The sequence below is a fragment of the Hevea brasiliensis genome, chromosome 13, assembly GCF_030052815.1.
Source record: "Hevea brasiliensis isolate MT/VB/25A 57/8 chromosome 13, ASM3005281v1, whole genome shotgun sequence".
Classification (NCBI taxonomy): Eukaryota; Viridiplantae; Streptophyta; class Magnoliopsida; order Malpighiales; family Euphorbiaceae; genus Hevea; species Hevea brasiliensis.
In genome coordinates, this window is record NC_079505.1 from 69991992 (window position 1) to 70136170 (window position 144179).

The 144179-nt window shown below is 30.7% G+C and overlaps 9 protein-coding genes and 1 pseudogene across 9 annotated transcripts; 3 read left to right on the forward strand and 7 right to left on the reverse strand.

The window, feature by feature from the left end:
* Positions 1-20559: 20559 nt before the first annotated feature.
* On the forward strand, positions 20560-26412 carry LOC110650140 (potassium channel AKT1). Its single transcript, XM_021804967.2, has 11 exons — positions 20560-20961; positions 21775-22140; positions 22278-22335; positions 22428-22748; positions 22844-23089; positions 23200-23298; positions 23480-23512; positions 23636-23821; positions 23969-24163; positions 24278-24353; positions 25261-26412. The coding sequence occupies exons 1-11, from the start codon at positions 20774-20776 to the stop codon at positions 26172-26174; spliced, it is 2682 nt and encodes an 893-aa protein (XP_021660659.2). The 5' UTR covers positions 20560-20773; the 3' UTR covers positions 26175-26412.
* Positions 26413-26570: 158 nt separating this feature from the next.
* On the reverse strand, positions 26571-41322 carry LOC110650141 (boron transporter 4-like). Its single transcript, XM_058133133.1, has 14 exons — positions 41209-41322; positions 40975-41080; positions 40799-40881; positions 40535-40727; positions 40312-40450; positions 40027-40192; positions 39774-39940; positions 39339-39512; positions 39139-39234; positions 38938-39054; positions 33810-34123; positions 33363-33642; positions 26859-27006; positions 26571-26587 (listed from the first exon to the last, which is right to left on the reverse strand). The coding sequence occupies exons 2-14, from the start codon at positions 41076-41078 to the stop codon at positions 26571-26573; spliced, it is 1998 nt and encodes a 665-aa protein (XP_057989116.1). The 5' UTR covers positions 41079-41080; positions 41209-41322.
* Positions 41323-44142: 2820 nt separating this feature from the next.
* LOC110650139 (uncharacterized) lies at positions 44143-48570 on the reverse strand. The gene is made up of 6 exons (XM_021804966.2): positions 47993-48570; positions 46891-46976; positions 46633-46779; positions 45792-45915; positions 44709-44995; positions 44143-44410 (listed from the first exon to the last, which is right to left on the reverse strand). Exons 1-6 carry the CDS (start codon positions 48180-48182, stop codon positions 44318-44320), a joined length of 927 nt encoding a protein of 308 aa, XP_021660658.2. The 5' UTR covers positions 48183-48570; the 3' UTR covers positions 44143-44317.
* A 19506-nt stretch (positions 48571-68076) lies between these two features.
* LOC131172189 (transcription factor TCP14-like) lies at positions 68077-71279 on the reverse strand (annotated as a pseudogene).
* An 86-nt stretch (positions 71280-71365) lies between these two features.
* On the reverse strand, positions 71366-72469 carry LOC131171910 (EG45-like domain containing protein). The gene is made up of 3 exons (XM_058132167.1): positions 72065-72469; positions 71666-71966; positions 71366-71572 (listed from the first exon to the last, which is right to left on the reverse strand). The coding sequence occupies exons 1-3, from the start codon at positions 72195-72197 to the stop codon at positions 71566-71568; spliced, it is 441 nt and encodes a 146-aa protein (XP_057988150.1). The 5' UTR covers positions 72198-72469; the 3' UTR covers positions 71366-71565.
* Positions 72470-96574: 24105 nt separating this feature from the next.
* Positions 96575-101413, reverse strand: LOC131171911 (26S proteasome regulatory subunit 8 homolog A-like). The gene is made up of 9 exons (XM_058132168.1): positions 101088-101413; positions 100202-100299; positions 99116-99340; positions 98933-98995; positions 98676-98839; positions 98083-98239; positions 97891-97989; positions 97700-97810; positions 96575-97017 (listed from the first exon to the last, which is right to left on the reverse strand). The coding sequence occupies exons 1-9, from the start codon at positions 101287-101289 to the stop codon at positions 96877-96879; spliced, it is 1260 nt and encodes a 419-aa protein (XP_057988151.1). The 5' UTR covers positions 101290-101413; the 3' UTR covers positions 96575-96876.
* A 116-nt stretch (positions 101414-101529) lies between these two features.
* Positions 101530-108329, forward strand: LOC131168794 (uncharacterized). The gene is made up of 7 exons (XM_058132169.1): positions 101530-101979; positions 102389-102524; positions 103942-104023; positions 106859-107034; positions 107231-107368; positions 107451-107590; positions 107839-108329. Exons 1-7 carry the CDS (start codon positions 101862-101864, stop codon positions 108099-108101), a joined length of 1053 nt encoding a protein of 350 aa, XP_057988152.1. The 5' UTR covers positions 101530-101861; the 3' UTR covers positions 108102-108329.
* Positions 108330-112016: 3687 nt separating this feature from the next.
* LOC110638317 (probable histone H2A variant 3) lies at positions 112017-114660 on the forward strand. The gene is made up of 2 exons (XM_021788836.2): positions 112017-112289; positions 114089-114660. The coding sequence occupies exons 1-2, from the start codon at positions 112182-112184 to the stop codon at positions 114383-114385; spliced, it is 405 nt and encodes a 134-aa protein (XP_021644528.2). The 5' UTR covers positions 112017-112181; the 3' UTR covers positions 114386-114660.
* A 2903-nt stretch (positions 114661-117563) lies between these two features.
* Positions 117564-120031, reverse strand: LOC131171912 (3-ketoacyl-CoA synthase 11-like). Its single transcript, XM_058132170.1, has 2 exons — positions 119776-120031; positions 117564-119251 (listed from the first exon to the last, which is right to left on the reverse strand). The coding sequence occupies exon 2, from the start codon at positions 119243-119245 to the stop codon at positions 117710-117712; it is 1536 nt and encodes a 511-aa protein (XP_057988153.1). The 5' UTR covers positions 119246-119251; positions 119776-120031; the 3' UTR covers positions 117564-117709.
* An 18473-nt stretch (positions 120032-138504) lies between these two features.
* Positions 138505-142573, reverse strand: LOC131171913 (uncharacterized). The gene is made up of 8 exons (XM_058132171.1): positions 142000-142573; positions 141346-141483; positions 141183-141251; positions 141028-141099; positions 140314-140396; positions 140098-140229; positions 139691-139904; positions 138505-138980 (listed from the first exon to the last, which is right to left on the reverse strand). The coding sequence occupies exons 1-8, from the start codon at positions 142390-142392 to the stop codon at positions 138936-138938; spliced, it is 1146 nt and encodes a 381-aa protein (XP_057988154.1). The 5' UTR covers positions 142393-142573; the 3' UTR covers positions 138505-138935.
* Positions 142574-144179: the final 1606 nt, after the last annotated feature.

Genomic DNA, 144179 nt, shown 5'->3' on the forward strand with positions numbered 1-144179 from the left:
TACACCTCTTATAAAAGATGTAATTGTTAGTAATGAACAGCTTCTTTTGATGCTTTTTAATGAACAGGTATAACGATTTTAATATAGGACAATTTTTATATCACTAACTATTTATAACAGACCTTAGATGGGTTTTTCTAGGGTGACCTCATTTGGGCTTCGATCAACATGCAAATTAATGGTGTGAGGTCCTACCCATTCTTCTTCTATGGGTTTGGCGATAGTCAACTGAGGTCTTATTAGTACTTTGCCACACAAGGGGTGGATAAGGTTCCTCATATTCAAAGTTGGGAGAAAGCTCTCCAAGTATTGCTGGTCGAGTTGGAGCTATACTAATAACTAGAGGATTTTTATTTTTTTATTTTTTTTGCTTACAGACTAAGACTGTGGACATTAGTATATAACCAAGGAACGTATTTGAGTTGAATCTGGGCTTCAATTGTTTTTTTTATGATCTACTTTTTTTTTTTAATTTATTAAATATCAATTAAAATTTAAATTTGATATATCATAATTTTAAAAATAATTCCAACATTACTAAATTTTTCAAGGTTTCAGCAACTCTTCTCTTCAAAGTAAGTGGCAACTCTAATTCCCCATTAAGAGAGAGGCCTTAGTCAACTACGCGTGAGATATTAAGTCTTGAAATCCCACAATTGATGAGGCCAAAGTTAAGGGACACTTGGTCTCATAAACAGTCAACTAGAAAAGAAAATGGCACCAACCAGTCCCTACGTGCCTGAAACTTGTTAGACCCTAGACCCTATCATCCACCCACCAAGAAAATGAAATATATGATTCATTGCTTATAATAACAAAAAAAATGAAATACATGAAGGGGAAAGGCAGCCGACAAAAATAAAGTTAAGTATCGGTTTAAACTAAATTGAATTATTAAAATTAAATTAATTAAATTATTATATTTTAGAAATTAACTTGAACATAAATAAATAAAAAATTAAACTGAATTGAATCGTTCTATTTCGATTTGATTCAACTTGAATCGATCGATTTTTGAGTTTAGATAGATTTTTTAATTTATATTTGATTTTAAATTATTTAATCTGATTTTAATCTTGATTTGAATCTAATAATTATTAATCAATAAAATAAATTAATTCATATATATATAATTGCATTTGATTCATAAATTTTTTATAAAAATAAATTAATTTAAAAATTAATAAAATAATTTGATTCAATTTAATTTAATTAATTTTTTTTCTCTAAAATCAAATCAAATCAAATCAAAATAATCTAAATTCTTAAAATTTAAAATCAAATCAAATTAAATTATTTTAAAAATTAAATTAAATTATAAAATTAAAATAATTCAATTTAAATTGAATAATACTCACCGGACAATACCATGATCAATGCTTTAGGTGAGGGTTGCACCTAATTGCATGCGGTGTTCTTTTCAAATAAGGCCAAACCCATTCTTGTCTGAAATAATCAATGAGTTGTGGAGGGCCCTGTCCTTTCCAAGGTTTCCTCGCCACTGTCGTCAATCTGTCTGCCCGTTTTGAATTATTGCAACTTCGCGATTCATTCCTTAGTTGGAGCATTAATTGAATAATAGTCGGGTACCTAGGCTAGCTAAGCTTTCTTTTTCCCACTTCTAGTCTTGCGCTAATTATAAGAATGGCGATTATTCTCGGGTCTACCCGAAAAGGGAAAATTTATATAATAAAATAATAATTTTATATAAAATATCTTATATTAAATGATAATTCAATAATATATATATATGAGTGTCAATAAATGAACATATATAAACAAATGAATATGTATTCATGGGTATCAGTCCCAAAAATTTATAAAATTAAATGTTTATATTGAAATTTATACATAATTAATTAAAATAAATATATTAAATGCATAAATATAGATTTAATTAAATATTTAATTCAATAATTATTAAATTCATTATCTTATAAATTTGAACTTATAATAACCACACCCTTACATATATAAATCTTATTGCATTTATTATTAAAGTTTAATTAAAAAATATTATAAATCATATAAAACTAATGAATAATGTCAATTTTAATTTTTTTTATATGGATATAATTCATTGAGTGATTACTTTAATAAAATTTATAAAATTAATGAAGATTTTCTATAATTTGACTAAAAATTCGTTAAAGTTAATGAAATAAACAATTCTAAAATTATAAGTTAAAAATGAAAAATATAATAATTTTAATAAATTATATTAAATTACAATTAATTATATTTTTTAAATAAATTAATGCACTTTTCCATTATATTTATCTATGAATAAAAATATTCATTCTTAACAAATGAAAATTTATTTAAAAGTAAAACTATTTGAGGGCCTACACCCTGTCTATCAAAATAATTTAATTAGTCTTTCTTTACTTTAAGGTATAAGGAACGGAAAGTCTTCAATTTAAATTTATTTATTTATTTATTTTAAAGTCAATCATCTTTATCATAAAAAAGAAAAAAAAAGTTACTTCTCACTGTATAACCTATTAGTTATTAATCGATCCATTAAATTTTTATTGAATAAAAAAATAATGGGTACATATATTACTAATGTATAAAAGATATGCACTTACTCTTGTGATTTGACTAAGATAATGTTTTATATAAGAGGCCTAATTAAGCATTAGCTACCCATCAAACTGAAAAGTTTCATTTAATGACTTGATTGCTTCAATGACTTCTAATTAAATTTCAAAATTAAAATTTTCAATATGAGTCATTAAAATCTCTATTTGGAGACACCGAGTTAATCAATTTTTTTATTGGGGAAGGCAATGAAAAATAAATAATTAATTTACTAATTGATAACTATTATGTGAAAAATTAAGAATAATATGTCTCATATTTATATATATAATTTGAGTCCAATAAAGTAAAATTGCAGTTCTTTACTTTCTTGAATTTACTTCTTTATTATATTTCATTAATTCTAATTAACTAATTAATATATGCAAAATATCTGTAATCATTTTTCCCCTTTTAAGAGTTTAGATATATAGTTCCAATAAGATGAGTTTTAATTTTTAATGTACAACCATTGTAGAAGTTTGGTGTTCCACTTAAGAAGAATAATAAGCAACATATATGTGTATGTATATATATATTAACTTATCTCCTCCAACTTTAGATTAATGGAACTAATGGAATCAAAATGACTCCCTCCAATGGTAGATATTGTTGTAGAGTTGCCCATGGTTTATATATAGTCTCTGCAGGTGAGGCATCCACTTCCACTTTTATAATTGCTAAAATTTGGAGGCTTCGTACGTATATTGATCACCTAAAGTATGAAATTTTACATATATGACTTTGTTTATTTTGTGAAAAATAATTTATGCATGAAAAATATTTTTTATGAAAAATATTTTTTTAAAAATATTTTTTCATAAAAATATTTTTCATTATTTAATTGTAATACAATATTAAACTAATGATATGTATTTATGTATCAATATATAAGTATTTTCATATTTTAATAACATTATTAAAGTGTTAAAAATGAAAATAATTTCCTTTTTTTTTGAAAAAGAAAGTCATTTTCTTTAAACATGACTTAATTTTTCCTCTGATAAAAATTTTTTTTTTCCATTAATTCATTTTTCTAAGTATTTCAAACGTTAGAAAATGTAAAAAATATATTTTCCTTGAAATAAAAGGAGCCTAAAAAAATAGCAAAGATGATGCCTAGCTTAAGGGTTATAGGCCATTTGTTTCTTATACAAGGTCCCCGATTTGAATCTCTTGATGGGCAAGCGTCATTTTTTTTTCAAATGAGTAGATCAAACCATTTAAATCCATCCGAGTTGAAATTAAGGATTAACTCTAATTTTTCAATGTGTTAGTTATCTAAATCGAATTGAACTAACTACTAGTTTCCGATTAAATCAGTCCAATTCTGACACCAATAATTTTGAGTTTGTTTTAGAGCTGAAAATTCTTCATTTTCAAGGCTCTTCTTTTTTAAATTGGTTGGCTTATTTTACTGACGTTTTAACATTGGAAGAGCTGAATATTTTTTCTCTATGGTGCGTTAAAAATAAGTAGTATTTTGAGGGAAATGGTATTTGGGATCCTAATTCTATTGCAGGAAGGGCATGTACTATGTTAAGTGAGTATAAACAAGTCTTTTCGGATGTTCCTTTGCCATAGTTTACCTTGCAGATTTTTTCTGATTTAATGAGGTGGTGTCCTCCCCCCATTGGGCAGATAAAATTAAATATGGATGTGGGTGTATTGGATAGTGGTGAAGTTGGTTTTGGTGTTGTTTTTAGAAATGACAAAGGTGATGTTCTTGCTTGTGCTGTTAAATATGTTATTGGCAGTTGGTCTCCTAAAGTTGCTGAGACTTATGCTTTGGCATTTGAATCAAAGTTGGCTTATGAGTTATGCTACTGATCTATTATTGTTGAGTTTGATTGTCTTAGTGTTATATTAACAGCATAGGAATGGCCTTATCTGATTGTAGATTTTATGAGATTATGCTTCGATCTTGTAGCTAGTCATTTACTCCTATGGAATTTTGAGTTTGATTGTCTTAGTGTTATATTGGCAAATACATTCGAGATTGAGTTCTACAATACATACAAAATATTTTTCATTTAATTGAATTTTTTTTTCATTTAAATTAGAAAAATGTTTTCCAATCGAATTTTGAGTTATACTCTAATAAAATGAAAGCTCTTTTTGAAATAAATTATTTGTTAAAAAAAAATTAATTAAATTTTCACAAAATTATGCTTATCTCTTTTAAATTAAAATTTTTTTTAATAAAAAAATAAAAAAAATTTATTTCATATATTAATTAATTAAAAATAAATAAATTAAATTAAATTCATATAAAATTTCACTTAAGAAAAAAAAAATCAAAGCTGATTAAATTAAATACCTTGTTTTAGGTTTAATCATGTCGCCATGTGACAACCATTCATTTCATTTTGTTCAAAGAATAACCAAAAAGGTTATTAACAAAATAACACCTACCTTTAATTTCTTTTTTTATTAGGGCACTGAATCACCCTTAAATCTCACAAAATCTATCCTAGCGACTGACTTTGATGCAAACCTATCACTTGCATATTGGAGATAATGAGTGCCATAAGATTAAGTGGAGGTAATGAGTGCCTCATATGAAATTTGCTACTTAATTTAATGATGAAAATAGATGGCTTCTTTTAGTTTCTGTAAAAGAAATCAATGGTCGTGAATAGAATTGAAATCGCTTTTGCAAATGAAATAAAAAATAATAATAATAATTAGATAAAAACAAGTTTTACATACCCTTTTAAATATCTGAGTTGTATTTGCCGATATTTCTATGCAAATAGGAGCAATTTTTTAAAAATTATTTTTTAAAGGCATATAGGAGCAATCTTGAAATCATATTAAATCCTACAATTCAATGCAGATTTACTTGCGTGCATCATGCGACATAGAAAGAAAGGGTAAATTATATAATACACCTATATACACTAAAAATAATATATTAAATATTCAAATACAAGTAATTACATCATAAAATTAATGAGATTCATTATCTTGTGAATAAAGATATATATAGATATATATACCCAATATACTTAATGATTTGAGGAGGAAAGAGGTATAGAAATGAGGGAGAATATGACCATTGCTTTTTTTTTTTTTTTGGGCACTTATTTATGATTTTACAATTGGATAGATTTTCAACCTTCTCTTTAAAAAAAATATAAATAATAAATTTTTTATGGTTAATTATATAAAAAATACTAAATTTTTGGGTCAATTTACATTTATGTCTATAACTTTAATTTGTGTGTAAACTAGCCAAACCTTTAAGATTTGACATAACTGTATCAAAAAAGATGGCCAAACCTTTAAGATTTGACATAATTGTATCCAAAAAGATGACATTGAGTTTAAAAAGTTAACAATAAATTATAATATAATACCTAAAATTTTATTTAATTAATAAATAAAAATTTTAGATATAATCATGATTTAATAACATTTTTAGTCAATTGATTAAAATTTATATTTAAAAAGAAAATATATTTTGTATTTATTTTTAATTGAAATTTTATACTAAAAAATATTTTTATTAATTAAAATTAACATAATTATCTTTTGAATCAAGTCAAATAAATTAATGCATTCAAATATAAAATACAAAATAAGTTTATACCTTTCACAAAGTAAATTTGAAAATAATATATAATTGAAAAAATATACCTCACAAAAATTGTATCATCCATTAAATAAAATGTATATACTAAAAAATAGTACATTAAGCCACATAAAAGCAATTATATCATGAAATTTGGAATATGAGATTTATTGTTTTGTAAATAAAAGTATATATATATCGAATATACTTAATAATAGGAAAGAGGTGTAGAGAGGAGGTCTTTTAATTTTTTTTTCCCCACTTATTTATGATTTTACAATTGGATAGATTTTCAACCTTCTTTTTTTTTAAATGTAAATAATATATTTTTTTATAAAAAAAATATAAATCACATTTTTTTTTTAAAAAATGTAAATAATAATTTTTACCCTTTATAATTTCCACACAACTATATTTTGAATTGTAAAAAATAAAAAATTACCTATAAATATTAACCAAATCTCATATTTTAACCACACCACACAAATTCTCTTAATTTCTTACTTCTCCCGTACTCCCAAGCTATCGTTATCTTCTCTTATGCTTGAAAAAAATTCTCAACTCTCATTTCATTATTCTCTAAATATTCAAATTATTTATATTTTAGACTAATATTTTATTCAATTTCAATTTCTTGCAACCAATTTCTTTCTTCTTTTCCTAATAATTACATTTATCCAAAATCTCAAGTGATTATTTCTTCAATACATTCAAGAAGTGACAAAGAGAAAATAAAATTGAGAGACTCAATTTTCTTCTGATCCAAAATTTCAACATTGAGAATATGAAATATTTCAAAGTCAATTACCATTCACTCAATCAAGCTAAAATATTTCAAAGTCAATTACCATTCACACAATCAAGCTAATTTCTATGTTAAAAAACTCAAAATATTGACTTGGATGAAGAGAATGATAAAGCTCCAATACAAATAGAGCATGGAGGCAAAGCACTAAAATTTGAGATTTTCAACATATAATTAATTTACAAAACTTCATTAACAAAATGAAACTAAAGTAAAATGCAACCTTTGTTCCCAAATATTCAAATTCAATGAGTTAGTATGGCACATTTAGAGAGTGTTTGATTCACTTTTTGAGTATAACTGATAGCTAATAGACGCCCAATCAGATAAACTGAAGTGTCTGGCAACTTAAAAAAAAAAAAAAGAATTGATAGCTAATAGATAACTAATATGATACCTATCAGCTTCAATTTGTATTAGCTCTCTTTTTAGAGCTATTTCTCATCAGCTGATAGCTAATTTGATTTTATTTTTTTATTTAGACCATATTATCTTTTTTCATGTAATTCAAAAATTAATATTGTTAATGTTGTTTGCCTTTATTTTTTTCATTTACAATTCAAAAATTAATATTATTAATGTCACACCTTACCCCTCTATAAGGCATAATATGATCCCGTAGTATATCTAATGAATTACCAACTCCGTCTACCTATAACCCATTAAATACACTACAAGAGATTTTAAAATAATTTTTTTACTTTTTAAAAGTTGTGAGCATTTCTAACAAGTATTAAAAAGATTTAATTGAAGTTCAAAAATTAAGTAAAATTTTTGTCCATTTTTATTTTTCCTCAAATTTTGAAAAAATTTCGACAGAGTGCCGTCCGTATTTAAGAAAACAAAAAATTTTGACCTGTAGAAAACACTTTCAAATATTTCACTTTATCAAAATCAACCACCAATACAACTCAATTCAGCACAAATTTACTCAATCTTCACAATTCAATGCAAATTTCCACAATTCATAATTCTCAACTCAAATATTTTCAAAAATAATATTGAATAATTTCATTACATTTCATTAAAGAAAAATTGATTTACATTCATCAGTCTAAATTTATATTAGAAAATCTAAAATAATATTATTACAAGTTCTGTACAACTGCTCAAGACCAATTTACAACATGTACATACGGTCATATATATCAAAATAAATATGTACAAAGGGTATAATTTAATACCCGGTAGAATCTCAAAGTGTAGCACAGTAGTCCTTAGCAGCTCACTCGGCTGCTTTACTAGTCTCTCTACCTGCGATAGCAATAAAAAAGCCATCGCTGAGTACAATGACTTAGTGGTGCACAACATAACAAAAATACTAATTTATACATAATTTAAATCACAATTATCCCAATTATAATGTTGAAGTCGTTAAACAAATACAAATCATAATTTAAAATTCTAGTCAAATAATTTTTCACTTCAAAAGTAGCAAAACAAATTTTATAAAAACACACAGTCATATCATGTCATCAGTATAGTATTCATCTCAACAGCCAGAGACTTATGAGGAATACCAAGGCTAGCTAGCTGAATCTATGGGTGCCCATTCAAATTTCTTCCTCTACTAGCACACACCTCAATACTTCAGCCAGAGAGGGAATACAAAACTAATTCCTCCCACTAGTCAAGCTAGTAAAGCATTCAGATATGTGACCATGACACTGTGGTTTCAAAACTATCTTAACAATTTTTTAAACATTACTTTATAATTCAAACACACACAATTTATTTTTCCAACAGTTTAGATCAAAAGCATATTGTTCCTTTCAATAATTATTTCAATACAAATAAGTCACAATTTAATATCACAATTCATTCAAAATAATTTGCAGAAGAAAATTTACAAAAATTTCTATGTTGTGCACAAACCTCGTGAAAGTCGCCTCTAGGCCTTGACTCAATGTTTTCTTTCCTTTCTCCATATTCTTCTCAACTGAAACACACAATTTGCATTATTTCAGTATCACAACTTATAATAAATCCAATAAATAAATTCATGTCTACTTAATTCTAATCTTAATATATTTAAAATCATGTTCTTAAAAATTTGCATTTCAGGGTTACTATTTATGGTACTATTCAAGTTAAAATGTTGACTTTCTCATGCTTAATAGGTATGTGAATTTCAATTACACCCACATACCACATTTTGAGTGCCTAATTTGTTAGTTTTGGTTGCCCCTTTAATTTTTTAGGTCTCTTAACGACAATTTCAAATTTTCAGTTTTTATACCCTATATTGCACTGTTCCATTGATTTGGTTACTGTGAGAATTTGGCTAAGTGTCCTTCATCAAAGTTGTTCCTTATTGTCTTATCTTTAATTCACTTTTTGAATCACTCCATTTAAAATTTTATAGGCCAAGATATGGCCATTTGAATGAGGTTGGCCGGATTGGTGTTACCCAGAATTTCTGGGCACCTAATTGATTCTGGCAGTTTTAGACCAGTAACTTTGGGTGACAATTTCACTAGGTTATGGGCAGAATTTGGGTTGGTTTTCTACATAAAAGCTGTATTACTATGTCATACATTTCCAATGCTATAAAAATCAGATCATTTGGACCTGTCTAGCCCAAGTTATAGCCAAATGAACAAACACTATTTATTTGGTTATTTTAGTGCAGTGGTAGTGCACAATATCTGATTTTGACTTAATTGTTCACTATCTAAATGTCATTTTCTGGGCATGGTTTCTAAAGAAAAATGTGTCATTATGTGTCTACTTTTATTCCCAATTGGCCTCATACTAATTGAATTGGTAAAATTTCAGTTTTGATCCCTCAAAGGAACTTAGGTCAAACTGCCAGATTGGGACCCCTAACCAATCCGAATTGCTTTTCAATTCTACCAATTCCAACACATCACAAATGGTCCCAATTGACCATTTCTAACTTCAATTAAAGTCATTTGTATCAATTGACCATTTCCTCTAATTTTTCCCCCAAATTTCAAAGTTCAAGAACCCTAATTTATTAATTTCATTCACTTAATGAAATCAAAGTGTATATCCTTAATCTATATACTTAATTCAACCTAATTAACACTTCAACTTCATCAAATTCAAGACATTTCAGTCCCCCCTTAATGCTGCCCAAATTTCCCAAATGAATTCCCCAATTTGTTTTGTTTGCATTTTTACTTTAATTCTAAGTTAAATTAACTAAAAACATAGAAATTCAACAAATAAATTCAAGTTTAATCACTAACCTTTGTTTGAATTTCCTATTCTTCAATTCTTTCCTTTTTTTCCTTTCTTTGTCTCTTCAATCTCCTTATCTACTTGCCAAAGTAGGGTTTATAGGAAAATTTTGGAGAAATTAGGGTTAATTTATGAGATTGAAAAGCTTGGATCAATCTTTAATGGAGAATAAAAATGGAGGTGAGAGAAGGGAGGAGTTGGCCGGCTGGTTGGGTGAAGGAGAAAGTGAATTTTTCCTTTTAATTTTTTTATGTTTTATGTCTAATTTTACTTAATTTGACTTAGTAAAAAATTTCAATAATTAAAATTTTATTTTGACATCATGTATGATGTCACTAAGTGATACAATAATTCACTTTTCATTTCTTTTTCTATTTCCTTTAATTTCTCATTCTTCTTTAATTTAATTCTCTATTCCGAAATTTTTATTTCTCCAATTTTATTGGACAGTTAGGTCAGGAGTTACTTCTAGGGGTGAATTAACCAATTTGCCCTTCGCCGGTTTGATCCGGTTTGTAAATATTACGGTTTTTCTTCTGGAGTCCTGATCTAATTTTTTGACCTACTTATCAACTCTTTTATGTGATTTTCTCTTTTCCACTAGGTTCGCAATAGTCTTTAGGACCGCGGTGTCATAATTTCCCATTTAAAATTAGGGTTAGGACTAACCTCGCAGTCACTTCTTGGCAAGGTCACCCATCGCTGTAACCCTCGATTCATTTAACCCTTTATGCTTTGTTTTTCTTATTTATACTTAACCTTCTAGTCAGCACTATTTATTTTCGTTCAGGGCTTTTTCTAGGTGTCTTAACATGGTTATAATCTTCTTAATTGTCCGGACCGATACCGATCACTGGAACAGTGAAATATACCAGGCTATGCATATAGGGGTGTTACAATTAATGTTGTTTGCCTTTATTTTTTTCATTTACAATCTTAGCACCTTAATTAGCCAATTGCAATTTTTTTAAAATATTTTATGTTAATAATATAAAATATAAAATATTTATTTATTATGAAAAATACCTTTTTTTTGTCTACAAACTTAAAATTATAATTTTTTTTATTATCAATAATAAAATTACTTTATTATTGTATAATGACATTTTTAAAATTATTTGATTGTTTTCTTTTTTTTAAGGAATTTAATTATTCTCGTATTTCAATAATAAAATAAATAATAAGATATAATAAATCAATAATTATATTTTTATTTTAATAATATAATAAATGATATAATATATTAAATTAATAATTGTATATTTATTTTAATAATAAAATAAATTATTAATATAATAAATTTATGATTTTATTTATTTCAATAATAAAATAAATTATATTATGTATACTCTTATTAGTCATTTTATATATCTACAGCAACAACTAAATATAATTTTACTAAATAATTAACATAAATCAGCTATCATCAACTATCAGCTATCAGCTAATAGTAACGACTATCAGTTAATAACTATCAGTTTCATCCAACAATTAAACCAAACAAACCCTTTGGCGTTACTCGAAAAAACAAACATCCTTTCAAGGGCAAAGATCTACACAATACAAACTCAAATTAGCCAATTTTAGTGTTCTAGTTTTTTAAATTTTCAAATATTACAATCAAATAAAAAAAACTATAAAAATTAGTATATGTTGAATACTTTTCACGTTCTTTAAAAAAAAATTACTTTTTAAAATTATAGTCAAAATGCTTATAATTTATAATTTAAATGAGCTATTAGGAATATTTTGAAATGTACTATTATACAATTATCTCAAGAAAGTATAAAAGGATTTATAAAATTTATTGGAAAGTTAATTTGGAGAACTGTATAGAAAGTAATTAATAAGAGTATATTAAATAGGAAATACAACTGCTTAATTAAGATTGTTGAGGTGTTAATAATATAATTAAATAGGAAATACAACTGCTTAATTGAGATTGTTGAGGTGTTAATAATATAATTTAATAAGAAATTTTTACATTTTCATAATAATATTCTAAAATTTTTTATTATTTTAAAATTTTACTATTTATTTAAATAAGGAAATACAACTGCTTAATTGAGATTGTTGAGGTGTTAATAATATAATTTAATAAGAATTTTTTACATTTTCATAATAATATTATAAATTTTTTTATTATTTTAAAATTTTACTATTTATTTAAATAATATATTTAATAATAATTTTTTTATATTTTAATAATCATATTATAAAATTTTTGAATGATAAAATTTTTAATTAATTATAATTTGATTTCAATTGTTATTAAATAAATAAGTTGGTTAATATATTTTTTTATTATTATTAAATTAATATATAAAATAAAATGATAAAAAAACATATGCCTTGTGATTTTGAAGTATCATTATTAAAATTCTTAAACTATAAATATAAGGAATATTTTTTTAACAATAAATGTTTAAATTTTATAAATAATTTTTTATTGAATAACTATTTATACATATTAATATAATTATTTAAAAAACAGTTCAGCCCTTTGTTAATCTAACTAAAAATTTAATTAAAATAATTAGTTTTAGAAATATATAATATGAAGAGTAAAATTTATAATAATTTAAAATCGTAAACTTGGAAAATTTAAAATTTTTAAATAATATGGTAAAAAAATTTTAAATAATAATTATTTTTTTTATAAAATAAGATTTTATTAGTTGAAATTTGAAAAAATTTAAATAAAAGTTGATATATTTAATACGATAACCTAATTTTTTTATATAAAAAATAACAAAATAAAGATTAAAAAAAAAGAAGGGATACCACTTATATATATATATATATATATATATATATATATATATATATATATATATATATATATATATATGTTGTCATTCGTTATATATCTAAAATTTTAAATGATGATAAATAAAAATGCAAAAATTATAATTTGAATGTATCATGTGGATAATATACTTCAATAATTAGATCAAACCAGATTAGGTTGCAAGGAACGGTTAGAAATATAGAGAAACTAGCATAATGTCAATGCTATGCATGGGTATTTTATAATTTTTATTTTATAATTTAATTTTTAATTATATTTAAAAAAATAAATTATTAAGATTAAATTAATTTTAAATTAAAATTTTTCTCTCATTTAATTTAATTTGAATAAAATTTTATCTATTATAATAATAAAATTTTAATTAATTTATTGTGTGATTAATTAAAATATCTATTTAATTCCTTTTATACATATATTAATAGTAATTTCTATGATTATTTCATTTAAAATGTAATAAAAGTACTTTATTCAAAAATAATTTAAATTTCATAAAATTTTTATATTTTATCTCTTAATTTACATGAATTGATATTTATTTTTTATAAATTATAAAAAATATATTAGATTAATAAGAAAATAATATTATTTTAAAATATATATATAATTTTTTTTGTTATTAATATAATAAAAAATATTAAATTACTAATAATGAATTGAATTATTTAATTTTAATAATAATAAAAATATATAACATTATTATTAATTAAAAATAACATTCTATTTTATTATTTTTTAAAAACACTATATCTAAGTATAAATTTTTTTTTTATTAATATGATATATTGTTTATAAAATAATTCTTTGACAAAAATGGTTGTCACTTAACATAAATTTATAATATAAAATAAATATATTTCATAAAAATTAAAACTTTAAAATATTATTATTTTCTATTGATATAATAAATATTAATAATGTATACTATTTTTTAAAAGACAGATTCTATAATTTAATACTATTATTTTAATTTTTTGAATTATCTTTATTTATAGCTAAATTTTCGATGCAATCATATTTGTAATTTATTTTTAAAATTTTAATTTTATATAAAAATATAATTGAGAAATAATTTATGCATAAAAATATAGATATTTAATTAAAATTTTAAAATAATTTTATTAAAAATTAATGATAATAAAATATGGATAATTAAAATATTTGTTATAGACATTAGATATATAATTACAATGAAATAAAATATTCAAAAGTTTAAAAATATTAAATAAAAAATTTATGGAAAAAAATAAATAATTAAATACATATTAATTAAATATATTTAAATAAATAAAATTTTGAGAATGATAACTAATAACTTTAAAAAAATAATAAAACATAGTATAAATTAAAAAAGATTTGAGAATATTTAGGTGAAATAAAAGTACTTAACGAATATGTATCACATGTCTCATATGACATACTATATATAGATAAACAAATGAAGACTATTTAAATAAAAAATTAATTTATAATTAAATATTATTTAATCTAAAATAGTAACAAAAGCATTCAAATTTAATTTTTATAACAATAAAATATTTTTTATTTATTTGACTGTTTCAATTAAATGGCCATAAATTGATAATAATAATAATAATAATAATAATAATAATAATAATAATAAACATTAATTAATCTTAGAAAAGTGAAATAAAAAGAATATTAAATTATTAATATAAAAAATAATATATAAAATTATAAATAGGTCAACTATTTATATTTTATTTTTATAACTTTTTATATAGACTATACTTTTTATTTTTCAAATTTTTTAACAATGAGTTCATAATAAAAATAATAGAAAATATAACAATGTAATAAAAATATTTATTAAAAATATAAAATAATTTAAGGTTGATTAAATTATATGATAATTGATTATAAGATCACAAATTAATGATCAATTTTTTTAAAACTAATGGTCATCAATGGCCTTTTATTATTATTATTATTATTATTATTATTATTATTATTATTGAAGGCAACATGCGAAAATAATATTTTCATATAAATAAATTTATAAAAAAATTATATAAATAATTTTTAAATATTACATTTAATCATAAAATGTCTTAATCTTTAAAAATTAAATTTTAAAGAAAATAATAATTTAAATCATAAATGTTAAGGTAATATTATAAATAATGATGATAATTAAAAGAGAAATAAAAAAATAATTAATAATTAATATTTATAAAATAATATAAATAATTTTTAAATATTACATTTAATTACAAAATGTCTTAATTTTTAAAAATTAAATTTTAAAGAAAATAATAATTTAAATAACAAATATTAAGGTAGTATCATAAATAATAATGATAATTAAAATAGAAATAAGAAAAATTAAATTATAATTAATATAAAGGAGAATATTTATTATTAATTATGAGATCATAAATTAATTGTCAAATTTTATTTAAATTAATGACTATCAATACCTTATTATTATTATTATTATTATTATTATGGAGAGTAACATGTAGGAATAATATGTTATATAAATAAATTTATAAAAAAATATAAATAATTTTTAAATATTGTATTTTATCATGGAAGCTCTTAATTTTTAAAAATTAAATTTAAAAAATAATAATTTAAATTATAAATATTAATGTAGCATTGTAAATAATAATAATAATAATTAAAAGATAAATAAAAAATTAAATAATAATTAATATTTATAAAATAATATAAATAATTTTTAAATATTATATTTAATTATAAAAAATTTTAATTTTAAAAAATTAAATTTTAAAAAATAATAATTTAAATCATAAATTTCAAGGTAGTATTGTAAATAATAATGATAATTAAAAAAAAAATTAAAATTTAAATAATAATTAATATAAATAAGAGTATTTATATAAGGTGACACATGATAAATTTTTTAAGAAAAATATCATATGTCATTTTATTGAGAATACCTCTTTATTTTATATATATATATATATATATATATATATAAACGTTCAAATTAATAAGTCGGGAAATTGAAAAAAGAACTCTCAGTATTCTTTAGATATGACTCACTATATTTACTATACAAAAAGTATTTTCAACTATAAGTGCCACTATTCTCAATGGGTGAAAGTATTATTTCATAATAGGCGCATGCTACAACAATAAGCAAAATCAAATAACCTTTTTACCATATTCCTATTTATAATATTAATCTTCTCAATTTTAATCTAATTAGGAATCTCACTCAATTCAAAAATAATTAGAGTTCTATTCTATATAAGAAATATTACTATATCCTATTGAGGAATATTTTTTCCATTCAAATTAAGAAAATATATCTCTCCATATCCTACTAGAATTTTGAGTTACAAATCTAACAAATAGTTGTGAATTTTTAGTTTGGTACATATTCTAGCCCAAGCTACCACAAATCTCATTGGAGATTATAGGAAAGTTTATAAATATCCATTAAAAGGGGCTATTGATAAAATTTGAACTCTCAACTTAATGTGAGTATTAATAAGTACTCCTAACAAAACTAAATTATTATTATTATTATTATTATTATTTTTTAAAGAGAAAGTAAAAGAAGTATTATGAGGTTTAGTACTTTAATATTTAGGAATACGCATTTAATTTTTAGTAAAATAATATATTGATTATTTATTCTATTAGCATTTTTAATAAATATTTTAACATTATTATTTATGTTTACATTAATAAAATTAAATTATTTTTTATTTTCATTGAAAATTTAAATTTTTTTATTTTTAAAATATTCATTTTATTTTTGAAACTTATAAAGTGCTAATAAAGTAAACTTTAAAATATTATTCTATTAAAAATTAAAATAAAATCTTAAATATCATTTAATTGGTTTTGCAAAATTTTATATATATTACATTTAATTGGTTTTTATCTTAACGCGTCTTACATGTTAATTTACTCGTTTTATAAGTTTGTGATTTAAAATTTTTTTTTATATAATTTTTTTTAATTTTTTATATAATATAATATTATAATTATATATTATTTTCAATAACTAATTAAATTTAATTATCCATTAGCTTGATGGTATTTTACTTGCATTTAAAGTTGGTTAAAAAAATTATGAAAAAATAAAATTAATAAGTTATATTACTTTAGTCATATAAAATATTATAAATAAAACACAATAAATAAAATTTTCAATATACATTACTTTAGTGATTAAAATATAAATATTTTAATTTTATAAATTAAAATTTATTATTTACTAAAAGTTATTTTCAAAATATTTTTAATTTTTTAATAAAATATTATAATCCATTTAAAATAGAGATTGTAAAGTAAAAAATATGTGTTTTATCATTTCATTGTATGTAAATGAAATAAAAATTTTAAAGTTAATAATTTTTTATAAATACATTTTTTATATTTTTATAAATAATAAAAATATTGAAAGGTGTTTTTGAAAATCCCAATGTCCCCTCTTCCTACTTTATAAATTTTTTCAACTTTTTGTTATTACAGTCAACTCTTTGATTTTTAAGAATTTTAACTTGATTTTAAATATTAATTTTTTTAGTGAGTAATAAAAATTGAAATAAATTGATCACTAAAATTATGTTTGAAAGATAAATCAACAGTTAAAATTATATCACATTAATAAATTTAAATCAATTTTAAATATAGGTTAAAGAAAATTAAAACCATGCTAAAGTTGTTAAAAAAATAGGCATAATTATAATTTTTTTTAATATTTTTTTACTATTAAGCCTTTAAATCACAAATTATCATTGACTATTAATAAAATTATTTATGAGTTAGGGTTTTTATCTATATAAGTATTTTTTTGAAATAAGTTTTATAATAAGCTAAAATTTTAATATGTTAATTGTTATTTATTATAAATTAAAAATTATAAAACAATTTGATTATTTTGTAAATTATTCTATTCAAATTTTTATATTTATTAATTAATTGTTAGAAAAGAATACAACACTATAAATAAAAAAGTTAAATATATAATTAAATAAAATTTTATTTTATATAAATATATAATTCTATGTAATGTAAACTATGATTAAAAAAATTAAAACATTTAAAAACAAAAGGTATATATGGTAAATATATTAATGAAAAGTTAAATTATATAATTTCAAAATACATTGTTATAATTATATAATATATATTAATTTTATTTTTTAATATAACTCTAAATACTCATATATTTACATAATTTAATAAGGTAATTAATTTTAAAACCTCTATGTCAATTGTAAATTTTAGTAAGAACATTTAATTATATCAATTTAGTCATAAATCTTTTCAAAATTTCCAATTTTAACAATAAATTTAATTTAAAACAATTGAACTCATCAATTGGTAAAAATAATTCAAAATTTTCATTTATTATCAAATTTGGCTACTCCTTTTAGTTTTATTAATATATTCAATAATTTTAGTATTTTTATTAATTTTAACAAACTTCATGTTGATAAAAAATAATAAATGAATAATATATCTAATATTATTATCTAAAATTTTGAGCTTTTTTTCTCTTTCATTTTCCTTATATTTTTAATTCACATCTTTTTTTTTCACTTTATTTCAAATTTATAGAAAAAAAATTCAAATTTTTAAAAATAAAATATGAATAAAACCAAAATAAATATAATTATAATTTTCAAAAAGATAGATAAATTAATTAAAATAATATTTTTATCAATTTAAGAATAACTTTTAAAATTAATATAAAAATAAAAGGATTCACTAATATTAATAGTATATGCAAATATTTAAATTGTTTTTATTAATTAAGTAATCCAATTAGGTTAATTATTAAAATTAAAACTAATATTATCAAAGTTGAGATTAAATTGATAAAATTAAAAGGTTTGACTAAAATTGCAAAAATTTATAAAAGTTTTAACTGTTTTAGTCATCTAGCCACTAAATAATAATATAAAATTTATATGAATAAATAAAAATTTGAAATGAATAAGCATTTAAATTTAATATTATATTTTTTTATTATATTTTAATATAAAATTAAAATTTATTTTTATTTTAAACAATTAATTATTTAAATAATTTTTATGAATAGTATTTTTTAAAATTTTAATATATTTATAAATTATAATATTTTATTAACCATAAAGAATAAAATTAATTTGCAAATAGGACTAAAAAAAAATTCTAATTGCTTTTTTAATTTTATCTAAAATTTTAGTTATTTTTCTAAAAATTGTAAAATTAGTGTTAATTTTATTGTATTTACTTAAATTAGTTAAAATTGAAATGCAATGATAATAATTTCATTAAATTTTTCAATAAAATTATTTTTTAATTTATTTTATTGAACAATAGTTTGAGAATATAAATTTTTTTTATTCTTAATAAAAATGAAATAAATGAAAATTTGTTTATATATAAAAATAAAATTTAATTTTGATTAAAGTTATATTTTTATCAATATAGACACTTAAAAAAAATGCTATAAATTTATGACCAATAATATAGTTCATCTACTTGAATTAGATTTAGATTAAAAATTAAAATTCTTAATTTTAATATTTAGTTAACACTAAATTTTTATTTAATTAAATATTTAATCTTTTTAATAATAATTTTATAATAATGTGAATGATATTTTTGTTCCTCTAATTATTCCCTCTCTCTCTCTCTATATATATAAATTTATAAATATTTAAAACAATTAAAAAAATAAATTAGTAGAATAATATTCCTTGTTTAATTTTTTTTATTAATTTATTAAAATAAATTAAATAATTTTTAATGAATTAATAATACTTATAGCATTAAAATTAAAATTATAGAATTATTATATTAAGAATTATATTATGTTTGTTTAGTATAAGGAGAATTATTTTTAAAAAAACATTAAAAGTTTAATTGATATTAATTATTATAATATGAAAAATTAAAATTATTAAGTATTTAGTGACAGCTATTGTGTCGCTAAAAAATATTAGTGTGAATATAATATATTATAGAATTAGCACCATTAAGGATTTAGCGATAAATTTTCTGTAACTAAAAATTCAGCAACAATCATATTTGGAAGCCATTTATTATTAAAATTATTAGTGATGTATTTATTTGTCATTAAATATTATTAATGATGAATTTATATGGATTAGCAATAGGTCATTGTTGTTAATATGCATGCTAATTATTTATTTGTTGTTATAAATATATTTTTTTATATTTTTATAAATAATAGATAAATTATTTTATTTTTAATTTTTTATTTTAATTAATATTTAATTAAAATTAAGTATAAATATGATTATTAATTTAAATTCATATAAATTTTAAAATTAAAAATTTTAAATTTATTTAAATTTTAAAATTACTTTAAGTAACAAAAATATAATTATAATTAATTTTAAAAATAAAAAGTAATTTGGAGAAAATTAATTCCCCTTCTTACAACATTAATTAGATGTTCAAAATGGAAAATAGCTGATTATCAAAAAAAGGAAAATATTTTTAGGAAGAAAGATTTTGTTGGGCCTTGGGTCTCCGACTAGGGGCAAACTGGTACAAAACCTTGTTCAAAGTTAAGGATGTGGACAACGGACACAGCAGGAAAACTGGGTGAGGTCAGGTCACCGGGTAGGAGAGGAGATAATGATTGCAGAAAGGTGTCCAAACAGTCTTATGTTTGTATATAAATAGGACAAGGCGACATTAAAGATGCCCCGTAGAGGGAAATAACTCCAATAACGACCGATATATATATAACAAAGGAGGGCCACGCTCGCAAGCAGGCAGGCATAGATAACTCGAGAAACAAGAGCTTTCTTTACGTCAATCAAGAATGGAAAATCTGCGTAACAGCAGAGTCTTTAGGGTTTCTGTGTGCGGCCAAGAGGAGTTAGAGCTCTTGTCTAGAGATAGCAGCCATTATAGCCTCTCTACTGCTGTTTTACCTTCACTTGGTGCAAGAAGTAACCGCAGAGTCAAGCTCAGGAGGTTCATTGTATCTCCTTATGACCGTCGTTACAGGTGATGACGATCATATGTTGCGTTTTTTTTTTCCCATCTTTTTGTTCATGATTTTAATAAGTTTGTTTTCATTAGTCTATTTTAAATCTGGTTGGTATTGACTTGAGTGATATTATTGGATTATTTTCAGCTTTTTTATTTTGCGGGGATGTGGAAAAGATTGACATTGAATCTCACGTTTCTTTTTTTTTAATACTAAAATCTTATCTTTTTTTTTCTTTATTTGTTATGCTTTTTGATAATGATTCCTATTTTTATCTTTCTAGGCTCTTCTTCCTGGGTGAGGGATTTCAAAGTTCGTCCTTGTCATTTTTTTTTATTCTGATAATTATCTGTTTCTTCGCATTTTGTTGCACTTCCACTAGCTGTTTTCTTGTTTCTTTTTGTTTTTTTCCCTCTTAACCTTGTCTGTTGGAAAAGGGTCCACTGGTTTTTCTATTGTAATTAATTGCAGCAAAAGCATATTACTTTTTTTTTTTCGGGGGGGTGGGGTGGTGTGTTGGGGGTGGGCGGGCGGTGTGGGGGTTAGTTTATCAAATTTTTGGTACTATCAGTTTGAGCCTTTATTAGAACGGTTGTGTTACTGAATCTTACTTAAAATGTTTTGGTACTATCAGATTTTACTTTTCAGAGAACACCATGTTATTTGATCCTTTGCTTAGATTCTTAGCAACCAGATATTAAGCAATATGCAGCAGAGTTTATCTACTTGCAATTTCATTTATTATGCATTTTGTGTGGCATAAAAATATATAGTAGTTGCAGGGAATAAGTATGCTAAAATTAGCTTAAGGCTTTAATTGACTCCTGCAGAATATGGGAGACTTTTCTTGTTGTTCTGGTCATCTATACGGCTTGGGTATCGCCTTTTGAATTCGGATTTCTCAAGAAACCAGAGGGACCACTCTCCATTGCTGATAATGTTGTAAATGGATTCTTTGCTGTAGACATTGTTCTTACCTTCTTTGTAGCTTACCTTGACAAGACGAACTACCTACTTGTTGACAATCCAAAAAAGATTGCTTGGAAGTATACTAGTTCCTGGTTTGCCTTTGATTTCATATCCACAATCCCATCTGAACTTGCTCGGAAGATCTCCCCTAAACCACTCCGATCATATGGCTTGTTCAACATGCTTCGCCTTTGGCGACTTCGAAGAGTTAGTGCTCTATTTTCCAGGTAAAAGGTTTCTCCCTCGGATAGCTTTGAAATTTAACCAAATTGAACTTTTTGGGCTTCAGTATTTTGATGCAGGCCCTGAAGCAAGTGTTTTATTTATTAGTTAGTAACTTCAGCTATGTGATTTCTTTCAACAGATTGGAGAAGGATAGGAACTATAACTACTTCTGGGTTCGATGTGCCAAACTTATTTGTGTAAGTGTTCAAGACGGGAACGCTATAATGCCAATTACAATGCATTCTTCTAGTTATTCAATATCTTATTTGTACCTGGCTACTCTCTGTAGGTCACCCTTTTCGCCGTTCACTCTGCTGGATGCTTTTATTATCTTATTGCTGCTCGTTATCGTAACCCTGAAAGGACATGGATTGGAGCATCTTTGGGGGACAATTTTCTTGAACAGAGTGTGTGGATCCGATATGTGACTTCAATTTACTGGTCTATTACTACTCTAACAACAGTTGGCTATGGTGATCTCCATCCTGTGAATTCAAGGGAGATGATCTTTGATATCTTCTACATGCTCTTTAACCTTGGGTTGACAGCATATTTGATTGGAAACATGACCAACTTGGTTGTTCACGGGACTAGTCGAACTAGAAGATTTGTAAGTAATTCGTATTCGTTGATATGGTGATCTGCATGCTTCCCAGTTCTTGAATTCAATATTTATAGACTTCCGTGTAATTTTGAAATTCCCAGAGAGATGCCATACAAGCAGCTTCAAGTTTTGCTCAGAGGAACCAACTACCTCCTCGCCTGCAAGATCAGATGCTTGCACATCTGTGTTTGAAGTTCAGGACCGATTCCGAAGGACTTCAGCAGCAAGAAACTCTTGATTCCCTTCCAAAAGCAATTCGTTCAAGCATTTCACATTATCTCTTTTACTCTCTCCTGGACAAGGTGTACTTATTTCATGGGGTTTCCAATGACTTACTTTTCCAGCTGGTAATTCACCCAAAATTTGTGCTACTTTTGTACTTGATTTGTATCAATCTAGTGATTGCTTTCTTGAGTAAATGTTCACATTGGATTTTTTCTGTAAATGAATTTCAAAGGTTTCAGAGATGAAAGCTGAGTATTTCCCTCCCAAAGAAGATGTCATTTTGCAGAATGAAGCACCGACAGACTTCTATATACTTGTCACTGGTGCTGCGGTAAAAACCCAACTTCAACCTCTTGGGTAACATTTCCCCAAATTTTTATATCTGTGAACTTGCAGTTGAAGTTAGGTTCACCCTGTTGCTAGTAGAGACACATATTCCAACAAAAAATAGGATTTTCAATTTTAGTCAAGTTTATCAAATTATGGCCTCTAATAGTTGAGTTGTTTAACAGGATCTACTTGTTTACAAAAATGGAGTTGAACAGGCAAGTCCTACTGCTTGAATATCTCCAAGCATCTTTTAAATTAGAGGAAAATACTTTTGGAATCAAGACTGTAGTTTTATAGTTCAAATTTTTATTGAAGAAAATTATGTTGGATCATTGCAGGTTGTTGGGCAGGCAGAAAGTGGTGACCTTTGTGGTGAGATTGGGGTGCTTTGTTATAGGCCACAACTTTTTACAGTGCGCACCAAAAGATTGAGCCAGCTACTACGACTGAACCGTACTACATTTTTGAACATTGTTCAGGCCAATGTTGGAGATGGGACCATAATCATGAACAATCTCCTTCAGGTCGGTAAACTCAAATGAACCTGGTGACATTGAATTCATAACTAGAATACAAACCCTTCCCTAAACATGGAGCTTTCCACAGTTTTTGAATGCATTTGCTTGTGAAACTTTTATAATGTTTTAAACTTTCTGTTCTTGGTGGGGCAGCATTTGAAAGAACAAAGGGACCCAATTATGGAGGGAGTTTTGCATGAGACAGAGAACATGCTAACTCATGGTAGAATGGACCTACCTGTCAGTCTATGTTTTGCTGCACTTAGGGGTGATGATTCCTTGTTACATCAGTTGTTGAAAAGGGGCCTGGATCCAAATGAATCAGACAACAATGGGAGGTCGGCTCTGGTATGTGAAAGTGAAACTTTTTTTACTTTTTCTTTTCCCATATTAATCTGTGGATTTCTCTGCAATACTGATGTTCTCTCACTCTCTCTTTCCTCCAAAAAAATTGTCTATTAGCATATAGCTGCATCAAAAGGAAGTGAGAACTGTGTGCTTTTTTTACTGGATTACGGGGCAGATCCTAACTGTAAAGGTAACTTCTATTCTATTGTGGAATCCGTAATCAGGCAGTTTTGTTTGAATCATTTTCCTTATCTTTCATTTTTATAAATTCAACTGTCTTTTGTTCTTTCCTATCACATTGTTTTTCTAGCATGGAATGCTGATTGTGATATATAATTATATTTCTAATCTGTTGTCGGTTTTGTTGGTTTGTTGACTTTGCAACTATCTCCTTTCTAAATTGGGTAACATCAGTTGAAATAGATTGCAGTTGACCTTTTTATACTTTTATACAGAAAAGCTAGATGGTACACTGCTTGTCCACGTTATATGTGGGAGGCATGCTTTGTCAAATCTCATTTCAGGAAAGTTTTATAAAGAAAACTCAATTATTTTAGCAATTTGAAATAGTATCACTTGAAGGTGTGTAGCATTTAGTCATCAGAGTTCTCTCTTTAATGCTTGAACTCAATAATGCAGATGTCTCATTCTGCTTATATTTAATTATGCTGTGAAAGACCTGGCACCCTGCTAGCCATAACCTTCATTAGTATATGATTAATTTATCGAGACTGGTTCTTACTTGTTGACTTCTCTTATAAAAATTCTTTTTCAATACATTCTTGTATGGGCATGGTCCAATTAGGCCACCTTCTTAGACTTTGAAACCTACATACTTGGGAGGATTGTACAGGTTTTTTTTTTTTTTATTAAAATTTTGTTATCAACTGTAACTGCAGTTATTACAGTTGGCAAGAAAAGATTGCATTTTCAATTGACCACATTGGTTGTTTATTTTTAAATTTTTCCTAAAGAATGGGTATTTTAGTGGATCTTTTGTGATCTAATTAATTTGATTACTTCAAAAGCATAAAGAATTGTAAATGATCTGGAAAGGGTAGTGTGAGTAATTCTAATTAATTTGGATGTTATTGCAGACTCGGATGGTAATGTCCCACTGTGGGAGGCAATGCTAGGTGGCCATGAAGCAGTGGCCAGGCTGCTGATAGAAAATGGTGCAAGCATAAAATCGGGAGATGAAGGTCATTTTGCATGCATTGCCGCTGAGCAAAATAGCTTGAACTTGCTCAAGGAAATTGTTCGATGTGGTGGGGATGTCACATGCTCGAGGAAGAGTGGAAACACAGCACTCCATGTTGCAGTTTGTGAAGACAACACTGAAATAGTAAGGTTTCTTTTAGACCATGGTGCTGAAATTGACAAACCAGATATACACGGTTGGACTCCCAGGGATCTAGCCGACCAACAAGGACACGAAGAAATAAAATTCATTTTCCAAACTTGTAAAGAGCCTAAAACTCAGTCTGTTGTTGCCATTCCTGAGAACCACAAGCCTGGAATTCGATATCTTGGGAGATTTACAAGTGAGCCAACTATCCGTCCTATGTCTCATGATGGTTCACACTCGGGTAGAGATGGATCATGGAGCCAAAAGCGTACCAGACGCAGAACTAATAATTTTCACAATTCGCTCTTTGGGATGATGTCTGCGGCCCACAAGGGGGAGAAGGAATTACCATTCCCAGTTAGTCACACAATAGCCGCAGACAATTATGGAGCTAACCCTGCAAGAGTGATAATTAGTTGCCCGGAAAAGGTAGAAATTGCAGGGAAGCTGATTCTACTCCCCAAGAGCTTGCCGGAGTTGCTGGAGATTGGTGCTAAGAAATTTGGGTTGACACTTGCCAAAGTTCTGAGCAAGGACAAAGCTGAAATTGATGATATTGAGGTGATTAGAGATGGTGATCACATTTTAATTGTAAGTGATCGAACACAAGAGACTAACAGCCAAAACTCCCAACCATTTTTGAGTGATCAAACACGAGTCTAACTGCCAAAACTCCTTATGATAACAGGGGGGTATGTTATGAGTTATTCCTATTCAATCATTTTCTTCTGCACCAACTAAAACAAAATAATTTGCAAGGAGTATCATGGTGTAATGCCAAATTCTTTCCTCTAAGAATGAAATTTTCTATTTTTGGGGCATTCTTGAATTGAAAGGAGCTTCAAATACATCTTTCTGTCTCATTAAGAATCCAATCTTTTTTTTTTTTTTTTAATGAAAATAGTGATACATTCTGATACAAAATCCTGATAAGTTACAAATATTATCTTCCGCCTTTGTTGTCTTGTTTCTTTCTTGCATTATCTCATTAAAAACGCATATAAAAGAAAGAAAATATTCTTCAACCACTTTCTTTTTCTTCACAATCTTACAACATCCTCATCCTCCGGGTGCACCTGCATCAACACAAACAGTCTTAATGCACAACATCAACATTACCCCGGCATTTACTATTATGACACCGCATGAGCCAAAGACTGCTGAGATTTTTATTCAGAAGAGTTGAAGAATGTTGCTTGAATGAGAAGTGCCAAGCTTTTTCTGATAAAGGAAAAGTATTTTACCCTGATTTTCGTATTTTTCCCCCTCATATTAATATATAGGACTCAATTTTCTATTGATAGAATACCCTCAGATAAGCAAGTAAAATCTGTATCTAAATAATACAAGTTGAAGGTTCTGGTCTTGCCTGGAAGATCTTTTCATCACTGAAACTGAAGTTTTTAGATCTAAGCTTCAGCTCTCCTCTACTGGTGGTCAGCTCATCCAGTATCTCAGCATCACATGAATCGAAATCAGCATTCTCCATTGATTCCTGCCAACACATAGATCACTGAAATTTTGGTCCAAACAAATGTTCCAGAATTTGAAGTTCAATGAACTACTGTTGCAATCTGAAATGCTAGCAACAATGTAGCAGCAGGCAGGCTCCTTTTGGAAGATAGAACGATAGATGGTTCTGGTACTGAGATTTCCATTGAACATAACAAAACAGGAACACAGTCCCTTGTATAGTTCATTACTAGATTTTAGTACATATTATACAAGAAAACTATAACATGCTGCATTTTTCTGGAGCACCTGCAGACTAATTTTGACCTCATAGATTAATCAAGTATTTTAACAATTTGAAGACCCTTATTTTGTGATGAGTATGTGCATTGAGGCTGTGAGAAACCCGACGATGAAAAATTACATGACTGTAAGATGTAATTGGAGGCATGCAGCTGAATTATTAATTCCGTGGCGTGATCTTGAAAAAATAAATAAATAAATAACATAATAATATTTTTTTTTGAGAAATGAATTTAATTAAATTTAAATAAAATTTTATTTTATTTAAATTTAATATGGGTAGTTTTTAAATGTACATAATTAAGCTTAATTGGGCCTCATGGGTCTAAAAAAACTTTGTTAGAAATTTTAAATAAGACCCATTTAATTTATTTTTTGAAAATTAAAATAAGAAAATATCTTTTTCTCTATCTCTCCCTCATACAAACTCTCTCTCCCCCTTTAGCTCCACTGTCTTTCTCACTTCCTACTGGTGCCACCCTCTTTCCCTCTCTTCCTATCGGTTGGAACACCTCACTCATATTCCAGTCTCACCCAAATTCCTTAATCCCAGTTGTTTAAGTTATCTGAACCTTATCACACTAGGACGTCAAATCCTACCACACATCTTTCTCACTCCCTATTGGTGCCTTCCCCTTCCCCTCTTTTCCTATTGGTTGAAATACCTCATCCATATCTCAGTCTCACTGAAATTCTATAATGCTAGTTGTTTAAGTTATCTAAACTTTATCACCCTAGGACTCCAAATCCTATCACACCTCTCTTTCAAAACTCTATAAATACCATGCCGGAAAAGGAAAGGACAAGGAGTAGACAAAAAAAAAAAGAAAAAAAAAGGAAAAAAAATTTAAAGAGAGAAATAGTCAAAATTTCTTTTAGTTCTTCTTTCTTTCTTGCTATATTTCTTGAATGTTAGTTCTTTTATTTTCTTTTCAAGATCTATGCAATGTAATGTTTAATTATATGTTCCTTGTTTTTAATTTATTTTGTATGTTCATATAGATCATGTAATCATTTTTAATTTGAGGGGATACACAACTCTGCACATATTCAGTTTTCTGTCTCTCATATTTTATTATTTTTCGTTATTTTCTGAATCTGTAAAAAATTTGAAAAAATTATATTCATATTCTACACAAAATTCTATTAATTTTAGACTCAAGAATCACTAAAAAAAAGCTTTAATATTTTGTAAGTTATGACTGTTTGAAGTTAGGGTTCCTATAAAATCCAATTTGCAGGATACCCGATTTGTGGAGCCCATATTTCCCTTGTTTCTTAATATTTTTATGTAAATCTGATGTCTAAAATTAAGTTTGGAATCTTGTGAATCTGTTTCAATTAGTTTTGCATTCATATCTGTTATGGTTTGTGAGTTATGATTCTATCATTAGGAAAATTTAAGATTTGTGTAGATTATTTGGCCAGAGTTTTGTTTAATCTATGAATTTTATGATGTTGTATATATTTTGGCTATTTTCTGTAATTTTTTCATGATTTTTAAGCGTGTCTAACTATTTTTCAAAAATCAAATTTCTTGCTACTTTCAATCTGCCAGAATCTGAGAATTGTATATTTATGTATGTTCTTGAGTTTTAATTGATATTTAAATTATTTTTTTTTTGAGTTCTCTTAATTCAAGAAGTGTTATGAAGTATTTGGATCATGTTAGAAGACATGGACCCTTAAGTAGTTGTAACTAATTAGGAATTTTAACCCCTTAGGAGACTAGAGTTAGAATCCAATATGAATTGTTATTAGTATTTTCTTATTTTTTTAGTTTCTTTACTTTTTAGTTTCTTTATTTTTATTACAAATAAAATTAGTAAGTAGCCCTAAGGTAAGTGCCAAAGAGGGCATTTGCGTGGAGCTTACATGGAGCTAAATGGGAGTAAGCCAGGGATAGAAGAGAAGACCATTTTTTAAGGGTAGCTTGCCCCAATGACAACTGCAATTACTAACAAGTAAGTAATCCTAAATTTCAAAAATAATCACTGACATGAAATTGTAGTGATAATAGGATTTTTATTTGGTAAATTAAAATTAACTTTGTTTTTAATTTAACTGGCTTTTACATGTAATTAATTTAAATAAATACTTTGTAAATTAAAATTAATCTTGTTTGTAAATTAAATTAATATTGACATGTAAAATAAATTCAATTTAATACTTGGTAATTGTAAAATAAATTTGCATGTTAAAAATCTTTATTAGGTTATGATTGTTTGGGCCTTATGTGATATTAGAATAAATTATACATGTTTATAATTAATTTAGTTTAATTATCCTTAGGGTAACTTGATGAAAAAATTAATTAATTAATTAGCGTAAATAGAAACTTAAGGTTATTTGAAATTAAATTTGTTTGTCAATTAAGTTCTCAATAATAAATTAATTTTAGTCATCTGGTAAATATCATTTAAATAATTAGAAACTCCATATATAGGAATTACTTGTGCATGAAAATTATTTGTAAACAACCACCCTTTTGTGAATTATTTGTGTGTGTAGGATTAAAATTGTATTTTTAGGATAAAGTTTAATAAATGAATAATAAACAAGACTTATAGAAACATTAGTAGAGAACTGACACTCGAATTAACCAGGTTAGACCAAGCGTAAGTAGAGGTGGCAACGGTTCAAGAACCTCCAATTACGGTTCATGAACCACCGGTTCAGGTTCAATAAAATTATGAATCTAAGCCAAACAGTCATGGGACGATTTGGAAGACGGTTCCTGAACCCCCAGTTCCTGTTCGAGCCCTGGTTTAAAACGATTTAAAGGATGGTTCGAAAAATGACAGTTCAAGACGGTTTGAAGGACGGTTTGGAAGCGGTTTAAGGATGGTTTAAGAGCGACTTAAAGGAAAAAATTTAAATAAAAATTTTATTGATTTAGAATTTAAGTTATATTTGTAAAAATATTTTAATTTTTCTTAGAAATCTTTCAATCAAAATAAAATAAGAAAAAAAGAATAAAAATAACTTATTTTTAAGAAAAATTTAATAAGTAAAGACTTGAAGTTATTAAAAAAACTAGAGATAAAATTAATTTTAAAAAAATTAGAAAAATGTGAATGAATTTAATTTTGCCTGTGTATTCTTTTAGGATTTAGAGGAATCAAAATTTTCAATTATAAGTTGAAAGAAGGGAGATTGAGGTGGTTTGGTCATGTGAAGCGTAGACATAGGAAAGCTTCAGTTAGATAAGTAGAGCACATTGGGTTAGAGGATAAAAAGAAAAGAATAGATAGACCTAAACTGACTTAGAGGAGAATAGTACAACATGACCTAGAAGCATTACACATTTTCGAGAATTTAACCCAAAATCATTTAGAGTGGAGAAAGAGAATTCATATAGCCGACTCCAATAAATTTTTGGGATGAGTTGAGTTGAATTGAGTATTACTTGCCATTTTTTAAAAAATTATACGCTAGTTGATAATTAAAAAAATATAAAAGAAAAAAAATCAAAATAGAGGGTATTGAAAATTTTATTGAAGATATAAAATAATAATAGAGTAATTAAGATAGTATTAAAAATTTCAGTGAGCATATAAAATAATAAAGTAGGAGAATTATGAAAGTACTAAGAATTAAAAGGAGTGTAAAAAATAATTATTTAGAAAATTTAAGAGAAATTGAAAGAGTATTAAGAATTAAAGAGATTGTAGAGAATAATTGTGTAAAGAATTAATGATATATATATATATATATATATATATATATATATATATATATATATATATGAATTAGGAGTGAAGTGAGGTATTTATTAAATTTTTTTGTATTTAAATCACCGGTTTGGTTCGGTTTAAAACTGTCTGTTCAATCCGGTTCGGAATCGTCGGTTCATGGTTTCTAAAAAATATGAACCTAAACCAAACTATAGAAGGACGGTTTTCGTCCGATTCAAAGCCGGTTCTAGTTTTGGTCCGGTTTTGATCGAACCGGTTTCGGTTTGGTTCCTGTTCGAAACTAGACCGTGGCCACCCCTAAGCGTAAGAGGTGCCTAACACCTTCCCCTTACGTACTCACTATCCCAAACCTAGACATTTGGCTATGGTAATGACGGTTGTGGAAATTATGCAAAGATTAAGTTGCCATCCATGACTCTCAGAAGAAATATTGAATATGTCCCGGTTATTAGCTGAGTGGCGACTCCTGTCTATCTATGCTAGTGTTATAGGAAGACGGTACTTACTAGTGTTTTGATTTTATTAGGATTGTATAAAGTGCATGTCTAGGAAATGCTGTATAAGGAGATGGTGCTTAAGTGAGACCATTGTGACTTCACCATCTTTCCTGGGCATTACTTGATGCATTTTATATAATTCTAGTAGATTCAATCAAAATAAAATAAGAAAAAAAGAATAAAAATAACTTACTTTTAAGAAAAATTTAATAATTAAAGACTTGAAGTTATTAAAAAAACTAGAGATAAAATTAATTTAAAAAAAAATTAGAAAAATGTGCATGAATTTAATTTTGCCTGTGTATTCCTTTAGGATTTAGAGGAATCAAAATTTTCAATTATAAGTTGAAAGAAGGGAGATTGAGGTGGTTTGGTCATGTGAAGCGTAGACATAGGAAAGCTTCAGTTAGATAAGTAGAGCACATTGGGTTAGAGGATAAAAAGAAAAGAATAGATAGACCTAAACTGACTTAGAGGAGAATAGTACAACATGACCTAGAAGCATTACACATTTTCGAGAATTTAACCCAAAATCATTTAGAGTGGAGAAAGAGAATTCATATAGCCGACTCCAATAAATTTTTGGGATAAAAGTTTAGTTGAGTTGAGTTGAGTTGAATTGAGTATTACTTGCCATTTTTTAAAAAATTATACGCTAGTTGATAATTAAAAAAATATAAAAGAAAAAAAAATCAAAATAGAGGGTATTGAAAATTTTATTGAAGATATAAAATAATAATAGAGTAATTAAGATAGTATTAAAAATTTCAGTGAGCATATAAAATAATAAAGTAGGAGAATTATGAAAGTACTAAGAATTAAAAGGAGTGTAAAAAATAATTATTTAGAAAATTTAAGAGAAATTGAAAGAGTATTAAGAATTAAAGAGATTGTAGAGAATAATTGTGTAGAGAATTAATGATATATATATATATATATATATGAATTAGGAGTGAAGTGAGGTATTTATTAAATTTTTTTGTATTTAAATCACCGGTTTGGTTCGGTTTAAAACTGTCTGTTCAATCCGGTTCGGAATCGTCGGTTCATGATTTCTAAAAAATATGAACCTAAACCAAACTATAGAAGGATGGTTTTCGTCCGATTCAAAGCCGGTTCTAGTTTTGGTCCTGTTTTGATCGAACCGGTTTCGGTTTGGTTCCTGTTCGAAACTAGACCGTGGCCAGAGGTGTCTAACACCTTCCCCTTACGTACTCACTATCCCAAACCTAGACATTTGGCTATGGTAATGACGGTTGTGGAAATTCTGCAAAGATTAAGTTGCCATCCATGACTCTCAGAAGATATATTGAATATGTCCCGGTTATTAGCTGAGTGGCGACTCCTGTCTATCTATGCTAGTGTTATAGGAAGACGGTACTTACTAGTGTTTTGATTCTATTAGGATTGTATAAAGTGCATGTCTAGGAAATGCTGTATAAGGAGATGGTGCTTAAGTGAGACCATTGTGACTTCACCATCTTTCCTGGGCATTACTTGATGCATTTTATATAATTCTAGTAGATCCCGAATCACGTAAAATAGTTTCAATAAATTTAAAATGAGAATGCTTGCTGAAATCCAGAAACAAAACAACATCAAATTTGGAAACTAAGAAGGAAAAGAAAACTCATTTTCAAATTATTTGGTAGGAAAATAATCCAACGTAATAGTCCATGGAAGAGGAAGAAATCATTATTCTCAAAATGCAATATAATACCTGTATTATGATCAACAATAATCAAATGAAACCTAAATTAAGACCCTGCCCATATACGTCTAATAACTTGCTAATGTTCAAGGTCTCCATTGCAATAGCAACCAGCTTAAAAAATGAACAAGAAATGTAATTTATGAATACTTTGGCCAGAGTCGACCATAAAGAAAATGAGACAATGTACCTTGAATGAGAGACCACGACTACGTTTTGGAGCTCCCTCAATTTCCTCATATTCAGCAGCATCCAACTCCTGAAGGCAAGCCATGGGAAAGATTTTGGGAAGGATATGCTGTCTTATGCTTATAAGCAGAAAGAATGGCAACGGGAACAATATTCCAGCAAGAGGTATCCAAGTTATTCCAAAGCAAACCAGAAGATATACCAGCTGCAAGAGCGTAAAAATAGCAATGTAGTTGAAGGGAACCCTCTCCACATAAGAAGCATGCGCTGTTTCCAAAATCCTGCCAAAGTGTTCCAAAATGATAGTTTATATAAGCTTGGGAAAGTACAGCTATTCTAATATCACTCACCTAGAAATGGTTTTAAGCGGCTCCTAAATGGCAGAAGTGTCTAAATACCTAATAGCTGAGGATCTAAAAATCAGGCATTGGAAAAACTTATAACTCACCTGTGTCGCCGGCTAGGAGTAATGAAAAGCAGTAGCAATCTTTCCCAGAACTGGCTCCCAGGGAGACTATCAATGGCCATGTAGGCAAAATATCCCCAGAGTACTGATGTAGGTATCTTCTTGATTATAGGCATGCCCATTAATGATACGCCCACAAGAAGTGATTGTAAAAAGTTGCTAAGTCTTTGTTCATTAACTCGCACAGGCACGAAAGCATCAATATGCTTTTCAGGATCAAAGGATGCACTTGAGTTATCTCCATCCTCACCTATAACTGCACTCCTCAAATCCTTGAGCTCTTTAGCTGCTGAAGGCTGCAAAAGAAACATACTTCCATTGTCAAGAATCGTAGAGGACTTTAGAGCAAATATCAACCATATATCAATGTTCCATACTGCCATCTCAACAAAATGAGATTACAGAAGTTTCTCACCAGAAATCACCAGGTTACCAGTGTTGGAATCAAATCGCTCTCATACGCACATACAGATTATAGAAGCTTATGAGGATAATGTTTAGCCTGAACTACAGTTTATTGAATAATGAAATGCCCAATAAATAGGCAATGGATAACAACCAAAGAGAAACAGATGCAGAAACAAATGCTACCACTTCCTACGTGCATACAAAGTACAGGACCATTATGCACACGACTCTAACAACAAAAGAAAATAATAATAATAATAATAATAAAATAAAAATGAATAACAACTTCCTAAAGATCAGGACAACACGTTAACAGTTTTGAATCATATTTCAACACCCTCCCTTGATTCAAAACGACAAACTCCAAACTTCTTTCTCATCTGCTCATGCTTGTATCCTGGAAGTGACTTTGTCAGTATATCAGCTACTTGAGCTTCGATCTTTAATACTCGGTTTGATTACGCCTTTGATACGGCTCACGATGAAATGCACCTTGATGTCGATGTGTTTAGTGCGACCATGATGTACTGGATTTCTGGACATTGCTATAGTTGACTTGTTATCGCACAGTACTTCAGTAGCACCCTCTTGTCCCTGTCCAAAGTCTTCCAAAACTCTTCTTAACCATACTGCTTGACACGCTGAAGCAGTTGCTGCCATGTATTCTGCCTCAGATGAGGACAAAGCTGTTGTTGCCTGCTTTTTTGAGCTCCAGCTGACAGCTCCTGTCCCGAGGCTGAACACAAACCCTGTAGTGCTTTTTCTGTCATCCATACAGCCAGCCCAGTCACTATCTGTGTACCCAGTTAACCTCCAGTTGGTACTTTTTCCATACCAGATTCCAAAATCAACAGTCCCTGCAATGTATCTTAAGACTCTCTTGGCTGCTCCAAGGTGATGTTTAGTTGGTGAATGCATGAATCTTGATATCAAACCAACAGAAAAAACAATGTCAGGTCTTGTATGGGTTAAATATATCAAACCTCCAACCAAGCTTCTGAAGAGTTCTCCATCTGTTTGGGTTCCATCTTCCTTCTGCAACTTTTCATTCAGGTTCAGTGGCGTAGGTGCTGTCTTGCAGTGAAGCATGTTAAACTTTTTTAGAAGATCACTTGCATACTTTTTCTGCGATATGAAGATTCCACCTCCCTCCTGCCTGACTTCAATTCCCAAAAAGTAATGCAGTGATCCTAGATCTGACATTTCAAACTCATTTTTCATGCTCAACTGAAACTCATGAATAAGTGATGAACAGGACCCCATATAAACAATATCATCCACGTATAAACAGACAAACAAAAACCCATTACCTTTCTTCTTCACATAGAGTGTTGCTTCATTCTGACTTCTTGTGAATCCATTCTCAAGAAAATAAGAATCAATCCTGCTGTACCAGGCTCGGGGAGCCTGCTTCAAGCCATACAAAGCTTTCTTAAGCTTATAAACCATCTTCTCCTTCCCCTGCAGAACAAAGCCTTCTGGTTGCTGCACAAACACTTCCTCTTCTAGGTCTCCATTTAGAAAAGCGGATTTAACATCAAATTGATAAACCGGCCAACTTAAATATGCAGCCAAGGATAGAAGAATTCTCACAGTATCAAACCTTGCAACGGGAGAAAACGTTTCCTCATAATCTATTCCTTGCTTTTGTAAATACCCCTTAGCCACCAGTCTTGCCTTGTACTTTTGAATACTGCCATCTGCATGGTACTTAGTCCTGTATACCCATTTAACTCCAATTGGTATTTTGCCTTCAGGTAGATCGACCAGCTCCCAGGTTCTGTTTCTTTCAATTGCTGTAATTTCTTCCTTCATTGCAATTTTCCATTCATTTTTTTCTTTGGCCTCTTCAAAGGTTATAGGGTCTGCCACAAATAAGGCATTAGTTGTTGCATAAATATCATTTAAGGACCTGGTTTTCCTTGGAAGAGCTTCATCTGATGAATCTGAACTCCTCTGCAAGGGAGATGATAGCTCACTCGAGCTTGAATCAGTACTGCTGCTTGCAACAGGAGACAATGGTGGTGTTGGTTGCTGAGTAGGCAGCAAATCTTCTTGTGTTTCAACATGAACTCCTCCTTCTCTGTCTTCATGCCATATCCACCTGCTATCTTCATTAAACACCACATTTCTGCTTATAAGAATTTTTCCATTCATGGGATTATACAACCTGTATGCCTTTGATTCTGAACAATATCCCACAAAAATACATTTTTCTGATTTGCCCTCTAGCTTATTGCGCTTATGAGCTTCAATATGCACATAACCTATGCATCCAAAGATACGTAAATGACTTACCGAGGGCCTTCTCCCTGTCCACAGTTCATATGGAATCTGTTCATGCACAGCTCTTGTTGGTGACAGATTTAGCAGATAAACAGCTGTAGCTCTGCTTCTCCCAGAATTTTGTTGGAAGCCCTTTCTCCTGTAACATGCTTCTTGCCATTTCCATCACAGTGCGGTTCTTTCGTTCAGCGATTCCGTTTTGCTCTGGAGTGTATGGAGCTGTTAATTCCCTTTGAATGCCATGTGCTTGACAGTACTGGTTGAAGTCCTGTGAGATGAACTCACCTCCTCTATCTGTTCGCAAGGCTTTGATGAACTTCCCACTTTGCTTCTCCACAAGTGCTTTGAATTTCTGAAATGCCTCAAATGCCTCTGACTTGGCTTGCAAGAAATACACCCACTCATTCACCGCAATCATCATCAAAAGCAAGAAATAACGACTTCCTCCAAGTGTTTTAACCTTCATAGGACCACACACATCTGCATGTATCAAATCTAAGTTTTGAGGCGCTCTCCAGGACGTTCCTGTAGGAAACGAGTTTCTACTTTGTTTCCCATATATGCATCCTTCACATAGGTTAATTGATTCAATTTTAGGAAGGCCAAACACTAACCCCTTTTCTTGCAGTGATTTTAGGGCTTTCATATGTAGATGACCATACCTTAGATGCCATACCTTGGATATATCCCTCCCTTTTGTGATCATTGCATGCTTCTCCAAATGCGAAATCTCAAGAGGAAAAAGTTTGTTCTGAGTCATCTGCACCTCAATCACAACTTGATTTGTTTTTTTGTTTTTAATTACACAAGACATGCCCTCAAACAAAACTGAAAAACCACTGCTCATCAGCTGGCCAATACTTAGCAAATTCTGAGACAAACTAGGCACAAAGAAAACATTATGAATATACCTCATCTTTCCATTGCCATCTGCAACTTGCACAACTCCTCTCCCTTCTACTTGCATTTGTTTGTCATCACCAAGTCTGACTTTGGCTTTGTAGGATTCATCCAAATCCTTAAACAATGACTGCAACCCTGTCATATGATTCGAGCAACCACTATCAAGAAACCAAGTGTTATCTGTACTTTGTGTTCCATCTTCCCGGGCCATAAAGAGTTTGAGCTTGTCTTCATCCTCCTGTTCTTCTTGTTTTTCTTCTGCGTAGTTTGCTTGCTCAGCCTTTCTCCAACAATTTGCTTTGATGTGGCCGAACCTTTTACAGTAATGACATTGCACGAAGGAGCCGCGCCCTCTGCCCCTCGTGCCTCTACCACGAAATCCTCCTCTCCCATGAGTTCTGCCTTCACCTGAATCTCGTTCTTCTTGCTCGTCCACAGTTTCTTTCTGCATCGAAAAAGCTTTCTCCTCCACTTGCTCATTAGTTCGATTAATCCTTGCTTCATGAGCTAGTAGAGAACCCATTAATTCATCAAAAGAGAACATGGTTAAATCCTTTGACTCCTCAATTGCAGCAACAATGTGATCATACCTTGAGGATAAGCTTCTCAGAACCTTTGCTACTATCATCTGATCGCTGCACTTCTCACCAAGAGCTCGCATTTGGCTTACAACAGAGGAAACACGGGAGAGGAATTCTTGCACTGACTCCCCATTCTTCATGTTTGCTGTTTCAAAATCACGACGTAGGTTTTGTAATTTCACTGCAATCACCTTGCTATCTCCCCGAAACTCCTTTCGCAGGATAAGCCATGCCTCCTTTGCAGTAGCAGCTCCCATAATTCGTGGAAAGATCTCTTCATTCACCGCTTGCTGAATAAAGAACAACGCCTTTGAATCTTTCTTTCTGTTCTCTCTCAACCTTGCTGGATCGTCCACCTCTGTGTATCCTTCTTCAACCAACTCCCACAACTCTTGGGACTTGAACAGTGTCTGCATCTTAACACTCCAGAAGTGATATTTCTCTCCTGTAAAGATTGGGATGGAGGGTTGAGCAGTTGATAAAGAATTGGTGGTCATCCTCACTCAGACTCTCGTGTTTCACTCAGCCTTACCCACTCTTACGCCCAGAAGTAGAGATGAACCTGGCTCTGATACCACTTTTGTTGGAATCAAATCGCTCTCATACGCACATACAGATTATAGAAGCTTATGAGGATAATGTTTAGCCTGAACTACAGTTTATTGAATAATGAAATGCCCAATAAATAGGCAATGGATAACAACCAAAGAGAAACAGATGCAGAAACAAATGCTACCACTTCCTACGTGCATACAAAGTACAGGACCATTATGCACACGACTCTAACAACAAAAGAAAATAATAATAATAATAATAATAAAATAAAAATGAATAACAACTTCCTAAAGATCAGGACAACACGTTAACAGTTTTGAATCATATTTCAACAACCAGCACTGGAAATAGCATATTTGCATAAATTGAGAACTTACTGCTGGAGTTTTCTCTGTTTCTATGAATACCTCCAGCATCCTGCCATAAATTTCAGATTTGGTTGCATTAAGTTTCATGCATTCCTTGGCACCTTTTACCATCTTCCTTCTTATCAACTGCATTATTGGTCACACATTATAAGAATACAGAAATTATGTCATCGTAAATAATGAAAACATCCTTTTAGATCCAAAATTAACCTGTCTATTGAGCACAGCTAGACTCTTGGTGTGCATGGGAGATTGTGGGAGCACTCCATTGGAGGGAGGAAGTCCAAGTAATCCACAGATCAAAGTCTAGGAAATTTATTCCAAGTAACAAGTAAATCTTCATGGAGAATTCACAAAGGATTTAGAGAGAGATGAATGATTAAAAAGGAAAAGAGGAAATTAGCTCCTACCAAAACCCCGAGGATTAAGATATCATAGTGGTAAGCAGAGGGTTTCTTGAGATTAAAATCCTTCTGCTGTGCCATTTGTGAAGCCACACTATGGTCAAAAAAATAAAGACCCGCAACCATGACAGCAGGTATGAAGGCAGCAAATATATATGCTGGGGGGACCTTAACCATGTCCTGTAATTTAAGTGACAATGTTGTATTGCCAATTCAAATATTGAATACACAAAGAAAAGAAGAAAATGTAGTGATCAGATTAGTATAAGCTTTTTATCTGCCATGAATGGTCACATACATATTTGGCATGTAGAAGGAAATTCACACCTCTGCATGCACAATAGGCAGAGAAAAAAAAAAAGGTTCGCCAATGTGAGAATATCAAACTCTCCATTCCCCAACAAAAGGATATTGGAAATGGCTACATAAACTTAATTATACCTTGATTACAGTCCAGTGCTCCAAGGAAGCAGAGTCCCAAGGAAGAGGAGTTTGAAGCCTCCTAGGAACTCCAGAAGGAACATTGCCTGGTACGCTAAATGACAATGCTGCCCATAATACCACCATTAAAGAAACTCCATAATCCGCAATGAAGCTCCGAAACCATCCTGACGTGGTGAAAAATTGGAGCTTTCAGATGAAAGAACTGCTCATGCCTAAGGGACAAAAAGCCTCATAAAGTCACTTCACAAACCTGTGCCATATTGCCATGATCTTGCACCTCTGCTTTTTAAAGCAGTGAAGAGTAAGCCAAAGGTGAATATGACACCCAGCAGGCCGTTTGTGTATAGCCACTGAAAACTATATTTCTCTAAGTTTGGGTCTTCGTTACCGGGGATTTTGAATTCACATACCACCCCCTATAATTCAAGCAAAAATTTTGTTTTTTTAATAATTTTTTAACTACCAATTGCAATTTCTACTTCATTAGCAGTTAGGACTGCTATTACACTTAGTAAATTATGGATCAAGATGATACCTTCACCGCTTGTTGAATGAAAAGGACTGCAATTAACATGCCAAAAAGTTCTCCCGCAAACCTTGTAAATCTATTGATGATTGTGCAAGCATTGAACATAGCAAGAAGAAAGAGTAGAAGAGCTGTCCAGACACACACCCTACAAAACTTGATATCATCAATTCTATACTTATCTATCACAGCAATAGATCTCCAATGGATAGAAAGGTTGAATCCTGTTTACCATCCAGCCCAAGCCAAATAGAGCTTCTTTCCAATGGCGTCAGCTCTTATTGCAAAACTGTACAAATAGCTGTACATTATAACTGTGGGTTCCGCAACTCCCAAGATTAGCAAAGGCTGGCCACCAATCAAAGAGTGTATTATACCGCATATAGCAGTAGAAGCCAGGGTTTCCACCGCGCTCAGGCTTCCATCTGAAGGGAAAGAAAGAAATATACTTATTAAGACAAAAACATACTTATTCTCGGCAATGAGCAGAGCATACCTGTTTCCCTGCTAAGTTGCTCTCCGAAGGCAATAACTGGAAGAGCAGAAGCGAAGAATATATAGGTCGTTGGAGCCAAAATCCTGATAAAATTAATATTCAAATTGACGATATATCAGAATCAATCGTAATTCTACAAAGAAAATTGAGGTCATAAGAAGAAAAGGGGGAGATACCTGACACCGGTTCCGAGTGCATTGGTCCAATCTTGTAAGTAGCAAGCTTTTCTTCCATTAAAGTCTTCAACAATTCCTCGGAATGGGGAGTCAACGCTATGCATCGCTACATGCAGGAAATAAGCACAAAAAGATAAAGAGAGAAAATTAAAAGAAAGAAAAAGATCTTGACATGCAGCTTCTACCATTTAACCCCCACAAAAAAAAAGGATGAAAAATAGCGCATGTTCTCACCTGGATATGGACGCCGGATCGGCGTTCCAACCAGCGACGATGAAGCAAAACAGAAATGGAAACCTTGTGAAGAATAAAGCGATAATTAATGAAAAAGAAAGAGCGATGTTTATGGTATGTCCGACGAGGTAGTGATATAAGAAGCGTCCCTTCAAATATAGGAATGCAAGGCCGCGGGAGCCGTTTTTTCGATTTGGCGGTAAAAGGGTTGTTAGTTGATCACATCATTTTGTTAGTTACGCACGTACGAGGTAAATCTGTTACTGATTTGCAAGAAAAAAGGTTCCAGATGATTAACCACTCCACCTGGGACGACACATGAGCCATTGAGTTTTCGTCAATCACAACGAACCGGCTGACCGCTAGCTGCCGGTCGCCAGCTTCTCCAGACTTTGGACCACGGACGCACATTCTTTAATTCTCATTCGATCCTTTACAAGTAGAGCCAAAGTATATTTTATTAAAAGATTTTGCTTATTTAAACAGTAAAAATATCATTATTTTATTGATTATTGTGATATTTTATATAATATAATATTATTATCATTACATATTTATTTTAATAACTAATTAAATTTATTTATTAATTATCATTATAATAAATGATTATTTTTTATTTTACTACTGATTAAAGTTATTTATAATTTTAAATTTTTTGTACATTTAATTTTTATTTTTTTTAAAATTATCTTCTTTGATTCTAATGTATATAGTTTAGAGTTTTTTTTTTAACATATATATAAAATAAAATTTTAATGATTTTATCTTTACACATTTTCTTTAAAAGAAAATTAATGTAATTTAATAGATAATTAATATTAAAAAGTTTTTAAGTTTTAACATTACTATTAACACATTGAGACTCTTGGTATTGTAAAATATTTTTAAAATAATAATAAAAAAATAAACAAAGAGAAATTTCCCCATCTTGGTTTAAATTTGACAAATTCCTTCGCGAAAAGAACAAATATAACCAAGTTAATAGAAACCAAACAACCGTATGGAATGAGAGTGAGAAAAGAGATGTCAAAAAGTGTAGAGAGAAACCATAGAGTAGCTAACATTGTCATAGAAAACACCACGCCAGGAACAAAAATCTCCATGCACATCATATCGTCGAGAAGCAATAAACCAACTTTAGGTTGATAATTTTTTTAATTTACTTTTTAATTTAATTAACTTATCAAATTAAAATAGAAGTATAATAAACAAATGACTTCTTTTCTTTTTTCTCTTCTTTCCATGCATATGGCTATGTATTTTCTTAACTATAATGGTTAGTTTAATTGTATTTAGATTAGAATTTATTACTATATTTTTTTATTATATATTTTCTATTTTGATTAGTCTTATTCGCTTAAAATATATTAATTTATTTATCAAATTAAAACTCTTATAACTAATAGAGTTATAATTAAAAAAAATTAGAAAAATAATATTATAAAGAGAATAAAAATTATGCAATAAACATTAAGTTTCAATAATAGGACTCTGTTTTCAAAAAAATTTTTCCAAACTAATAGTAAGACATTATGTTATGAAATTTTTTAAAAAATTATAATAAAATTATGAATTAATAAACATAATCACTCTTATATTTAATATCTAAAAGGTTAACTTTTATCGTGCTTTCAAGAGTTTGAGTCCTACTTTACTTATATTTTATTTTCATAGTCTTAATTAAAAACATTAATTAAGTAAATAATATTAAATTATATGGATAGTTTAGTAATCCCAATATCCCCCACCTTTCCACTTTTATATAATAAAAATAAGTTTTGTAAATATTTATAACAATTAAAAAAATAAATTAGTGAAAGTGAAATTTGGTATTTAAGAATTTTATTAATTTTATTTTAATAAAATAAATAATTTCTTCATGAATTCATAATTATTAAAATAATATTAAAATTTTAATTTATGCTATATATAGTAATATTTGGTATTAAAATTATTTATGGTTCACTAAACATTATTAGCGACTAATAGATGCCTCAATTTGGAAAAGTTATTAGTGACAAATGTGATGTCGCTAAAAATTGTAAGAGATGAATATGCTGCCGCCAAAAGAAATTAGCGACATTATATATGAATTAGCGATAGTTCTTCGTTGCTAATATATTATTAACGACGAATTCTTATATTGGTCGTCATAAATAGGTTTTTATTAGTATTTTTATAATTAATATAAATAATTAATTAACGTTGTATTTTAATTAGAATTTATGGATTAAGACTTTTAAATTTATATAAATTTTAAATTAATTTAAATAATTAAAATTTTAAAATAAATTAATATTTTTTAAAAAATAAAATAATCTTTTTATTGTCAGTACAATATATCAATGTGGCTATTTATGTCAAACCACACACACACACATATATATATATATAAATTAATTTTTTAAGTAAATTATTGTTTAAGTGATATATTATATTAATATTATCTTTTAACATACTTAGTTTGATGCAAGTTTACTTGTTGAAAGTTCTAATTATTTATTGAAAAAAAAAATGCTTCATTTATTTTGTATTAAAATAAATAATTTAAAATTATTTATATATTAAAATTATTGCAATTCCCTAGTAAATCAATACAAGCGGATTATTAATTCCTTAAGAGCCTCATAATGTAATTGTGGCTTTCACTCCGAACATGATAAGCACTGAAACATGACCATACCAACACATAAACATTCATGTTCGTTAGCACTAAAGATCAATGTTTTTTGTTTTTTTTTTTTTTTTAATTCTTTCAAGTTTCTAAGGAAGATCGAATCCTCCTGAAATTCAAGTCAGTGGAATGTTTGGCAGAGGCTGAGCAACCAGTCATTCAGGGCATGAATGCATTTTTACATGATCAGAAATTGATAATGCATCCTGCTGTATGCTCCATAAGGTCATATTCACAACAAAATCACGACTCATAAAGCATTCACAGAAAAATGAGAATATACTTTATTTTATCCTTGCTCTGTTAGATAAACTTGCAAAACAAATACAAAATGCAGCTTCTTTACCTCGGAAAGGAACATTATGAAGCTTTAAAAACCTGACTAATTAGATGGACATAGGAATATGTCTTACAACTTCACAAACCCACCCATCGTTATAAAAGCTTAAGCACTTTCAGACGTTCTTCATGTTCTGAATCCAACTTTGGCGGTGTATAGCAGCCATGGAGATCCTCTACTATGTATTCCTGAAAAATTTTAACGGTAAGTCGGTATGGATTACTAAATCAGTAAATCCAAGTCCTCAAAGGTAGTGCCATCAGAATCAAACCCAACATCGACTGAAAATTATTAAAAAAAAAAAGATTCTACCAGTTCAGTTGATTCCATGGATTCCTATTTATAAATGCATGTATATATAAATTTATAGACTCCCATATATAATAGTAGTTTAAAAATTCAAAAAAACTACTTAAATCAATTCACATAATCAACTTCTCTATGGTATTAAACAAAAGACAACAGCAAGACTGAGAGATCGATTACCTTTGTTAACTCCCTCTTAGCAAGGATGTGGTAGTGTCTCTGCCAGATCTTCTGAATGGCCATGGTCGCAGCAAGGAAACCATAAGCTATGCCTAGAATGGCAAAGATAATAACAAAAACCAAAACCAAGGCAAAGCATGCCTCCATAGAAGCAGGAAAGCAATCCAGAATTCCCCATCCATAACAGCAGTTCTGGCAACCGGCCATCTGTGGATCATTACTATTGAGGGAGGAGCAATGTAGTATGAGGCCAAAAAACCCAAGCAGCACAAAGAACGCTAGTACCCCTGGTGCAATTTGTTTACACAGTATAGAAAATAATAATCAGCCAGTATCTAGCACTCAACAGGACAGGAGGGGTATGAAAGCAAGTGATATCTTTTTCAATTTTTTTTATATTTTTTATAATATATGTAAAAAGATGCAATAAAGTAAACACCATGCTACCACAAACAAATAGACACAACAATCAAATTAAATCCTATATCAACAACTATAAGCGATTATTTATGGTAAACCAGGAAGTCTGGAAATGGTTCAAGCGTATGCAGTTGCAAATCCACTAGAAACAAAAATTGCTAAAAATAAATAGTTTCAAAGAAGAATCCTGAATTTAGGAGACTTTTATAAAAGGTGTCAGATACAACTTTAGAAGTAGAAAAAGAAAAAAAAAGATCAGTTAACAGAATGTATATGTCAAGGAACATACATACAAGGGGACAAATATTACAGAAAAGTACAAGGTAGGAATTTAATGTGGAAACAAAATGAGAAGAGGGACAACGTTAACTTCCATAACTCAAGTAATGCCGGAAAGAAGAGTGCGCCCTAACAACCACCGATTTTCCGGTTAGAAAAACATGCAAAGTAAAACAAACAAATAATCCTTCTTCCCTGTAGCCTATATTCTCATCGTCATTTTCCTAATTGCATAAAATAAAGTAAATGCCAGCAAATTAATGAAATAGAAATATGCTACTAAACTGGCATACCAATACAATTACTTAGCACTAGAAATTTTGAACAGAACCTACAATCCAAGCGAGGAAAATAAACAGTAACTGCCAAAACCATCAAGCTTACCTATACAATAGTAAAATGGTATAGGATGTTTTGACAAGATTCGATCCCAACCATCACTGAATGAATTCCTAAAGGTGCCATCTTTATCCATAAGGTATGCAAAGCCACCCATTGCAGCAATCACCTGAAAGACAGATTTTCTTAGATACAAAGTAAAACTTCAAAGAAAAAGTGATAGAGAGATACGTGCAGAATTTAATATACTTCTTAATTTCAAGCTATGCAAAGGTGCTTAAGCAGAGCTAAATAAATCTGCTTTCTCCACTACAAAGAAATGCCAGTTAACTTCATTCACACCTCTTCATCTCAAAGTTAAGATTCCATGAATTAGTCTTTCTTTTTTTCTTCCCCCTTCAAGAAAAAAGGTTGAAATTTTCACCAATATTCTTTGTGACCATGAAAGTCCTAAATAAAAAATTTGAGTAATTCTTTCCTTTTATCCTATATAAAGGAAAGAAGTCAAACATAATAGTGTTTTCTACAAACATAATGAAAGGAAATAAGCCCATTCCAAAATGCACTAGTTAATGATTCTGAATAAATGAACAAAAATAAAAATTTATATATTTTATTCCATAAAACCATCTTTTTTTATGATTCCTTATCTATTATTATATATTTTTTATATATTATTATATAATTTAGTGTATAATACAACTATAAAATAAATATAAAATATATAAAACTTTCATCAGCAATTCTTCCATTTTCATTATTCCTGATAGGATGGGAAGTTGTAATGAGATAAGAAAGGTCTAACCCCACTGGACAAACCAAGGTCCAGCCTCCAAATGAACTGAAAGTAAAGGAGGAAAAAAGCAATAGTAATGTGAGTACTCACAGTTTGCACAGCCAGAAATACAATGACAACATCCCTCGTCACAAAAAGTCTGAATTTTACTTTTCGCCTTGAGCTGTCCTCAAACAATGCAACTCTAAGATGAAATTGGGCCTTGCACGTTGTGCAGTGAGAGAAAGCAAATCCTTCCTATCAAAGAAGAAGAAAGAAGGCCCCTATTATATCAATGGCAACGATAAATTAACATCTGAAAAAATAAAAATTTATTATTCATATCAACTCAAAAACAATTGCATTTACCTTAACTGAGCGCCAATGATCAAGGCATGAACGATGAACAAACTGCTGGGTGCCTTTGCACATGCATGGAGATATTAATTCATCGCCTATAAAATCAAATACCATTAGAAAAGTGAAACAGAAAAATAATAAGTAAAACAAAAATAAAACTTCAACACAATAAGAGCCACGAATATGAATTTAGGGCAATACAACAAAAATAGGTGAAACATGATGAAAAAACTTCAATGGGCAGACATTACTTCCCATCAACAACTAGAAATGAAGGATGTTTTTCTCAATTACTAGAGCTTTTATGTCATGTGAAGGCTGATCTCAAAGTTCAGTTTCATTTTGTAACCTCAATTTTAAATAGGGGAAAATTACAAGGCAAAAATTGGTGCACAGAAGTTGCTACCAATGAGGATGCTGAGGTTGCCAATGAAGACCCAGAAAATTGGCAGCCACTTTGCACTGCATCCAATTATCTACGAAGGGAAAACATTGGCGCCCATGTTATGATGGGGTTATATGCAGCTGGATGTTCTTGGATGGAATTAAATAAAATGGGAATCACACAGGAGAGGCAGCCAACCCTACCTTAAACCAGATATTTTTCTTTTCTTCATTACCCCCTAATCATGTGGTATAAGGATTCATTTTCCTTAACCACTGGCCATGGATAATTCATGTTCTTCAAACAAGAAAAGTTAAATTAGTATAGAATGTAAGAAAGCCTACCTACACTCATCACAAGACTAAGCTAGGAAAACAATTACCTTACTCTATGTCCATACGTCCATAGTCAACCAACTACATAATAGCCACAATATTTAGGGGTTTGATCATTCTAGTTTTCATAGGTAAAGTGGACCATAATTATTACAGTTTGGCTCGGGTAAACCCCTAGACAAATGGATAAGCGAAACAAGATATTAAATTTTTCCCCAGTTGTCATGTCCAATTTTAGTAATCTACTGATCAATTCCGTTCAGTTGTTAGTCGCCTATTTAATTTAAACACTTCGCCAAGCCACCAATTGCAATACCAATAAAGTTAACAAGCACATACCAAAATTCATCCAAAGAAAATAAAAATTAGAACTTGTTAAAAAGTTTGTCACCTAGTTCGCAATCGCTCTCGAGACAAATGCGGCAACAAGGAATAGAACCATTCTCAGTATCTTCTTCATTGTTAATCTCACTCGAACTTCCCGGTGGCGGCGATGATGAATCAGCCTTGTTTTCCAGCAGAGGATCAGAGTCGCTCGGATTCCCTGCACCCACTGCCTCCAGCTGCACTTCCTCTATCATCTATAACCCTCTCTCTATATATGTGTGTGATCCCAACAAAACAAAGATTGATCACAATTCACAAATTGGCAGATATCAAACGACGATTGAAGCAAAACCAAAAGCTCAAGTCAAAACAACCGAGAAAGAGAGAGAAAGCGAAAATAGACAAACCCTAAACACCTATAAAAAAAATAAATAAAGTATTGCAAATTTTCAATTTTGCTATTTGATTAAAAATTGGAAATCCATATTCACTTTCTAAGTTGCCAAACAAAGAGCTAAGAATCTAGAGAAAGAAACGATTTTGATCAATTCGTTTAATTTTAAGAAGAAAAATTCAATTAAAGTAAAATAAAAAAAAAAAAAAAAAAGAAGGAAAGGAAAGGCGCGATAATGATATTGGTATGGATATAATTTGCGGTACCGCTAACTACCAAGAAATTTTCTCACGCAGTGGAATGGGAAAAGTCGCCCAACTTTTCTGAGAAGTTCGCAACAATATTGTGGGCCCCAAGACGAGGAAAATGGAATTAAAAAAATATCAAGTAAACCCCTTAATAACAACAGAACTTTGGAGGAAAAAAAAAAAAAAAAACAACACAACTTTGTAATTAAAGTTAAACAAACTCAATTTTTATAAGAAAATTAAAATATTATTTTTTCTTATTTTTTAATAATAAAATAATAATTTATTATTAAATAATTTTTGTTCATCTTATTTTTAATTTCTTTTTTTAATTATTTTAATTAAAAATAATTAATAATTTTAATATTTAAAAATTAAACATTAATATTTTATTATTAAAAAATTTTTATTAAGTGAAAATTTATTTGACCTTAATTAAAAAATTTTAGTATAAAACTTAATTGTGGACTTAGTTTTTTTTTTTTTTCCAATAAGAATATTCTTTAGTGGCTGGTGCACCATTTTCTAATTTGTGCCTTTTTGCGTGTAGCGCACCCTTTGTTAATAGTTTAATACTCTCAATTGTTCCTTAATTTTGAAGATGTTTTATTTCCATTCCTCGTCTGTATTACTATAAATATTTTAAACTTTCAAAATATTATATCAAAATCTATCATTTCAGAATTTAATTCGCTCTTTAGCAAAATGCTTGCCACATCTCTCCTCACTCTCTTTCGTCTACACCTAGCAAACTCAAGCTCTCACCATCGCCATTCTCCTCCACACCCAACAGCCTCCCTCGTTCATCAGTCGTTCCTCGTCTCCACATACCAACACCATTACACCTCCTTTTTATTAGGTTGTTAGAAGTTTGAGAAGTAAATTATAATTTTCAGGGACTAAAGAGGATATTTTGTATTTAATTTCATTTATGTAATTTCAGGGGTGTGATGGCTCAAGCATAGTGATGTCTTCTCCTATCACACCCTATTGTGTTCCTAACGCTCTTTAGTCACTCCTTATAAGTTCTCCCAGCCTACAACTGTTGTATGGACAACTAATGTAATTGTATTTATTGTGATAAATGAATAACAAAAGTAGTTCGTTCTTGATATATTTGTATCTCGTTCTTTATTATGCTTGAGATGTTTGTTCATATTCGATGCTTATGATATTTTCTCCAACTAGCTTGCCAAGCCATGCCAATATACTCATTGTGTTGAACAAATCATCGAGAAATTCTCGTAGCTAACTTGTCTTAAAAGAGTTCAAGCTGAGTGCCACACGGTCCCAAAGGTGTTCTTACACTAGACTCATGACAGTTGGTATCAGAGCAACCACAGATCCGTGGATGGTGGAGAGCATGAAAGAATCCATTGTGCATGTATTACCACCCTAGAGAAAAGGGACAGAAGTGATTTCACTGGAGGCAATGAATGTTCCACTGATTGTCATGCCAAGCGCTTTAAAAAGGAGCAGGCAGGGTGATTGAAGTGATTTTACTTGCGGTAATGTATGTCCCACTAATTGTCATGCCAAACACTCTGAGAGGAGTAGGCAGGATGATTGAGTTCCTACCTCTGATTGTCATGCCAAACACTTTAAGAGGAGTAGGCAGGGTGACTAAGTTCCTCCCACTGATTGTCATGCCACACACTCTGAAAGGAGTAGGAACGGTGACTAAGTTATCCATTGGTTGAGAATGTAGGGGTGCTGCACATTCCTTTAGTTGCGTCTTTTGGAGAGAGGATAATGACCCCAAGTGGGTTGCTGCACACTCTATCAGTTACATCTTTTAAAGAGAGGGTAATGACCCCATGACAATTTTGAGGGATTGATAATAGAGCTTGAGTCAGTCTGCCTCACACTTTAAGCATTGAAAAAAGCGCATTGAGGTGTTGGAAAAGAAAGTTTAATGTTTTTTGCTGTAGTAGCCTAGCTATATAGGGTGACGGTGAGCCAATAGAGCTTGAGGCCACCCAAAATTCTATGCTTAAAGGAAATATCTTTTGGCCGTGGTGGCTAAGCTTTCTGAGGGTGAGGGTGAGCCAATAAAGCTTGAGGCCACCCAAAATTCCATGCTTAAAGGAAATATCTTTTGGCCGTGGTGGCTAAGCTTTCTGAGGGTGAGGGTGAGCCAATAAAGCTTGAGGCCTCCTAAAATCCCATGCTTACATGAAATATCTTATGGTTGTGGTAGCCACACTTTCTAAAGTTAAGGGTGAGCCAATAGAGCTTGGCGCTATCCAAGATCCCATTTCTTTTGCAGGAAAAACTAATTGGTGACCTTGAGAACATAATGCTAGAGTTTGAGGTAGTGGCCTATCATACAAAAGTTATTGTTAAAAACTTAAAATCTATTACCAATTCTCACAATTGTCTTGTAGGGATTATGGTTGATATTAATGATGATGTCAAGGAGAATATGAACACTATTCAAGGCAAACTTACTGGTAAAAGCTACTGGTAATTCTAATGTGAAGGCCTATGAAGTAGGTAAGGCCAAAATTTTGAAACTAAAGGCTTTGGTGGTACTCTTAATGCGAAAGAGGTAGAACAACTTCTTATTTGATATGAAATTGTATTCCAATGCTACTTAAAATGATTTTCATGAAGACAGGTTAAAAAAAAAAAGGTATTGCCAATGTATTTGGCTAAATCATGCCAAACTGAGGTGACGCGCTAAAGTGGAATAAATAATAGTAGAGCTAGATGCACCCCTTTTACCTTGAGTAGGTAGCTCATAACACATGATGTGAGTTAAATGAAATTCAACCAATAGATTCAATTTGGGAGTCTGTGAGGACCTTTATGACACTCATGCTAAGATAGCAAGGGTATGATAGAAATAGATAAGCTATTCAATTCTCTAATAGACTTGAACTTTAAACACATGTAAAGCCCTAAGTGGGCTATCGAAATCACTGAAATCTGGTCATGGGGTCCCATCAAACATGCCTTTGCCCCTGTCACCTCGATTTGAGGATCTGATAAAGAGGTATGTTAATTGATTATGTGGTGGTGGTACACTTTTGATCAGACAAGTTGCTTTGAGGGTACGGGAGCCCTGCCTCTCAATAAGAGGTTTGGGGTTTTAAATAGGTCGAGTGATAGTTTAGAATAGGATAGATGAAGAAGCTATGGTATGTGGACAATAGGAATAAGGGTGATTTATGAAGACTAGAAAGATATGACCACTTTGTACAAATTGCATTTCTCACGAAGTATCTTTTTAAGGATTATCTGAGTAAGGTATCCCCTTATCGCTCTCAAGTCCTCTCGAGGTGGAGGTTCCTCCAGTTATAGAGTTAGATATCTAATATCGACTCAACACCTGTAAAAGTTGCACAAGTGGATGGTCTCAATCACTAATAACCAAATCTGACGTCAAATCAGATCTTTTCCTTGACCATGCAGACATTCATGAACTAAGGATAGGAGTGGTCACTTGGTTGATTTAGTGTTAGTGTATGACCCGACTAGTCCGATTTGTACGACATTATCTCTTCTGACTCCTTGATGAGGGTACTCCAGCTTCAATTGGTCGAAAGTCGACTCAACTTACATGAGCTCGAGGCTTACCTGTTAGAATTACAACCATTTAAACGTGAGCTCATGAACATAATAATGGCTTTTTTTACTTATATCTATTTTAATGTAGAGGGATTTCCCTCTATTTGACCTTCAAGCCCTCCAGCAAATAGACCATGGGTCCTTAAATATCTTCTTAAATATTTCACCAAGAATCCATTGAGGTTTGGCTAACAGGCCGGCCTAGGGCTATTTGATTGTGGTCGATTAATGATTTTTTTTTGGATACGTTCTCTAAGTCTAGAATCTGGTTTTGGGGTAAGTTAGCTAGGATATTAACTTATCATTGGATTTAAGTAATATGTCTGACCCCTTTTAGGCCTCACCCTTAATAAGGCCGACAGGTCGGTTGATGCCCAAAACCCGATAGCTTTATTTGGATGTATGTATATTCTTGTCAAGTATATTTTGAGAATCGTACACATTCTCTTTTTTAAATGTTTCGCACGTGTTACTTATTTTGAGGCCTATTCTGATCATAATGTATCAATTTTTAAAAAGCATCTATTAAATACTAAATTTAAAATATTTTATAAAAAATGTTATTTTAAATTATTTTATTTAATATATACTAATTATTACATAATTAAGAAATCAAACAAAGACTTTATCTACCATTAATTAATAAAAATGCATTAACGTTTTAAAATTTGTGATGAGGAAAGCATAAATTATGATTAATTTATGAAATTTAGCTAGAAAGAAAACCCTCTCATTATCATGTCCATTTAATCTCTGTAAAAATTTACGCTTCCCACAGAGCAAGAGAACAAAACTGAAACCCAATAAAAGAAAAATCGAGAGAAGAAAATATTCTCAATGTTTTGGGCAAAGTAGGCCGTGTCAAGGAGGTTGGCAAGTTGGCTGATGGGATTGTTGATAGGGAGAAAGGAACAAACCAGGAAGTTGATGTGTGCACCATGAGATGGGCAATGGGTATGACAGAATGGATAATGTCAACATAGGCTTCGCTATCGGTGCCTGTGCCAGCTCATCCAAAATACAAAGGCTCTCATTTTATTTCTTTCTTATTCAGCATTATCAATGAGAAGATCAGATTAATGAGGCATTAATTTAATTAATGGCTTATAAAGAAAAATCAGGTTATTTTCTCTATCATGTGTTTTGAGGGAGGAGATGATGAGAGTAAAAGAAAGGCATAGAGATATTATCAAAAGAAACTGTGATTTCTATTCCTTTCTAATACTAATAAAAACCAATATTACATTTTTTTGAAAAGATTTCTTCATAAAAATAAATATATTTTATTTATCAATTATTATCAAAAATTAATATAGTTATTTTCAAATAAAAAAATCTAGCAAATAATATATTATTTTTTACTGCCATTACAAATAAGTAAAATATATAATTTATTTATTTATTTATATTATTAGATTTTTTTTTAATGTAATGGATAAGGCAAAGGGCCTCAATCCTCAAGTTCATATTCTATTGCCACTTAAATTGAATCCAATCTTGTTGGCGGCAGAGTGCAAGACCAACAGCCAAAAGTATCCATCTTTTTCTTTTCCTCATTTCTTTTAATTTCTTATAGCAATCATCGGTGAGTGTTCTGTTCATGATTACTCTCATTCACCTCTTTTCCTTTATGTTTTCTTTTTTTTATTTTTTTTTTATTATTTTTAATAATTTTTAAATTTATATTTTTTTAAAATGAAATTTGAATATATATACTTATATTTATTTTTATTGATACATCTTAATTTATTTGATTCTTTTGTATTAAAGATTTATTTTATTTTGTCTCAATTTTTATAGAATTGCTCCTCTAATTAAAAATTTGTTCTGTTAATGTACCATTAAGAAATGAATATATATTTATATTTAAATATATCCTTATTGATAAATTTTAAGTTTTCATTTTGTTTTAGAAATTTATTAGTTTTTTATAAAGATCTATCATCATTATATATATATATATATATAATTATTAAATGTGATGTTTTGTTATCTAAATAAGTGTAATAATAGAAGGTATATATTATCTCTCAAATAAGAGAATAAAGTTTAAATATAAGGTATATATTATCTCTCAAATAAGAGAATAAAGTTTAATGATTATCAAATCAGGCTCATAAAAAAACTTTTGAGACGAATAATGGTATATCTGTCACGACCCAACCTATGGGCCGGACCAGACTAGAGCACAATGCCTGCTAGGCCAGCGTAGCCTAACTGCTCATTTACCCAATTCTAAGGCCCATTTGGGCCCAATTTCAAGAAAACAAGCGGACAGATCCGCCATAAAATGGACTTTCCAACGGGAGTTTTGACTCACCCACTGTAAACACAATATATAGTCATTTGGGAGCTCACCACCCTCCACATACTCATCAATATAAAAATAAATGGGAGCTCAGCTCCCTCATCCAATCCATCAAACATGCATAGCATATTAAGTTTACAGGTCCCAAAATAATAATTTAGTTTACAGACCCAAATCAAATAAACATTTCTAACACATGCGGAAATTCTAAGATTTAACAAGTTTATACAAGCGGTAATAATTGACTGCGAGGAGAAAGCGAGTTAACCTCAAAAATATCCTCCTGTGGCTGTAAAAATTTTTGAGCAGAGTGGCGTTCGACTGAAAGTAAAATATCAATTTTAACCATAATCCCTATAACTATCTAAAACTAATGCACTGTAGAGTGAAATGCAATATCAACAACATTTTCACATCATAACATCAAAAGGTAATTTGGAGCACTCACACACTCGTAGTATCAATCATAACATATGGGAGTTGATCCTATACTGCTCTCTTAAATCCAACACAGTGCCAGAAATTACTCATTTCGGACTTCCACTTAATAACCAAATCGAGGTCCCAAATAATTACTCAGCCGTGACTACCGTCCTATCCATAGTCCACACCACATCACACGCACGCCAACGCATACGCTGCTGCTCCAAATTACCACAACAACATCCATGGCACATCAACAGCTATGAATGCAACATAAATCGTGCCTAGAGTTTAACTACATAAATATATGCATATAAGTGATGCATGGGCATGCTTGAACATATAATAATATCGAAATTACAATTAAAATTAATATTCTACTCACGCACTTGACGATGGTCACCGAGGTGGCGGAGGAAGAAGGTATCGGCTCACGACAATTTTATTACAATCATTTAATAAATTTGACTCAATACAAACAAAGAAAAGACCAATACGCCCTAAGTCGTAGAAAATCCGGCAGAGTCTCCCTATACCTAGGACCTACCCAACCCGCAAAATGGCTCAAAACACACTTCTATATTCACAATCCATATATCCACAGTTCAATCATATCACACCCCTCCCGCCCATCAAATCGATCATCCATCACAATACGCAAATTTCAATTTAGTCCTTATTATTGATCATTTTTGCAAACTGCCCAAACAAGCTCTAAAAATTATAAAACTTTGCCCGCGGTCCTTAACAATATTACTAAGCTATTGCAAAAAGAATCGTAATTTTCTAAGCTACCACGAATATTTTATGGATTTTTAATCCTATTTAAGCACTAGAAAATTACGAAAAAGCAAGGTTCGGGTTTACCTTTGCCGATTCCGACTTCGGGGATGCACTCGGGACGTCTGATAATGGGGTAGCCAAAACTTCGGTCCGATTCGGAGACTTTTCCGTGCGGATGCATGCGCCGAAATTCACGCATCGGCCAATCGCCGAATTTCCGCGAATTGAGGATACCTACACGAAGCCCATAACACGAGGGTTAGTACATAAATTTTTCAGAATTTTCTAAGCTCATTTAATGCTCAGAAAAATACTGCGAAGTTCCGTGGGACCCACCGAAAAACGGTGTCAGAAAAATTCGAAATTTATGTCGTTGCGAAGCTCTCGACGAGTGGAGCGTGCTGGTAGCCTCGGTTTTCTCGTGGGATTCACGGTTTTCGAGAAATCTAGCCCAAAAGTCGAAATGAGCTAAAAACTTCCCGAGCAAAAATTGGACAAACCGCTCGATGGATTTCGGCGTTATTGGTGTCTATGGAAAGCTCTCGCCGAGTAGATGATTTTAGACATAAGACCGGTCAATTGGTGGCGGATCGGCGATTTTGGCGGAGAAGACACAAGACCGGTCAGGTTGGCCGGTCCGATCGGTCCGGTTTGATTCGGCGGTTCGATTAAATACGTAATTTTGAATTTTTACTGCGCCTCGGGACCAAACGAGGTCCAAAAATTCGAAAAAATTCCAAAACTCGAGAAAAATACGTAGTCTCCAAATTTTTTTTTAGTTTTGCCACGTGGTCTTTAAATAAATTTTTAAAATTCATCAAAGTTTATATTTTCGGAAAATCGAACCCGATTTTTAAAATCCGAAAAATCTCAAAAAAATTCCTAAAATTTAAATAAAATTAAAATACCAAAATGCTCATAAAAATTAAAATTTTGGGGTGTTACATTCTTCCCCCCTTACAGGAAATTCGTCCTCGAATTTTACACAAGGCAGAATAAATCACATGATTATACATTGAACAGATAGGGGTACTTGCTACGCATGTCCCGTTCTGACTCCCAGGTGCACTCTTCCACTGACTGGCTCCTCCACAAAACCTTAATCATAGGGATCTGTTTGGATCTTAGTGCCTTACTTGGTAGTCCACTATGGCTCTGAGTTGCTCCTCAAATGTCAAGTTCTCTTTAGCTCTATCACATCCATTGCGATGCATGAGAAGGATCGGGAATGTATTTCTGAGCATGGAGATGTGAAACACGGATGAGCGTGAGAAAGGTTGGGTGGTAGCTCCAACCGGTAGGCAACTGCTCCAACTCTATCAGTAACCTCAAAAGGTCCAATATACCGAGGTGCCAACTTGCCCTTCTTTCCAAATCTTATGACTCCCTTCATTGGAGAAACCTTCAGAAATACATAGTCGCCCACCGCAAACTCCACATCCCTTCGCCCAGGGTCTACATAACTCTTACGCCTCTTTGAAAATTTGTTTTGATCGTTCCTCGATTAAAGGAACTACCTCAAGTGTCTTGCACTAGGTCTACATCATGCACCTTCGCTTCCCCATTTCTGTCAACACGCAGGAGACCTACACTTTCTTCCATATAGTGCCTCATAGGGTGCCATCCCTATGCTGGAATGGTAACTGTTGTTATAGGCAAACTCCACCAAAGCTAGCTGCTCATCCCATTGACCTCCAAAATCCAAGACACTCATGCGAAGCATGTCTTCCAGTGTTTGGATTGTCCTTTCAATTTGTCCGTCTGCGAGGTGGAAAGCCGCATGAAGTTCAACGTGTGCCAAGGGCCTCCTGCAACTTTCTCCAAATCCGAGATGTGAACTGGGGCCCTCTGTCAGATTTTATGGAAGCCTGAACTCCATGCTTTCTGACTATTTCTCTAATGTAGAGCCAGGCATACTTTGCCTCAGAGTTTGTAGTCTTTACAGCAAGAAGTGAGCCGATTTGGTCAAGCGGTCTACAATTACCCATATCGAATCATATCCTCACGTGGTACGAGGCAACCTCACAAAATCCATAGTCATAATTTCCCACTTCCATTCTCAGGATAGGGAGCTCTTGCAGCTTCCCTGACGGTCTTTGGTGTTCAAACTTCACCTTCTGACAAGTCAAGCACTTGGACACAAAGTCTGCTATGTCTCTCTTCATGCCATTCCACCAATAGCTATCCTTCACATCATGGTACATCTTGGTGGAACACAGGTGGACAGCATGCGATGTGTAGTGTGCCTCTCGCATTATTTCATTCCTGAGGTTGTCTACATCGGGCACACATATCCTAGAACCTTGTACTAGGGCACCATCATTGGCAAATCCAAACTCACCACCTTCACCTTGTTGTACTCTTTCTATGATCTTCATCAATTGTTGGTCTCTGTGCTGGGAAACTCTAACTCTGTCCCTCAAGTCTGGCCTCACTGAAAAGTGAGCCAACAATACCCTCATCCGAAAGATCTAGGATTAAACCTTGATCCATCAACTTATGTACCTCCTGAATCAATGGTCTCTTCTCTCTAAATGTGCGCTAAATCGCCGGAAGATTTTCTGCTCAAGGCATCTGCCACAACATTGGCCTTTCCAAGGTGGTACTGGATGGTGCAATCATAGTCTTTCAGAAGCTCCATCCATCTCCTCTGTCTCAAGTTCAAGTCCCTCTGTTGGAAGATGTACTTCAAACTCTTATGGTCGATGTATATCTCGCACACTTCACCATACAGTAGTGTCTCCAGATTTTTAGTGCAAAGATTACACGCCATTTCCAAATCATGGGTGGGGTAGTTACGCTCATGCCTCTTGGTGCCTTGAAGCATAAGCCACTACCTTTCCATTCTCGCATCAAGACACACCCTAGGCCAACTCTAGAGGCATCACAATACACGGTGTATCCTTCACCACTCACGGTAGTGTCAACACGGGCGGTGGTTAGACACTCCTTAAGCTCGGAAACTCACCTCACGATCATCTGTCCAAATGAATGGAACATTCTTCCCAGTCAACTTAGTTAGGGGGCCGCTATCCTGGAGAAATCTTGTACAAAACGCCTATAGTAGCGGCTAAACCAGAAAACTTCGCACCTCGGTGGTGTTGTAGGCCTAAGCCAATCGATTCTGACTTCAATTTTCTTGGGATCCACTTGAATGCCGTCACTAGAAACCACGTGTCCCAAGAATGAGATGCTTTCTAGCCAAAATTCACATTTTGAAAATTTGGCATATACCGGTGCTCCTCAACGCGTCCGCAACACCATCCTCAAGTGCCACACGTGTTCTTCCTCGGTCCGAGAGTATACTGAATGTCATCTATGAATACGATGACAAAACGGTCCAAAATGGCTTGAACACCACTGCTCATCAAGTCCATGAAGGTCTTTGGTGCATTAGTGAGTCCAAAAGACATCACCAAGAACTCATAATGACCATATCTTATCCTGAAAGCCGTTTTGGACACGTCCTCATTCCTGATTCTCAACTGATGGTAGCCTGATCGCAAGTCTATCTTGGAAAAGAATCTAGTTCCTTGGAGCTGATCAAACAAATCATCGATCCGAGGAAGTGGATACTTGTTCTTCACGATCACCTTGTTCGGTATGCGTAGTCAATACACAACCTCAATGACCCATCCTTCTTTCTCACAAATAAAACAGGAGCACCCCAAGGTGAAGTACTCGGACGTATGAAACCCTTGTCCAAAAGCTCCTGTAGTTGCTCCTTTAACTCTTTCAATTCTACTGGTGCCATCCTGTAAGGTGGCATTGATATGGGGTTTGTACCCGGAACAACATCAATGCAGAACTCTATTCCCCTTTCTGGTGGCAACCCTGGAAGCTCCTCTGGGAAGACATCCATAAATTCTCTGACAACAGGAACATTTCCCATGCTGACACCTTCTACAGATGTATCTCTCACCAATGCCAAATACCCTTGGCATCCACGCCTCAACATTTTTCTGGCACTAATTGCTGACACCAAGTTATATGGAGCTATGCTCTGTCAACATCAAAGTTAAACTCTTCCTCACCAGGTATGTGTAATTACACCTTTTTGTTCCTGCAGTATAAAGTGGCATAGTGAGTTGCCAACCTATCAATACCCAAAATTACATCAAAGTCCATTACTGGTAGAGGAACCAAGTCTACTGGGAGGATCTTTCCATCCACTACTACTGGGCTACCCGGAAAAACCATATCTACATCTAAGTTGTCACTAAGTGGGGTAGCTACTGACAAAGGGTACTCTAAAGTTGTAGGGTTTCTACCCAACCTCATGACAAACACAGGGGAGACAAATGAGTGCGTAGCACCCGGATCTATCAAAACACGAGCTTAATAAGAACAGACTGAAGAATACGCCACAGCGCATTTGAAGCTTGAGCATCCTGGTGGGTCGTGGTGAAAACTCAAGCTTGACCCTACCCCGAGTGGCGGAACCACGATCGACTTCTACCTCCTGATCTGCCTCCAAATCCACGTCCCCCTTGTCCTTGGCCCTGTTGGCCACTGAACTGACTGCTTGCCATGTTGGAAGCACCCGGATACAATTGTCGAGGAACATTCGCAACAGAACCTTGTGACCCCATCTGTGGCTCGCTGAACACGGGGCATTCTCTAGCAAAGTGACCTGGTTGGCCACACCTGAAGCATACTCCCGATCCCATCAAACAAGGTCCTGAATGTCCTCTTCCACACTGTGCACAAGATGCCAAGGAGGATCTGAACTGCACCAGGCTGCTGTACCAGGCGTGACCCGCTGCGATCCGTACCACAGTGCAATCCTCGTGATCTGTGTCTAAAACCACTTCTCTTGCTCCTACCCTTTCCTCTATAATTACTCTGGCCACCACTATCCGGAGTACCCATTTGGGGAACACCTGAAGAACTATCTGCTCTGTTTTTCTTTGCTCTTCCGCTGTCATCCATAGCATAGCTAATCTCAATCTGTCTGGCTCGATCAACCACCACATCAAAAGACTGACCAGACATCATGGCCACGTTTGCATACCTCTTGTCAAGCCCCTTCAGGAACCTCTTCACCTTCATAGTTTCTGTAGCTACTGCTGTAGGGGCATATCTGCTCAATTCCAGAAATTCTGTAGCATATTCATCTCTGGACACGCCATTCGTCTTAGGGCCTCAAAGGCCCACTTGTTTCGATCTCTCAAACTTTACGCACAAACCGATTGATGAACAGTTCCACAAACTGAGCCCATGACAAACCCTCCATCCGAGGTAACATGTAGTCATTCATCCATTATCTAGGCATAGGCCCCATGACATGCTACATACACTTTATCTCTATCATCAAGCCAATCAGTGCATTTCTGCTGCTTGCAGAATCCAAAAACCGATATGCATCGTCTGACACATCATAAGTTCCAGGCACCAACTTCTTGAAATTAATTATCTGTTTATAAGGTTCCCCTCTTGGTGCGGTGGACTGCTGCTGCTGTAGAGGGTGTACCATATATTGCGCCATCATATCGATGGTTCTCTGCAGACCAGCTAGAGTAGCTGCCATGGGGTCCATGGGACCCTGTGCCATAAAAGACTAATCCTGTACTGGTGGTAGCTGCTCTTCTACTTGAGCAGCTCTAGGCCTCCTACCCCGCCTCCTCGGGCGGCGCCTCATCTGTCTTGACACCTCGTCGAGCACATCCGCTCGTGCGATGGCGGCTCTCCCGCTTCTACGCATTTTCACGAAATTCAGCATTAGCCCACAAAATTTAAAAGCGCACATTACACAGCTCTATAGACTCATATTTATACATAATATATGGAGCAGAAACTAGAAGCAAAGACGACAATGCAAGACGAATGTGGACCCTATTTTTCCGCATGTGACTCCTAGTAGACTCTTCCCAACATTTTAGATGAACATTCCCTAAGAATCTGGAGCCTAAGCTCTGATACCACATCTGTCACGACCCAACCTATGGGCCGGACCAAGACTAGGACTGGCCACCTAAAGCCTCCGAGGCCCGTAGTAAGCCTAACTGTTCATTTACCCAATTCTAAGGCCCATTTGGGCCCAATTTCAAGAAAACAAACGGACAGAGTCCGGCCATAAAATGGACTTTCCAACGGGGAGTTTTTGACTCACCCGACCTGTAAACACAATATATAGTCATTTGGGGAGCTCACCACCCTCCACATACTCATCAACATAAAAATAAATGGGAGCTCAGCTCCCTCATCCAATCCATCAAACATGCATAGCATATTAAGTTTACAGGTCCCAAAATAATAATTTAGTTTACAGACCCAAATCAAATAAATATTTCTAACACATGCGGAAATTCTAAGATTTAACAAGTTTATACAAACAATAATAATTGACCTGCGAGGGAGAAAGCAGGTTAACCTCAAAAATATTATCCTGTGGCCTGTAAAAATTTTTAAACAGGAGTGAGCGTTCGACTCAGAGAGTAAAATATCAATTTTAACCATAATCCCTATAACTATATAAAACTAATGCACCCTGTAGAGTGAAATGCAACATCAACAACATTTTCACATCATAACATCAAAAAGGTAATTTGGAGCACTCACACACCCTGTAGTATCAATCATAACATATGGGAGCTGATCCTATCTGACTCTCTTAAATCCAACTGGTGCCAATAATTACTCGGCTTGGACTTCCACTTAATAACCAAATCGAGGTCCTAGCGAATTACTCAGCCGTGACTACCCCTCGAAGGATCCGGTCCCAACAATTACTCAGCGTGACTACCTCGTCCTATCCATAGTCCACACCACATCACACGACGCCGCACGCACACCTTGCTCCAAATTACCACAACAACATCCATGGCACATCAACAGTTATGAATGCAACATAAATCGTGCCTAGAGTTTAACTACATAAATATATGCATATAAGTGATGCATGGGCATGCTTGAACATATAATAATATCGAAATTACAATTAAAATTAATATTCTACTCACAGACTTGACGATGGTCACTGAGGCGGCTGGGCGGAGGAAGAAGGCTGTCCCGGCTCACCTGACAATTTTATTACAATCATTTAATAAATTTGACTCAATACAAACAAAGAAAAAGACCAATACGTCCTAAGTCGTGAAAATCCGGTGAGTCTCCCCTATACCTAGGACCTACCCAACCTGCAAAAGGGTTCAAAACACACTTCTATACTCACAATCCATATATCCACAGTTCAATCATATCACACAGCCCCTCCTGGGCCCATCAAATCAGTCATCCATCACAATACGCAAAATTTCAATTTAGTCCTTATTATTGATCATTTTTGCAAAAACTGCCCAAACAAGCTCTAAAAATTATAAAACTTTGCCCCGCGGTCCTTAGCAATATTACTAAGCTATTTCAAAAAGAATCGTAATTTTCTAAGCTAACACGAATATTTTATGGATTTTTAATCCTATTTAAGCACTAGAAAATTACGAAAAAGCAAGGTTCGGGTTTACCTTTGCCGATTCCGACTTCGGGGACGCACTCGGGAATTCTGACAATGGGGGGGTGGCCAAAACCTCGGTCCGATTCGGAGACTTTTCCGTGCAGTGCATGCGGCGGAAATTCACGCACCGGTCAGCGCCGAATTTCCGCGAATTGAGGATACCTACACGAAGCCCATAACACGGGGGTTACTACATAAATTTTTCAGAATTTTCTAAGCTCATTTAATGCTCGGAAAAACACTACGAAGTTCCGTGGGACCCACCGAAAACGGTGTCGGAAAAATTCGAAATTTATGTCGTTGCGAAGCTCTCGACAAGTGGAGCGTGCTGGTAGCCTCAGTTTTCTCGTGGGATTCACGGTTTTCGAGAAATCTAGCCCAAAAGTCGAAATGGGCTAAAAACTTCCCGAGCAAGACAAACCGCTCGATGGATTTCGGCATTCTTGGTGTCTATGGAAAGCTCTCGCCGAGTAGATGATTTTAGACACAAGACCCGGTCTAATTGGTGGCCGGATCGGCCGGATTTTAGCGAGAAGCTTGCCAGCAGGAGGGGCGTTCGCGCGTTCGGCCGTTTGGGCGTGGCCGTGGGACCGGGAGGCGCCGGAGAGGTGGGGCGCAGGGAGGTGGGTGGCGGCGGGGAGGAGGAGAGAGAAAAGAGAGAGAAAAGGGAAAGGGAACGTCGCGCGCGGGAGGAAGAAAAAGGGAAGAAGACCGGTCCGATTGGACCGGTCCGATCTGGTCTGGTTCGATTAGGCCGGTTCGATTCGAAATACATAATTTTGAATTTTTACTCTGCATCGGGACCGAAAACGAGGTCCTAAAATTCCGAAAAAATTTCAGAAAACTCAGAAAAATACGTAAACTCCAAATATATTTTTAGTTTTGCCACGTGGTCTTTAAATAAATTTTTAAAATTCATCAAAGTTTATATTTTTGGAAAATCGAACCCAATTTTTAAAATCCGAAAAATCTCAAAAAAATTCCTAAAATTTAAATAAAATTAAAATACCAAAATGCTCATAAAAATTAAAATTTTGGGGTGTTACAATATCACTGTTGAATAGATTGTACTTTCTGTCGAACGACTAATTCAAATATCTATTAATACAATCGGATTCTTCAAAAAATAATATCACTACTATTTTTTTTATAAATTATTTATCTTAATTTGTTTTATACAAAACTATACTGTTTTAAAGTTTTGTACTTTAATTTTGTATTATGTAGCTCTCTTATTTTCTAAAAAATTGATATTAATTTAATTGATAAATGAATATATTTCTAAGCCATCTAAAAATTGATTACGAAAATTAACTTAAAATAAGACATTAATTTTTCTCACAAAACTTTTAATCTCCACATTAATAAATTAACCATCATAAATAATATATTATTTTATATTATTTTTCAATTAAGCTTTGATAATTACTTTTTTTAATGAAACCCTTTCATTTTTTTAAATCTAGATCTTTTATAAACGCAATGAGTAAATATATAATACATTAAAAATATAAATTTTAAAATATTGAAATAATAAATTAAATGGGAAAGTCTTAAACTTGATTGAGTATCTCAATTTATTTACTTTATTATTTATTATTCTTATAATGAAAGTTGTTAAAATAATAAATTCTGCGGAGAGATTTGAAGTTTGATTTATATATTTATTATTTTATAATAATAATTATTAAAAGGTAGAGAGTTATAATTCGCTGTGTAATCCACTCATCGTTATTCAATTCATAAAAAAGAAGGTTTATTATGCCAAACATACCATATTTATTTAATTTATTAAATTTTTTATAAATTAAAAATAAGGTATTGAAATAATATATATATATATATATATATATATAGCGAGAGACTTTTTCTTACTGCTGTCACGTGACATTTTAAGTTTTGATATTACTATGTGTTATTATAAAATAGGAAGATTTTCATTTGCTATTACCACGTGACATTCTAAACTTTAGTGCTTAAAAATTATTATATTTAATAATTATAGTAATTAATATAAGTAATTATTACTATTACTATTATCAGTGTTATCACAATTTTTATAGTTAATTAATTAAAAATATTGGATATATTTTAATAATTTTATAAATTTCTTATTTAATAGTTCTTAAATTTTTAATTATTTTATTTAATTATAAAAATTTAAGAATTATATATTTTAAAATTAATAAAATAATTTAAAATTATACTATAAAAGTAGCAACATGGAATTAAATATTTTGCCATCTTTTTCCTTTTTATATATTTAAAAAATTTTAATTTATTTTAATATTATTTTATTTTTATTTATCTGATTTTTGTATGCATTTGACAAATACTTATTTTCAATTATACATTGAATGCTATATGTATAATGAACTATGAGAAAATAAAACATAGTTATGATAAATAAAAAATTTATAGTAATATTCAATTTTTATTTTTTTATATTTTTTATAATATAATTAATAAATAATTAACCTTATTACCTTGGTTAATATTAATTATGTTGTATTGTTTTATTATTATTTAGAAATAAATTAAATTATATATATATATAATTTCATTAAATTCTCTTTATTTTTTATTAATTAATTATACAATTTATTTAAATTATGATTAGCTTATTAATTTTTTAATTATATATATATGTTATAAATTATTTAATTATTATTATTATTATTATTATTATTATTATTATTATTATTATTATTATTATTATTATAAATGCTTAGAAAGCTTAATTTAATTAGAGATAGAAAAAATTAAGAGTTAATTAAATTAATTTTTTAATTATATCCAATAAACACTTATGCTAATTTTATATATGTTTCATTTTCGCTTTCTGATGAAAATGTGACCCAAATTTTTGTAAAATAAATTCAAGAGGATATAGAATTTTAAATCTATCATATTTATATCAAACATCAATATTTAATTAAATTTATTGATGATAATTTTTTTTATATATTTCTTAAACATTTGTAATATACAATTATTATATAATTTAGTTTTCTAAATACAATCCTTAATTATTTCGATCTTTCAAATTTAAATAATGAAAAAGTATTGATTACTAAATATAATTATCATTCATTATGAAACTAGCTTCCTAATTTTTAATTAAAAAAATAAAATATTTTTAAACATATTTTTTCAATTAAATTTAGTGTTATTTGTTGATTATTTGACAATTCCAAATATTTAATTTTAAAATTCACCGACTATTATCATTATTATTCAATTATTACTACAACTAAAATTTTAATTTCCTTTAAAAAAGTTGCTTCAAATTAGAAGTAAGTATATTTGAATTTTTTGTAAGAAATCAATAATTGGATTTTTTTTAAATATGTCTAATTATTAAAAGTAATGTCTATCCATTAATTTTTAATTTTTTTAAAAGAAAAATCAACATTAAGTTTTTTTTTTATTTTTTAAATTGCTATAAAATATAATTATTAGATATAATTATCACATGTTATCATGTTTCTTAATTTTTAATTTAAAAAATCAATCACAATAAAATCAATATTCATATTTATTTTAAAAGAAAATCAATATTTAAAAGTTTTCTCTCTCCCTTTTATGCATTACATAAATTTTAATTTATTTTAATATTATTTTATTTTTATTATTTTAAAATAATAATAATAATAATAATAATAATTATTATTATTATTATTATTATTATAATAAAGAATAACTTATGACTATTAAAAAAAAATTATAACTATTAAGATTATTAATTCGAGAATCACTGCAAATTTATTTAACTAAAATTTATTACTAATGTTTTAAAGTTTTAGTATTTTAAATAATAACATTAAAATTTTTTTAATTAAAAATAATTTTTTAGTTAATAATAATTTAATGACCTAATTAAATCTGATATAAATTTTCTCCACCTCTTTATATATATATATATAACATACCATGAGTATTCTACTAGTTCGTAATAGAGCCATAAAAAAAAATAAAATAGACAATAAATGTGTTCATAAATAAATTTAAATGAGGGAGAAGAGCCACATATTATTTTTGAATTTTTATTTAATAATAATATCTTTTTGAGATTTTTTTAGTAAGTGAATAAAAAAGTAGGACCCAAATCAGGATAGGAAATGGAAAGGCCATCTAATTATTATAATTAATAAAAATTTATAAATTATACTTTCATTAAATAATAATTCACATTTATTATTTTTTGCACATTATATGTTTTATTGAATTTAAATAATTATGAAAAATTTAATAAAAGAATTCATAAATCATGTCAATATTCATTAAAATATTTTTTTCACCTATCAATTAGTAGATTAAATTTTAAAGACTTTTATTTAGAATTTAGAATAAAAAATTAAAGTGGCGTAGAAAAATTAAATGAAATTTTAAAGTTTAAGCGTGTAGAAATATTTTTAAACTAATTAATGTTCAAAATAATATTTTATAATTATAATAACAAATAATAACTAATAAAAATTTTGACTTTATAAAGATAAAAATATAGAGATAAATTTTGATGTTATAAAAAAATAAGATTTTTTTTATTTTAATATTTAATTTATTTTTATAATTAGTCCATCTATTCCATTTAAGTGGGTGCTGATAATATATTTTTAATTACTTGATTAAAATTAAGCCTTTTAAGAGGTAATTTAATAGTATTTAACAGACCATAAAATTTTAAATTTAAACATTGACGGAGCCAAATTAAAGAAAAAGAAAGCGACTGCGTGATAGAAACCATATGAAAGCACTGTAAAAGACCAAAAAGCAAAGTCATCAGCGTAGCTATTACACCAAGTTGAATAACACAAACACAATTCAGAAGCTTCCAAAACCAGTGAAATTTCCACCATTCTTTCTGCCTGGATTAATTAAAACATCATCCTCATCTCTTCTTCCTCAATTTTTATTTATTAATTACCACACACAGATTAAGAATTTGATGTGACAATTTTTTTTTCTAGTAAATTTTTTGCTGATTCTTTACACACAGATCCACAAAACAACTCTCTTTCTCTTCCATATCCATCTTCTTAGTTTTCTCTCTGTATTGTACCTGCATATAAATAACTTCATTATCAATCCCAAAGCAGAAGAATATCATATATAAATAATATATTAGTTTATATTTTTTTCAATTAAGCTTTAATAATTAATTTTTTTAATCGAACGCTTTCAATTTTTTTTTTAATTAGATGATTTATAAACACAAGCATTAAGTATATGTAGTACATACAAAATATAAGTCTAATCACATTAAAAATTCAAACTTTTTTTACTCTATTACAATTTAATTCAATTGCTTTAACTTTAACACAATTGAATAAATCTTTAAAAATTGAAAAAAAAATATTTAATTTTAAAATTAAATTTGTGGAAAGTGTGCTCTTATTAATATAGTATGACATGTAATGTGATATTTTTTATTATTAAATAATGAAATCCACATACCATATCACTTAAAATTTTAAAAAAATTTTCTCCCACCCTCCTTCCCCTCTCTTGCTGGCTAGGCAAGAGAGCTATGGGCAGAGGAAAATTCATAATATGCAATCCACCAAACATAGAACCCCATGCATGTTAGTACTAGCACTAAAAGATGGAAATGTCACCATGGGGTCACCACTTATCACTTGCTTCCTAATGTTAGGATTATTAGAAACCATCCAAAATGCTGCCGGAATTGGACCCCTAACTAGTTGATTGCAACGAATAGCTCCCCATTTGAGGACCTAATTCATGCTCTAGCCTCCACTTTCTTCCTAGACTAGTCTCCCCATTGGTGACATCTAGACAAGAAGTGTCGCCACCTCCGCATACTTCTTGTTTATTAGCAGCCTATCCTTGATTCTTGTAAAACAACATCGGTATTCAAAATTCCCACCTACATTATTAGTTGAATTAATAGAACTAAAACTTAGTGAATCCTCCGAAGCAAACAGAATCCTTTGCTGCAACTGGGAGCTTCATTGACGACTGTGTTTCTTTCCGATTCATTCCTGATGCGAAGCTGCTGATGGGCAGTGAAATTGGGATTGAAATACGTGTTCCTTAGATAGTCAGAGGCGGAGATGGAAGACCCAAAGTTATGATGACAGATGTTAAGGAAAGTGAAATTAGCGGGAATGATATTGGTACTTAAGAATGAAAGGTATCACAAAAACTTAATTAATACCCAAATCTAAATTTAATTAATACCCTCAATATTTGAATTCATCCTAAATTTAATTAAAATTTATTTTAATTATTTAAATCATTTCAAATTTAATTATTATTATTTGAATAATATTTAAATTCATTTAATTTTATATATTTTAATTAATAATTAATATAAAAATATTTTTTTATTAATAATTTATATTTTAAAAGTTTAATAATTCTATAAAATACTAACATTCTATTTATTTAAAATATTAATATATAAAAATTTATAGATACTACTATAGAAAATATATATTAAAATATTTATTTAAGTATTACTCAAATCCAAATTCATTACAACTTAAATTGGATACTCACAAATGTTAAATCTGTTATCATCCATAATTGGTACTAGTGGCAGTAATGATAGCAGGTTCAGCTTGTTGTAGTAACCACTCCACAGTATCACCGTCAGATTAATTTGCGGCCTTGTTCACAAGTGAGCTAAAAAAACCTTGTCAGGTGGGTGGCAGGCATATAGATGACGGCCGCAACCATCGACTTTGTGTGGCGGTCCTTGGTGGAGGTGCTTTTAGGAGGTGGTTTCTTGGGAGGAATATAGAAGGAGGAGGAGAAGATGAGAAAGAGAGAATTTAAAATAATAAAAATAATAATAAATGACGTGACATTTGAGTTGCACTATTCAATAATAAAAAATAAAATATGGTATACCACACAAGCATTAGAACACTTTCCTCAAATTTAATCTCAAAATTTAATAAAACTTTTTCAATCTTTAAAGGTTTGATTAATTATATTAAAATTGAAACAATTGGATTAAATTGAAATAAAATGAAAATATTTAGATTTTTAATGTAATTAGGCCTTATATATAATATTTAATATATTAAAATGATAAATTGAATAGAAATGTCAAAGTTTACTTGAGTCTCTTCGTCTATTTATTTTATTAATTTTTTAATAACGAAAGTTATTTAAATAATAAGTTAAGGGAATATATCTAAAGTTGGCGTTGTTAGATATATGAACCTTAAAAACAAAGAGATTATTATTAAATTATTCAATCTTTTTGATATACATAAATTCTCACTAATAATTAATATAGAATTATTAATATAAAAAAATTAATAAATTTTAATTCAGTATTACTGAAGTTATCATTAAATTTATAAGGTTTCAATCAAAATTAATTATGTTAAAAAAATAATATAAAGTTTGCTGTCTTTATTTTACTGAGAACCAACATTTTTATAAGTTAAAAAATAATTAATATGTCAATCCTTCATCAATTTTTTTTATCTCCTTTTTTTTTTCTCTATTATCTGGTTTTCTTTATTTGCTGTTGTGTTGAGTTTTGCATTGATTTTTAATTTCTTTGTACCACTGTTTATCGATTACTGTTGCTGTGAATCGTCATAGCTCATTTGTGCAATGAGCTAAGAAGAAAAGAAAAAACAGAAGCAAAGGGGATTTCACATGTATGGATATGTATGATAACACTACTAGGTAATTTTTATAGTTCATTCATAATTTTTATGCAGTGTTTTACTTTAATTATTTAACTTTAATTTATTATTAAAAAAATTTTATACTTTAATCTTATTTTATAAAAAATCACTTTGACATATAATAGTATGTTTATAGATTAAAAATATTTAATAATTTATAACTTTATTTATTTTGTAAAAAATCATTTGAAAAATATTTTTATGAAAATTATTTTTTAAAAAAATAAAAATATTTTTCATTATTTAACTATATTATTAAATTAATATTATATTTTTATTTCAGATATTATACAATTAAGGGTAATTTTACCAATTTTAAATTTAAATATTGAAGGAGCCGAATTAAAGAAAAAGAAAGCTGAGAAAACTACATCTAACCAATAATATTACTGGCACATAAAAGATCCAAAAAAATAAAGTCATCCGCGTAGCCATTACACCAAGTTGAATCACTCAATTCAGAAGCTTCCAAAACCATTGAAACATTAACCATTCCTTCTGGATTAATTAAAACATTATCTCTTCTTCGTCAATTTTTATTTATTAATTAGCAATTGACGTGACAATATAGAGAAAATTTTAACTAACACATTGCACACAAATCCACTAAAAATTGAAAATTCATAACTCCAATTGCTACTAAAATGCCCTTTAATTGACTTGTTCCTGTTTGAACGGGCTTGATTGATCTGTCTTCCTTTAATAAGGATCAATACGATTCCTCTTCTGAATGAAATTCAATGGGATCCATGGTGTCTACTATGTATCTTTTTCGTTATTTATACCCTGCATATAAATGTTTCAATTTCAATATATCCCAGAACAGAATGTCATATATAATTAAAATCGAAAGAAAACCAGAGGGAATCATGAAATTACTGTTGAAATTCTATATTGATGGAAGTAGCAGATGAATTAGCAATATTCCCAAAAGCAGTTTCGGACAATACAATGGTCGTGCCGCTTGCCGATGGCGGGGTGGTCGTTGAAAGAGCATAATCAACGATTTTTATTTGAATCGTTTGACCTGGTTGACAAGAACCGGCAACCGTGGCACTAATGCACCTGACCAAATACTCTCTCCCACAGGATGCCCCATTGTCCCATATTCCATTGCCGGCCGCCGCGAACAAATTATTCGAAGGAAACTGCGACGCGTCGTTGCCGAAGCAGGTGGTGGCTATATATACAGCAAACAAAATCTAAGCGATAAGAAAATGTGGAGTACTGATGCGGGCAAAGAAGGCAAAGGTAAGGATAAGGTTAAAGGTTACTTACGTAAATATGGGGGGCTGTACTGGGCAGCTGTGCCGACGTCACCGTGAGAAGAAGAGAGAAGCAGTGAGATTATCAATAAGAAGAGGAAGAGAGATGACCATGGGAGGAGACGAGCTGGGGTTGTTAAAGACATGTTTGGGTTTTTTTTAAAAAAAAAAATAATAACAAAAAATGAAGGCTGAACTGAATGATCTAATAGACGGCTCCTTCTGTTTTCATAGAAAAGATGAATCAAGTAAAACAGACAACTCAATATTGAATTATTTTTCTCAGAAACGTATGAGAAAAGGCAACTTGCCACTTGAGGCTTGAAAGTTCAGCTTTAGATCCCATCTCGACTAACGCGTATTTAGCCTCTACTGTGTGGAAATTATTGAGTGCACTCTTGCATCTCATGCACTCACAAAGAAGTGAGTTTTACTCTCTTAAATACATAGGTATCTTCCCCAACCCCTCCCCCTCTATGGCCTTGTTTGGTTGAGGTTAATTTAATGAAGAAACTTAAAGTTTCCGGAAAATGTCACTTATTTAGTTAGCTATATTTATTGAATTCCAAGGAAATTAGAGAGTCAACTTTCTTGACTGTATAACAATTAAATTATTGACCTAAACCCAAAGAAATAGGATAAATTATAAAGTACACTCAGTGCATTAAAAATAGTGTGCCATATACTCACATAAAAATAATTACACAATAAAAATAAAAATTGAGACCCACTATTTTATTAGTGAAGATACACATATATCGAGTGCACCTAATAATTTACCAAGAAATAGAGTTTCTGAGAAAAAAAATCGTTCACCATCCTACTTTGCCCTTCTCCTATTATTTCTATTCTCTTTCTCGATTTATTGTTGCGCTACTATTTTGGTGGTTCCACTGCCACATAAGTAAATTTTCTTTTTTTTTTAAAAAAAAAAATTTCATTTATCACTTCTACTAGTATTTTTAATTGATTATTCTAAATTTATTTTTTTTTTATTGAAAAAGGTATGATAATATTTTGTTGATTATTATGTCTAAAAGTTGCATATTGATTATTATGTGAGTAAATTGTTGGACGATATAAAATATGTATTATTGAATTGAGTATAGATTTATTGAAATTTTATCAATGAAATATTTTAATTTTTATACTTATATTTGGAGTAAGGGTATTTGTGTCATTTCAATTGTCACTTCCCATTAACATCGTTTTAGATTTAGCTGCTGGAAATTTAACGTACCGATTAAACACATTCAAATTATGTTCTAGTAATTTTACTTTTTTGAAAAGTGAAATTTCCAAGAAATAAGTCATATTGAACTAAACAACACTTATGTCTATTCTCGTTAATAGCTTCTTTATTTTAGAATAATGATAGATATATTCTCTCTTATATTTGCGAAAAAGAAGGATCGAAATGAAAATTGATTTGCAAATTATCCACTTATCATAAGAATTTGTCAATATATAAACTAATATTTATATTGTTATATAGTAAATTGACACTAAAATTATAAGATTTTAAATTTCAAATAAAAAAATATGTAATAATATATTTTACTATATAAGGGAGTTGTAACAACTAGTTATGAGATAATATAAATATATAATTATTGGTATAGGAATTTAAAATCTTCAATAAAAGTGTTTAGGGCTAGTCATCTAAATCCCACATCAGATGCGAAGTGCACGTGCGTGTAGATTGGATAAGAATAAATATTTTATTAAAATTATTATGGTTTTAATAGCAGTTTATTCCTGTCACTAACCCGTGTGTGCGTATATTCTATCTATCGAAAAAAAAATCCAAAAACCCTCAAATTAAATATCAAAATCAATTACTATACATATTAATTTTTATAGATCAAGTGTTGGACGTGGGATTTAGGAAGAAAGAAATTATCCTTATTTTTTTATAATAATAATAATAATAATAATTTGACTTTTAAAATTAATGATTTTTATGCGGTTGCCTTCGGAATTCAATATTATTGGTTGCTGTTAACTTATTTATGAATTGCATTGAATATTTAACTGTAAGATTCTAATCCAAAGAATGGTTTTTTTTTTCCCTCTATAATAAGTTGAGTAAACAAAGCAACATTACAATTTTTTTTAATAAAAAAAATATTTCATTAATTGAATAAAATATAAACTCCGCCTAAATAGTTTGCGCTTAGCCGGTCCCAAGCCCGGATAAAGGAGGAGGGTTGCGATAGGTGACAACCAGCGTAAAAATTTCGTCACACTTTATGATATGGATTCAAATGATATAAACTTTGGGGCGTCCTCTACTAATGACGCGCTAAATCGGAGCTCGAGTGTAGTGAGAAATATGCAAGGGTGTAGGGCGTTCACCGAAAGCGACGCGCCATGCCATGCCAGCGCCCAGGTGTGGTGTTAAGTGAGCAAGGGTTCCCACATAATGGTCGAGTGTGGGTAAAGAAGTTAGTCCATAGGACAGATAGTAGAACAGATAGTGGAACAGAATACAAGATAGACATAGAAAACAATAGAAGATATCATAGAAGGAGACCAATTAGGAAGGAGCAGGTTAGGAGGAGGATCAGGGTTGGTACTTGGAATGTTGGATCACTTATAGGAAAATTAATGGAGCTTGTGAATATCTTGGAAAGGAGAAGGCTGAATATTGCTTGCATTCAGGAGACTAAATGGGTGGAAGAGAAAAGTAAGGAAGTGGGTAATTCAGGGTACAAACTGTGGTTTACCGGAAAGGAGAGAAATAAGAACGGAGTGGGCATAATCATAGATAAAACACTGAAAGATGCAGTAATAGCTATGAAAAGAGTAGGAGATAGAATTATACTAGTAAAGTTAGTACTAGAAGGAGAAACAATAAATATAGTTAGTGCTTATGCCCCACAAATAGGACTAGAGAGTGAGAGTAAATAAAGGTTTTGGAAAGATATAGATGATTTAATGCAAAGCATACCGAATGAAGAGAATGTTTTCATTAGTGGAGATTTGAATGGGCATGTAGGAAGTGATAGACAAGGTTATGAGAATGTTTATGAAGGTTTTGATTTTGGAAGTCGAAATGAGGAGGGAAAAAGCATCCTGGATTTTGCTATGGCATAGACCTAATACTAGCAAATACCTACTTTATAAAAAGAGAGTCACATTTAGTGACTTTCAAAAGTGGGCAACATAGAAGCCAAATCGACTTCCTCTTAACCAGGAAGACAAATAGAGCTCTATGCAAGGATTGCAAGGTCATTCCAGGAGAGGCTTCAACAAGTCAACATCGGTTGGTGGTCTTGGATGTCAAGTTTAGGAACAATTCAAGTAAGGTCAGAAGAATTAGTGTAGCTCGAACAAAGTGATGGGAGTTCAAAGGAGTAAAGCAAGTGAAGTTCAAAAATGAGCTTCTTGAGTTCGAAGTATGGAAGCTGGATATGGAGGCCAATGATATGTGGATACAGATGGCATCAAAGATTAGAGAAGTAGCTAGAAAAGTACTTAGAGAGTCTAAAGGACATGGACCACTCTTAAAAGAGAGATGGTGGTGGAATGAGGAAGTACAAAAGGCAGTGAAGAGAAAAAGAAAATGATATAAGAAATTACCTAAATGTGATAATAATGAGGCATATGAACAGTACAAGATAGTAAAGAAAGAGGTAAAAAGGCGGTTAGTCAAGCAAGAGCACGTGCCTTTGAAAAGTTATATGAGAAACTTGGAACTAAAGAAGGGGAGAAAGATATTTATAGATTAGCAAGGAGGAAAGAAAGGAAATGTCAAGATCTCAATCAAGTTAGGTGCATTAAGAATAAAGAAGGAAAAGTGTTGGTGAAAGATGAGGACATTAAAGAAAGATGGAGAAATTATTTTAATGATCTCTTTAATAATAGTCAACATGGTAATAACGTGAATATATATTATAAAATAATAGAAAAGAATGTGAATTATACTAGAATGATTAAATCTTTAGAAGTAAAGATAGCACTTAAGAGAATGAAAGTTGGTAAAACCTGTGGACCCGATGAAATACCAATTGAAGTGTGGAAGTGTTTGGGAGATATGAGAGTGGCATGGTTAACTAAATTATTTAATAAGATTCTAAACTCAAAGAAAATGCCTGATGAATGGAGGAGGAGTATCTTAGTACCTATTTTTAAAAATAAGGGAGACATACAGAGTTGCTAAAACTATAGGAGAATTAAACTCATGAGTCATAATATAAAGTTGTAGGAGAGAATTGTGGAGCATCGACTACGTCATGATACTTCTATCTCTCTCAATCAATTTGGTTTCATGCCCGGTCGTTCAACTATGGAAGCGATCTTTCTCATTAGAAGTTTGAGGGAGAAATATAGAGATGTGAAGAAAGATCTACACATGGTTTTTATTGATTTGGAGAAGGCTTATGATAGTGTTCCAAGAGATGTCTTATGGAATGTATTAGAATAAAAGAGGGTATCTATTAGGTAAATACAAGTGTTAAAAGATATGTATGAAAGAGCAACTACTATTATGCATACAGTAGGAGGGGACACAAGAGATTTTTCGATCTCAATTGGATTACACCAAGGATCAACTATAAGCCCTTACCTTTTTACATTAGTTTTAGATGAATTAACGAAACATATACAATAGACTATTCTTTGGTGCATGATGTTTGCGGATGATATTGTTCTGATAGATGAGACACGAGAAGGAGTCAATAGAAAGCTAGAGCTTTGGAGAAGTACTCTAGAGTCAAAGGGTTTTAAGTTAAGTAGAACGAAGACAGAATACATGCATTGCAAGTTCAGTGAAGGCCAAACTGGTGATAGGGAAGGAGTTAGTTTGAATGAAGTGGTACAGTCCCAAAGTAATCACTTTAAATATCTAGGTTTAGTCCTTCAAGTAGATAGGGGATGTGAGGAGGATGTTAGTCATAGGATTAAAGCCGGATGGTTGAAGTGGAGACGTGCCACAGGAGTTTTATGTGATCGTAAGATTCCCAATAAGTTAAAAGGAAAATTTTACCGTACAGCCATATGACCGGCTATGTTATATGGTAGTGAGTGTTGGGCACTGAAAGAGTCGTATGCGTCTAAGATAAGAGTTGCAGAGATGAGAATGTTAAGGTGGATGAGTGGTCATACTAGACTAGATAAAGTCCGTAATGAGAGTATTACAAAAAAGGTAGGAGTAGTGCCAATTGAAGATAAGTTGAGAGAAGGGAGATTGAGGTGGTTTGGTCATGTGAAGCATAGACATACGGAGGCTCCAGTTAGACAAGTAGAGCACATTAGGTTAGAGGATAGAAAGAAAAAAAAAAGGGGTAGACCTAAATTGACTTGGAAGAGAGTAGTACAACATGACCTAGAAGCATTAAACATTTTTGAGGATTTAACCCAAAATCGTTTAGAGTAGAGAAAGTGAATCCATATAGCCGACCCTAAATTTTTTGGAGAAAGGCTTAGTTGAGTTGAATTGAACTGAATAAAATATAAAAGTGAACTATAAATTAACATATTATATTTTTGTGTAAATAAAATTAATCATTTATACAGAAAATAATACAAAAGATTAGGAAAATTCGATAATATTAATAGAGCATATAAATTGGTTAATAAGTGAGCTGCATGCTCTACTTTTTGACTCTATAGTCTTTTTAAGAGTCTCATCCAAATTTATATCCCCTACTAAAAAAAGGATTTGCACCTCGTAAGTCACTGTTCTCTAGAAGAAAAATAATGCACCAGCAAATATATATAAAAACTCCTCATTTAGGAGAAATAACTCCATTAAAGGAGAAATGCAACAAAACTCCACTAAGAAGGTCACACACGTACTCAAAATCACCAAAAAAGATAGATCTAGTAATTTATTCACTCAAAATCTATTAAAAATGATAAATTTAAGGAAATATCCTTGAAATTTTCTTCTAAATGGATATAGATTTGAGAGTTATTATAAAAATTAAAAAAAAAAGAAACATATGAGACTATCATTAATGAAAACACTTATCGATGATCACAAAAAATCTATCAACAATGATAAATCTAAATAGATATGCTTAGAATTCATTTCAAACAGTTAAAAATATTAGAGTTATTATAAAAAAAAAATTGAGAGAGATTGTCACTAGTCAAAACACTTACAGATGATCACCTAAAATCTATCAACAATAATAAATTTAAATAGATATGTTTAGAATTTATTCTAAATAAATACAGATATTAGAGTTATTATAAAAATCTAAAAAAAAAAAGGAAATAAAAGGGATTGTCACCGATGAAAATACTCATTAATAATCACTTTAAAAAATATTTAAAAAAATAATAAAAAAGACGTGGAAGGAATTTTTAAGAAGAAGAAACTTTTTTAATTTTTAATTTAGTAGCATCACATTACTTCTAAGCAAAATTTCTCACCATCATCATGTTAATAAAAATCGTAAAGTTAAATTTTGTCCATAAAATTTAATTTGTTAAGTTATAACATATATATTAATTAAAGTTGAAGGCATGATTGATGATTTGAAAATTCTCTCGTCAACACGCTTTATTATAAATATAGTTGACTGGTAGAACATGCATGCATGCATGCAGATGCAACCATAATTAATTTTTGTTTGATAAATAAGAAAAGCAAGTAAAATGTGAAAGGACACTAATAAATTTTAATCTATTTGACGTCGAAATTTAAATTAACTTTTTTTTTAATTTTAAGTGCAAAAAAAAATCTAAAATTATTATTTAAGATATTTTTATTTTTTTAATATAATTAATACTCATTGAAATTTAAATCGGAAACTTAGTAATGGAGGTTATTTCAATACTTTAAATTATTTAAAATATTTTTATATTAGTAATAAGGCGTATGAATGTGAGAAATAATGTGGTCAGCAATGGCTGCCGGATGTACTACGCAAAAATGATAGAGTGAGAGCAGTCTAATAATTAATTGAGAAAACCGAAAGAACAAGAAAGCAAATGACTATGCATTGCCTTGTAGGAAGTTTAGAAGCGAGGAAGTTGACCATGCGTGATAGGGAAATTCTTGCCATGGACCACCTAATTAATATGTACTCTTATCATATATTTTATATATTAAATTTATAATATATTAAATTTAAATAATAAAAATATATAAAATAAAAATACATACTTTTTTTTAAAATATGTCACATATTTAGAATAATAATCATGATCATTTACGTCAAGATGAGGAAAGCTCATATATCATCATAAAAGTTTGTTTAGGCCTCCAAATAATAATCCTAGGCCCATGTACCAGCGACTTACACGTTACGGTTACTATAAAATGTAAAAACTCTATAAGTCTTTTATGTAGTCTGCAAAAAATTTTAAAATACAATGTTATATATATAATGATTATATTATAACTGTTAATTATAATAGATCTCATCATAATTAACGATGAAAGTATATTTATTATATATACAATAGTTGCACTGATAAGTTCTCGTACTCTACACCCTTTCAATGAATCCCAAAACTCATAGCATGAATACCCTGCACTCCAAGTTACATCTCAAACCTACTAGAAGCATTAAGTACCTGACTAAACGTATTAATTATTCAAGAGCTCGACAAGCTCCTACTCAAATAATGAACTAACATAGCTAGTAAGCAGGACCTAGATTCCCATATAACAAAAACTCTAGAGCATAACAATCACGGTTATTCATTATAGGTATGGCAAACAAGACTTTTATTTAGAGCATGCGTCAATTTAATGATAACTATTAACTACTACTTGTCCACATGATATGATAGATTATTTGGCACATTCCTATAAGTCGAACAACACTATATAATTCTTCTCGGGTATCAAACATAAAACATTCTACTCATTTACTTCACATTATATAATTTTGTTTTGCCAACTAACCCATTTTTAATTTATAAACTAATAATTTTATTAGTTTATATATCAAATGTATCACTCCATGGGAAGATTAATATATCTTGATGGTTATACCCACTGAATTGTAGAGGCTACCAAATAATAAGTTCTTTAAAATTTTTTCTCAAAATATTTATTTATATTTTGTAAAATGTTACATTATCACCTCACTTATGCTTGAATGAATTTTTATTGTATAGATTCAATCTATTATAAATCAAAATACAAGATATATAGTGAGATTCATTTATTAAATATATTAAATTTAAACAAGAATTTCTCATATATGAACATCAATTTTGTAAGGACTTCAATCTTCCAATCTCTAAACTATTGTTTCCACTTTAGCAGGTGGGGAAAAGCTCGAAATTGAGTCAATGATCACTTTAGAGTCACCTTCTTCCACCTAGATTTTTTACCATCGTTTTTGCTGACCCGCAGTACAGCTTCTTTGCAAGCCATTGCTTTTTAAAGACATGGAAACGAAGAAAGTCTGTTCAATAATTATAATAAAGAGATTTAGATGGTAGACTTAGAAGACCGAGTGGGTATTTGGTTTACTTTTTAGATACAGTTGATAATTGATAAACATTCAAATAGATGAATAAGATTTCTAATAAACCTTAAAAAAAAATATTTGATAACTGATAGGTAGTTGATAAAATATCCATCAGCTGTGATTTGTATTAAATATATTTTCAGAGTTGTTTCTCATTAGCTAGTAATTAATTTAATTTTATTTTTTATTGATATTATATTATTCTTTTTTTTTCATAATCATATTATTCTTTTAAAAATTTATTAATTATAAAATTTTGTCTTTAAAATAATTTTTTTTATATTAATACGTTATTTAAAATTATAATATATAATAAATAAATATAAAAATACTATAAATATAATAATTATAATGTTTATTCTTATATAAACTTAAAAATTTATATTTTTAATATTTTATATAATAAATTAATAATTTTATTTCTATTTCAATAATCAAATAAATAATAATCAATTTACATGTGAATAGCCATAATTAGACATAATTTTATTAAACATTTATAATGTAACAACAATCAATTATCAACTAAATCAAATAGACTCTATATTTATATCCATTCCTATCAATGTCGTAAATAAAGCAAAAAGTTATAGTATGGGCATCATAATTTATGTTAAACTATGCAAGGTTTTGCATAGTCTTCTCCACAAGCCATGGCTTCTAAAGACACAAGGTTTTGCATTTTTGAATGGCAGCTCAAATAATCTATGTTAAACTAATACTTAGGCTTAAATGAAGGCGGAATTTAATTTCCAAACGTATGGGAAGGGCTGAGTCAGTCAGAATGTGAAATGATGAAAGATTCTTTCACTAATCAGATTAGACTCATTTGCCCATAGTGGGAAACTAGGAATGAGAGTAACAGAGACTAGACTCTCCAGTCTCGTTCTTTGCTTTTGAATGCCTTTCATATATCATGCCAATTACGAAAAATTCTTATTTCAATTTTATTTATTATGGATGGATTTAAGACGTAAGATTATAGTAAAAATTTTTGTCCAAATTTACTCATTTAAAAATTCAGAATACAATATATATACGATAATATTTACATATAAAATTAATGAAACTCACATAAAATAAGTGAAACTCACGTATTAATATTTCCGATTGTCAAGTTTTTCCATAAGTTTTCTCTTACCACATTGATTAATCAAATGCATGCTGATGCGATATGGAAGTCTTCTATTACACTTCCTCTCCAACTTTCTAATGTATAAATTTGTGGGGGTCCATGTTTGAATCTATATTCTCGAAACATATCTAGCTGTCTAGCATTAATGCGAGATTGTAGAAAATTATCTTGCTATCCAGTAGCGCAAATGTGACATCCATTAATATTGACAATTACTCGAAACGAAATTATTACATGCTAGCTTTAACTTCATCCACAGATACATGTGAAATGATCCCCATTTGTATTTTACATTATTGCCATGCGTATACCATTTTGTGCTCTAAGAGAGCCACTAAAACTACCCATCTTAAAAGGTGACAGACTCGAGTCCCAATCCAAGCTCAAACTTAAAAATGAATTTACAAAAGTAACTCGAATGTTTAATAATTTTCTAAATTGTATTGCTTTACAATCTCTAGATTTTGATATTACTCATATATATATTTAAATAATTATTCACTAGTAATACTCAGAATCAAATCAAGAGAAGTAATAACAAAATAAAGAATCCAAGATTTTAAACAAAATCCACAGGCCAAGCCCCCTGTTTAAAACAGGGAGATACATACTGTCTCTTACAGAAACCGTTGTCTAGGATTTTAATGTCTTTACTACTGGTTCCTCCCTTCACCCTGTCAATAAAAGCGCAGGAAAGATTGCTTGCCAGTCCAACCAATCCTGCAAATATTCCACATGCCCAATGGGCAACTTCTTGATTCTTTTTCTTTGTTTTCCCATTGGTTGGTTCAAAAAACACTATTAAATGTGAAATTTAATTTAATTTATTTATTTCCAAAGCTTCCGTAATGACATGTTCTTCCCCGTCTCCTTCTTCATGACCTTTGCTACTGCCATCTCAAAATCTTCCTGTGTTACGTGGACCCTCCTCTCCCTTAGAACAAACATTCCTGCCTCCGTGCAAACAGCCTGTGAAAAAAGAATAACATTCGGAGACACATCAAGCAATGACACAAAAATGAAGTTTAAAGCCATTTTCTCACTTCTGCCCCTACTATATCCAACAAAGTAAAATTTAAACACATTCAAATTATAGTCTAGTAATTTTACTTTTTGAAAAGTGAAATTTCCAAGAAATAAGTCATATTGAATTAAACAACACTTATGTCTATTCTCGTGAATAGCTTATTTATTTTAGAATAATGATAGATATATTCTCTCTTATATTTGCGAAAAAGAAGGATCGAAATGAAAATTGATTTGCAAATTATACACTTATCATAAGAATCTGTCGATATATAAACTAATATTTATATTATTATATAGTAAATTGACACTAAAATTATAAGATTTTAAATTTCAAAAAAAAAATGTAATAATTTATTTTACTATATCAGGGAGTTGTAACAACTAGTTATGAGATAATATAAATATATAATTATTGGTATAGGAATTTAAAATCTTCAATAAAAGTGTTTAGGGCTAGTCATTTAGATCTCATATTATATACAGGGTGTACGTGCGTGTGAATTATATAAAAATAAAAATTTTGTTAAAATTATTATGATTTTAATAGCAGTTTATTTCTGTCGCTAACCCTTGTGTGCATATATTCTATATATTGAAAAAAAAAATCCAAAAACCCTCAAATTAAATTTCAAAATCAATTACTATACATATTATTTTTTATAGATCAAGTGTTGGGATTTAGGAAGAAAGAAATTATCCCTATTTTATTATAATAATAATAATAATAATAATAATAATAATAATAATAATAATAATAATAATAATTTGACTTTTAAAATTAATGATTTTTATGCAGTTGCTTTCGGAATTCAATATTATTGGTTGCTTTTAACTTATTTATGAATTGCATTGAATATTTATCTGTAAAATTCTAACCCAAAGAATGGTTTTTTTTCCCCTCTATAATAAGTTGAGTAAACAAAGCAACATTAAAATTTTTTTAATAAAAAAATATTTCATTAATTGAATAAAATATAAAAGTAAACTATAAATTAACATATTATATTTTTGTGTAAATAAAATTAATCATTTATATAGAAAATAATACAAAAGATTAGGAAGATCCGATAATATTAATAGAGCATAGAAGTTGATTAATAAGTAAGCTGCATGCTCTACTTTTTGACTCGATGATCCTTTCAAGGGTCTCATCCAAATTTATCCCATACTAAAAAAAGGATTTGCACCTCCTAAGTCACTATTCTCTAGAAGAAAAATAATGCACCAGCAAAAATATATATAAAAACTCCTCATTTAGGAGAAATAACTCCATTAAAGGAGAAACACAACAAAACTCCATAAGAAGGTCACACACATACTCAAAGTCACCAAAAAAGATAGATTTAGTAATTTATTCACTCAAAATCTATTAACAATAATAAATTTGAGGAGATATTCTTGAAATTCATTCTAAATGAATATAAATTTGAGAGTTATTATGAAAATTAAAAAAAAAAAAGAAATAGAAGAGACTGTTATCAATGAAAAATACTTATCGATGATCACTTTAAATCTATCAATAATGATAAATCTAAATAGATATGCTTAGAATTCATTCTAAACAGTTAGAAATATTAGAGTTATTATAAAAAATAAAAAAAATATGAGAGATTGTCACTAGTCAAAACACTTACAGATAATCATCTAAAATCTATCAACAACTATAAATTTAAATAGATATATTTATAATTTATTCTAAATAGATATAGATAAGAGAGTTATTAAAAAAATCTAAAAAAAAAAAAGAAATAAAAGGGATTGTCACCTACTTAAATACTCATCAATGATCACTTTAAAAAATATTAGAAAAATAATAAAAAAGATGTGGAAGGAATTTTTAAGAAGAAGAAATATTTTTAATTTTTAATTTAGTAGCATCACATTACTTCTAAGCAAAATTTCTCACCATCATCATGTTAATAAAAGTCGTAAAGTTAAATTTTGTCCATAAAATTTAATTTTTTAAGTTATAACATATATATTAATTAAAGTTGAAGGCATGATTGATGATTTGAAAATTCTCTCGTCAACATGCTTTATTATAAATATAGTTGACTGGTAGAACATGCATGCAGATGCAACCATAATTAATTTTTGTTTGATAAATAAGAAAAGCAAGTAAAATGTGAAAGGACACTAATAAATTTTAATCTATTTGACGTCGAAATTTAAATTTACTTTTTTTTTTAAATTTTAAGTGCAAAAAAATAATCTAAAATTATTATTTAAGATATTTTTATTTTTTAAATATAATTAATACTGATTGAAATTTAAATCGGAAACTTAGTAATGGAGGTTATTTCAATAATTTAAATTATTTAAAATATTTTTATGTTAGTAATAAGGCGTATGAATGCGAGAAATAATGTGGTCAGCAAAGGCTGCCGGATGTACTACGCAAAAATGATAGAGTGAGAGCAGTCTAATAATTAATTGAGAAACCGAAAGAACAAGAAAGCAAATGACTACGCATTGCCTTGTAGGCAGTTTAGAAGCGAGGAAGTTGACCATGCGTGATAGGGAAATTCTTGCCATGGACCACCTAATTAATATATACTCTTATCATATATTTTATATATTAAATTTATAATAAATTAAATTTAAATAATAAAAATATATAAAATAAAAAAATATATTTTTTTTTTAGAATATGTCACATATTTAGAATAATAACCATGATCATTTGCGTCAAGATGAGGAAAACTCATATATCATCATAAAAGTTTGTTTAGGCCTCCAAATAATAATCCTAAGTCCATGTACCAGCGACTTACATATTACGATTATTATAAAATGTAAAAACTTTATAAGTCTTTTATGTAGTCTACAAAAAATTTTAAAATACAATGATATATATATAATGATTGATATATATATAATGATTGTATTATAACCGTTAATTATAATAGATCTCATCATAATCAACGATCAAAATGTATTTATTATATATACAATAGTTACACCGATAAGTTCTCGTACTCTACACCCTTTCAATGAATCCCAAAACTCATAGCATGAATACCCTGCACTCCAAGTTACATCTCAAACCTACTAGAAGCATTAAGTACCTGACTAAACGTATTAATTATTCAAGAGCTCGAGAAGCTCCTACTCAAATAATGAACTAACATAGCTAGTAAGCAGGACCTAGATTCCAAGATAACAAAAACTCTAGAGCATAACAATCACGGTTATTCATTATAGGTATGGCAAACAAGACTTTTATTTAGAGCATGCGCCAATTTAATAATAACTATTAACTACTACTTGTCCACATGATATGATAGATTATTTGGCACATTCATATAAGTCGAACAACGCCATATAATCCTTACCAGGTATCAAGTATAAAACATTCTACTCATTTACTTCACATTATATAATTTTGTTTTGCCAACTAACCCATTTTTAATTTATAAACTAATAATTTTATTAGTTTATATATCAAATGTATCACTCCATGGGAAGATTAATATATTTTGATTGTTTTACCCCGTAGAAGCTACCAAATAATAAGTTCTTTAAAAATTTTTCTCAAAATATTTATTTATATTTTATAAAATGTTACATTATCACCTCACTTATGCTTGAATGAATTTTTATTGTATAAATTCAATCTATTATAAATCAAGATATAAGATAAATGGTGAGATTTATTTATTAAATATATATTTATATCTTGAGTTTATGATATATTAAGTTCAAACAAGAATTTCTTATATCTGAACATCAATTTTGTAGGGACTTTAATCTTCCAATTTCTAAACTATTGTTTCCACTTTAGCAGGTGGGGAAAAGCTCGAAATTGAGTCAATGATCACTTTAGAGTCACCTTCTTCCACCTAGATTTTTTACGATCGTTTTTGTCACGACCCAACCTATGGGCCGGACCGGCACTAGGACCTGGGCCAGCCTAAAGCCCCCGAGGCCCGTAGTAAGCCTTAACTATTCATTAACCCAACTCTAAGGCCCATTTGGGCCCAATATCAAGAAAACAAACGGACAGAGTCCGGCCATAAAATGGACTTTCCAACGGGGAGTTTTCGACTCACCCGACCTGTAAACACAATAAACAATCCATTGGTGAGCTCACCACCCTCCACATACTCATCAACATAATAATAAATGGGAGCTCGGCTCCTCATCCAATCCATCAAACAGACTTAAAATATTTAAGTTTACAGTCCAACATGATAAAAATATTACGTACCAAATTCAAATAAATACGCTAACACATGCGGAAATTCTAGGAGTAATTAAAATTACACAAACATGGATAAACAACTGCGAAGGATAAAAGCAGTTAACCGTAATAAAATATCCTCCTGTGGCTGTAAAAATTTTTGAACAGAGTGAGCGTTCGACTCGAGAGTAAAATATCAATCTTAACTATAATCTCTATAACTATCTCAAACTAATGCAACTGTAGAGTGAAATGCAACATTAACATCATATTCACATCATAGCATCAAAAGGTAATTTGGAGCACTCACGCACTGTAGCATCAATCATAATATATTGGGAGCCGATCCTGCATGCCTCTCTTAAATCCAACTCGGTGCCCAAGAACTCAAGCCGACTTTCGCTAATAAACCAAATCGAGGGTCCCGAAGAACTCAAGCCGTGACTACCCTCGAAGGAACGGGTCCTGAAGAACTCAAGCCGTGACTACCCCGCCCTATCCATAGTCCACACCACATCACACGCACGCCAACGCACGCACACCGCCTCCAAATTACCACAACAACACTCATGGCACATTAACATTATGAATGCAACATAAATCGTGCCTAGAGTTTAACTACATAAATATATTCATATAAGTGATGCATGGGCATGTCAACATATAATAATATCGAAATTATAATTAAAATTAATATTTTACTCAGACTTGACGACAAATTACCGTGGCGGCCGGGCGGAGGAAGAAGGTCATCGGCTCACCTGACAATTACATTACATCTAATTAATACAATCGACTCAATACAAACAAAGAAAAGACCAATTACGCCCTAAGTCGTAGAAAATCCTGAGTCTCCCTATACCTAGGACCTACCCAACTGCAACAGGGCTACAACCGCACTGCTATGGTCACAATCCCTATATCAACAGTTCAATCATATCACACAGCCCCTCCCGCCCATCAAATCAATTATCCATCACAATACGCAAAATTTCAATTTAGTCCTTATTATTGATCATTTTTGCAAAAACGCCCAAACAAGCTCTAAAAATTATAAAACTTTGCCCATGTCCTTAGCAATATTACTAAGCTATTGCAAAAGAATCGTAATTTTCTAAGCTACCACGAATATTTTACGGATTTTTAATCCTATTTAAGCACTAGAAAATTACGAAAAACAAGGTTCGGTTTACCTTTGCCGATTCCGACCTCGGGACGCTCGGGGACGTCGACAATGGGGTAGGCAAAATCTCGCCCAATTCGGAGACTTTTCCTAACAGAATCTGGTCAGTCCAAATTTGCGCACCGGTCAATCGCCGAATTTCCGCGAATTGAGAATACCTACACGAAGCCCATAACACGGGGTTAGTACATAAATTTTTCAGAATTTTCTAAGCTCATTTAATGCTCGGAAAAACACTGCGAAGTTCGTGGACCCACCAAAAACGTTGTCGGAAAATTTTGAAATTAATATCCCGCCAAGCTCGCCGAGTGGAGCGTCTGGTAGCCTCGGTTTTCGTGGGATTCACGGTTTTAGAAATCTAGCCCAAAAGTCGAAATGGGCTAAAATCTTCCCGAGCTAAAATCCGACAATCCCCTCGATGGATTTCGGCGTTCTTGGTGGCTATGGAAAGCTCTCCCCGAGAAGATGGAGTTGGACACAAGACCCGGTCCAATCGGTGACCGGATCGGCCGGATGTGGCCGAGGAAGTCGGCTGAGCGCGCGCCGCAGGGGGAGAATCGCGCGCTTTCGCTGCTCGGCCGTACCGGGCCATCGGCCGGGAGGCGGCCGGCGAGGAGGACGCAGGGAGGCGGTGGCGCAGGGGAGGGGAGGAGAGAGAAAAGAGAGAGAAGAGAGGAGAGGGAGTCGCGCGCGGGAGGAAGAGGAAGAAAAAGAGAAGAGACCGGTCCGATTCGACCGGTTCGATCCGGTCAGGTTCGATTCGGCCGGTTAGATTCGAAATACAATATTTTGAATTTTTACTCGCCTGACCGAAAACGAGGTCCAAAATTCAAAAATTCCAGAAAATTCAAAAATACGTAGACTCCAAATATATTTTTAGTTTTGCCACGTGGTCTTTAAATTAATTTTTAAAAATCATCAAAGTTTATATTTTGGAAAATCGAACCCGATTTTTAAAATCCAAAATCTCAAAATTCCTAAAATTTTAATAAAATTTAAATATCAAAAATTCTCCTAATTTATAAACTTTGGGGTGTTACATTCTTCCTCTTACAGAAAATTCGTCTCGAATTTTTTACACAAGCGTAATAAAACACATGATTATACATTGAACAAATACGGTACTTGCTACGCATGTCCCGCTCGACTCAGTGCACTCTTCCACCGATTGACTCCTCCACAAAACCTTGACCATAGGATCTGCTTTGGATCTCACTGCTCACTTGGTAGTCCACTATGGCTACAGTCGCCTCAAATGTCAAGTTCTCTTTAGCTCTATCACATCCTAGTAAAGACATGAGAAGGATCGGAATGTATTTCTGAGCATGGAGATGTGAAACACGGATGAACGTGAGAAAGGTTGGGTGGTAGTTCCAACCGGAGGCAATCGCTCCAACTCTATCATAACCTCAAAAGGTCCGATATACCGAGGTGCCAACTTGCCCTTCTTTCCAAATCTCATGACTCCCTTCATTGGAGAAACCTTTAGGAATACATAGTCGCCCACTGCAAACTCCACATCCCTCCGTCTGGGGTCTGCATAACTCTTCTATCTCATGAAAGCCGCCCTCGCTCCTCGATTAAAGGAACTACTCAAGTGTATCGCACTAGGTCTACATCATGCACCCTTGCTTCCCATTTCGCCCAACACGTAGGAGACCTACACTTTCTTCCATATAGTGCCTCATAGGGTGCCATCCCTATGCTGGAGTGATAACTGTTGTTGTAGGCAAACTCCACCAAAGCTAACTGCTCATCCCATTGACCTCCAAAATCCAAGACACTCATGCGAAGCATGTCTTCCAGTGTTTGGATTGTCCTTTCGGACTGTCCGTCTGTCTGAGGGTGGAAGGTCAGATCAAGTTCAATTGTGTGCCAAGTGCCTCCCGCAACTTTCTCCAAAACCGAGAAGTGAATCAGCCCTCTATCGGATATTATGGAAGCCTAATTCCATGCAATCGACTATTTCTAATGTAGAGCCGCATACCGTGCACGAGTATGTAGTCTTTACAGGTAAGAAGTGAGCTGATTTGGTCAAGCGGTCTACAATTACCCATATCGAATCATATCCTCGCGTGGTACGAGGCAACCCAGTCACAAAATCCATAGTGATCATTTCCCACTTCCATTCTGGGATAGGGAGCTCTTGCAGCTTCCCTGACGGTCTCTGGTGTTTAAACTTCACCTTCTGACAAGTCAAGCACTTGGACACAAAGTCTGCTATGTCTCTCTTCATGCCATTCCACCAGTAGCTATCTTTCACATCATGGTACATCTTGGTGGAACCTGGCTCTGATACCACATTTGTCACGACCCAACCTATGGGCCGGACCGGCACTAGGACCTGGGCCAGCCTAAAGCCCCCGAGGCCCGTAGTAAGCCTTAACTATTCATTAACCCAACTCTAAGGCCCATTTGGGCCCAATATCAAGAAAACAAACTGACAGAGTCCGGCCATAAAATGGACTTTCCAACGGGGAGTTTTCAACTCACCCGACCTGTAAACACAATAAACAATCCATTGGGGAGCTCAGCTCACCCTCCACATACTCATCAACATAATAATAAATGGGAGCTCAGCTCCCTCATCCAATCCATCAAACAGACTTAAAATATTTAAGTTTACAGGTCCAACATGATAAAAATATTACAGACCAAATTCAAATAAATACTGCTAACACATGCGGAAATTCTAGGAGTAATTAAAATTACACAAACATGGATAAACAACCTGCGAAGGATAAAAGCAGTTAACCTGTAATAAAATATCCTCCCGTGGCTCAGAAAAATTTTTGAACAGAGTGAGCGTCGACTCAGAGTAAAATATCAATCTTAACTATAATCTCTATAACTATCTCAAACTAATGCAACTGTAGAGTGAAATGCAACATTAACATCATATTCACATCATAGCATCAAAAGGTAATTTGGAGCACTCACGCACCTGTAGCATCAATCATAATATATTGGGAGCCGATCCTGCATGCCTCTCTTAAATCCAACCTGGTGCCAAGAACTCAAGCCGACTTTCGCTTAATAAACCAAATCGAGGGTCCCAAATGAAGAACTCAAGCCGTGACTACCCCGCCCTATCCATAGTCCACACCACATCACACGCACGCCAACGCACGCACACCGCTTCCAAATTACCACAACAACACTCATGGCACATTAATGCTATGAATGCAACATAAATCGTGCAGAGTTTAACTACATAAATATATTCATATAAGTGATGCATGGGCATGTCAACATATAATAATATCGAAATTATAATAAAAAATAATATTTTACTAACACACTTGAAGACAAATTACCGCCGGGCGGAGGAAGAAGGTCATTCCTGGCCACCGACAATTACATTACATCTAATTAATACAATCGACTCAATACAAACAAAGAAAAAGACAATACTTTAGTCGTAAATCCAGAGTCTTCTCTATACCTCAGATCTACCGGCAAAGGCTAAAACTTCTATATTCACAATCTTCATCAACATCAGCTCATATCACACAGCTCTGGGCTCATCAAATCATTATCCATCAAAATTTCACTTAGTCCTTATTATTGATCATTTTGCAAAATCGCTCAAACAAGTTTAAAACTTGCTGTCCTGCAATATTATTGTTATTGCAAAAGAATCGCATTTTGTTACCACGAATATTTTACGATTTTTAATCTATTTAAGCACCAGAAAATTACGAAAATAGCGTTCGCTTTCGATTCGACGCCGATGCCGACGTCGACATCGGGTACGCCACCGAGATTTTTCGGCATCGTCACCGTCCGAATTGCAGTACTGCCAATCGTCGATCACCGAGAATACCTAAGCCATAACACGGTTAGCACATAATTTTCAGAATTTTCTAAGCTCATTTAATGCTCGAAACATCGCTATTCACCATGTCGGTAATTGAAATATCCGCCAAGCTCGCCGAGTGAGCGCGTCTTCGCGATTCACGGCCGAGAATCTTCAAAAGTCAAATGGCCAAATCTTCCCGAGAAATCGACAACTCGATGGATTTCGGCGTTCGCCGGCAGATGGTTTGACACAAGACCCATCGGCGATCGATCGTCGATTTGCCGAGCGCGGCGCGCCGCAGTGGAGAATCGCCGCGCCAGCCGGCCGTCGTCCGGCCGGGTCGCCGGGAGACGCAGGAGAGGCGTCGTCGGCCAGGAGGGGAGGAGAGAAAGAGAGAGAGAGGAGCGCCGCCGAGGAAGAAAGAGAAGATCGTCGATTCGATCACCAACCGGCTGACCGTCGATTCGGAATACAAAATTGAATTTATCGCCGAGAACGGTCCAGGTTCCAAATTCCAGAAATTGAAAATGAGACTCAAATATATTTTTAGTTTAACACGCGTCTTTAATTTTGTAATCATCAAAGTTTATATTTTAGTAACCCTATTTTAAAACTGAAATTGTAATTCCTAAATTTAAAATTTAAATATCAAAAATACTCATAATTAATAAAATTTTGGGGTGTTACATTAATGTAACACCCCAAAATTTTATTAATTATGAGTATTTTTGATATTTAAATTTTATTTAAATTTTAGGAATTTTTTTGAGATTTTTCGGATTTTAAAAATCGGGTTCGATTTTCCAAAATATAAACTTTGATGATTTTTAAAAATTAATTTAAAGACCACGTGGCAAAACTAAAATATATTTGAGTCTACGATTTTTCCGAATTTTCCGAATTTTTCTAATTTTTGGACCTCGCTTTCCCCGAGGCGCAGTAAAAATTCAAAATTTTATTTAATCGAACCGCCGAATCGAATCGATCGATCGGACCTGGCCGAATCGACCGCCTCTTCTTTTTTTCTTCCTTCCTCCGACGCGACTCCCCTCTCTCTCTTTCTCTCTCCTCGCCACCGCCGGCCACCGCCTCGCCCTCTCGCCGGCCGCCCCACTCGCCCCAACACCGGCAGCCGCCAACGGCCGAACGCGCGCGATTCTTCCTCGCAAGGCCGCTGCCAGCCTTCCTCGCCAACCGCCGATCCGGCCACCGATTGGACCGGTCTTGTGTCCAAAACCATCTACTCTACGAGAGCTTTCCATAGACACCAAGAACGCCAAATCCATCGAGCGGATTGTCCGATTTTAGCTCGGGAAGATTTTAGCCCATTTCGACTTTTGGGCTAGATTTCTAAAACCGTGAATCCCACGAGAAAACCGAGGCTACCAAAGACGCTTCCACTCGACGAGAGCTTCATGATATTAATTTCAAAATTTTCCGACAACGCTTTTTCTGGGTCCCACTAACTTCGCAGTTGTTTTTCCGAGCATTAAATGAGCTTAGAAAATTCTGAAAATTTATGTACTAACCCCGTGTTATGGGCTTCGTAGGTATTCTCAATTCATGGAAATTGACAGCTGACCTGTCCGCAAATTTCGACTGCATGCACTGCTACGAAAAGTCTCCGACTGGGCCGAGATTTTGCCTACCCCCATTGTCGACGCCCCGAGCTGCCTCGAGGTCGGAATCGCAAAGGTAAACCCAACCTTGTTTTTTCGTAATTTTCTAGTGCTTAAATAGGATTAAAAATCCGTGAAATATTCGTGGTAGCTTAGAAAATTACGATTCTTTTGCAATAGCTTAGTAATATTGCTAAGGACCAAGGCAAAGTTTTATAATTTTTAGAGCTTGTTTGGGCGCTTTTGCAAAAATGATCAATAATAAGGACTAAATTGAAATTTTTGCGATTGTGATGGATAATTGATTTGATGGGCCCAGAGGGGCTGTGTGATATGATTGAACTGTTGATATAGGGATTGTGAATATAGAAGTGCGCTTTAGCCCTTTGCAAAGTTGGGTAGGTCCTAGGTATAGGAGACTCACGATTTTCGCACGACTTAGGACGAATTGGTCTTTTTCTTTGCTCTTCCATTGTCATCCACAAAGATAACCGATCTCAACTGCCTAGCTCGATCAACCACCACATCAAAAGACCGATCGACATCATGGCCAGTTTGCATATCTCTTGTCAAGCCCCTTTAGGAATCTTTTCACCTTCATCTTTCTCAGAAGCTATCACGCAGGGCATATCTGCCAATTCCGTAAATTCTCAGAGCATATTCATCTACGCACTGCCATTCTCGCCTTAAGGCCTCAAAGGCCCACCGCTTCGATCTCAAGCTCGCACAAACCGATTAATAAAAAGTTCCACAAACTGAGCCCATGTCAAACCCTCCATCCGGGGTAACACGTAGTCATTCATCCATTGTCTAGGCATAGGCCCCATGACGTGCTGCATACACTCTATCAATCTTCTATCACCAATCAGACTCGCTCTCGCCTCGTCATAGAATCCAAAACCGATATGCATCGCCGACACATCATAGGTACTGTGCACCAACTTCTTGAAATTTATAACTGCTTGTAAGGTTCTTCTTGGTGCGTGAATCGCCGTGTGGGGCGGACCATATATTGAGCCATCATGTCGATGGTTCTTCAGAATCCACCTAGGGTAGCCGCCATTGGGTCCATGGAACCTCGTGCCATAAAGGATCGATCTCAGATCGGGTGGTCGCCCTCTACTTGAGCAGCCTCTGGCCTCCTACCCCGCCTCCTTGGGGCAGTGCCTCATCCTCGTGGCCGACACCTCGTCAGCACATTTGGTTCTCGTGCAAGGGCAGCCTCTCGCTTCTACGCATTTTCCTGAAATTCAGCAGCATTAGCCCACAAAATTCAAAACTGCACATTACATAGCTCTATAGACTCATATTTACACACAATATATGAAGCAGAAACTAGAAGCAAAGACGACAATGCAAGACGAATGTGGACCCTATATTTCCGCATGTGACTCCTAGTAGACTCTTCCCGACACTTTAGACAACATTCCCTAAGAATCTGGAGCCTAAGCTCTGATACCACATTTGTCACGACCCAAAACATTCAAATAAATGAATAAGGTTTTTGGTAAACGTTAAAAAAAATTATTTGATAACTGAGAAGTAGTTGATAAGATATCATCGACTGTAATTTGTATTAAATATATTTTCAGAGTTGTTTCTCATTAGTAATTAATTTAATTTTATTTTTTATTGATATTATATTATTCTTTTTTTTTCATAATCATATTATCCTTTTAAAAATTTATTAATTATAGAATTTTGTGTCTTTAAAATAATTTTCTCATATTAACACGTTATTTAAAATTATAATATATAATAAACAAATATAAAAATACTATAAATATAATAATTATAATGTTTATTCTTATATAAACTTAAAAAATTATATTTTTAATATATTATATAATAAATTAATAATTTTATTTCCATTTCAATAATTAAATAAATAATTATTATTTTACATGTGAATAGCAATAATTAGACATAATTTTATTAAACATTTATAATGCAACAATTATCGATTATCAACTATATTCAATATAGCTAAATCAAATAGACTCTATATTTATATCTATTCCTATCAATGTCGTAAATAAAGCAAAAAGTTATAGTATGGGCATCATGATTTATGTTAAACTATGCAAGGTTTTGCATAGTCTTCTCCACAAGCCATGGCTTCTAAAGACGCAAGGTTTTGCATTTTTGAATGGTAGCTCAAATAATCTATGTTAAACTAATACTTAGGCTTAAATGAAGGCGGAATTTAATTTCCAAACGTATGGGAAGGGCTCAGTCAGTCAGAATGTGAAATGGTGAAAGATTCTTTGACTTATCCGATTGACTCATTTGCCCATAGTGGGAAACTAGGAATGAGAGTAACAGAGACTAGACTCTCCAGTCTCGTTCTTTGCTTTTGAATGCCTTTCATATATCATGCCCATTATGAAAAATTTTTATTTCAATTTGATTCATTATGAATGGATTTAAGACGTAAAATTATAGTAAAAATTTTTGTCTAAATTTATTCATTTATAAACTCAGAATATAATATATATATATATGATGATTTTTAAATATAAAATAAGTAAAACTCCCATATTTGTATTTCCAATCGTCAAGTTTTTCCATAAGTTTTCTCTTACCACATTGATTAATCAAATGCATGCAGACGCGATATGGACGTCTTCTATTATTCTTCCTCTCCAACTTTCTAATGTATAAATTTGTGGGGGTCCTTGTTTGAATCTATATTCTCGAAACATATCTAGCTGTCCAGCATTAATGCTAGATTGTAGAAAATTATCTTGCTATCCAGTAGAGCAAATGTGACATCCATTAATATGGACAATTATTCGAAACGAAATTATTACATGCTAGCTTTAACTTCATCCACATACATATGTGAAATGATCCCCACTTGTCTTGTACGTTATTGCCATGCGTATACCATTTTGTCCTCTAAGAGAGCCACTAACTAGTAACTACCCATCTTAAAAGGTGACAGACTCGAGTCCCAATCAAAGCTCAAACTTATAAATGAATTTGCAAAAGTAACTCGAATGTTTAATAATTTTCTAAATGATTGCTTTTCAATCTCTAGATTTTGAAATTACTCATATATATATATAAATTATATTAATATATATATTTAAATAATTATTCACTAGTAATACTCAGAATCAAATCAAGAGAAGTAATAACAAAATAAAGAATCCAAGATTTCAAACAAAATCCACAGGCCAAGCCCCCCGTTTAAAACAGGGAGATACATGCCGTTTCTTACAGAAACCGTTGTCTAGGATTATAATGTCTTTACTACTGGTTCCTCCCTTCACCCTGTCAATAAAAGCGCAGGAACGATTGATTGCCAGTCCAACCAATCCTGCAAATATTCCACATGCCCAATGGGCAACTTCTTGATTCTTTTTCTTTGTTTTCCCATTGGTTGGTTCAAAAAACACTATTAAATGTGAAATTTAATTTTATTTATTTATTTCCAAAGCTTCCGTAATGACATGTTCTTCTCCGTCTCCTTCTTCGTGACCTTTGCTACTGCCATCTCAAAATCTTCCTGTGTTACGTGGACCCTCCTCTCCCTTAGCGCAAACATTCCTGCCTCCGTGCAAACAGCCTGTGAAAAAAGAATTACATTCGGAGGCACATCAAGCAATGACACAAAAATGAAGTTTAAAGCCACTTTCTCACTTCTGCCCCTAATATATCCAACAAAGTAAAATTTTTTGTAAAATATGCAACAAAATCAAAATCTTCACTCTAATTTGGCCAAGGGCACATAACAAAATCATTTCTGGGAAAAAGGTATCTTAAGCAGTTAAGCTGATGACTAAAGGAAAAAATACATTTGTGCACACGTTCACTCATGCTTGTAGGATGGCAATTGATTACTAGTAAAAAAAAAGGGAAAAATTTCTAGTTTGCCGTCTCTTTCATTTCATCCATCACCTTCTTTCTCAATCTTTGACAAAAAACCTCTCGTCTTTCATATCTCTTTAAATAAATAATAATAATAAGAAAAAAAAACCTATTAACCTTAGAAATTGCAATATTTTGACAGAGACATGGATTACATGCAATACAGACCAACTCAATGGATAAAAACTCTAGGCCTATATTTATACCATGAATTAGACTCTGCATGCATGCATGCATGTGGGTGTCCATACACTATCTAACAAGAATAGACCATAAGTCGAGGAAATACATCCTTTAAAAAGGCAATTACAGGGCAAAAGTCAAGAATGCCAAAAGCTAGAGGATATAGAAGATTTCAATGATATAAAGGAGAAAAACACCTTCAGCTCTGCCCCAGATGCACCATTCATCTTCTCTGCAATCTTCTTTAAATCAATCCCACGCATTAAATTCATTCTTCTTGAATGGATTTTCAAGATATCCAGACGTGACTGCAGATTCATCAGTCAGCATGTTACTTTCTTTGAGCCTGCTGAAGAAGTAAGACAAAACCATCAATAACAGAACATACCTCTTCATTAGGATTTGGAAATTCTATTTTCCTGTCAATCCGTCCAGGCCTAAGGAGAGCTTGATCCAGAATATCAATACGATTAGTTGCCATCAAAACCTGTCCAAAGGTGCAGAGCATTATAGGTAATAGCAGCAAGAACAACTGTACCAAAACTAATGTTCCACTGTGTTTTGGAGTTATTTATAGTACCTTGATCTTGTTTGATGCTTCAAATCCATCCAGCTGATTGAGAAGCTCCAGCATAGTCCGCTGGACTTCACTGTCACCATTTCCACTCCCAGATTCCATTCTAGAAGAACCGATACTGTCAATTTCATCCATGAAAATGATAGATGGAGCATGTTCCCTGCAGCAAAACCAAAAAGCAAGAAAACACCAGACATAAAAAATTTCAAATGCTAAGCAGAAGTATACAAGAAAGAAGATTTGTCCACTGCAACTTAACAAGAACACACTATGATGATTTCAGATTAGGCTACAGCTAAGACATTTACTACATTACCAGTTTTTACATCTCCATAAAGATACACATAGAATATATACTTATAACTCTTTCATCTCATATTAACAGGGTAGCCAGCCAATATTACAAACTCAATTAAGATCAGATAGCCACTTATTCTTATTTTGTTTTAATTATAAAAGGTCAGTCCTGATGCTAATAATGAGCAATGCAAAGAAATAAACAGAAGTGCACGGGAATAGATATTAAAAACCAGACCTTAAACTGACAAATCAGTTACAAAACTTCCTGAGACAGAAGGGGAAGAGGGGACACAAACCTTGCCATAACAAAGAGTTCTCTGACCATTCTAGAGCCTTCACCAATGTACTTCTGAACCAATTCAGAGCCAGAAACCCTAATGAAAGTACAATCAGTATGATGCGCTACAGCCCTAGCTAGTAGTGTCTTTCCAGTACCAGGTGGTCCATACAGAAGAACACCCTGTCATTAGAGAAATAGAGAGTTAGTGCAAATAATGTCTAGCAAAAAAGATAAATGAGTGATGGATCCAATAGCATAATAACATTATAGTACCTTGGGTTGAGCAATTCCAAGACTTTCAAACAATTCAGGATGTTTAATTGGAAGTTCAATGACCTGAAAAGACAAACAAAAAGCAGGTTAACTATGAAGCCAATCAACAAATTAAAATGAAAGCCATAAATTAACAATCTGGAATCACTTAAATTGGCAGCACATTTGAAGATATTCACAAACCTCCTTTATCTCCTTAATTTGTTGGTCCAGACCACCAATCATGTCATATGTAGAATCTGGAACCTTTTCAACTTTCATAAGGTTGACCAATGGATCCACTTTGCTAGGCAAGATCAAGTGAAGAACATAGCTGTCATTACGGAGGGCAACCCTTGTTGATGGGGTGATCTTAGTGATATCAATATTTTTATCAATATCAACAACATATTTCCCTTCTGGGTGAACCTGGAAAACAAACATGCAAAAAGCGTAAAGAAATCTCCTAGTTCCCATTATCTCAGTGCAAAACCTTATATATTCATACATTGGGAGTCAACTTAAAAAAAGAATATTATAAACTGGAGTTTCAAAGTTCAGGTGAACTGTTGCTCAAATTTTGGTGCTACATTAGCTCGAGATACTTAGCTATGCTGTACTACACAATAACATAAATCATTCTCATTAAACCCAATGAATAACTGACAGCACAGAATATTAAGCAACAGATGACTGACAAGGTAGTTGACAACACCAATAAAATACTAAGCAATGGCTGACTAAAAGAATAAAAATAAAAAATCTTCTCTGCTTTCAGTAATGTCCATTATATTCATATAACTGTGCATATGACATGGTAGTTGTTCTGTATCTGTGACTGTGAAAATGATTTTATCAAAATTGTTAGCAAATCATATAACGTGTGAGAATGATTTTATCATAATTGTTAGGAAATCATTTAAGAACATGACAAAATATTAAATTATTAATACACATGATTTAAGAAAAAAAATTATTGCAAGATCCCTCTTTGGGTAAGGATCCAATGGAAAAGAAAAAATTCTAGCACATCCAAACATTTAGGGAAATTAACAAACATGTCCATAAATTATTACAAAAAAGGCAGAAGAATAATATTTTCACAATAAGGAAAAAAAAAGGAAAGAAAAGAAAAGAAAAGGAAAGGAAAAGCCAGAACTTTGAGTTTATTTTCTCAATAATACAAAGAAATCAAGCCTTCAATCATCATTCATATGATCACTGAAAACAAATTAACATGCATGACAAGCACCCAAATTACTTAAGCTAGCACGGGAAGAAGCTCAGTACCTTAACTAACACCTTATTTTTCCCCATTACTTTGACAACTTCACCAACATATGAACCAGGTTCCTGAAGTAGCTGTAATTCTTCCCTAAGCATTCTCACTGACCATATCAAATAGGGAAAGAAAATATTAAACAAATATCAATCAGAGATAATAGACCAACTGAACAATTCAACAATAAAGTAAACAGTGAACTAAGCAAAGAATGCTGATAAGATACAAAAACTAAGCAACAACGAGATTGAAGCTCAATAATATGTCTATGCATGCCATGTTATCTGTAGTCTGTGCCTCAAAACAGAAGCAACCAACTACAAGAGCTAATTATTCAACTATAGGTGATGCTGTGAAAAAACACAAGTTCCAACAGGCAGCAGTACCCTTAACAAACCACTTTGCAAGTTCGAAAAGGCCCATGAAGTTGACATCAAAGCCCAGTGCTCAACCTTAATCTAATTATGAATCACTTTGCAGCATACAAGCAAGTTGAAGTGTTGAACTCCTGATGGAAATCATTTAAAGTTATCTGGTCCAGTTCATTCAATAACATCTTAATTCAACATGGTGATAATACAGTTCCACTACTAGTTTTCTAGTTGAAACGCATAATAATTCGAATGTCCTAGCCAAATAATTTCTCAAATGTTGTCAAGGTTTTAAAACTAAAAAACACTGCTTGTTGCAGAGTCTACACCTAAACTTTTGCAAAAACAAAAATGATGATTAACCCAATCAGAGCCAAACCCTAGCTACCAAGTTCATATGACAACTGAATAAATCCCCAAATATCGAATTCAGACGAGAATAATCGCAACCACAAGCCCTAGATTAAATTACATAGAGTAGATATCAGGATCAGGATAAATATTACAAATTTCGAGTACGTACCCCTGGAATTAAGCTCATTACGCTGAGCTTCAAGACGATTGAGATTGTGAGTCTTTTGGCGAACCTGAAGCTGGAGCTCATGAATGTGTTGTAGATAGTATTGCCTCAGCCCCTCCCCTTGTTTCCCAGCCGTCTTAGCGGAGCATGTCTCCTCCACCATAATTGATTCCGGTTGCTTAGTTTCCAACCCTACCGTCGCCATTAATGCAAGAATCGGAAGCTTTTAAGTGATAATAAGGTATTTGGTCTCGAGGGGTTTCTTTCAGAACAAGTCTGACGAGATGCAAGGAGTTATCGGTGCCGCGGCGTGCAGCATCAATCGTCGGTGGTTAGGCGTATTTGAAGAGTTTCTATGGGCCTGAACTTCAAAGCCCAACAACGATATTGGGCTTCCTAAGCCCATACACAACCCTATATAAGATCAGATCCACGGGTTTCTCTTGCGCCTAGCCCCTGTTTCGCAGCTCTGTAGTCTAACAAAAAAATTTTTCTTCCTATTTTTCTGTTTGTTCTTTCCCTCCAAGCATTTCATTCGCGCAGAGCCTAGGGTTAGGGGGTGTGGATTCAAGCTTTCAATCCATAAATTCCAAGATTCAGCTTTTCCCACCTGTGTCAAATACCGCCATTTCTCTTATGTCTAATTTGATCTCTGTATAGACATTTTTCCTTTTGTAATTGATTTCTTGAAAGTTTCAGATCATCAAAAGGGTTCATTATACGACAGATTTTAGGTATTCTATAGTTGTTCTAGGAAAAAAAAGAGAACTGAATCTGATGGATAAGAAAAGAGTGGCGGTTCCACTTGTGTGCCATGGTCATTCTCGCCCTGTTGTGGATTTGTTTTACAGTCCAATCACTCCAGATGGCTTCTTCCTCATCAGTGCGAGCAAGGGTACGCATTATTATTATTATTATTATTATTATTATTATTATTATTATTATTATTATTATTATTATTTGCTTTGGTTGAGTTAAATTCGAGATTCAGTTGTAGGCTTCGATTTGTCATGAATTCATAATTTGATGGCTCTGGATTATGTTTGTAGCATTAATGAAAACCTTCACTAACGAATCTTAATTATCGCTTACCCTTTTGGTTTGGCGATTTAATTCTCATTTAAATTTGCCAGTTTTACGATTGTGGCTTCCGCGAGGTTCCGGTGTTAACAGCTGGATCATTTTCATGATAAGATTATGAATTATGATTGTAATTGGCCTACTTTTGGGGAGAGTGAACGTATTAGTTTTAGTTATCTTATACATTGTACGATTGCTGAATTTGGAATTCTCTTTGGGTTCAGATTCTAGTCCCATGCTTAGAAATGGAGAGACTGGTGATTGGATTGGAACGTTTGAAGGGCATAAGGGTGCAGTGTGGAGTTGCTGTTTGGACACTAATGCTTTACGGGCTGCTTCTGGTTCTGCTGACTTTACTGCGTATGTATGAGAGTGTGTTGGTCTTGGCTGAAGCTGGTCAAACCAGCTTATAATCTATTTAATTTTTGGGCTTATAAAAAAAATAAGCTAGAGACCCGCTTTTAATTTTGGTGCATAGAAGTTAGTTTGACGGAATATTTTACTATATTATCCTTAATTAATTTTCAAAATTTGATCATAAATTTTATTTAATATTCGTTTTAATTATTTTAATAATAAATGTGCTTATAAGTTATTTTTTATCAAACACATTAAATTCTTATCAGTCACTTATTAAGCACTTTAACTAAATACGTAACTGAAGCTCAAATTAGTTTATAAGCACTTAAAAGCACCTAGTGCTTATAAGCTGTTTTTCATAAGTTAAGCCGAAAACCTTCTCAATTCATTTTTTTTTAATTATTTGCGCTGAAAGATTTAATGATTTTCTTCTACTTCTTGATGAATGTTGTCTACTTTTCCATCTGTTCACACCTTATGTGCATAAATATTATGAAAGTGTGTGAAACCTTAAAAATAATTGTGGCAATTGATGTTTTTGACAGCCATAGATTTTCCTAATTGTTTCTCAAAACACTTTCTAATAAGATTTGCTAATCTGGCACCGCTGAAATTTTTTCGAGGTATCTCGTTGGATGTTGCACTTCACTTAGTTCAAACTTTGTTTTCCATCCATGTTTGCAAGTTCACATTTCTTTTCCCTGACTGGTATATGTATTTGCCTTTTTCCTTTGCATATGTGGATGCCTTCACTTGTTTCCTTTGCATTTTCAATTATGATAAGTCTGCATATGACGTTGAATTCAAGTCCTATCTGTTCTCACAATTTTGGACTTGTCCATGAGTCAAAAACGTAACATTGAAACATTGCATTAGATATCCTGTTCTTTGTAGCCAAATAAATAAAGAAAAAAAAAAAAGAAAGAAATGTGAATTATTTTATTTCGTACTGCCACTGTTGTATCTTCTTACAGAGGTAGATGCTTCTAGAAATGCATTTTTGTTCAGTCAGTTGTTTGATGAATGAACTTCAACTTCATGTTTTGCATGAACTTCAACTTCATGTTTTGGCCTGCGAAACCTTTCTCATCTGAGTCATTCTTCAGTTACTAGAGGCTAAGCATGTTATCATTTTATTTGTTTACCGGAGGTTTGAAGATGTTAATAATTTGATTTGTTTGATGTGTATATAATAGATGATTCTATATGGCATCTCTATTAGTTGTTCCTTTTTATGTGGAACATGAATTTTTTTCTTGTAATTTAATTACCATGTTATATGAGATAAGATGTGTAGTTTCAGAACTTTTGAGTAGGTATTATCAGTACTCTTCATTGTTACATTGATTCATTACTATTGTGAAGGAATTGTGATTAATTTTTTAGAATTTAACATGTTTAACGGTGTCACCTGCAGGAAAGTGTGGGATGCATTAACTGGGGATGAACTGCATTCATTTGAACACAAACACATTGTTCGAGCTTGTGCATTTTCAGAGGTAAAGTTGGCATTTGTTTCTTCTTTCCAGTTGTCAATTGATAAAGAAGGGTCCTGTTTTGAATTATATGCTGCAAACTAACATGCTTAAAGCCGTGAGCTTATGTATATGTTCAATAAAGTTGGTGACATTGACCCAATCTGGCAACCTTTTGAATCAATGTCATTTCTCGAAGGCCTCTAGTGCTTTATGAGAAAAAGTTGGCAATTTAATAATGAAAATTAAATTTCACTAACAGTTCCTGAACTCAGATGCTAATTCATCTCTAAATATCAATTTGTAACAAAAAAATGCCGGCTTCAATTTGGTGAACATGAAATCCATTTTACCTTATTCCAGCCAAAACTCAGGTAATCAGTTGATGTGACATCCCTAATCAGCTCCAGCACCATTAAAAAAAATTTAAAATTTAAGGTGTTGGCTTACACGTAATTTTTCTCCCCTTTCAATTTTTTTGCTTAACTTAGAATTATCTTTTTTATCCACTTTAATTTTCTCTCCCCTCTAAATGTGCTCTCTCTCCCTTCTCCTTTTTTTGTCTCCTTCCTTTCCACCACCTAGAACCTACCATGGGCATTTCTATTGATATAAAGTTCCAGATTAATTAAACGCAACATTCAGCAACTCCAAATATGGCTCACTTTTTGAGAAAAGCCCTCATATCTGTTAATCTTACCAACAATTCCATCATTATTCATAAACCCAACAACTCAAAATTCAACTTAAGCCAAATTTCAGAGCTTCCCATCATTGATTAACAAGCTTATCAAAGCCACAATCCAAATGCCAAAATACCCATCATTGAAGTTATTAGGGAGGAAAAAAAATTTCAAGTCCCATCAACACAGAAAACAGTAGTAGTAAATATCACTGAAAAAGAAAAGAAAAGAAAAAGTAGAGAGAGAGAGAGAGAGAGAAACTGATATGTTCTTGGTCACTAGCAACATCTGACCACCAGCAGCCAGCTTTGTAGAGATTGCGTTACAGGTTCAACAACTTGATTTGGTTCTTATTGTTCTTGTAGAGGATAGAAGTCTTCAACATTTTTCTTAGGGCTTCATAATAAGGATGAGAGCAAAATTGGATAGAGGTGATGGTGTGCATGGAGGTATCATCTTAATTGATACATAGGAGCTTTCGTGAATCCATGAATTTCATTTTATAAAAGGGAAAGAGAATGGGGCTTTTTACTAAAAAAGTGCATATAAAAAAAATTTACCAAAAGGGGGTGAGTTTAGACTTATTTACCAAAAGGGGGTGATTGTGCTGAGTTGGAGGAGAGAGAAAGTGGGATGCTAGTATAAATAGCATTCCACTATTAAAATAATAATTAAAAAAAAATTCTGAAAGTTAAAAAAAAATTAAATGAGTAGTTGGACGCTACTTAAAATAGCGTCGCGTCTGACACTACTTAAAATAGTGTCCGACTAGTTGGACGCTATTTTAAGTAGCATTCAGCTACTTTAATAATTTTTTTCTCTCTCAATTGTACTCGCACTCATACCACAATTCTTTCACTTGCATTCATTCCTACACAGTTCAATTATTAATTTTGAGAAATATTAATAATTACAGAGGTTAAAAAACTGTACTCACACCCATACACAGAAGCTACTTTAATACTTGCTAATTATTGACTAACAAATGATGTTATATAAAAATATGGGTTTAAGTACAATTGAGAGAGTAAAAAAAATTATTAAAGTAGTTTTTGTATATGGGTGTGAGTACAGTTTTTTAGCCTCTCTAATTAATAATTATTAATGTAGCATCTGTGTATAGGTGTGAGTATAGTTTTTTAGCGCTGTAATTATTAATATTTTTTATTTACATTATTAGTTAGTTAGTAATTGAACTGTGTAGGAATAAGTGCATGTGAGCGAATTGTAGTATGGGTGTGAGTACAGTTAAGAGAGTAAAAAAAATTATTAAAGTAGCCAAATACTACTTAAAATAGCATCTAGCTAGTCGGACACTATTTTAAGTAGTGTCCAACTAATCGGATGCTATTTTAAATAGCGTCCAACTACTCTTTCAATTTTTTTTTTTTTTTTGACTTTCAAAGATTTTTTTTATTATTATTTTTAATAACGGGACGCTATTTATATTAGCATTCCGCTTTTTCTCTCTTTCAACTCAGTATAATCACCCTCTTTTGGTAAATAAGTCTAAACTCATCCCCTTTTGGTAAATTTTTTTTTAAGATGCAACCATTTAGTAAAAAGCTCAAGAAAATGTAGGAGAGTGCATGTGTATGGGGAAGATAATTCTAAGCTGAGTAGCAAAAAAAAATTAGGAGGAAAGAGAAAATGTTGGCCAACTGTTAATTTTTAATGTTTTATTAATGGTGCTGGAACCAAATAGTAGTGCCACATCAGTGGATCACTTGAGCTTTGGCCAGAATCAAGTAAAAATGGCTTTAATCTTAATGATATTGAAGTCAGGGAGGTTCTTTTGTTACAAAATGATGTTTAGGGACGGCATTGTTCACGGATGGTGAGTGAAAATTTACCTTGCTAAAGCAATTAACCTTTAATCAAAGTATTTTTCTGAAGTTGGTAAATTTTTTCCCATAGTTCTTAGGATGGGGGTCTAAGGTTGGAGAGTAACCGGGTAACCTTTTGTAGTAATTTTAATATCCTTGTGAATTGGTATCAACATTGTTTGTTTAGGCCTTCATCGGCTACTCTAGATGGTATTTGTTCATTGTATTAAACCTATGTGATTTTTGTGGAATCTTATTTTATGGAAGTGGATTGGTAGGTGTGCTATGCTTTACTTCTTCATTATGTTTCTCAGTGAATTTTATGCAAATGTTTTCACATCTGGCCTCAGGATACTCGCCTTCTGCTCACTGGGGGAGTGGAGAAAGTCCTTCGCATTCTTGATTTGAGTCGTCCAGATGCACCTCCAAGAGAAGTTGATAAGTCTCCTGGCTCGGTGAGGACTGTTGCATGGCTTCACACTGATCAGACGATACTAAGTTCTTGCACTGACATGGGGGGTGTGAGGTTAGCTTCTCATTTTAATTATGTTTAAAGCTAGCTGCTTTTATGATAATGCATGCTTGTATGTAAGATATAGATGTACATTGTACCTGTATTTTGTCAGAAGCAGAGAAAAACTGTTGTTTCCTGAACTGTTGTGGGAGATAACTTGCATGGGTTTATGGGTATTGCTTGTTGAAATAACTGAACTGTCATGCAGACTATGGGATGTTAGAAGTGGAAAGATAGTGCAAACACTTGAGACCAAATCATCTGTAACCAGTGCCGAAGTGAGTCAAGATGGTCGATATATAACAACTTGTGATGGTTCTACAGTGAAATTTTGGGATGCAAACCAGTAAGTTCAAGGTCAATTTGTTCTGTTTCTCATAGCAAAAATTCTGAGAGTTTTAACATATTTTGACCTGTTCTTCCGCCAGCTTTGGGTTAGTGAAGAGCTACAACATGCCTTGCACAGTAGAATCAGCTTCATTGGAACCCAAGTACGGGAATAAGTTCATTGCTGGAGGAGAAGATATGTGGATTCATGTATTTGATTTTCATACTGGCGACGAGATAGGTACATTCTCCAGCATAATTTGTTGAATAAGTAAAACAAGAGAAGGCTATTTCCATGTGCATATATTAATCTTGAATCTAGCTTTTGGATGACTCTTCAGCAAATAGGGGTATTGTATTTAGTAAACTTTTTTTTCTTTTATTGCCTTCTATATTAGATAAATGTTCTTTCTGCTCCTCGAAATGTTCCGTAATTTTCTTGTATTTGTTTTCATATAATTGTAAGTGACTTGCTCCATTTTTTCGCAGCATGCAACAAGGGTCATCATGGTCCTGTTCACTGTGTGCGTTTCTCACCTGGAGGGGAATCATATGCCTCTGGATCTGAGGATGGAACCATCAGAATATGGCAGACAGGCCCTTTGACACATGATGAGAATGTGGGATTCACAGCAAATGGATCAATTGGAAATGTGAGCGTAACAGCGGAAGAAGTTTCTCGCAAGATTGAGGGCTTCCACGTTTCGGAAGATGGGAGGGCCAAAGAAAAGGAAGAAGCAGGGAAGGACTGATGCAGGGAAAGATTGGCCTCGTCTTTTTATTTGCTGTTTGTTTTGGTTTGGTGGGTGTGTTGGCTGTCGTTGGCATGAGGCTGACGTGTATAGGTTAGCCTCAATCTATAGGGTTTAAGACCCCCCTAATTTTTGTACAAGGCCTAAAGTAATGCATTAAATAGATAGGCTGGACCATATTGTTTTGTATTTTAACAAGCTTTAAAATCGATCTCCCAAGTCTCTCTAGCCTCAAGTATCTACATTGTGTCTGACAGGGAAAGCCCTGTACACGCATTCTCGGATCCAGTTTTTTTCCATTTGTAATTTAGAAGTCGTGGAAAGTTTCCTGACAGGTGTGTTGAATTGGTGATGCCCGGATGAGGAAGGAAGGGCATACAACTTTTTTTTTTTTTTAAACTTTATGCCTTTGTTTGAGGAAGCCCCTCTGCTTCATTGTCTAATTAGAAATTAGGTACACAACCCGCCATCATTATTTGTTCTTTTCTTCAATCACGCACTTTCCAATTCCAGTAGAGTTGAAGCTGAAAATTTTTTAGTATATTTGGTAGAAAAATGAGCTTCTTACAATTGATGGGATTCTCACAACTCGCGATTTAGTGTATTTAACAGAAGAGAGAAAGGGTTTTGCCGTCTCCCTACCCCTTTCTTAAATAGTTGCTTTTCTTTTAGTTTTAGTTGGTTTTTCTATTGGTTTGTCTCAGTTTCTCTTTAGTCTCTTGTTTAGAGTAACAGTGTCACCCTTTTAAATGGGGCTTTTGGCGGTTTGGTGGGATGCTTGCATGGTGAAATCGGCTCCCCTAATGTGTATTGTGAAGCTCTTTAGAGCATAGTCGGCTGGCAATCCGGAGGTGGTTTCTTATTTGGTCATCTTTGTCTAGCTCTTTCACATTTTTGGCTGGCAATGGTCCAAGACCCCGTTTTCTCCTGGCTTTTGCTACATCTCTCCCATTCTTCATCTGAAGTTTTGAGCAGGGAAGATTTGTGGGTTGAGTGAGTGCTGAAGTTCTCCCTCTGAAGTTAATGATATATCTCTTGCATGGTAGTCTTCCAAGCAGCCTCTTTTGTAGGTCTTCGTTGACCACCAAAGTTGATGAGGGAAGAAGGGCGTTGATGATGAAGATGGTTTCCAGGTCAGTCCATTTAGTCTAGGGATCCTTTTTTTATCATTAGGGTTGGGCTGATTTGGATTTGGTTGGAGTAATGTTACTCTATATTTAAACTAGCAGGATACCATTAAACTATTATTAATTAAATTAAAAAATTTTAATGTTGCTATTTAAAATATTAAAAATCTAAAATGTTAATAATAATAAAACTCAAAAATGTTAATAATAAATGTTAAGTCCTTTAAAATCAATTAACTTAATAGTCATAAATTTATTTTTTAATGGTCATAAGTTATTTTCCGTATAATAATAATAATAATAATATTATTATTATTATTTTAAAATAATAAAAATAAAATAATATTAAAGTAAATTAAAATTTATTAAATGTATAAAAGGGGGAGAGAAAATTTTTAAGTATTAATTTACATTCAAAGTAAATATGAATCTTAATTTTACTGCAATTGACTTTTTAAATTAAAAATTCAGAACATGATAATGTGTGATAATTATATTTAATAATTATATATTATAGTTATTCAGAAAATATAGAAAATCTTAATATTAACTTTTCTCTTTTAAAAAAATAAAAAAATTAATGGATAGACATTACTTTTAATAATTAGATATGTTTAAAAGAAAATTCAATCATTAATTTTTCACAAAAATTAAAATATATTTGGTTCTAATTTGGAGCAGATATTTTAAAAGGAATTAAACTTTCAGTTGTGGTTATAATTGAATAGTCATGATAATATTCGTTAAATTTTAAAATTAAATGTTTTGAGTTATTAAATCATCAATAATTAAATAGTCAATTTAATTGCAGTAAATGTGTTTTAAAATATTTCACTTTTTTTTAAAGTAATTGCCATTGACCTTTTTAAATTAAAAATTAGAAACTTATAATGAATGATATTATATTTAGCAATCAATACTTTTTCATTATTTAAATTTGAAAGATCAAAATAATTAAGAATTATATTTAGAAAATTAAATTATATAATAATTGTATATTATAACTGTTTAAGAAATACAGTAAAAATTATCATCAATAAATTCAATTAAAAATTGCTACTCAGTATAAATGTAATAAATTTAAAATTATATTTCTTCTTAATTTTGTTTTATAAAATCTGAACCATCTCTTCATGAGGAAGCAAAAATGGAACATATATAAAATTGGTATGCATGTTTATTCAGTATAATTAATAAATTAATTTGATTAACTCTTAGTTTTTCCTATATCTAATTAAATTGAGCTTTCTAGAAATTTATAGTAATTAAAGAATAATAATAATAATAATAATAATAATAATAATAGCTACTTATTATAATATTAAAATGTAATAATTAAATAATTTGTAATTTATATGTAGAAAATTAATAACTTAATCATACTTTAAAGAAATTATATAATTAATTAACAAAAAATAGAGAGAATTTAATGAAATTACTTAACACACACATATATAACTTAAAAATTTTGCTAAATAATAATAAAATAATATAACATGATTAATATTAACTAAAGTAATAATATTAACTATTTATTAATTATACTATAAAAAATATCAAAAAAATAATGAAATTTGAATATTAATATAAATTTCTTATTTACCATAACTATGAAAATAAAATTTTATTTCCTTTTATTTAATAATTCATTTTATATATAGTATTCAATATATAATTAAAAATACATCTTTATTAAATGCATACTAAAATAAGATAAATAAAAATAAAATAACATTAAAGTAAATTAAAAATTATTAAATATATAAAAAAAGAGAGAAGATAAATTATTTAATTCCATGCTATTATTTTTATAGTATAATTTTAAATTATTTTAATAATTTTAAAATATATATTTTTAAAATTTTTATTATTAAATTAAATAATTAAAAATTTAAGATCATCAAATAAGAAATTTATAAAATTATTGAAATATGTCTAATATTTTTAATTAGTTAGTCATAAAAATTATGGTAATAATAATAATAATAATATTTAATGATAATAGTAATGATAATACTTAATTACATTAATTATTATAATTATTAAATATAATAATTTCTATATAATAAATGTCATGTGACAACAATAAAATTTAGAATGTCATATGATATTAATAAGAGTAAATTTTTTTTTTTATAATATCATGTGACAGTATTAAAATTTAAAATATCACATGACATTAACAAATAAAAATCTCTCTATTTTACATACATATAGAGATGAATTGAATATCACAATCCATATTCCTTTAATGAAATATCCTTTTTCTATTAAAAAAATATGTGATTTAACAAATAAAATTAAGTGCTGGTGATTTTTATTTATGGAAATCAAATCAAATAGCATCTTATTTAAAAATCACCTTCCCACTCTAGCAGAAAATAGATTGTTGATGAATTTGCATCACTTTGGATTTGGATGGTTTGATCACAGTATGCCTATTGAATTATGATAATTTAAGTTATTTTTAGAAGGAAATGTTGATAGGGATTTCGTCTTCATATAAAAATAAATATATTTAAATTTTTATATATAAATTTGCATGCTTAAATTTATATTAAATATATTTTTTTTAAAAAAAGTAAAAAGAAATTATTATTAACCAAATAAATTAAATTTTAACACTTCTTTGAGAAATGAGTTAGCCGGACCTAAATAGAGGGGGCGCTAGAATGCAACGATAACCAGCTTCGAGGAAACAACGTGACGTTTTCCGTGGTAAATTTGATAAAAGAAGGGGGCTATTTTAGTCAATGTATTAAGGGAGTGCCTTTTTAAGCAGTCTTTCACGACTTGAACCCCTTTGTCACTCATAAATCATAAGCCTCTCGCTGACTGCAAGCTTTGGGCTGTTCTGTTCTCTGGTTCACAGACTCAGTCCTCCTTTATCTTCCATTTCCTCGTTTCTAAATAAATCGTCAGTTTCTGGGGGTTCTTTTTTTGGCGGGTAAAGATGTCGGGAAAAGGCGCCAAGGGTTTGATTACGGGCAAGAGCTCTGCTAGTAACAAAGATAAGGACAAGAAGAAACCCATCTCTCGCTCTTCTCGAGCTGGCCTTCAGGTTTTACTATTTCTTTCCCTCTCTCTCTTTCAACGCTTCTTTTTCTTTTCTCTTTACTTCTTGTAAATTTGAGGGTTTAAGGTTCTGAAATTGTTGGGGTTTTGGTTTGGGATTTATGTTTGGCATTTGACCTTTTATAACTTTCCATTGTCTATTAATCTATGCACTTCGTCTTCTCCTGTTGGCGCATATGTTTATATAATATTTACATTATTACGTTAGAAGTGTCTTTTGGTGTTTTAATTTTTTTCGTATATGTTGTTTGAATAAAAATTCTTACAAAAAAATGAGGTGATTTTTCTGGACTTTGAGAAAATCTAAGCCTTTGTATAAAACCTCCAAAAACCTTCATTTTTCAAACACCAAGTTGGTGGGTAACAAATTTTTCTCTTTAAATACCTTAAAAAAAAGGTTTTTTTTCCCAAAAACTAAAAAAAAATATGAAAGTTTGAAACCCATTACTGTAGTGTAATCTAATATTTCAATGAAAATGGAACTCTTATTTGCTTCTTTCAACTCGTTGAATTAGTGATGTAGACAGTTGTCTGAGTTTCCAAAGTTTTGTTGTTCTAGTGGGGCCTTTAACCTTAGATAGCTTTTAAGTAAGGTTCTCACTTATCACCCAGATCTCTGTTTGGAGAGGTTGTGCCATGAATACTATAAGCCGTCAGGCAACCAGTATGTTTCGGGATTCGTTAAAGAATTGAGGCTTTTTGCACGCATATAAGGTTAAGCCAGATTATGAACTTTTAGGGAAGGTTATCAATTGGGAAAAAACTGTGTGAACTCTTAACCCCCTGATTGGATCATGGGAAGCCATGGTTTATTAATGTAGGGTACGTTTGTGTTTGGGATGTTTTTTCCATGGTTTAAAAACTATGAGATTTGCTTAAGTTTTTGAAACCACCAAATTGGTGGGTAAGCATGGTTTCACTCATTTTTATTCTAAAATTGCCCTTACATAATTAATGAAATTATCTTTTTGTCCCTTGAAGCCCTATCTGCCGACTACTTCTCACTTTGAAATTTCTATCTTTACAAGCATTCAATATGTAGGGCTGCCAAATTAACACTATACCCATGTTATAAATGGATTAAGATTTATAAACTTAATACCAATACTTAAATCAACCAGATTAAGTTTATTTAAAAATATAAATACAAATTATCAAGTTTAATAAATTGTATTTTTAATTACTACTATGAGTAATTCTTTATAAATTAATATTTAATTTAAAAATATATATTCTAAATCATTTATATGTTTAAAACAGTTAAAGGGCATTTTAGTAATCTTTCTGTTTTATGTTACCATTACATACCATCAAACCAAATAAGAAAATGTTATTAAACCATACTGTTTCCCAAATATATTAAGAATAATTACTATACTATACCATACAGTACTATACAGTATCATACATTACTAAACCATCTTACACTAAATCCAAACGGAGGGTAAGTGTGAATTGGCTTATTGGTGTAGGAAACAAGCATGAATTTTGAAGGTTGGTTTATTTTGGTTTTGCTTCGATGCTCCCCCACCTTTCCCCTCTTATTTCATTTTATTTATTTTTTGATCAGGTAGTGTGAGGTAGGTGCCAGTTCCTTATTTGATTTTTCCTGACAGGTTTTCTTTCTGTGGATGGTTTTTGTAGTTTTCTTCTTCGATTTCTTCATTGGTTTGCTGTCTTAGATGGAGTATGTTATGAATTGCAACCTCATTGGGGGATGATGAGTCGCATGCCGTTGTTTTTCTCACCTGTGAAATTTCTCTTTTTTGGTGTAATAACTTGCAGTTTCCAGTTGGTCGTATCCATAGATTGCTGAAGTCCAGGACAACGGCTCATGGAAGGGTAGGAGCAACAGCTGCTGTTTATTCTGCTGCTATTTTGGAGTATTTGACTGCGGAGGTGTTGGAGTTGGCTGGAAATGCTAGCAAGGATCTCAAGGTGAAACGTATCACTCCCAGGCATTTGCAACTTGCAATTCGAGGTGATGAAGAACTTGATACTCTGATCAAGGGTACCATTGCTGGTGGTGGAGTCATCCCTCACATTCACAAGTCACTTATCAACAAATCCTCCAAAGAGTAGCTTTGCTAAAAGGATTTTATGTGCATCTATTGCCAAGGGGAGGAAAAAAAAAATTCCATGCTTAGATGAGCCTATGTTTTATGACAATGGATTTGTTCCAAAACCTGCTGTATTGTCAGGAATTTAAGTGTTTAAATTGTTAGCTTTATACTTGTTTTCCTTCACATTAGTTGTTGGACTCGGGCAAATGTTTCTCATAGGTCGTGGATGCATGGATAATGACTTATATGACAATTCTAATCCTTTTAGTTTAGTATTATTAACAGTTCATATTAGCATGGTAGCATATTGAGGTATCGTTTCATACATCTTCTGCCTGGCTAGCTTCTTTAAACGCAATAAATTTTGGTATTTTACCATTGACGTCCTTGTTCTGTCTTCAAACATTTCATAGAAAACAGAGGGGCTATGTATTTTCGTAAACCTTTGCTCATAAAACAGTACCGAATAAGATATGTAGGAGTAAGGTTAATTTATTTACTTGGATTGAGAGGTTCCTTTGTTTTTTCGATAATTGATCCTTATATTCTTTTGAAACGTAGCCCATATTTTGAGGCGTTAGATTGAACATCTCCTCTAGAAAATTTGGAGGATGAGGAATTGTTGTGGAGCTCAACAATCATTAGGACAGCATGATGGCTTTCAAGATTCCAGTTTGGATATTTACGATTTCAATTTCAAAATTCTTTTCTGTTGCACTAAGCAATGATCAATATGTGGTATTTACTGGATGCTGGATGCGACGAAGGAAGCAAAGAGGCCCCACTTCTTAGAGATAGAATATTTGGCTGGAGTTCATGCCAAGGCCATGTACCAGGGCGAAAGGGATTACTTCCAAATAACTACTATGCTGCTATCGGGAAATAAGTGAGAAGGGCGGATTGTGAAGGCAATGAAGCGCGGACAGAGTCACCAACCCCATTAGAACACAAAATTAGACCTAGTAACTTAAAATTTTGTCATTTTTTATTTTCTACAGCTATTATTAAAGTCTGTTAATATATATGCGATTCGACAAAAAATGTCACTTGTTTAAACTGATTTTATTTAAAAATATAAAATATTTAAAATTTAAATAGTACAAAATATTTAAATTTTATTTTCTTTTAATTATTAGTTATATAAAAAATTTAAAATTTAAAAATAAAAAATAATTATTAAACAAAAAATATTAGATGATTCATTTGTCTAATCTTTTAAAAATATCTTTTTAAAATTATTAGTTATATAAAATATTTAAATTTAAAATATTAAATAAAAATTTTAGAAATTGAAGGATTGAAAGTTAAAAAATAAGCGTATATATACACACATTTCTTGAGAATAATTAGATATATTTAACCATGACTTTAATTTTTTTTTTTTTTATCTCTTTTACTTTACCTTTTCTTCTCTATAAAATTCCACCTTTTTTTCTAACATTTCATACTTGCCGAAGAAATCTGGCAGCTAGAGTCACAATCTCTCTATTAGATCTCTATTCAAAAGGTACAGAGTTGCTTACTTGTTGATACTTGCTGGTTCTACATATGATCCGGCTAAATTTAATGTCACTGCAAATTATTTTATCAACAGAATTAAAATCAGGGAATGAAATATATATATATTTCAATGAGCACGTAACATATTTTTCCATTCTGATCAGAATATTATATAATTAAGTTAATTTTTAATAATTTTTTATATTTTAACGGAAGAGTTTTATAATATGTATTGGTATTTCTTTATTTTTGATTTTAGATTTATGCATGACTTTATATGGGCATCAATAATTGCACATGTGAATTATGCAGAAAGCTATTTGCTTTTTTTTTTTTACATAATTAATTAAATCAGAAGAAAATAAAAAAATTTTAATGATACTGTGGAAAGATCAGATTGTTTTGATTTATAAATGAGTTATAAATTTAATTCCAGCACTAAGAAATAATTGATAAATTTATAATAATATAATGGACGAAATTGTAAACCAGTAAAATACCCTTGATCTTTTATTCATATATATATATATATATATATATATATATATATATATATATATATATATATATATATATATATATATATATATATATATATATATATATATATATATTAACACTTAACATTATTAAAAAAATAATAATTTTATTTAAAAATATAAAATATTTAAAATTTCATTTTAAAAATAAAATTAATTTTATTATATAAGTTCTAAGTGAGTTGAAATTTTATTCTACATTATCTTTATAATTATAAATTTAATTATTAGTATTAGATAATATTTAACATAATAATTTTGTTTTAATAATTATTGATATTAAATTAAAAGAACACATTTAGCCTAAAAATAAGATAATAAAAGTGGAATTGATATAGGAGTGCCCATTTCTATTCAAGTCCCTTATCATTTAGCGACGGGCCAATAATATTAATGTTTAAAATTTTAATAAAAGTTAATTTACATTCAATATAATTAATTGAAAATAATATGATTTTAAAAATATAAAATATAAAAAAATAAATATTAAACTATATTATTAAAATAAAAAATATATATATATATATATATATATATATTCGCCCAATGCATAAAGAATACTACTAGTTTTAAAATAAAGCAAAATGGAACAAAGAGTACTAGTCGAGATTCATTCCCAGTCTCTCTGTTTTAATTGAATCCTATAATAATGAAATAACATAAGCATGGGCAATAGGCCATGGATAACAGAATCGTAAAAGAAACAACCGAGTCCTAACCGGCCGACATGACCATAGCTCCGCAAGGAACAGTCCAATGGTCCGTTGCATTGCTGGGGCTCTCCAATTGCATTATATTTATATATATGGAAGTATTCCAGATTAATTTAATGGCCATCGGTAAATAAATAGCAGCAGAATAATGAACATTACAACACCAGTACCATTATGATATATATCTTGCCCAGGAAAAATGAGCTACTGCAACAAGTGAACCATTAAAATTGGTTTTTAAGTGTTTCATCTCTTTGCATGGATACCAAACAGGGCCTTAATTAGTAACTCAACAAAGAAGTGCTTTTTTATCACCTTCTGGCTTTGATGAATGCTCAAAAAATTATTCAATTTGTTACGCACAGTGATGATATTTTAATAAAACAAAAAGGGAAGCATTTTAAGAGTAACTTTTTTGGTGCTCACATTGAAAGCAGAAACAAAGTGCCAGAACAAATCAGTGACAAGTTCCAATTCCAGTCCACTAATAAATATCATCCTGATTTTAACAATGAGTGAAAAATGCCTGGCATAAACCAGTCAATTCACTTGCCCTCAACAATCTTACATCCTAACCAGCCATTTTGGGACTTAGATAGTTGATACCTTCGGAACATCGACTGGGAACTGGTGGATCTCATCCATCCAGGGGCTCTTTTCCTTTGCAGGGTTGATGGTCCTTAGAGCCTTCCAAACTGCACTATTACACTTAAACCCTGAACCAAATGCTATTTGCCATGTTCTATCTCCCTTCTTCATTCTTCCTTTGGCTTCCGAATATGCCAATTCATACCAAAGGGAACTGCTTGAGGTATTGCCAAACCGATAAAGTGTCATCCTTGATGGCTCCATATGCCAATCAGACAGCTGCAAGTTCTTCTCCAATTCATCCAACACTGCTCTTCCCCCAGCATGAATGCAGAAATGCTCAAAAGCTAGCTTGAAATCAGGGATGTAAGGCTTGATCTTCATCTTGAAAAGCTTTTTACCAACTAATGTGGCAAAGAATAGTAGCTGTTCGGACATTGGCAGAACAAGAGGCCCTAATGTAGTGATGTTAGTTTTCAAAGCATCACCTGCAACTGCCATGAGATCCTTCGACAAAGTAACACCAACCTTCCCGTTGGAGTCCTCTTCTTGGGTAACACATGTGAAGCACTTATCATCAGCACCCTTGTGAGTGCGGACAGTATGTACCAATTGGTACTTTGACCTTCTTCTGTCAGACCCTTTGTTTGAAAGGAGAATTGCAGCCCCTCCCATTCTAAATAAACAGTTTGATACGAGCTTTGAACGGTCATTTCCAAAGTACCAATTTAATGTGATGTTCTCCATGCTGATGACCAATGCATAGGAGTTGGGATGGACCTGAAGAAGATCCTTGGCTAGAGCTATTGAGATCAGACCTGCACTACAACCCATCCCACCTAGGTTGTAGCTAACTATATTGCCTCGAAGCTTGTAATGGTTGATAACCATGGCAGAAAGAGATGGGGTAGGATTGAACAAACTGCAATTCACAATCAAGATTCCAATATCTTTGGGTTTAATTGAGGTCTTGGCCAAAAGCTCATCAACACAACCAAACATCACAGCCTCAGCTTCTTTTCTAGCTTCTTGCATTGATGGGTTAGGGGGAATATTGAGAACTGCCTCTGGAAGATAAGTTGAATCCCCTAGGCCAGATCTCTCAAGGATCCTCTGCTGGAAGTTAAGATTTTCCTCTGTAAAAGTTCCAGTCATCCGAGATTGATCCATGAAAATCCTTTTTGTGCACTTACGAGATTCTTCAGGCTTGTAGCAGGAAAAGTTGATAAGGTATACAGGCCGAGGACGAGTCATAAAATAGAATGTAAGGAGGAAAACAAGGAGTGTTGAGCAGAGGATCACAGATATGAGATTATACTGTAGATGCTCCCAAAGAGTATAAAAATCTTGAAGAGAAAATGTTGACAGCTGCGCAGCAATTAGGACTACAAGTGGGGAAAGGAAAAGGTACATTCCATGGGAGATGAGGTAATGGTAACCCAATTTCACATATTTTAACTTCACAGATTTTTTGAAATCAGGAAGGTTTCGTGATGATGATGGTGAGATCAAGGGTGCAGTTGGTTTTGGCTCTGCCATCTCTCCCTGTTAAAGATTCAATTAATTAGGTGAGAACAGAGAATACATGAAGCAGCAAAAGTTAACAAATAAAGATCAAAACTCAAAAGATCCTGTGATCTAGTGAATTCAATTCTAAAGTAACTTTTGCACAAGTTCAATGCCAAAAGGATTTCATTTTTCTACCCTGTTTTTCCTAACTTGTTGGGGAATTTAAATTAAAATTCTGAAAACTGGGTTTTCCATAATCGAAAAATATAGAATTTTGTGAGCAATGATAAGAAAAATCTCCCTTTTTGTATTAACTCGAAAAGTTATCCTTCACTACAGATCAAATTTAGTCGTAAAATAGCAATCCCAGATCAGAATTTCACATCAAAAGTAAAACTTTCATGCATTTACAAACACTACAAATCGAAACCCAGATCACCATTCCCATTCAAAAATCAAAACCAAATAATAAAACAATCCAGATCCAAAAAAACAAATTAAATAATATTAATTGCATTGCTAAACAAATCCCAAAAGAAAAAGGGCAGGAAAAAACTAACCTTGAATAGCAAATCCCCAGATAAAAGAGTTAAATCCCCCGGTCTCAGGAGAGGCTAAGGAGAGAGAGAGAGAGAGAGCTAGCTGTGAGAGGGTACAGCCAGATGAAATGATATAGGGAAGTGAAAATTGATGATATTACTAAAATTAAACTAGAATCTTTGTGCGTTGGAATATAAATAAAAAATAATTATAAAAATTAAAAAAAGAATAAAGAAGTAATAAGCTAGAAAAAAAAAAAGCTAGAGAAGAGAAAATGAAGAAAGAAATGCGTGAAGAGAAATGGGAATAAAATTACAGGTTATCATGTATCATATCATATATATATATATATATATATATATATATATATATATATGTATAGTGGAGAAAAGAAGCCAGCTTGGAACTGGAAAGCCACCGAAATGGACGCGCTCTGAGGTTTCAACGGAGAGCGAGAGAAATATCAAGAGCAAGGGAGCAACAGGCGGCGCCAACTGGGTTTCAAATCTCTGACACTCTCTCCTCTTTTCTAAGGGAATGCCTTGCCTTCCCTATTGATACTACATTTCAATGTGCATTTGATTTTGTGTTTTTCCACTCTTTTGTTATGTATATAACCTTTGTTAAATGTTTATATTTTATTTCTCGAAAAAAATATTTTTTAATCATTATTAATGATTTTCATAAAATATAAAATCGCTTAAAATTAATTAATTAAGAAGAATTTATTCGATCATTTAAACAAGGGAAAAGTTAGACGTTTTTTCAAGTAGAATTATGTAATTTAATTTGTGATGAAAAGGGTTTTATGATTTTTTGTCGTTAATAAAATTAATTTTTTGTCCTTAACGCCGTTGATTATTGACGATATAAAATTAATATTTAATTAAAAAATAATTTTTAATTATAAAGATGAAATCCACTCAAAACAAAATTTAAAATTTATAAATTAATTATTCTTTTTTCTTGCTTTTTTTATTTTTTTTGTTTTCCACGATCGCATCTTTCGCATTCCATGGCTTCTTCAATTTGCATAAACGAGATCTGACAGAGGCTAATCTTCAAGTAAGGGTTGATCTTGCCCGTGGTGGTAGCTGGTAGAAGGCAATCTTCTAGCTATTGGCCTTCGAAACATACACACAAAAGCGGGGCAAGAAATCAATGTAGAGCTTGTGGGATTCTTAAGAACCTTGATTACTAATTTATCGTAGATGCTGAGAGAATAATCTTTAAAATAATCTCTGGATTTTGAATTTTTATGCTGATGGCCTTTGGTGATTTTATGTTTCAATTGATCCATTTCTGTGAAGGAAGAATGATTTCGTTACAAAACGAACACCATGTCATCTCTGCCAGCAAGAACAGGCAGCATGGACAACGTTACAAAATGAGCACGTCTTTTAATTCTTTTTATTTTTTAAATTTTACTCCAAGTTGGTCTTTAAAATTATTTTTAATTAAATATTAATATTATATCAATATTAATAGACGGTGTCAAACAGAAGACTCATTTTACTAACGGTAGAAAATCACAAATTTTTTTTTGTAAATTAAATTATAAAATCATATTTAAAAAATAAATCAAAGTTTAAGATATATTTTTTTTAATTTCTCCTTTGAAATTATTCTATTACTACTTGATTTAAATCTTTTAATTAATTATATTAATAATTATGTGAACTGTAATTGAAAAGAATAGAGGTTGCCTTTCTTGATTGTGATTGTTTTGAAATTTTCTGTTTCTGATTCAGAAATGTCAACACTGAAGGACATTCATAAAGATTATAATATTTAAATTCAAATTTATTAGTATTTTAATATTTTTATATTTAATTAAAATTTATTTTAAATTTATCTCTACTCAATTATTATTATTATTATTATTATTATTATTATTATGTAAACTCATTTAATTTTATATATTTTAATTAATAATTTATATATTAAAAATTTATATATATAAAAATTATAAATATTATTTATAAAAAATTTATTTTACATAATTAATATATATATAAAGTAGGAGGTATTCTAAAAAAAATGACACGTGACACTTTTCTTAAAAAACTTATCATATTTCACCTTCAATAAATATTTTATTTTATATTAATTATTATTTTTTTATTTTTCTTTTAATTATTATTATTTATAATAATATCTATATATTTATGATTTAAATTATTATTTTTTTAAAATATAATTTTTAAAAATTAAGACATTTTATAATTTATATATATATATAAAGTAACGAGGTATTATTAAGGAAATAATACGTAGCACTTTATTTTAAAAGTTTGTTATGTATCATTTTCAATAAATATTTTTCTTTATATTAATTACTATTTAATTTTTTATTTCTCTTTAATTATAGTTATTATTTACAATACTTACTTAACATTTATGATTTAAATTATTATTTTTTATAAAATTTAATTTTTAAAAAAATTAAGACCTTTTATAATTAATACAATATTTAAAAATTATTTATATTATTTTTTATAAATTCATTTATGTAAAAATATTATTTACCATATATTACCAATAATAATAATAATAATAATAATAATAATAATAATTTAAAATAAAAAATAATTTAAAAGATGATAATGATGATGAAAGGTCATTAATAACTATTAGTTTAAATAAAAATTGACTACTAATTTATGATCTCATAATCAACTATCATATAATTTGATTAATATTAAATTATTTCATGTCTTGAAAAAATAATTTTATAATATTATTATATTTTTTATTATTTTTATTATGAAATTTTTGTTAAAAAATTTAAAAGATGAAAAGTATAGCCTACATAAAAGCTATAAAAATAAAATATAAAAATTTAAATAATTAGTATGTATTATTTTTTATATTAATTATTTAATATTCTTTTTATTTTACTTTTTTAAAATTAATTATTATTATTATTATTATTATTATTATTATTATTATTATTATCAACTTATGATCATTTAATTAAAATGGCCAAGTAAATAGAAAATATTTTACTGTTATAAAAATTAAATTTAAATATTATTATTATTATTTAATTAAATATTATTTGTCTATATATAGCATGACATATAAAACATTTAATACACATTAAATGCTCTTAAATTTTTTTTATTAGTACTATTTTTTTTATTTTTTAAAAAGTTAATAGTTATTATTTATCAAAATTTATTTATTTAAATATATTTAATAATATTTATTTAATTATAAATTTTTCATTTAATATTTTTATGCTGTTAAATATTTTATTTCATTATAATTATATATCGAATGCAATTATAATTAATATTTTGATTATCTATATTTTATTATCATTAATTTATAATAAAATTATTTTAAATTTTAATTAAATATCTATATTTTTATGAATAAATTATCTTTCAACCATATTTTTATATAGAAGTAGAATTTTAAAAAAGTTACGATTGCATGAAAAATTTATCTATAAATAAAAATGATTAAAAAAAATTAAAGTTATAATATTAAAATTATAGAATCTGTCTTTTGAAAAATAGCATGTATTTTAATATTTATTATATTAATAAAAAATGATGATATTTTAAAATTTTAATTTTATAAAATATATTTATTTTATGTTATAAATTTATGTAAAGTGATAATATTTTTGTAAAAAAAATTATTTTATAAAAAATATATTAGTTTAATAAAAAAAGCTACACTTAGATATAGTATTTTTAAAAAATAATATAATAAAATATTATTTTTAATTAATAATAATGTTATATATTTTTCATAATTATTAAAATTAAATAATGACATTATTAGTGATTTAATATTTTTTGTTTTATTAATAGCAAAAAAATATTATATTTAAATATTTTTAAAATAGTATTATTTTCCCATTAATTTAATATATTTTCTAAAATTTTGTAAAAAATAAATATCGATTTATGAGATAAAATATAAAAATTTCATGAAATTTAAATTATTTTTTAAATAAAATACTTTTATTACATTTTTAATAAAATAATTATGAAAACTACTATTAATATATGTATAAAAAGAATTAAATAGATATTTTAATTAATTACATTATAAATTAATTAAAAAATTTTTGTTATAGCATGTAAAAGTTTATTAAATTAAATTAAATAAGAAACAAAATTTAATTTAAAATTAATTTAATAATAATAATTCATCTTATTTAAAATTAATTAAAATAAATTAAAAAATAAAAATTATAAATTATTCATGCATAATATAAGAATTATGCTAATTATTTATATAGATAAATTTAAAAATAGACACTTAACATATAAAATTTAATCAAAATTCAATATTAATACTATCTTCTAAACTCAAATCATTATAAATTCAATGATGTACCACCCAAACTATTAAAATTGAATCGAGCACTCAATGGTTACTATCTCTATTATGAGCAGCTTGTTTAAGGAGGATTTATGGTCATTGATTAACAAATTTATTCCGATGATAAGAGCAAATCAACTCTTTATTTTATTCAACTGCTTGATGGCTCGACTGCATTGTCAATTGATTATTTGGATAGGTTGTCATCAATAGTTGAAATATTATAGTTGGTTCTTTTATGGCAAGGAATTTTCTTCTTGAATTGAAAATTGCTGTTGCTCTCCGTTTCTCAAATTTTTGGCTAAGGTTTATGTAAACATCATTATATAATGTGTTAGATTCACATCATATTAATATAACACACAAACAGGATTTTGAATAATATTTTGCAAAATTTACAATACACTTGATTTAGATTGAGCCATCCTCTTATCGTTAAAAGAGAATTCTCTATATTAACATTATACTAATTTCTTTTTCTTTGTCTGCCTGCATTATTTAATAATTATATATATTTTTTTAATATATTAATATTAGTTGATAATTAATAGAAAACAAAAAATAGTTGATGGAATGAGCTTCTTAAATAAGAGAGGAAGCTTACTTCATCAACTTAATTTACAAGCTTACGACATAAGCTAAAGAAAAGAAGGTTCAAGATGCACAACTTACTTCTTAAGTTCAAAAGCTTGTGCGATGCATTTCTTGGATAAAGAAAGAATCAATTTATTTATATATTAATTGGAAGAAAAAAAAATTATTCATATATTAAAATTTAATAAAATACATCCATTAAGTAACCAATTTGCAATTAAGATTTATTTTTATTAAAATAAATTAATATCAAACCATTTTAATAGATTTGATATTAGTCCACAAGGTAATATTAATTTAGACTAAAATCTTATAATTTAATTTTAGAGTTTACTATGAGCTTAAATTTAGAATCAAAATTAGAATTGGATCAAGTTAATAATTTCGGTTCATAAAATCAGTATGGATTGGGGTATAAGGGGTCAATTTCGGTCTCTCCTCTTTGAATATGAACCGAAACCAACTTAATTAAAAAATTATTTTTCTTTTTGAAAAATTTACATTTGGTTTTTTTCTTAATTAGAAATTAAATAAATGATGTTATATATTTAATAATATCTAAGTACAAATCAGAACCAAATTAAAACCTTATTGAATTGTTTTGAACTGAAACTATTTGGAACAATGAGGCCAATTGAATTGACAATTTTAGCCTAAAATATGGATTGAAATCAACTAATGGCTAGGTCTAATTAATTATTAAAAAAAAGTATACAAATGGTTCAAAAATAATATAAGATAAAAAAAAATAAACTAATTAAAATAAATTGGAAAAAAAATTTATCTACACTTATTATGTTGCATTAAATCAAAAAATAAAATTTAAATGAATATGTAACAATTAGAAAACGTATAAATCAATTTTTTTAAATTAGTCGTAATAATCATTTACTAGAAAAATATAAAACACTTGGAATATTTAACCCTCATTCACCAATTCCTTTAATATTGTAAGGTAGGCAAGTCAAATCTAATTGAATTAGTTTTATTTGATTCTATTTCTCATTGAAATTGATTCAATATTAAGTTTTTAGGAAATTTGCTTATTACAATTTTATTAACATTAGGCTAAATTGATCAATATATATTTATAGTTATGATAAAAATTAGACATTACACCAATAAATTATTAATCTAATGGCAGTAGCAGTTCCACTGAATCATGAAAACTTGTTAAAAATTCAAATATTATTAAAAAAAATGAAATGTTTCAATGATATTATTATTTTTAAATCTTGTATTACTTCATCATTAAGTTCATAACTCTTTCTTAGTAAAACATTTTAATTATTATTATTGTTATTGTTGATTGATGCTTCTCTTTCTTTTTAAGGCAGTTGACAGGTGCTCATTATGATGCTTGTCTTCTTGTTATCTTGTTCATTTTTTAATGAATAGTGAAATGTGCTTATGCTCCAGTCATATCAAACCCTTAATTCAAGTGAGTGGTTATCTTATTATAATTAGAGCTTTTTCTTAAATATTGACCACAATTCTACAAATGTGTAGCTATGTTGCCAGTTGAATTTGAAAATCAGATTAATGTACACCTAACAGTTGTTCCTACACCAGGAAATTAAGCCGGTGAAAACTCATCATTTACAATACACATCAGCTTTTATTATAATTAAGGAGGTGTTTAGTTCACTTGTTAAATGCAGCTGACAGTTATAAATATCCAAACAATTGAATTAAAGTATTTAGTAAGTTTAAAAAAATAAGATTGATAGTTGATATGGTCCCTATCAACTGTAATTTGTATCAGCTCTATTTTTAAAGTTATTTCTCATCAGTTGATAACTGATTTGATTTTATTTTTTATTTTGATCATATTATTTTTTTTATTTAATTTAAAAATTAATATTATTAATACTTTTATATTTTTCATTTATAATTTTAATATTTTAATTAACATATTTCAACTTTATTAAAATATTTTTTTACTAATAACATAAAATATAAAATATTTATTTATATCTAAAAACTTAAAATTAATTATAAGTTTTTTCTTTATCAACAATAATAATTATTTTATTATTTTATCTATATTTTTAAAATTATTTAATTATTTTTTTTAAAAAAAATTAATTATTTTCTTATTTCAATAATAAAATAAATGATATAATATAATATATTAATAATTATATATTTATTGTAATAATATAATAAATGATATAATATATTAATTTAATACTTGAACTGAAAAGGATATCCTATCCAGTCAGGACACTAAATTCTCTTTATCATCCCGTCCTCGGGCCCAGGCCCAACCCACTACACTCCACTTGCGCGGGACGTGTTAGGCCTAGATCTTAGCGCAGAGTTTGCATTTTGTACAAAGGGCGCAATCGAATCCGAGACCGCACAGACTTTACGAGGCTCTGATACCACTTGAACTGAAAAGAATATTATGTCCAATCAGAACACCAAATTCTCTTTATCATCCCGTCCTCGGGCCCAATTTTAATTTTATATTTATTTCAATAATAAAATAAATTATATAACATATACCTTATTAGTCATTTCACATATCAACAACAACAACTAAATATAATTTTATTAAATATTTAACATAAATCAGCTATGAGCTATTAGTTATCAGTTAAGAGTAATAGTTGTTTCAACGATTAAACTATATAGGTCCCGAGTCATTTTACTGTGCATTACATAAATTATTTATTATTTTATTTTTATAATATAATTTATTATGTATTTTTTATATTTTATATTTTTATAACATATTATAATGATAAACTTTTTATGTTGACGGCCTTTTGTGATTTTATGTTTCATTTGATACATTTCTGTGAAGGAAGAAGGATTTCGTTACAAAACGAACACCGTGTTATCTCTGCCAGCAAGAACAGGGAGCATGGACAACGTTACAAAATGAGCCCATTATTTAATTCTTTTTATTTTTTAAATTTCATTTCAAGTTGGCCTTTAAAATTATTTTTAATTAAATATTAATATTATATCAGTATTACCGGACGTGTCAATGTAAAAGACTCATTTTATTAATGGTAGAAAGTCACATGATTTTTTTTGGTACAAATTAAACTGTAAAATTTTATTTAAAAAATACGTCAAACCATAAGATTTTTTTTTGGTAATTTCTCCTTTGAAATTATTCTATTACCACACGATTTAAATCTTTTAATTAGTTATATTAATAATTATGTGAACTCTAATTGAAAAGAATGGAGGTTGCCTTGCTTGATTGTGATTGTTTTGTAATTTTCTGTTTCTGATTTAGAAATGTCAATGGTGAAGGATATTCATAAAGATTATAATATTTAAATTCAAATTTATTAGTATTTAAATATTTTTATATTTAATTAAAATTTATTTTAAATTTAACTCCTACTCAATTATTATCCTTGTTATTCTAGTCATATATAATCTCATTTAGCTTTATATATTTTAATTAATAATTTATATATTAAAATTTTATTAATTCTATAAAATATTTAAATTACATTTATTTAAAATATAATATATGTATATATACATAAATTATAAATATTAATTAATTATTCATATAAATATATTAGAGTACTTAATACATAAAATCTAATCCAAATTCAATACTAATATTATCTTAAATTAAATTATATATTACTTAAATTTAACTTAATAAAATTAAGAGTGATAGTAGACAGATCAAGTTGATTTAGATCAAATAGGGATATTTTTAAATTTTTATAAATTGTCGTTTTCAAGCTCTTATTAACGCATTAGAAATGGTTGAAATTACGTTTATAACCTTATTAAAGTATATTATATATTAGTACTTGCAAATATTGGGGGCCAATCTCACTTCGATCCATGCAACTTCAAGAATTTTTAAGATCAATAAAGGCTGTGTATTTTTCTTTTAAAAAAAAACAAAGATTATTGTATTATTAAGATCAATGAAGGCTACATGTTATTGCAGTATAACTTTGAGAAATTATTTTAAATATTGTTATTTTTTTATATTTTACGGGTAAAGTTTAAAAATCAAATTTTATATGTGAATAATTGAATTAAATGAAAATTTAATTATTGTGTATTTTATTTTTTGTTTATAAAAATATTGAAGTGCTCAAATTTTTTAGAAAAAATTATTTTGATATAAAAAAAATACATAATTGGAGATTTTACTATAAAATCAACACATATTATAGTAAAAAATAAAAATTAAAGAAATAACTTGCTTTCAATATGAAGACTCATTAAGGGATAAGTATTTGATTGGTTTAATTTCTAACTGGAACACCCCAAAATTTTAAATTTTATTATTTTATGAGTATTATTGATATTTTAATTTTATTAAATTTTAAGAAATTATTTGAGATTTTTCAGATTTTAAAAATCGGGTTCGATTTTCCGAAAATATAAACTTTAATGATTTTTAAAAATTTATTTAAAAACCACGTGGCAAAACTAAAAATATATTTGGAGTCTACGAATTTTTTTGAGTTTTCTGGAATTTTTTCAGAATTTTTGGACCTCGTTTTCGGTCCCGAGGCAGAGTAAAAATTTCAAAATTTTGTAGTCCGAATCGAACCGGCCGAATCGAACCGGACCGATCGAATCGGACCGGCTCCTTCTACTTCTTTTTTTTCTCCCGCGCGCGTCTCCTCCTCCTTCCCTCTTCTCGCTTTTCTCTCTCCCGCCCATGACCGCCGCCCACCTCCCCGCCACCCCAGCTCACCGGCGCGCCGCCGCACCCCGCCCCCCACGGCCGGCCACGCTGAACGCCGAAACGGCTCGAACTGAGCGCAAGACGCCGCTGCCGATCGTCTCGCCTTCGCCAAAATCCGGTCGATCCGGCCACCAATCGGACCTGGTCTTGTGTCTAAACTCATCTACTCGTCGAGAGCTTTCCATAGACACCAAGAACACCGAAATCCATCGAGCGGTTTGTCCAATTTTTGCTCGGGAAGTTTTAACTTATTTTGACTTTTGGGCTAGATTTCTCATAAACCGTAAACCCCACGAGAAAACCGAGAGTACTAAAGCGCTCCACTCGTCGAGAGCTTCGCGGCAACATAAATTTCAAATTTTTTCGACACCGTTTTTCGGTGGGTCCCACGGAACTTCGCAGTGTCTTTCCAAGTATTAAATGAGCTTAGAAAATTATGAAAAATTTATGTACTAACCCCCGTGTTGTGGGCTTCGTGTAGGTATCCTTAATTCGCTGAAATTCGATAGTTGACCGGGTCTGTGAATTTTCGGCCAGACAGACCCGTTATCGGAAAAGTCTCCGAATTGGACCGAGGTTTTGGCTACCCCCCCATTGTCAAACGTCCCGAGCGCGTCCCCGAAGTCGGAATCGGCAAAGGTAAACCCGAACCTTGCTTTTTCGTAATTTTCTAGTGCTTAAATAGGATTAAAAATCCATAAAATATTCTTGGTAGCTCAGAAAATTATGATTCTTTTTGCAATAGCCTAGTAATATTGCTAAGGACCGCGGGGCAAAGTTTTAAAATTTTTAGAGCTTGTTTGGGTAGTTTTTGCAAAAATGATCAATTATAAGGACTAAATTAAAATTTTACATATTGTGATAGATGACTGATTTGATGGGCCCAGGAGGGGCTGTGTGATGTGATTGAATTGTGGATATATGAGTTGCGAATATAGAAGTGTGTTTTGAGCCCCTTTGCAGGTTGGGTAGGTCCTAGGTATAGGGGAGACTCTGTCGGATTTTCGGCACGACTTATGACGTATTTGGTCTTTTCTTGAATTGTATTGAGTCATTTGTATTAAATAATTGTAATATAATTGTCAGGTGAGCCGGGACAGCCTTCTTCCTCCGCCCAACCGCCACAGTAACCGTTGTCAAGTCTGTGAGTAAAATATTAATTTTAATTATAATTTCACTATTATTATATGTTCAAGCATGCCCATGCATCACTTATATGCATATATCTATGTAGATAAACTTTAGGCACGATTTATGTTGTATTCATAACTGTGAAAGTGCCATGTATGTTGTTGTGGTAATTTGGAGCAGTGTGCGTGCGTTGGCGTGCGTGTGATGTGGTGTGGACTATGGATAGGACGGGTAGACACGGCTTGAGATCTTCGCTGGGACCCGGTCCTTCAGGGTAAACACGGCTTGAGTTCTTTGCTGGGACCCCGATTTGGTTATTAAGTGGAAGTCCGAGCTGAGTTCTTCGCTGGCACAGTTGGAATTAAAAGAGCTTTATAGGGGATCAGCTCCCATATATATTATGATTGATATTATCGGGTGCGTGAGTGCTCCAAATTACTTTTTGATGTTATGATGTGAAATTATTGCTGGTGTTGCATTTCACTCTACAGGGTGCATTAGTTTTAGATAGTTATAGAGATTATGGTTAAAATTGATATTTTACTCTCTGAGTCGAATGCTCACTCCTGTTCAATATTTTTAGACTCTGAGGAGGATTTTATTGTGGTTAACCTGCTTTTCTCCTTCGCAGGTTGTTTATCAATATTTGTGTAATTTTATTTACTCCTAGAATTTTCGCATGTGTTAGAAATATTCATGTGAATTGGGTCTGTAATATAAATCGTTATGTGGACATGTAAAATTATTATATGCATGTTTGATGGACCGGATGAGGGAGCTGAGCTCCCATTTATCTTTATGTTGATTTGAGTATGTAGAGGGTGAGCTGAGCTCCCCAATTGATGATATATTTTGTTTACAGGTCGGGTGAGTCAAAAACTCCCCGTTGAAAGGTCCACTTTATGGCCGGACTCTGTCCGGTTGATTTCTTGAAATTGGGCCCAAATGGGCCTTAGAGTTAAATAAATGAATAGTTAGGCTTACTACGGGCCTCGGGGGCTTTAGGCTGGCCCAGGTCCTAGTGCCGGTCCGGCCTATAGGTTGGGTCGTGACACTAACAGAACCGAAAATTAAATTATTAAAATTATAAAAATTGAATTGAACTGATTTAAACAAAAGAATTTAAATAAATTGAATCGAAATATTCAGTTTGATGGTTTGATCTACTACTACACAGCTCTACTTACATTGTAGTTACCCAATTTGTTTCCCAAATCCCCCACTTCTTCCTTAAATCCCTAATTGACACACATTCAAATTGCAATTCCAAATAATGTCGAGAAATAAATACAAATAATGTCAAAAAATAAATACAAATCCATTACTTCAATGCTTCAACAAAAAAAAAAAATTAGAAATGAAAAATCAAAATATTCAATACTTCAAAACAAAACAAAATTGCACAAAAAAAGAAATGAAATTATAGTAGGAGGCCGAGATTGAATTAGAGACTAAACTTCATACAATCAACAAAATAAAAATTGAGAAAAGTAAATCAAAAGATATAAATTAGAGTAGGAGACCAAGGTTGCATGTGAAGTTAAAAGCTTGAACACAGCCTTCAATGGTGAGAGGAACACAAAATATTTTGATTGATATAGCAGAAAGTTTGACAACTAGGGTAACGCCATAAATGAATGACAAACTTAGAAGAGAATAGGCTGAAATTAGAGAAGTGGATGAAGTGACTAAAAGAAGTGAGATTAGAGGAGGGCTGAAGGTTCTGCTTAGGCTAAGGCTAATGGTGTGAAGCAGAATGATGGAATTAAGAAAAGGGAGGCTAGTGTAAAGTTTTAGAGAAGTATAAATATTAGTGCATTGGACTGCTGATATTAGAGTAAATGAATGGCTAAGATTATTTATAAAAAAATGGAGCACTTAGCAGTCAAAGCCAAGACCTGAAGGATATTTTATTACAAGGTAGCCACCGAACTAAAGGTAGTTTTGTAGTGTGCTAGGAAATATTATATTAATTTAGTTTGGTTCTCTCAATTTCTTTTTTTTTTTTTATAGAAATTGAACAGAACAATAATAAAAAATAAAATAAAACAAATTAATTCAATGATTTTTTTAAACTAAATTTCGCTGGCCCATATATTAGGGATGTGCATTATTCTTTATTTTACTATTTTGCTAGGATTTTTATTTATTTTTTTTAGCAAGATCCAATCAAAACCAGAAGATCATAAATCGAATAAAATTTAATATTATACATATATTTTTTATAATTTTTTCAACACAATTTTATGTAATTCAGGGTATATATGTGTGTGTAACCTTTATTTAATTTATTTACGCTTTTTAATAATTTTAATTATAAATATATTGGATCACTATATAATTCTTAATCCTTTTTAATACTTAATAATTAAAATTATATAATTGCTTTCATTATTGATTTAAATACTAATTGAATTATAAGGAGAAATTGATAAAATATCTAGCACATATTACACTGCTATGGGCTAATTATATGGAGCCAAGATGTACATAGCACATAATTTCATAATTGATTTAAATACTAATTGAATTATAACGAGGAAATTGATGGAAGATCTAATAGTTATTATAATGCAATATACTAATTATATAAGGTATGTGTAACAAATTTAATTATAATATGTTTCTTAATTGATTTAAATACTAATTGAATTATAATGAGCAATTCATGAAAGATTTAGAACAAATTATAGTGTTATGTATTAATTATATGTAGTTAAAGTATGCATAGCTTGTTTAGGTATAATATGTGTCGTAATTGATTTAAGTACAAATTGAAATATAAGGAGCAATTGATAAAAGATTTAACATATATTATAGTATTATGGGCTAATTATATGGAGTTGAGGTATGCATAACACATTTAATTATAATATGTTGTATAATTGATTTAGTCCTAAAAAATGTACAAGGAGCAATTATTGAGAGTAGCATATATTATAATTCTATGTGCTAATTATATGGAGTTATTGTACAAATAACATATTTAATTATAATGTATTTCACAATTGATTATATTACTAATTGAATAGTAATGAATATATAACACTTCAAATTTTTAAATAATTATTTTGTGTTGATACCGTTGAATTCATTAATAAAATTATTTAGGTAATCAGAATCAGCCTTCTTCTTTTGCCAAGCCGCGCAGTGATATTTGGTGGATTTGTGAATAGATATTGATTTTATTTATAAATTTAATATTATCATACATATAAGGAATGCATATGCATTCACTTATAATAATATGTATATAGTTATTATAGACACGCTTTGTATTGTATTATTACTTGATGAAATTGATGTGGGTGTCACCTTAGGGCAATTTGGAGTTGTATGCGTGTGTCGGCGTGTGTGAGGTGTGATACTGAATATAGGTAGGACGGTTAGATCAGCTAGTCTCACTTAGAGCTCGATTCTTTTTGTGATAAGTCGAGGTGAGTAAGACTTTAAGTTGATCTCGTTTACCCTCGTATTTTGATTATTAAGTGAAAGTTAGGCTAGAGTTGATCTCGCTGACAAATGTTGGAATTAAGAGAGCTGTGTAAGGGATCAGCCCTTATATATATATATATATATTTGATTGATGTGACACACGTGTGTGTGAGTGTTTCAAATTATTTTTTGTGCGAATATTGTTTGAACTTGATTGAATGTGTTGATATATGTTGCATTTTATCCTTAAATATGCATTAGCCCCTAGATAGTTATAGAAATTGTATATAAAATCAATATCTTACTTTATAAGTCAAACGCTAACTCCTATTCACTCTAATTTTTTTTCCAAATTACAGGAGGTTCTCTTTCTTTAAGATTAACTTGCTTCATTTCTCGTAGGTCTACTAGCAACAAATATTAGTATTTCATGATATTGATTAAAAATCTAGATTCCGCATGTGCTAGAAATATTATATTTGGCGTGAGACTATAAAAGATTATTTGTTTTAAAATTGTAAACTTATATTTATGCATGTGTGGTTGAATGGGATGAATATATACCTTGGATAAAGGAGCTGAACTCCCATTTGATATAATTGTTATGTTGAGGATCGTGAGGGTGAGTAGAACTCTCCAAATTTATATATTTTGTAATCACAGGTCAGGTGAGCTAAAACTTCTCGTTGGGTAATCCAGTTTATGACTAGACTATGTTCGATTGATTTCTTAAAAATGAGCTATATGGTTGGGCTAAAATTAGTTAGGCTTATTACGGGTTTTAGGGGTCTTGTACTGATCCAAGTCCTAGTACTAGTTTGACCCATAATTTGTTTCGTGAAGAGTAATTGAAGAGAAATATAGCACTTATTATAGTGCTACATACTAATTATACGAAATTAAGGTATATAAAACATATTTAATTATAAAATATTTTATAATTTATTCAAGTACTAATAATTTTATGAGTAATAATTGATGAAAGATGTTTAACATATTTTATAAATATTTTATAAAATTATTAAAAATAAATTTAACTAAATTATAATATATAATACTTTTTAAAAACATTCTAAAACTTTTAATTGAAATTTTAAATTTTAATATATTAAAATTTTATCACAATAAATATAAAAGTTATATAACAAACATATATATTAAATGAATAAAATAATTGATTTTAATATATTCTATATAATTATTTAATAGATGTACTTGACATTGATATATATATATAGATATGAATTAAAAGAGAAATTTATAAAGATTTTTATTTCAATTTAAAAAAAAGTAAAGGAGTTGGTTGGTTTAAAGTTAATTGGTTTAATTTTTGGTTAAATTGATCAGATCGAACTGGTCTAATTTTGACATCCAAAACTAGAAACATGCTGCATTAAAAATAATCACTTTAATTAAATATTATGCCTTAATCAATGTTGTTCTATAACTAATAAGAAATAATTAGGGGTGTGCATTAACAACCGAATCAATATCAAATTGATGAAATTTGATTAATTTTTTAATTTAACTTTTAGTTAATAATAATAAAAATTCGAGTTTTCAGTTATGGGCTTGGTTACCCTTGATTTAGTAACCGAAATAATTGATTTATTTATTCAGTTAATCAAATGCTCGCTCCTAGAAATAGTACCTTTCATAGTAAATGACATTATTGTCATTGCATATAACATTTAATTAATAAAATATTAATAAATATAATTAAAAATTAAATATTATAACATTATCATAATATGTTAGATTCACATCATATCAATATAACACAGAAACAGGATTTTGAACAAGATTTCACAAAACTTTACGATACACTTAATTTAGATTGAGCCATCCTTATATTGTTGAAAGAGAATTCTCTATATCAATAAATTAATTTTTTTCTCTTGACCTTCTGAATTGTCTCGTACATACATTTTCTTAGTATATTAATATTAGTTGATAAGTAAAAGAAAAAAAAAAAAAAGTTGATGGAATGAGCTTCTTAAATAAGAGAGGAAGCTTACTTCATCAACTTAATTTACAAGCTTACAACATAAGCTAATGAAAAGAAGGTTCAAGACACAATTTACTTCTTAAGTTCAAAAGCTTGTGCGATACATTTCTTGGATAAAGAAAGAATTAATTTATTTATATATTAAAATTTAATATAATACATCCATTAAGTAACCAATTTACAATTAAGGTTTATTTTTATTAAAGTAAATTAATATCAAACCATCTTAATAGATTTGATATTAGCCGACGAGGTAACATTAATTTAGACTAAAATCTTGTAATTTAATTTTAAAGCTTACTATGAGCCGTTTCGAAATGTTAATTGCATGGATTGGAGTATAAGGGGTCAATTTCGATCTCCCTCTTTGAATATGAGCCAAAACCAGCTTAAGTAAAAAATCATTTTTCCTTTTAAAAATTTATATTTGGGTTTTTTTTAAATTAAAAATTAAATAAATGATGTTATATATATTTGATAATATCTAGGATGAATCATAACCAAATTAAAGCCTTATTGAATTGTGTTGACCCGAAATTATTTCGAACTATGAGGCCAATTGATTTGACAATTTTAACCTGAAATTGGATTGAAATAGACTCACGACTAAGTCTAATTAATTATTATAAAAAAAATTATATAAATGATTCAAAAATAATATAAGATAAAAAATAAATAAATCAAAATAAATTGGAAAAAAATTATCTACACTTATTATATTGCATTAAATCAAAAAAAAAAAATTTAAATGAATATGTAACAATTAGGAAACGTAGAAATCAATTTTTTTTTAGTCGTAATAATCATTTACTAGAAAAATATAAAACGCTTGGAATATTTAACCCTCATTCACCAATTCATTTAATATTTGTAAGGTAGGCAAGTCAAATCTAATTGAATTAATTTTATTTGATTCTATTTCTCATTGAAATTGATTCAATATTAAGTTTTTAGGAAATTTGCTTATTTCAAATTGATTAATGTTAGGCTAAATTGATCAATATATATTTATAGTTATGATATAAATTAGACTTTAAACCAATAAATTGTTAATCTAATAGCAATATCAATTCTACTGAATCATGAAAACTTGTTAAAAATTTAAATATTATTAAAAAAAAATGAAATACTTTAATGCTATTATGCTATTTTTATTAATAAATTTTAATTTAGTAATATTAAAATTATAACTAAAATTATAAAATCTTGAATTTAAATCTCAATTAAAATTAATTATAAAAAAGATAATTATTAATTATTTATTATTAGATATTAATTATTAGTTGTCAGCTATTTATTAAGTAATTTAAAATAAAAATATTCAATAAAAATAATTATTAGATTACTATTAAATGTAAAATAATAATATCATTTTTTAATTATAGTTAAAACTATAAATATTATTTTAAAAATTAATAAAATAATATTTTATGATTCAATCTCTTAATTCCTTTGCTAAATATGACTTCAAACTATAAAATTTTATTTTAAAATTAAATTAGAAGAAATAAAAATATAATAATAAAAAATTTAAATATATTCTATAATTATTTTCATTTTATTTTTCTATTCATAATATATTATAATTAAAAAAAAACTATTAAGAAAATACCGTATGCTTTGATTTTAATAATAATAATAATAATAACAATAACAATAATAATAAAAAACAAAAGTTGAATAAAATATCATAATTTAGGTGAGGAGTCCATTAATGGTGAAGTTGACTTACACATGACACATCTGCTCGGGTGGAGTCCGTTCATTTTACGTAAGCTGTCCCTGTGCCGTGTTGTAACTGAATATTTCTCCATCATTTGTGTTCTTTTACATTTTACTTGTGCGGCCAAAGGAGCGAGAGCGACAACTGCCAATCCAATTGTCCTGTTGTCTAAACTATTCTTATCAATTGAATTTTATTAATTAATTTTAATTTTCAAAACTGATTTTTTAGTATTTTATAAATAAATTGTAAAATAATATTAAAAATTAAATAAATTATTTAATTATTTTATTTGTAAAATTATTAATATTTTTTGTAGTATAAAATAGTCATTAAATTTTCTTTCATATAAAACTAAAAGTAAAAATGTTTTAGTATAGTTATATATAATAATTTAATTAACATAAAATAATTTTTTCTAATTTTGTAAAAAATTATACAATAAGAATAAAAGATGAGCAAGGAGTTAAATGTTACAATATTTATTTATAATAGATAATACTATAAAAAAAACTCGATACAATAATTTCAATTATTTCTTTAATTGGATCATTGGCAAAAATGATCACGTAAACTGATTGTTATATTACATGGTGATGTGTTAGATCATTTTGTTACTATTAGAAAAAAAACAAAAACAAAATTTCCTTGAAAATGACCTGATCAACTAGTCAGGTTGCTTGATCTTTGATGGATCAATTTCTTGTTCAATTATGGATCTTATTTAGATATTATGAACTTAAAATATAAATATTTAATACATAATACCCATCTATTTAACCCGATTTAGCGTTGGGATCACCGATTTACCGGGCAAACTCAGCTGGGTTGAATAACAGTGATCTAAATTGTCTTCCTCTAATTTTGGTTAATAACAGTGATCTAAACTTGCATCCACTAATTTTCAGGTAAAAATTACACATGGGAAAAACCAGGTATTTGCATTAGAGACTGACATCATCGTGAAAGCCCCAAGTCCAGGAATTTGTTTTGTCATCTCTAACAAGGTGTCCAATGAATAAAAAGACCTATACACAGAGCATTCCAACTTTATGAATTCCTTTGCACAATTCTGCTCCGTAGAAATGTTAAAACCAGCATCAGCTTGTAACCTGTTTATAACTTTACAACTTTCTAATGAAGGTGTTCCAAGTTTTCAGAAGTTCTTTCCAGATGAACACATACTCGCCGTTACTTCTTGGAGGGAATGATGACAGCAGAGAATGCTAGTCAAAGGATAGCTGTGATTGTAACCCTACTCCAATGAGAATTCCTCAAGCCATATTAACACTTCATTCCTCTTTGATCCGACCAACCATAAATGGATGAAGAGAATTTGTCAGTCCTTATGATGAAAAATATGAAAAACAGATGGTTCCAGCAATGATAATTTCTTAATTAACAATTTAACATGACCAAACTTGTACCCACCATCACTGAGACAGTCTTACCAACTGAACCAATCTTTGTTGGCCAAGAGCATGCCATATCGGTGTTAACTGTTAAATAATTCATTTGTGTAAAGAAACACATATTTTAAATTTGAATTTCATATATTAATTAATGGCTTATTGGCTTATATGGGCCAGAAAACTATAAATACCACCTTGTAGAGAGAGAGTCTATTTAGATTCTGAGTTGAGAAGAAAATGAGGATTACAGAGATTTTTTTTTTTCTTTGGAGAAAAGTAAGTCTCAGGAAAGAAAATACTGGATTTCCATATATTCCCAGTTATCACAGCATTTCACATTTCATAAATTAGATGCATTATGCAGCCAACAATTTTTCAGTTATCCTATCTATTTCTGTTATTTTTCACATTGCATCGCTGTAAATCAATGTTTCTCGGGAAAGAACTATCCTGCTATCAAAGTAATTAGCTTTTCCATTTTCTTAGAAGAATTAAAACTAAGATTGTTCATGTCAGATTTCACTGAAAATGGTAGAACTAATCTGAGCAGGAGAAACAAAGGAAATGAACTTCACGACAGGCAAGAACTATATCATACCATTGTAAAGGTCCGTGTTCTGCCTGGATCATTATAGCGGGCAAGTAAACAACCTATCATAGGTTTAAGGCCATCTTTGACAAGACTTGAGCGTAGTACTTTCTCTTTCTCACGAACAATATCATCAGTTGGTTTTCCACTGAACTTTAGCACTGCAGCAATGCCTCCTTCAACCTTCCTCAAGCTAATTTTCTCTTCATTAGGATCAGGTAAACTGGTGAAAGATACATGATTGTTTCTTAACCACTCATATTATGAAGAGAAATCATTGAATTTCATTCCCAAGTAAAATTCTATCTCAGCAGGATATTTCCAATAAATCAGTAATTGTTGCATAATTACTGGTTTAATCAATTTCCAACAATTTCAGTTGAACTTTAGGAGCTCTAAAAAATTAATGAGTTCACCTGCTAAATTCTTTCTCCAAAGGAAGAACTATTTGGATGGACACTTTTGACAACTCAACATCATTTGCCTGAGTGAATACTGGTGTAGTCATTGGTATTTTTTCCTTTGTCGAATTCTTTCCAAAGATATACCTAGAAAAATGGCATCGATTATCTATAGATACTAAGGGAAAGAGAAAAAAAGTGTTATTGAATTGGATTCCAACAGATACTCACCCAGCAACATCATTGAATCCAGTTGAGCCAGACAATTTATCTCCTCTTGTTTCTACCACAATAAATGGGGCATACTTTCTTACCTGTAAAACCATTGATATACAGTCAGAGTTATGTCATTCTTTGAGAAGCATACAATTTAGCTTCGGAATAATCAAGGAAAAGCTACTGCTATCATTTACTAATCATTAAAAAAAATGTAGCTATTTAGTTAAGGGCAAGCAAATTACTTGGTCAATGGAAAAAGTGATAGAATTCAGCAGGACAGTTGCCACTTTAATATTTGCTGGTCATACTTTAGTCCTTTAGTTTAATCACTTCGCACAGAGCAACCATCCTAGCAGCACATTTCACTGTAGCTGGAAGTTTCATCAGGCTATCCTCTTTCAATGTTCTTCCTCGCTTATGATATGATTTCATCTTGACCTCTTCTATATTTAAAATTACAGCATTACGTATATTGCTTTGGACCTATAAGTTAAGTGTTGTATTTTTGTGTGATCATCCTTACCAATGAACTGGAATTCTAGCAAACCAACCCAATTTCCCAGGAAAAAGAAAAAAACAAGGAGAAATGTTTTGGTTTCATAACTCACCCATAACTCCAACCAAAACAACTGGGATAACAGTTTTTATTTGTGTATAACTAAGAACATAGTAAGAGCATATAACGGTAAACTGACCAACCATTGCTCCAGGATAAGGCAGACAAACCTCATAACTAGCAGTCCTTTTCAGAATCTGATATTTGGGTGTTTCCAAGTCAGGAGTCTTGTAAATCCTCAACTACAAAAAATCATAACCTACATATCAGGATTGACAACAAATTTCATCTGCAATGGCCTTTCATGCAAATAAGGAACCCATACCTGCTTAAACACATCCCACAAACCTTCAAGTGAAAAGTACTCATTATTCTTTATGGAATCCCAGAAGTCCTACAGATTAAATAGGAATAAATCAAATAATATTTCATCCCTGTACACACTCTAAAGCATCTTTCTTTCCATTTTTAAGAGGGAAATAGATTACCAAATGGCTGCAGAATTTCCCAGTGTCTGGGTTAATTCCCATGACAGAGGTTCCTGTAAAGATTAATTGTGGTTTCCATGGAAGAAGCGTGAACTTCATCACCATAGTCCACCTGGTAGTAATCTCATAAGGTCCTGTCTATAGCAAGTACTTCAATCAACAGAGCCAGGCCAATAGGCAAAGCAATATTTGCAATCAGTGGACATTGAAATGAAAAAGTTGTTTTTCCTTTTCTTTCTCCTTTCCACATTTAGGTATATGATTTATCTATTCCAAATGATCAGAAAATTTATCTGCTACAGAGACTTAAAACAATGGCAGCCTACAGAGCCAAAGAAACGCGACAAATCAAGCTTGGAGTCGACAAGTTAGGAGCTCGAGATAGGAATTGGAACCCGATGCTTAAAGGATCATTAAAAAATTTTAAAGACTAGTAATTTTTTAAAGGGGAAAACAACAATGTGGTATTGGGACTTAAAAGATGAAATTTTCAATCGAGTAAGCACCATCTCTAGAGATAAATTGAAACAAATAGCACATTGAAATTATACCTCAATATCCACAACCCAAATTTCTATGAATGATGATCATATCAATCTAACAAGAAAAACCAATGACTAAGAAAAACGAAAACCAAAGTTACAATTTACAAACCTGTTTGACCCAGTGCAAGAAGAACTGAGGCCTGAAGAGAACCTTTAAGAGAGCAATGTTAAAGAGGTAGCCACTTATACTGTCATGCTTAGTTATGGGGTCCCTGAACTTCACAAGCTCATCGTACGCCGTCCTATCAATGCCCTGATCATCAAAGAGATGTGGAAGGTCATCATACAAGAAGTCTACCAACTGTTTAACGTCAACCGCCGTTGTTTCTGCAGATGGGCTCCGCTCCACCAGGCTCAGCCTAAGGGCCCACTTCGAGCTCCGAGACCCAGAGGTTCTCACTGCTAAGTTTCTTGTCCCGAAGTTCTTGCTGAGTCGTCGGGAGGTGACGCTAGCGGTGGGGATTGGACGGAGGATTTGGAGGGAAAGTTGAGTGGTGGCCATTAGTTGCTGGTGTTGGTTATTACGTGGCACTGGTTTGTGCTAAATAGCAGGAAAATGGTTGGTTGTGATTGGTTCAAGGTTGAAGAGCATGTTAGCTGTATCGCCGTTTAATATCCAGAAGAGCTACTAACTGGTCCACGGCCTAATGACATTGAAAAGTCCAGCTTCAGCATTGACTACCCAAGCCTCAGAGGAAGTCCAGCCCCAGCACGCGGCTAATTAATATGTGCAGAAATTAGTTTCTCTATAAATATGTTAAATGTGCAACATCCCAATCTAATCCGATCAAATTCTACGAGGGTGTTTAATTTGATTAATTATTTTATTTTAAATTAAAATATATTTTTTGATTTATATGTTAATTTAAAAATAAATAATTAATTATTTAATAAAATTATTTAAAAGTAACTTTTAAATAATTTAACTTTTGATCCGAAGAAGTTTTTTAAAACAATGGGAGTGTTTTTTTTAAGATTTAAAAAATTTAAATTTATGTTTAGAATAATATATTATTTTATAAAATAAAATTTTTGAAAATCTTCAAAAACTCTATTTTTCAACCTATTAAATTAGCGGGTTAAGAAAATTTTATAATATAATCTCTAAATGTCTTAAAAAAAATTTCTTCTTCTTTTCAAATATTAAAAAATTATAAAGGTTTAGAAATCATGAAAAAAACTTACTTTAAAAATCATTAAGTTACCTCTCCTCAAATAAAGTTTAAGTGTTTAGTTAAAAACTGTTTAAGAGTAATTTAATTTGTTAAAGTGATAAAAAATGATATGTATTTGAGTATGATGGTTGTAAAAATAAGATAATCTTGATAGTTTTAATAATTATTAGGATAATATTACTTTTTACCTGGTCAAAATATAATTTTAAAAAATATATATAAATAATAAGTAAGTGATATCTTACATATTTTAATTATTTTTTTAATTTATAAGTTAAATTAAATATTAATCTATTATAATTTAATAATACATAATAATATATAAAATTTACTTTACAGGCGGTTAATTACCCAATCTTCTTAATTAGATATTTCAATCAATTTTAAATGCTGCAGACAGGAGCAATGGATGATTTTATTCTATTGATAGGAATAATTTTCTCTCCTTTGTTAACAGCCTCAATCTTGCGGATTTACACCTCCATGGGAAAAGATATACATGGAGAAAATTGCAACCACTCTTAATTCTATTCAACAGAACCTGCTTCTCTTCCCAGGATTATATTTGCTCATGCGCTAATAATGATGCAGATTAGCAAAGAAAAGGTTGTTTAGGATTAATGGTTTTATTGCTTGGGTGTAACCTTTGGGATTCACTTGCTTGGTGCTTGTTGTGCGATGTAGTCATTGTAGATGCAGGTTGTTTTATCGGTGGTAGTTATTTGTTCATCCCGTTGTTCCTTTTTGTTTCTCCCGAGCTGGATCGCTAAAATACTACGGGTGCTGCTAATCAATGTTGTAGCTTTCGAAATGTGGTCTTATTCTTATCTTTTTGGACCTTAAGCTCTTCGGGGTTCTGAATTCCCTTGACAATTGGCATGGTTTATTTGTTATCTGTTGTGGGGTCTTGCTATTTTGTCTAGTCTCTGGGATTTTATTTTGAGCTTTTGACTCTTGTCTTTAGACTTTCAAGTGCCTTGGTGTGGCCTAGGTTGCATTTCCTCAATAGCAAGTTTTTTCACTTGGCAGGTAAGTTTTAGGTTTGAATGTATGGGGATGGTCCAATCACTATAAATTCTTAAAAAATCTGTAGTATGTAGAATCTCTAAAGTTG

Excerpts from the sequence above, each read along its gene's own strand:
- LOC110638317 (XM_021788836.2), top strand. The coding sequence starts at position 112,182 with ATGTCGGGAAAAGGCGCCAAGGGTTTGATTACGGGCAAGAGCTCTGCT. Across the intron at positions 112,290-114,088 it reads CTTCTCGAGCTGGCCTTCAG|TTTCCAGTTGGTCGTATCCA; the intron begins GTTTTACTATTT and ends AATAACTTGCAG.
- LOC131168794 (XM_058132169.1), top strand. The coding sequence starts at position 101,862 with ATGGATAAGAAAAGAGTGGCGGTTCCACTTGTGTGCCATGGTCATTCT. Across the intron at positions 101,980-102,388 it reads CCTCATCAGTGCGAGCAAGG|ATTCTAGTCCCATGCTTAGA; the intron begins GTACGCATTATT and ends CTTTGGGTTCAG. Across the intron at positions 107,369-107,450 it reads AAATTTTGGGATGCAAACCA|CTTTGGGTTAGTGAAGAGCT; the intron begins GTAAGTTCAAGG and ends TTCTTCCGCCAG.
- LOC110650139 (XM_021804966.2), bottom strand. The coding sequence starts at position 48,182 with ATGATAGAGGAAGTGCAGCTGGAGGCAGTGGGTGCAGGGAATCCGAGC. Across the intron at positions 46,780-46,890 it reads ATCATTGGCGCTCAGTTAAG|GAAGGATTTGCTTTCTCTCA; the intron begins GTAAATGCAATT and ends CTTCTTTGATAG. Across the intron at positions 44,411-44,708 it reads CTAAGAGGGAGTTAACAAAG|GAATACATAGTAGAGGATCT; the intron begins GTAATCGATCTC and ends AAAATTTTTCAG.
- LOC131171912 (XM_058132170.1), bottom strand. The coding sequence starts at position 119,245 with ATGGCAGAGCCAAAACCAACTGCACCCTTGATCTCACCATCATCATCA.
- LOC131171911 (XM_058132168.1), bottom strand. The coding sequence starts at position 101,289 with ATGGCGACGGTAGGGTTGGAAACTAAGCAACCGGAATCAATTATGGTG. Across the intron at positions 99,341-100,201 it reads AAAATAAGGTGTTAGTTAAG|GTTCACCCAGAAGGGAAATA; the intron begins GTACTGAGCTTC and ends TTTGTTTTCCAG. Across the intron at positions 98,996-99,115 it reads AAATTAAGGAGATAAAGGAG|GTCATTGAACTTCCAATTAA; the intron begins GTTTGTGAATAT and ends TTGTCTTTTCAG.
- LOC110650140 (XM_021804967.2), top strand. The coding sequence starts at position 20,774 with ATGGAAAATCTGCGTAACAGCAGAGTCTTTAGGGTTTCTGTGTGCGGC. Across the intron at positions 20,962-21,774 it reads CCTTATGACCGTCGTTACAG|AATATGGGAGACTTTTCTTG; the intron begins GTGATGACGATC and ends TGACTCCTGCAG. Across the intron at positions 23,090-23,199 it reads ATGACTTACTTTTCCAGCTG|GTTTCAGAGATGAAAGCTGA; the intron begins GTAATTCACCCA and ends TGAATTTCAAAG.
- LOC131171913 (XM_058132171.1), bottom strand. The coding sequence starts at position 142,392 with ATGGCCACCACTCAACTTTCCCTCCAAATCCTCCGTCCAATCCCCACC. Across the intron at positions 141,252-141,345 it reads GGAAATTCTGCAGCCATTTG|GACTTCTGGGATTCCATAAA; the intron begins GTAATCTATTTC and ends TTTAATCTGTAG. Across the intron at positions 141,100-141,182 it reads TGTGGGATGTGTTTAAGCAG|TTGAGGATTTACAAGACTCC; the intron begins GTATGGGTTCCT and ends GATTTTTTGTAG.
- LOC131171910 (XM_058132167.1), bottom strand. The coding sequence starts at position 72,197 with ATGTCTTTAACAACCCCAGCTCGTCTCCTCCCATGGTCATCTCTCTTC. Across the intron at positions 71,967-72,064 it reads GTACAGCCCCCCATATTTAC|CCACCACCTGCTTCGGCAAC; the intron begins GTAAGTAACCTT and ends CTGTATATATAG.
- LOC110650141 (XM_058133133.1), bottom strand. The coding sequence starts at position 41,078 with ATGCATAGCGTTGACTCCCCATTCCGAGGAATTGTTGAAGACTTTAAT. Across the intron at positions 39,055-39,138 it reads TAGCTGTGCTCAATAGACAG|TTGATAAGAAGGAAGATGGT; the intron begins GTTAATTTTGGA and ends CCAATAATGCAG. Across the intron at positions 33,643-33,809 it reads ACTCCTAGCCGGCGACACAG|GATTTTGGAAACAGCGCATG; the intron begins GTGAGTTATAAG and ends ACACTTTGGCAG.